The sequence below is a fragment of the Arachis ipaensis genome, chromosome B2, assembly GCF_059453495.1.
Source record: "Arachis ipaensis isolate K30076 ecotype BB chromosome B2, ASM5945349v1, whole genome shotgun sequence".
In the NCBI taxonomy this organism is placed as follows: domain Eukaryota; kingdom Viridiplantae; phylum Streptophyta; class Magnoliopsida; order Fabales; family Fabaceae; genus Arachis; species Arachis ipaensis.
In genome coordinates, this window is record NC_142437.1 from 118611668 (window position 1) to 118721547 (window position 109880).

Below are 109880 nucleotides of genomic sequence, written 5' to 3' on the forward strand. Positions count from 1 at the left end.
AAGCCGTCAGTTTCTCTGACGACACCGAAAATTCCTCCAGCCTTGAGCACATTCGAACCCTGAGTGTTTTAAGAGACTTCAAATATATGTTGCCTTTGACACTCTTCAATTTTTTGCAACCATCAAGATACAATCCCTCAAGTGTTTGGATGGATAAAATAGATGGATGAAGTTGACATAGATTTTCACAACCCTTTAGGTTTAACCTTTTAAGCTTTGTTGCTTTACTCAAGTCTGGGAGCTCTACCAACTTTATACATCCACCAAGGTCAAGGTTTGTCAAACTCACAAGATTCTGTAATAATTTAGAGATACATTCATCACATTATGCAAAAATCCTTGATATCCAATCAAAAGAAAATGAATAAAAAAGAAGTTCATATTGGTATTAGTACCTGTGCTCCATCCCAGAGTTTAGAAATTTTACTGTTAGTCATCCTAAGCTCAACAAGTTTCTCTACACAAAACCTTGATGGTAGAGAATTCAGAGGACAACTATTCCACTCCAAATAGCTGAGTTTTGCAGGAAACGGGTCCAGGGTTGTGGGAACATAGACTTTGCACTGTCTTCGATACCAAGGAGCATAAAACTTAAGAAATCTTAGACGAGGCATATTTTTAAATGTGTTCTTATTTAAGTGTAGATCTCCAATTTGGGACAAGTCTATCATAATGCCTTCTACTAAACTTTTTTCCTGAAAACCAAAGACGAGTACTAACAAAATGCTATTGTAATATAGTTTAAAATAAGCAAAAACAAAATAGTTGTACCGTTTTCATACCTCACTACTTTTCAATAAGTTGCAGAAATCTTCAGGTTTATTTATTCGAGTGAGCTTTCCAGAATCTTTATTTGATTCTTGGCGAACAACTTCCCAACCCATTTGTTGTATCAAGTCATGCATTACTATTTTATCGCCGAAAATAGTTATAAGAGCTTTACGCTGAAGAGTGCTTATACCAATGTCGCCAAAGAAACCACAACAGTCTAGAAACCTTATGACATTATCCTTGTATTCTCCTCTGAAAAAGAATGCAATGTCAAGGAATATGTTCTTATCTGAATCATCTAAACCATCATAACTCAATTTTAAGACATTGTAGATGTCCACATTGAGATGAACCTTGAGTTTTTTCAATGCACTTTCCCATTCTTTTATGCTCCTTGAGTATAGAAAGGATCCCAATACTTTTAATGCTAATGGATTGCCCTTTGTGTAATTAACTGCCATTTCTGAAAGCTCTTTGTATCCATTTTCAGGATAGCTTTTGTTAAAGGCTTTTAAGCAAAAGAGCTCAAGGGAACTCTTAAAACTCAATACTTGGACCTTGTATATTGCATGCACTCTTGCAGCAGTTAGTTGCTCGTCTCTAGTTGTTATAATGACCCTACTTCCTGGTGCCAAACAGATTTGTTTTATAGTTAGATAATCTAATATATCTAATGTATCCACATCGTCAAGCACTATGAAGACCTTCTTCCGACTCAACCTTCTCTTAACATACATAGATCTTGCATGGGCTGATCCCTTTACAAGGAGATGTTCTCCTTCAAGTAGTTCAGAAATAAGTTTCTCATATAAGCTGTGTTCACCAGACTTTTGTAATTCTTCTCTTATATTTTGTAGAAAGCAACAACCTTCATATCGAGAGGCACATCTGTCGAATATTGCTCTAGCAATTGTTGTTTTACCTATGCCTCCCATGCCCCAAATTCCCAAAATTCGAACTTCTTCAGGGTCCATTTCCATTAGACGTTCAAGAGAGTTTAATTTTTCATCAATTCCAATAAGGCTTTCGGATGCATTTGACAAAAGATGCGACAATTTCTCCGAAATATTCTTGACAATATCTTCGATTAGTTCTGATTCATTTCTATCGTATATGGAAAAGAAAAGGAGAAAGTATACCATAATACAAGTAAAAATAGACAAGAATAAGAAGAGGAAGGGAAAAAAACAATAATAATGGAGACGAGTAATAAAAAAAAATGAGCATGTTTAAGCTGGTGATTTTGGTGAATTTATATTTTAATACTAATTATATCAAGTAATTTAGATATTTTGTCAAATATATTAAATTAATTTTTAACTTTTTTTTTTATAAAAGTGATTTTTTTTCCCCATGTGTATCTAACTTTTTTAATATCTAAAGTAACTAATTATTATTATTTATTGCTGTTTCTTATTCTAATGTGCATTTACATGCTCTCATCCAACAGAGTATGAAAATCATGCAAATCTTTATCAGTTTGCTTTTCTCAGTTGAAACGGATATGACAAACTTAGGGTGAATGCATAACTGATAACTGTTTATTTGTACAATTTAGTAGGAAACTAGGGTGCATTTGTTTTCGAGAATAGGATAAGACAAGACACACAAGAAAGGATAAGACACTGATAGACAAAGACACAAAATTTTGTGTTTTTGTATTTTTTTTGCGATAAACTAGAATAAATTATGAAAATCTAATTTATTCTTATTTTTTTTTCGTTCAAAAACTTTGAAATGAAAAATATAATAATAAAAAATATAATTATAAAAAATTAACAAGAATAATGAAAGAAAAAATATAAAATAAGTTGTGTCACTTGTTAGTGTCTCTGTGTCTTTTCTGGACACAAAATACATTAATTCAATGTCTCTGGACACATTGTCTCTGTCCATATCTCCTCTGCCAAAAACGATTTTGTGTCTCTGTGTTTCTGTTTCTGTAAACAAACGCAGCCCTAGATCTATATCCGCGCATGTCACAAAATTTAGATAGATATATAAATTAATATAAAATTTCACAATTATGTAATTACAAATTTATAAAGCTATGTGAAAAATTATGAAAATATTTAATTCAAATCTGTTTATGTAATTTTATTCAATTTAGAATTCCAAGATAATAATAATTATGATATTAAAATACTTTGATTCTTATACTAATATTTTTATGTATGTGTGAAATAATATTTTTTTTTAATCAAAACCAAATTTCTAATACAACTAAACAAAGTTAACGTTGAAAAGGTAATTTATTTAATTCCTTTTAAAACTAATCCTAAATTTAACAATTTTAAAATAAAAAAAAATATTATAGTATTAGTAAATTGATACTTCTAATTTTTAATACAATTAAATAATTTTAACTCAGAAAGGATATTTTAATCTTTTAAAATTAATTATTTTTTCTCAAAGATAGATATTTTATTGATTAATAAAATAAATGGATGGTCTAGAATAGTATTTTCTATTTTAAATATTAGAGAGGAATATATTTTATTTTAGTCTTTCTAAAATCAAATTCAATTTTCTAATACAATTAAACAACTTTAATTCTAGAAGGTATTATTTTAGTCTTTTTATTATTAAAGTCAAGTTCCTAATTTCTAATAAAACCAAATAATCTTTATTCATCCTATAGTATTTTAGTATTTTCCAAATTAATCCTAAACGATTATTTAATCTTTTAAAAAATTAATTATAAAATTTTTTTAGTCTTTTAAAATTAATTCTCGAAAGGTATTTTAATTTCTTAAAATGAACTCTTTCCGTGTTTTAATCATTTTAAAATTAAATTTAAGTGTCTAATTTTTCATACAATCAAACAATATTAATTAGTCATATATAAGGATATTTTAATGTTTATAAAACTTAATCCTAAAAAGTGATTTAATTTTTTTAAATTAATTATAGGAATATTTTAATATTTTAAATACTCAAATTTATAATTTTAAATATATTTAAATAAAATTAATTCAAAAAAAATATTTTAGTCTTTTAAAAATGAACTATAAGCTAAGTGTATTTTAGTCTTTTTAATATAAAATTTAAATTTATATTTTCTAATAAAATTAAATAATTATTATTAATCACATAAAGATATTTAGACTTTTTAAAACTAACTTTAAAATAATATTTCACTATTTTTAGTTTTTTGAAAATAAACTATAAAAATATTTTAGTCTTTTCAAAATTAATGCTAAATGTGCATTTTAATCTTTTATAATAAACTCTGTGAATATTTTAATATTTTTAAAATCCTATTCAAATTTTAATTCTAATATCATTTAATAATCTTTAACTTATTAAAAGGGTATTTTAGTTTTTTATTAATACTAAAAGGTTGTTTTTGTTATAATGTTAAAAACGATACTCTAAATCTTTTGTAACATTACTCAAAATAATATTTTAGTCTTTTATAAATAATTAAAAGGATATTTTAGGATAAGATAAACTGTGATATATTTTTAAATTTAATTAATATTTTCAATAAAAGTATACAAATATAAATATTGAGATTTAAAATATATAATTTATTAATTATTGATTAATGATATAATATTAAATTAAATTCAAATAAAATCAACTAGAAAGAATAATTTTTATTCTTAAAAAGAGGGATACATAAAACTCACCTATGATTGCTGCTTGCTAGATAGTAGTACATCTCTCTCTCATTTAAATTTTAGCCAAGAATACTTAGACGAGTGCTAGAGGCAGCAGTTTTTGTGATTTATAGCCATCAAATAACTATTAATGATGTAAAATTTCATCTAATAGTATGAGATTATTCACTTTTTTTTTGTGGTTACATACTGGCCAGAATTTAATAAAGTTGCTGGTCCTCTAGACTTTTCCTATTTTTTTTGGTACACTTTTTAATACATTTTTTAACTTCAATATTAGAAGTGATTCATAAGAAATAAAAATTAAAAAATTGAATTTTTGTTTACCTAAAAAAATACACCAAAATTATATATAAAATGATATAGATATGATTTCTCTATTAGTCTATTTAAAGTAAACTAATTTGATGTAAGAGCAAAGATTAACTCACTATATATAGGGGTAATAAATATAAAATTAAATAACAAACAGTAAAAGAGGCTAAATAACAAAAGCATATATTTTTATAGATGAAAAAATTTACCGATATTTCGATGGATAATGAATTCCAGATAAATTTGCCGTCTTTTTCAAAACAGATTTCCAACTCTGCATAATTTCCTCTTCATATCTCTCTTTGTGGACATCAAAAGCTTCTGCCAAAATTCCTTTTTGATGCCTTACATGAGAAGGATCAACATTATAAAAAACAGGTATCACAATCCTTTTATATTGTTCCATGCATTCAATAATCTTCACAAGCTCCTCCATACACCATCTCGAAGAAGCATAGTGTTTGGAGAAGATGACCAATGAAATGTATGATTGCTCAATTGCTCGAAGGAGGGTGGGTGAAATCTCATCTCCCGGATGAAGCTTTTCATCGTCAACAAAGAAATCAATTTGATTACGATGCAAGTCTTTCGTCAAATGACTAAGAAAAGAAGTGCGAATGTCTATTCCTCGAAAACTGACGAAGACATCATGTTTGATTAGAGGAACATTGAAAGCAGATGAACTAGAGAAAGGAGAATATGCCATCGAATGTTTTGTGTGTTAGTGTGGTGTGATGAATTCTTAGCTAAAGACTAAGGTTATATAATGAGCCAAGTGAAGTTAAGTAGTCAACCATAATGATAGCTAGGTGCCTAGGTGGCTAGGTTCTTCCTGCTTGTTTCTTCGTTAATTTAAAGGTCTCTATAATGATGAGAGTTGATCCTTTCTAATAGTGTCAATTGTTTAATCTCATTTTTTATTGTTTTTTTTTTTATATTTATTTTTGGTTCTACTTATAAAATTAATTAACGATAAGAGATCACATTTTATTCTTTTAAGTATTAAAAAAATTAGAGATGATCCATTCTCCTATAATGATAGCTTTGCTTTACTTAAGTGGGCTCATCCCTCTTCAATTATGCTGAGTATTATTCGGTGTCTCGATCTATGGTCCTCATTTTAAGACATACAGGAAGAAGAAATACTAAAAAATAAAATACTTATTTTATATTTTGAGTTTTTTATTTATACTTTTTTTTTTAAAGTAAGGAAGAAAAATTTTTCTTTTACAATTTTTGAAAAGTACATAACAAATGTATTTCTGAGTTATCTATTTGAACTTTTAAAAAAAAAAGATTAATTTACAAATGTATTCTATATTTCTGGTGAAAGATAAGTTTTTCTATTAAAAAATTAATACCTTTTAAATGTAATACTATACAAATATTAATACTCTTAATGTGAGATTTTTTTTGTTGCACACATCTTTAAAATTAAAAAAAAAATTATAATTGGTTATTGCTTGTTAAAACTAAAACATTAATTTTATTTTATTTTTTAAAAAAATTGCTTTGGTGTCTGCACACATTAATGTGTAATTGTGTATACAAAATTTTGTTATATATATTTCTTATTATTATTAAAAGAATTTACTTTAAATTAAAGTGTTAATAATATAACATGTTTTTTTATTAATAACTTATGTAATTATTCTATTTTATATAAATAATACAGAACAATACTTTTCAAACATAGCATATAATGTCAAATAGTTTTTTATTCTGTATGACCATAATTGTAATTTTCATAAAAGGTGCTTACATATTTTTTATTACAGATAATTTAATTACTTCTTATTCTAATAAAATGTACTTTTATAAGTAAATTCAAACATAAAATATTTTTTTTTATTTTTAAAAACCTCTAAATTGTACCAAAAAAGAAGTTGGATAGTTGGTCTAAGGTTGATAGTGATGTATTTGTTGTCAATACGGACAGTAGTTATGTATGTGTGTCCGTGGAGAGTAACTTGCAAGTCATTAAACTAAAAACCAAATGATCTCTCACGAGATTAACTTATCAAAACCTTTTAGAAGCAAATAATAATTACATACCTAATGAATTATAGTTCAAATGAAATAGTTTTTTCATTCTCACTTAGAAAATTTCAAATTCGAGCCTCACTCTTAATTTAAAAAAAAAAAAAAAAACATAGTTACATAAACATTATTAATGGAGAACCAACTTGTAAGTGAATAGAATAATCGCCCAAAATATGTATGTGGGGTTCATTTATGTAAAATATATGGCGTGAAAGCACAGAATCTGTGTGTTGTTTTTACGTGTTTACTGGTGATCTTTTGTAGTTCGTTTTGCTTAATGTTGTTGTTCTCAACTTTTCTTCATTGCCGTGATGCAACATGATCAAAATATATCAATCATTCTATCTGTATATTAAAAATCAATCATTAATTAATTAATTAATATATATAAAAATATGTATTTATTACTTTAAATTTTATTATATTATTATAAATACATTAGATTATTCTATTATTATATATTTAATTATTCTAATGATTTATTATTTAATTAAAAAATTATATAAATTAATAAACCAACCCCAAACTAATAAGTCATGTTAGCTTCTTTCACAACTTGCTTCCTCTTTCGTATCTATATGTTCTATTATTATTTTATTCTTCATTGCTCTCAGTTATTGTATCTTTCGCAAATGGTTCCAAGAATGTGAGATAGAAATTAGAAAGTAGAAACAAAACAAAACATAAAAACAACACGCTTTTGGTCTTATGGCAATTACCAAGTGGTTATCACCAAGAAGCTTTTGTCATTTGTTATAAATTTCAGGTTTATTATCTCTTGTCTCTATATTATTTACTCAATTTTATATTATATCACTATAACCTTAAAAATTAGGATTGAGTTCATATTTTGAATTCAAATTTATAATAAAATCCTTTAAATAACTTTATTAGTAGTTATTACCAAAAAATTATTAGATATGTTATTAGGCAAAAATTCGCATGGCAATCTCTAAAAAAGATCACGTGAGTAACTTGTTTATATATGGGCTCTACTCATTCAATTAATAGTTTAATACACGCCATGTCTCTATATCCCTTTGTGTATTACAATTTCTATGTTCTTTCTCTCTATACGAGTTTTAAGTAACCATACCGTGTGGTTGGTTGTTTTTTTTTTTTTTTTTTAATTAGGTTAGCATATATAGCGTGTGCTTCTTTTTCTCTAATAAACATGTATATTAAAACAAGTTTGCCTACTACAATTGAATGAACTCCAACCAGAACATGCTTTTATTTTAATAAAGAGCACAAAATTCTTTGAAACATAGTCACCGATAGCTGAGGTGAAAGGGTAACATATCCCTTTGAAAACAACAAAAATGCATGACATGAATGTTAGTTATATTAATTGCGGTCTAATCAGTTAGCAAAGCCAATAAATAAAACAAGCAATAGAATCTCAACCCAACAAGTACAAATCACAAATCAAAGATGAATTGCAAGTCATGATGAATTGAATCCTGAACTAATTGGTCAGAGTTCTTGAAAACAAATAATTTTTAGAAAAAAGGACAAATAGGTCCTTGATCTTTTGTCCCAAGGACATTTTCAATCTTAACTATTGAAAAATACTTTTAAGTTTTTGACCTTCACAAAACTTGGACGGATCAATCCCTCCGTCCAAATGCCTCCATCAGACCCAACAGAAAAGACTGACATGGCTCCCGTAATGCTTGTTACGCGTACGCGTGGCAAACTTTCCTCTCATGCGTACACGTGTGCGTTGCCATGAATTCAACAAATGCTTATTTCTTCATCAATTCTCCACTTTGCATACTTTTTTTCCATTTCTTTCAAGTCATTTTTGTCTTCAAAGCTGTTGTTCAAAGATTGCTGCTCTAGGTAAATATAGAAAACCTATTTTCTCTCTTGCGAAGTCAATTTCTCCCACTTCGGACTTCCAATCAACATCTCCACGGACCAAAATGAAGAACAAGATGATGAAAACACGCAGTTCAAATTTCAAGCCGATCCAACGATGAATAAATGAGAAACTGCCATTTGAAATTTACTGCTCTGCATAAAAATGGGAATTCTATTTTCCCTCTTCTCTCTCACTTGGTGGCTACACTCACATACTCTCAAAAGACTCCAAAATCTTATTAGGGTTGTGACACTAGGGTACAAGAATACACAAAAAAAAATTAGGCTTGGACCTCACAAAGGAGAGAAAAACCCAACACTGGCCACCTCCATACCCAAAAAGAATTTGAAGTTTTCTAAGTCCTTAACCTTGAATTTGTCATCAACTAAAGTTTTAATTGATTCAATTTCATGAATATCATTACTAGAACCAAATCATCAACATAGATCATTGATGCGCGAGCATCTTTCCTATCTTTTTCTAGTGAATTTACATTCAATTTGTTGAGTTTAATAAAGAATTAATTATCTTTTAGCCACTATGGATGCTATTTTGAGTCGTGTGCAATTCTGTTTATTTTAGGTAGCATTCAACTGGATTTGATGGAGTTTCCGCAGAAAAAGAGAAGAAGGCAAATGATGTTATTAACCTTGACCTCTCTGTACTCAAACTTGAATATCTCAAGCTACAGAGGTCCAATGAATGTGATCTTAGTGACGTTGGAAAACTAACTTTCAGAGCTTTCCAACGATGTATAATAATCCATACTTCTTCTCCACCGAATTAGCAAGGGTGGCGCCTAACTTGAGATTTCTCAAGTTAGATGCCAAGACAAGCCATCCACATCAATCCAATGCAGCCAAGTGCGCGCCTAACTTAAGATTTCTCAAGTTAGGTGCAAGGATGAAACAAAAGGCACCCAAGAACGCTGGCTAGGCTGCGTCTAACTTGAGATTTTTCAAGTTAGGCGCAAGACAATATCAACAACACGCAACAATTAGCGTGACTCCAAGTAAGGCGCAATGAAACCCCAAGTTAGGTGTAGCACATGAGAGCAACACACTCTTTCTCACTGCATGCCTCAAGTAAGGCGTGGCTTGATGCCAAGTTAGGCGTGCCTTCCTACGAATCAAGTGGTCCTCATTCATCAATTGAAGAGGCACGAAGATTATATTTTAATCAATAGGAAAAGATATTATTTAGTTTTAGAAATTATAATTTACATTAATTAGGATTAGATAAAAAATGGAAAAGAATCAGCCCCTTGGGCTCCTCTCTTCTCTTCGACCTCATTCCAAAATTTACAGTTTTACGAATCCTAGTTTTCTCTCTGAACCATGAGCAACTAAACCTCTACTGTTAAAGTTAGGAGCTCTGTCTATTGTATGGATTGATACTATTATATTTCTATTTTAATTCATGTACTGATTTATAATTCAAGAATTGTTTTCGTTCTTTATCTTATGAATTTGGGCGGAACAGAAGTATGACCCTTGTTCTAATTGAGTTCTTGTATAACTTGGAAAAGCTCTTTACTTGAACAACAGCTTGAAAACAATTTTTCCTAAATTTCTAATTATCTGGACTTAACGGGATACGTGACATATAATCCTCTTATATTTGGGTAATTAGGATTTCTGTGGCATATAGACTATAATTAAACTTCACCCTCTAATTGGAATTAAGTGACCAAGGAATTGGCGGCTGATGAATTTTAGAGGAGACTAAAAAGGTCTGAGGAATTAGGGTTTAGTCACATATAGTTTGCCATGAATTAAATCTTGCATGATTAAAATAGTTAGTAAGAAAAGTCAATCCGGAAAATAGATAACTATGAAGCCTTAACTGTTTCTCCATATATATTTCACTACTTGTTTACTGCTTGCTTTCTGATATTCTGAATTACTATTAATGCTTTTAAACCTTCAAACACCATTTTCTGTTTGCCTAACTAAGTAAATCCCTTAACCATTGTTGCTTGATCCATCAATCCTCGTGGGATCGACCCTCACTCACCTAAGGTATTACTTGGTACGATCCGGTGCACTTGCCAGTTAGTTTGTGGTTGTAAATTCCGCATCAACAATGATAATGGTCACACCCTGAGCTGTAGCCTTAGTGTAGAGAGAATGATCTGATTCTGATTTTGTTAACCTAGCTAAGGTAAGAGTGTTGGTTAATTTCAAGTTCCATTGCCTGCTGTTAGTCGAAAAAATATTTTCGACTAGGATAAGCTGATTCAGAATATTGAAGAAATGATTGGGATAGAAGCAGATGTCGAAAAGGTGCACGTGCAGGCATTAATTGAGGGTTATTCAACACAGACTCGATTTTGGACATCTTATTAAATCGAGCGGGTTTAGTCGAACATGTATTCGAATGAGAAATCGAATAGTTGCTCAAATAGTGAATTGTACGGCTACATAAGTGGAGAGGTTGAGAGCTTTCACCATGTGAGGAATTTATGGGTAACGTTTATTAGCAAAAAAGCGGAAACGGTTACCTGGGAGTGCACGTATAAGACAGCACCATGTAATTAATCATCAGTTACAGAAGTAGATTATAAATATTAGAAAGTTTTAAGGAATAAGGGTTGGAACTTTGCTTCAGAAATTACTCACGCACACTCACATCCCAGAGATTTTCTGAGTCTGCCTCGAGTCAATTATCTGTAGGGTTCCTTCCACATGTCTTTATTTTCCATTTGAACTTCCTGTAAACTTTATCTTTCAAGAAAATTTATGTTTCAAACAATGCTTAATTTTCGAGTTCAATTTACATTTCAATATCTTTAACTTTTATGCCCAAAGTCTTTTGATCCAGTCGAAGGCACCTTTACTGCTTTCTTTAAATTTTAACGCAACCTTTTCTGATTTCTGTCAATTTACTTATTGAAAACTTTATTTTTCACTTCTTTTATCCTTTTTCAAATTTCAATTTATTTTTCCATTTTGATACTCGCCTAATTTGAGATGTTTTGATGCACTTATAGAAAACTGGTACCTGCAAAAGAGGAGTAGGTTTCGCTCCCAGACTATTAGAATCGAACCACCATCGATTTGCTAAAAATCGACAAAACACCTGCTAACCTGGCGTAGTCCATAGAGGAATTTTTTTAATTTGCATATCAAATTGGAACCAGTTTTAGAGTGTTGCAGCCCTGGAAGAAGGGACATGTAGACTTCTTCGTTTAATTCTTTCTGCCATTTTTTCCTATCTTCCTTTTATCTTTTTTGATTTTTCTGTTTTGTTCTTTCTCTCTAGTTTTGCTCTTCTCTGCTCTTTGACTCATTCAATAAAAATTGATGAGAGTTCATATCTCTTCTACTATAAAATTATATTTGGCAGATGAGACATGAACAGAAATATTGTATTTAAAAATACTAAATTAGTATTTTTCTATCTATTATAATAGAAAAGATACAAAGACACTAACAAGAGACACAATTTATTTTTTATTATTTCTGTTAATTTTTTATAATTATATTTTTTTATTATATATTTTTAAAATTTTTTAAATAAAAAAATAAATTGGACTTTTATAATTTTTTCTAATTTATCAGCAAAAAAAATTAAAGACACTAATTTTTATATTTCTGTCTTTTATGTCTTGTTTTTAATATCTTGTCTTGTCCTGTTCTTAAAACCAAACGTGGCCTAAACATACTTGTATATTAAAAGTTTAAAACAAGTTTGCCTACTACAATTGAATGAACTCCAACCAGAACATGCTTTTATTTGAATAAGGAGCACAAAATTCTTTGAAACATAGTCACCGGTAACTGAGGTGAAAGGGAACATATACATTAGAAAGCAAGCGAAATGCATCACATGAATGTTAGTTATATTAATTGCGGTCTAATCAGTTAGCAAAGCTAGTGAATGAAACAAGCAACAGAATCTCAACCCAATAAGTAGAAATCACAAATCAAAGATGAATTGCTAGTCATGATGAATTGCTTCCTGAACTAACTGCAAAATTTTTGTTTTGGTCAGAGTTCTTGAAAACAAATAATTTTAAACTATTTTCTGATTTCAATGATTTGATATGAGGATGTATCAAAGATTACCATGAACAACTAGAAATATTAAAATTGTAATAGGAATGTTTAATTGAATATTTACTTGCCTTTACATTAAATGCTATAAGCACTTAAATAAATTAAAATCATTTACCAAAAATTATCTGACAATTTTTGTTTTAAATTTATCCAATCTCTTCACAATTATATGAATTGAAATTGAGTGAGTTTAAATGGAACAATACATAAATTGAAAATTCAGAGCAGAAACTCCTCATTTATGTAAAATTATTGATGTCTCTTAATTAGAATAATCAAAATAAAAAAAAAAGAGAGCATATATATAGTTTGTTTACCTTAGCTTCAGAAAAAAAAGTGACAAAAAAGTGGTTTAATTACAAGTACATTATTCAGATAGCCGTTGAGATACCCAAACTAAAGAGTTTTACAAGAACACAAAAGTGAATGGAACTGCATCTGTTTGTATACAAACTTTCAAATAGTAGTACAAAGTGGGAATTAAGAGGCATGAAGTTTAATAAAGCTATGGTTAGTGATTAACCAACCACAAATTAAATAGATCAAGCTTTTCCAATATTTATATTAGAAATATCTGAAATTCTTTGGTTAAATTTGTGCAGAATACAATAGTTAGCAAATAATATAAGTCTGCTTAAACTTTTTATAGTTGGCAATGATTAGAATGAATTCACATTAACAAACCACACCACAAGGCCAGTACAAGACAAAAAGAAAGAATCACCCAAAACCAACCTACAACTCATCAGCACAATTCCACCCTTATCAGAAACTGTACCACCATAATTCTAGAAACATCTTTTTTACCTTGCTGTACAGAAAAGATGTTGCCAATCATAGAATTACCCAAGTTTTACCATTCAATAATGAGCTGTAGTTTCAGCCCTATTGTATATATATAGCTACCATTCTCATTTGTAACACAAGAAGAATATAACATTCTTTTCACTCATTGGTCATTGTCTTTTGCTCTCTCTATTTTTCTGCACTTTTAGTGTTCTGTCTTTGATGGTATCAGAGCTCCAATAGGAGCCTGCTGCACATCCACACCATGTCTCAAAACAACCAAGAAAAAATTGATGTTACCCAATCACCATCCAGTCCATACTATATTCACCCAAGTGAAACACCCTCTACTGTCCTCGTCTCTCCGCCACTCACCGGCGACAACTACCATCAATGGTCTCGTGCTTTCTCCATTGCACTTATCTCAAAGAACAAGATAGGTTTCCTGGATGGAACCATCCCAACTCCAGCCACCGATGACCCGCTCTTCCCTTCCTGGCGTAGATGCAACACATTGGTCTCCTCTTGGATTTTCAATTCCCTCTCAGCGCCCATTGCTCAGAGCGTCATTTATTTCGACTATGCAGAAGCAATCTGGGAAGATCTCCGCAACAGATTCTCACAAGGAGACTTACTCCGTGTTGCTGAGCTACAAGAACAGATTTATGGCCTCAAGCAAGAATCTCTCTCCGTCACTCAATACCACACCGCCCTCCGAGCACTATGGGAAGAGCACGACACTTACTGCCCCGTCAAACCCTACATATGCCCGGCACGATCTTACCACGACCAAAACTTCATCATTCGGTTCCTCAAAGGCCTAGACGACTACTTCACTGTCGTCCGATCCCAAATCTTGCTCATTGACCCCCTTCCACCGGAAAGCAAAGTCTTCAACATGGTGATTCAACATGAACGCCAACTCCAAAGAGGCGCTAGTGTTCTCAACGAGCCCATCTCCCTCACCAACGCCGTCATCACGCCACAGCGGCGCCTAAATCCCGGGCGCGGCCGCGGCCACATCACCAATGATGGACGCAGTGGAGCCGAAAAAGTATGCGTCTACTGTGGGTGAACCGGTGATGGTGTGCAAAAGTTGGTGAATTAAAAATTATTAAAATAGTTACGTTGCAAGTATAGTTCTTAACTCACCGAAAATCTGCCTATCAATTTAGAAATATGTCACAGAGAATTGAAATGAAAAATACTGGGAGTATGAGTCCCAGGTCGTCTCCCAACGAGTTGCAGGAAAGTGTACTATTTTATTAATCAGAGATTTTCAAAGAAGTGAGTTGAGTAAATGGAAAATTAAAATTGATGAAATTAATTAATATAAATAAAAGCCTTGACTAGGAGTTGATTAGTTGGAATCTCTATTATTGTTGGAATGCTTCAAGATTAATTGATAATTAATGGTTGTTCTGTTTAGTTATCCTTTACTAGGTAAAGGAAAGTCAAACAAGTTGGAATGCTACGTCTGTTCACGAGTTGCAATCCACTTAGTTCAAAGGGATTGGTGTTAGTGACTAGAGAGCAATCCAACAGTTAATCCAATTACAATTTCTCTTTCAATTCTTCCAACTCAAGAGTTCCTTTCAATCAACCCCCCATCAAGTGAGGGAACTACTCGCTCATTGTAAATAATAAATCCATAACACATGAAAGAGAATTAAAAGAAGACATTATTATTAGAAATTAAAATGAATTAAAATAAAAGAAATAATCCTTGTATTAAATAATCATAAAAGTATTCCAATGGCAAAATTGAACAAAGCAAAGAACATGGAAGAATAAAACCAAGTTAAGAGGACGAACTAGAATGACGAAGTCTTGATGAGGTAATAACTCTTCTCAATGTTCCAGTGCTAAGACCAATTGAAAATTAAATCCTAAAAACTATGAATGTCTAGAGAGAAAACCTAGAGGAGGAGTAAAACTAGATCTAAAAACTGAAACTGTGTAGAATGAATGTTATCTTTGGTTTCTGCATGTTCTCTGGCTCTAGTCTGCTGTTCTGGGCCGAAAACTGGGTCGAAATAGGGTCCAAAATCGCCCCCAGCGAATTCTGCAGATTATGCAGATCGCACATGTCACGCGATCGCGTCACCCATGCGGACGCGTCATTCGCGCCTTTCCATGCCACGCGTTCGCGTCGTCCACGCTTCCGCGTCGCTCGAGCTTTTCCAATCCGCGCGGTCGCGTGAGCCATGCGGCCGCGTCACTGCGATTTGCCCTCTTTCGCGCGGTCGCGTGAGCCATGCGACCGCGTCACTTCTCGCTGGTTATCTCCTCAAATTCTTGTGTTCCTTCCATTTTTGCTAGCTTCCTTTCCAATCTCCAACTCATTCATGCCCTGTAAAGCCTGAAACACTCAACACACAGATCACGACATCGAATGGAATAAAGGAGAATTAAAAATACATGATTAAAGTCTCTAGGAAGCAGTTTTCAAACATGTAATAAATCCAGGAAGGAAATATAAATGCATGCTAATTTAATGGATAAGTGGGTAAGGATCATGATAAAACCACACAATTAAACACAATATAAACCATAAAATAGTGGTTTATCAACCTCCCTACACTTAAACATTAGCATATCCTCATGCTTAGTTGAAGGAGATAAAGTAAATAAGTATGAACATGTAGAAACCCATGCAATGCAATCCTATATATATAAATAAATGCAACTATATGATTTTTGCCCACTTGATCAAAAGTAAATAAGCTCTTCAAAACAATTACAAATCAAATTCCACTAATTCTATCATTATACAGTCAGACAGATAAAAGTGCAAGAAGATAGCTTATGAAAGCAGGGAACATGAAAATTCAAACATTGAACCCTCACTGACAATGTATGTACGCTCTAATCTCTAGTGTATAGGGTAATCGCTCTATCCTTCTCTAATCATGCTTTCTAACTTTTGTTCTTCTCCTAACCAATCAACAACAGTTAATATACCAATGCAAACATCATGAGGTCTTTTCAAGGTTGTAATGGGGCCAAGGTAAGGGTAAGGATATACATATGGTTAAGTGAGCTTATAAATTAAATCTTTAATTAACAACCCAACCTATATATTTTTAATGTAATCTTAAAGTTCATATCTAGCTACCCAGAATTCCCTTCTTCAATTCATACTCATGTATCAACTTTTTATTTTGATTTTATCATATGTGCATTGATCTTTGAATTCTGAATTCAACATTGGGGTAATTTTGTCCCCTTATTTATTTATTTATTTTTGATATAAATAATATATATCAATATATATATATATATATATATATATATATATATTGACATAAAAATAAATATAGCTTATCAATGCACATAGATTTTTAATTCTTATAGTTTCACATGAGTAGGTATCCAAATTCCCATTAAATTCTCATGACACATTCCCTTAACAACTTTTGTTCCCACAATTTCGCATACTTAACTAGCACACACAATTCTATCTTAAGCTAACCAAAGATTCAATTTGGGATATACAATTATTTTTCTGCTTAAGGTTAGTAATGTGGTAAAATATAGAACAAATGGGATTTAAAGGCTCAAAGTGGTTAACAAGGGTAATTGAAAAGGGTAGGCTTAATTTGGATAAGTGAGTTTAAACAAATAATGGCCTCAATCATTTGCAGGCATACAGATATAATAAATATTGGACATATAAGATAAAACAAAATATAGATTACAATCATAGAGAAGTAAACATACAAGAATAAAATAATTATGGTTAAATAATGTAACCATACATAAAGGCTCAAATCTTCACAGGTTGTGTGTTCGTTAGCTCAAACATCATGTTCCAAATACAACTCAAGCAAATTTATCATAAAAATTTTGAAAAATTAGTGAAATTTTATTCCAAAGATAGAGTCTTAGAAGAAACTTATTGTCTTTTCAATCAAGTAGAGCATGCATGCAACTATCCTAATCTATGCAATTTATTCTATTCTATAAAAGAAAGAAAATCTAACTAAAATATCCTAATTATTGGTGCTAGAGAAGAGAAATTACCTCCGGAAGTCAGGTACTGACCGACCTCTCCACACTTAAGGCTTTGCACCGTCCTCGGTGCCATCTGTCAAGAACAGGGGTGGGCTGGTAGCAGTATCTCCACAGTCGGGACCATCATGGCTCCCTGTGCTGGAGCAATTCATCAGTTGTAGGTGCTTGTGATGTTGAAGAAGGAATATCTTCAACTGGAGCAGTAGGAAGGCTTGTAGTGGCTGCTGGAAGTCTGAGGTATTTCCCGTTAGGGACATACTGATCGTCCCGTGGAAGCACGGCCTTGGTGTCCCCAGCTCTGTAGGAGACTCTGGCTGCTGAGACAAGATCTGAGACCAAGGCGGGGAAAGGTAAGTTGCCCGCAATTTGTACGTATCCCATGGCATTCCGGATATGTCTTGATAGATGCAAAGGTTGGTTTGTAAGGATGCACCATAGTAGAACGGCCATGTCCGCAATGAAAGAGGACTCATAAGTGCTCGGGAAGACGTAATGGGACATGATCTGTGCCCATATGCGAGCCTCCAAGGTAAGTGCTGAAGCCAAGATTCCCTTAGGGCGGGTATGATGGTATCCGTAGATCCAACGGCTGCCAGGTAATGCGATAACTCTGAGAACGGAGTCCCAGTCAAATTGGTACTGCTGGCGCTTTAGTGCGGCTTCTTGAAAGGCGTCCATTCCTTCTGGGATAGGAGGAAGACTCAGAGCTTGCTGAATGGCCTCTTCTGTAATGGGGACTTGCTTCTGACAGACATAGACAGACTGCAGAGTTGGCAGGTAGAAGTTGGAGTAGAACTCAACTACCCAAGAAAGATTGACCTACCTTGGCTGTCTCCGTAGGAAACCCCATTGTCTTCGTTCAATTTGCGGCTTAACAAAGGTAGCAATATTAGACAGGAGGATAAGAAGGTATTCATTGTTATAGTTCCTTTCTGCCAGGATAGGGAACATCTGCTCACAGAAGCGATTAGGAAATCGCGCAGTGTCCTTTGTTGGAAAGGCTTTCTCCTTTTTATCAACCTTTATTATCCTCTTAACTCTTCTTGTTGAGGGATTGACCGTAGTTGAAGAAGGCTCTGCCACTAATGCTCTTTTAGTTCCTCTTCTTGATGGGGGTTTAGGAGCTGCTTTCTCTTTTCCTTTCTTAGTGGCCATCCTGAAAAAGGGAAGAGAAAGTAAATTAAATTCAAAGAGATATCTAGCAAGGAAGAGAATGGAAAAGGCTATGTTGGATGCACAGTAGGATGTAACTGACATGAACACATGCTCGCGAGTACATGTGAAAAGCCATTAATGAAAATAGCTAGTGCATCGAAGAACAAGTGAATGCAAGGTGTTTATTGGCATGCCGGAAAAGGGCATGAGTAGCATAGACCAAGCATTACTTGTAATAAATTACCATGTTTGTATTGACAATTATATTCAATTAATACAATAGTAAGGAGAATTTATGAAAAGCAAGCATTAAATAGTAGAAAGTATAATAGAGAAGTGCATAATGCCATATGGGCTTTTTCACAAACACATAGCATGCATGGTGAATAAGATATAGAAAATATGAAGGTGAACATGCAAGCAATCCCTTAAAGAAAATAATAATAATTGGCAAACAATTTGCAACAATCCACAAACATATAATGAGGAATAATGACTCAAATAAATTTCTAACACCATGTAAAAAGGAAAAGAAGAAGAAAGAAAATATGAATAATGAAAAGAAGAAGAAAAGAAAAAGAAAATAACATATAAAATAATAAGAATGATAGAAAGGAAAAGAAGGAAGAAGAAAATAGAACCTTGTTAATGGAGGTAAGAGAGAGAGAGTGAAAGGTGAGATAGAAGGGAGAAGGGGGAAGGAAGAAATAAGGAGGGAAAAGAAAAACTAGGATTTGGAGGAGAGAAAGATAAGATAATTTGGCAATTTAGGTTGAGCTGTGCGGCGCACGCGACGCGGCCGCGTGGGCACGCGTTCGCGTGAGTTGTGCTTCAGGTAAGGTGACACGGTCGCGTCGGTCACGCGGTCGCGTGACCCATGTTATGCTTTTGGCGCGAGTACAGCCTCGCGCCTGCACAACTCTCTGTTCAAATTAATTTATTTGCCAAAATTGGGGTGACGCGATCGCGTGGGGAACGCGATCGCGTGAGTGGGCTTCAGAAAAGGGATGACGCGGACGCGTCGGCGACGCGGTCGCGTGATAGGGATTGTGCATCCAGCACCAATCCAGCACCACTCTCGCACAATATTTCATTGTGCACCCATTTTACGTCGAAAACTCAGGGCACGCGGCCGCGTGGGGCACACAGACGCGTGGGAGGCCATTATTCCCATGCGATGCGGACGCGTCAATGACGCGGTCGCGTGGGTTGATTTGTGCCATTGGCACGCCTCCAGCCATGCTCCAGCGTGACTCTCTGTTCATTTTTATTTTTCTTCACTCTCCTTGCGACGCGGACGCGTCGCTGATGCGATCGCGTCACGTGGCATTTTTTTTTAAATTTAAAAAATATAAAAACATGTAAATGTAGATGCACGAAAGTACTAATAAAGAGAAGAGTTATTGAATAGGAAAAACTAAAAATAAAGAAAAGAACGATCATACCATGGTGGGTTGTCTCCCACCTAGCACTTTGCTTTAACGTCCGTAAGTTGGACGCTCTACTAGCTCAATCTTCTGCTATGTGGGGATCTTCCAAGAGGAAGATCTCAAGCTCCTTATTTCTCTGCATCTTCTCGCCATGGTATAGCTTCAGGCGTTGTCCATTAACCTTGATAAGTTCAGAGCTTGAAGGATGGCTTAGGTGATAAACTCCGTACGGTTCGGCCTTCTCTACTCTATATGGACCTTCCCATCTTGATCTCAACTTACCTGGCATGAGCCTTAGTCGAGATTTGTAAAGGAGGACTAAATCCCCAGGTTGAAACTCTTTCTTCTTGATGTTCTGATCATGTACAGCCTTCATCTTCTCCTTGTATATTCTTGAGTTCTCATAAGCTTCTAGGCGAAGGCTCTCCAGTTCTTGCAGTTGCAACTTCCTTTCAGCTCCGGCTTTCTCAATTCCCATGTTGCACTCCTTAACTGCCCAAAAGGCTCTGTGCTCTACTTCAACTGGGAGATGACAAGCTTTTTCATAAACTAAGCGGAAATGACTCATCTCAATGGGTGTCTTGTATGCTGTTCTATATGCCCAGAGTGCATCTTGTAGCCTGGTGCTCCAGTCTTTTCTATGAGGCTTTACTATCTTTTGTAAGATACGCTTAATTTCTCTGTTTGACACCTCGGCTTGCCCATTAGTTTAGGGATGATAAGCTGTTGCAACTTTATGAATTATCCCATGCTTCTTCATTAATCCTGTTAGTCTCCTGTTACAAAAATGGGTGCCTTGATCGCTCACGATTGCTCGTGGTGATCCAAAGCGACAAATAATATGGTTTCTCACAAAGAAAACAACAGTGTTAGCATCATCAGTACGGGTAGGAATTGCTTCCACCCATTTGGAAACATAATCCACAACTAACAATATGTAAAAATATCCATTAGAATTTGGAAATGGACCCATGAAGTCAATGCCCCAAACATAAAAAATTTTACAGAAAAGCATAATTTGTTGAGGCATCTCATCCCTCCTGGATATATTGCCAAATTTCTGGCATGGGAGACAATATTTACAAAACTCAGCAGCGTCTCTAAAAAGAGTAGGCCACCAGAATCCACAGTCTAAGATCTTTCTAGCTGTTCTTTGAGGGCCAAAATATCCTCCACTCTCAGATGAGTGACAGGCCTCTAAAATGGATTGGAATTTTGATTGAGGCACACAACGTCTAATTACCTGGTCAGCGCCACATCTCCATAAATATGGGTCATCCCATATATAATATTTAGACTCGCTTTTCAGCTTGTCTCTTTGATGCTTAGAAAAATTTGGAGGAAATGTGCGGCTAACTAGATAATTAGCAACAGGTGCATACCAAGGGACTACCTCAGATACTGCTTGCAGGTTATCAAAAGGAAAATTATCATCTATAGGAGTAGAATCATCCTTAATATGCTCAAGGCGATTCAAGTGGTCTGCCACTAAATTCTGATTACCACTCCTATCCTTTATTTCTAAATCAAATTCTTGTAACAGCAGTATCCAACGTATAAGTCTTGGTTTGGACTCCTTTTTAGCTAACAGATACTTTAAAGCTGCATGGTCCGAATACACTACTACTCTAGTACCAAGTAAATAAGCCCGGAATTTATCCAGAGCAAAAACAATAGCAAGAAGCTCTTTCTCAGTAGTAGTATAATTGGACTGGGCAGTGTCTTAAGTCTTAGACGCATAAGCAATAACAAAAGGATCCTTACCTTCACGCTGAGCCAGCGCTGCTCCTACTGCATGATTGAAAGCATCGCACATGATTTCAAACGGCTGGCTCCAGTCTGGTCCTCTCACAATTAGAGCTTGAGTCAGAGCAGTTTTCAGCTTATCAAATGCTTGTTTGCAATCCTCACTGAACTTGAACTCAATATCCTTCTGTAGTAATCTGGATAAGGGAAGTGCTACCTTACTAAAGTCCTTAATAAATCTCCTGTAAAAACCTGCATGGCCAAGAAACGAACGGATTTCCCTCACAGAAGAGGGGTAAGGTAAACTGGAAATAACATTCACCTTTGCTGGGTCTACAGAAATGCCATTATTAAATACCACATGTCCTAATACAATCCCTTGTTTTACCATAAAGTGACATTTTTCAAAATTTAATAAAAGGTTTGTATTAACACATCTATCTAATACTCTAGATAATCCATCTAAGCAAAGGCTAAAAGAATCACCATAAATGCTAAAATCGTCCATAAAAACTTTCATACAGTCCTCAATAAGGTCAGAGAAAAGACTCATCATGCACCTTTGGAAAGTAGCTGGTACATTGCACAAGCCAAAGGGCATTCTCTTGTAGGCATAAGTCCCAAAAGGACATGTAAAAGTGGTCTTTTCCTGATCCTCAGGAGCTATATGAATCTGGAAATAACCTGTGTAACCATCTAAAAAGCAATAATGTGATTTACCTTACAGGCGATCCAGCATTTGATCAATGAATGGAAGTGGGTAGTGATCCTTACGGGTAGCTTGGTTGAGACGCCTGTAATCAATGCAGACTCTCCAAGCATTCTGAACTCTAGTTGCTATGAGCTCTCCATGCTTATTCTTCACTGTAGTGACTCCAGACTTCTTGGGCACCACCTGTACTGGGCTTACCCATTCACTGTCTGAAATGGGGTATATGATACCTGCTTCCAATAGTCTGGTCACTTCCTTTTTGACAACTTCCAAGATAGTGGGATTCAATCTTCTTTGGGGTTGACGGACAGGTCTTGCTCCCTCTTCTAAGAATATTCTGTGCTCACATACTTGAGGGTTGATGCCTACTATGTCTACCAAACTCCACCCAATTGCCTTCTTATGCCTCCTCAGCACATCAAGTAACTGCTCTTCTTGTTGAGAAGTAAGTTCCCTTGCAATGATAACTGGAAACTTCTGCTCATCTTCAAGATAAGCATATTTGAGATGTGGAGGGAGGGGTTTCAATTCTAACTTCTGATCATGGGCAGGCTCTGGATTATCTGGAGCTTGTGAAAATGACGAAGTGCCCTCATTGTCAGTTAAGAGGGTCCCCACACTTGGACCTTGTCCAATGTGCCTCTCTTCAAACTCTTCCTTGTGAACTTCAGCTACACTTTCATCTATGACATCACACTGGAAGATAGAATGATCTTCTGGAGGGTTGTCAATGACTCCATTCAGATTGAAGATTACTATGCGGCCATCTATTTCAAAGGAGTATATTCCTGAAAAAGCATCTAATTTGAATTTTGATGTCTTCATGAATGGTCTTCCAAGTAGGATCGATGATGGCTTATCTGAATCATTATGGGGCATCTCCAGGATATAAAAATTAGTGGGAAATGTAAGCCCTTTAATATTCACTAAAACATCTTCAGCAACTCCAGCCACTGTAATAATGCTTTTATCTGCTAACACAAAATGAGCTGCCGACCTTTTTAAGGGAGGGAGCCTCAAAATATCATATATAGATAAAGGTATTATACTAACACATGCTCCTAAATCACACATGCAATCATAAATTACTACACCACCAATAGTACAGCTAACTATACAAGGACCTGGATCACTACATTTTTCAGGTAATCCTCCCATTAAAGCAGATATGGAACTACCTAAAGGAATAGTTTCTAATTCATTAATTTTGTCTTTATGGATACACAAATCTTTTAGAAACTTTGCATATTTAGGTACCTATTGAATAACATCAAAAAGAGGAACAGCTACCTCAACCTTTTTGAATATTTCTACCATTTTGGGATCGGGTTCCAGCTGCTTCCTGGGCTTCCTTGCAAGTTGTGGAAATAGAATAGGGGTAGTGTTTTCTGCAGTGTCTGCGCCTCTTGGTGCTTCCTCCTGTGGTTGAGCTTCTTCTTCTTCAGCTATGTCCTGTATGTTCTCTTCCTCTTCAACATCTTCTATTTCTACTACCTCTTCAGCTGAGGCATGTTCTGGTGGGCTTGGTTCCTCCTGGTTCCTCTCCTGCAGTGTGGTTCCGGACCTTAGGGTGATGGCATTGATGCCTCCCTTTGGATTGGGTAATGGTTGAGAGGGGATTCCAGTGGAGCTTGAAGGTTGATTACTGGAATTTTGTGTTGATCCAATCTGTGAGATAAGAGCTTGCAAAGTAGAGATCAGACCATTCAGACTGGCATTAATACTGTTCATGATGTTATTTTCCATGGTCTGTTGTCTTCGCTCAAAAGATTGTAGTAACTCTTCATTAGGAGATAAAGAAGAATGAGTAAATTGAGAGGTTTGCTGTTGATTGTTCTGTGGTCCTTGATTTTGCCTCAGGTGAGGTGCTCTGTAAGGTTGATTCTGCTGCCTGTTGTTGTTATTATTCCACCTCTGATTTCCCTGATTATCTCTGCCTCCTCTATTATTTTTGTCCCTCCAATTCTGGTTAGAATTGTCCTGCCATCCATGGTTATTATTTCCACTTTGATTGTACCCTTGGTTGGGGCGGTCATAGAAGTTATGAGTGGATGCCACCATGTTGTCTTCTTGTTGGAGGTGCGGGCATTCATCAGTATAATGGCTATAATCAGCACAGACTCCACAAACTCTCTGTGGGACTAGCTGTTGGTTTTGCTGTGGTGGAGGAGGTTGAGCTTGCTGAACTTGTTGTTGATTCAATTGCATCTGCTTCAGCAAGTTGGTCATCTCACTTATACTCTGAGCTAGAGCCGCAGTCTCTCTGTTAGAGGATACTTCTGCAATGGCTTTTGAACAGCCTTGCCTTTGCTTGTGGTTCCTAGTAGATTCAGCTAAATCACTGATCAATTGCCATGCCTCATCAGTGGTCTTGTACTTCTTCATAGACCTATTGCTAGCACTTTCCAATGTGGTCTTATCTTGGGGCCTCATACCCTGTGTGATATAGCTGAGTAACACCATCTTATCAATCCTGTGGTGGGGGCATGCTTCCAGAAGATTATTGAAGCGCTCCCAGTATTCAAAGAGAGACTCATTGTCATCCTGAACAATTGTGGAAATATCCTTCCTCAGTTTATCAGTAACTTCAGATGGAAAGAATTTCTCCAAAAACTCCTTTCTGAGTGTATCCCAGTTGGATACATTTGCTAGAGGTTGAGTGTAGTACCACTCTCTTGCTTTTCCCTCAAGAGAAAACGGAAAAGCTTTCAGCAAAATTGAAGTTTCATCAGTACCATCACGCCTAACAGTAGAACAGGCTGCCTGGAAATCTCTCAAGTGTTTGATAGGCTCTTGAGCTGGTAAGCCATGAAACTTGGGCATCAAATTTAGCAGTGCGGTCTTTATTTCAAAATCTGTAGCTACCGCTGGATGATGCGCTTGAAATGGTTGCATCGTAAAATCAGGAGCTCCTTCCTCCTGGATGGTAACTCTCCTAGCTGCCATGTCTTCTGCACGTAAAACAACCGAATCAGTAGAACGGGGGCTGGTTTTTTCCTCAACTGACGTTTCAGATTCGTCCTCAGAGAGGACTAACCGACGCTTAGCTCGCCTTATTCGTGAAATAGTCCTTTGAATTTCAGGATTGAATATTGGCAGGTTGGGGTCAGGTAGTGAACGCGTCATTTGACGAAAGAAACATGCAGCTCATAGTAAAAACAATAAAATAAAATGCAAATAAATAAATTCTAATTAATAACTTTAGCACTCTATTGCAACTCCCCGGCAACGGCGCCAAAAATTGATGGTGTGCAGAAGTTGGTGAATTAAAAATTATTAAAATAGTTACGTTGCAAGTATAGTTCTTAACTCACCGAAAATCTGCCTATCAATTTAGAAATATGTCACAGAGAATTGAAATGAAAAATACTGGGAGTATGAGTCCCAGGTCGTCTCCCAACGAGTTGCAGGAAAGTGTGCTATTTTATTAATCAGAGGTTTTCAAAGAAGTGAGTTGAGTAAATGGAAAATTAAAATTGATGAAATTAATTAATATAAATAAAAGCCTTGACTGGGAGTTGATTAGTTGGAATCTCTATTATTGTTGGAATGCTTCAAGATTAATTGATAATTAATGGTTGTTCTGTTTAGTTATCCTTTACTAGGTAAAGGAAAGTCAAACAAGTTGGAATGCTACGTCTGTTCACGAGTTGCAACCCACTTAGTTCAAAGGGATTGGTGTTAGTGACTAGAGAGCAATCCAACAGTTAACCCAATTACAATTTCTCTTTCAATCCTTCCAACTCAAGAGTTCCTTTCAATCAACCCCCATCAAGTGAGGGAACTACTCACTCATTGTAAATAATAAATCCATAACACATGAAAGGAAATTAAAAGAAGACATGATTATTAGAAATTAAAATGAATTAAAATAAAAGAAATAATCCTTGTATTAAATAATCATAAAGTATTCCAATGGCAAAATTGAACAAAGCAAAGAACATGGAAGAATAAAACCAAGTTAAGAGAACGAACTAGAATGACGAAGTCTTGATGAGGTAATAACTCTTCTCAATGTTCCAGTGCTAAGACCAATTGAAAATTAAATCCTAAAAACTATGAATGTCTAGAGAGAAAACCTAGAGGAGGAGTAAAACTAGATCTAAAAACTGAAACTGTGTAGAATGAATGTTATCTTTGGTTTCTGCATGTTCTCTGGCTCTAGTCTGCTGTTCTGGGCCGAAAACTGGGTCGAAATAGGGTCCAAAATCACCCCTAGCAAATTCTGCAGATTATGCAGATCGCACATGTCACGCGATCGCGTCACCCATGCGGACGCGTCATTCGCGCCTTTCCATGCCACGCGTTCGCGTCGTCCACGCTTTCGCGTCGCTCGAGCTTTTCCAATCCGCGCGGTCGCGTAAGCCATGCGGCCGCGTCACTGCAATTTGCCCTCTTTCGCGCGGTCACATGAGCCATGCGACCGCGTCACTTCTCGCTGGTTATCTCCTCAAATTCTTGTGTTCCTTCCATTTTTTCTAGCTTCCTTTCCAATCTCCAACTCATTCATGCCCTGTAAAGCCTGAAACACTCAACACACAGATCACGGCATCGAATGGAATAAAGGAGAATTAAAAATACATGATTAAAGTCTCTAGGAAGCAGTTTTCAAACATGTAATAAATCCAGGAAGGAAATATAAATGCATGCTAATTTAATGGATAAGTGGGTAAGGATCATGATAAAACCACACAATTAAACACAATATAAACCATAAAATAGTGGTTTATCAACCGGCCACACCGTCGACGAGTGCTACGGCAAGCACGACTATCCACCTGGCCACCCACGCTACCCCGGCCGTCCTCGGTTCAATGATCGCAGCAACTCCACCGCCTCCTATACCAATGCCACTGCCGCCAACCCTAATTCCTCACATCAACAACTCAGCAGAACCGGATCAAGCAAAGAAGAGACCTACCCAACTTCTGGGCCTAGTTTGTCACAAGCTCAATATCAATCTCTCTTAGCTCTTCTCCACAATGTTCATGGGCAGCAGTTTATAGACAAACCCACACCACAAGGTCAACATGGGCCATCTGAGGCCAAGTCTGATATCACTGTTACGCATACAAACACTGCATATTGTTCTTTTCATTTCTCATCCCATTTATCACCTAACACACCTTCTATAAGCTCACACAACAGTGGCAAATGGATACTAGATTCAGGAGCCACTGACCACATCTGTTCTTCATTATCATATTTTCAAATCCACCACAAGATTAACCTGATACATGTTTACCTTCCAAATAATTCCATTATCACTGCACACTATTGTGGATCAATAAATTTCTCACCACACCTAACTTTGCACAACATTTTATATATTCCTGGTTTCACCTTCAATATTCTATCTATCTCTAAACTAATCACAACTCTCTCATGTCAATTGCTCTTTTCTGAATTTTTCTGCCAAATACAGGATGCGAAGTCCTTGAAGATGATTGGTTCGGCTGAATTGAGAGATGGATTGTACTACCTAGCCGACAAGTTGCAACCACAAAAACCTATTAGGACCAACAGTTCCACCAACTTAGCCAATGTTAATAACTTCATCACAACCCCAATCACAGATAGCAATGTATGGCATTGTAGGCTAGGCCACCTCTCGGACCAAAGATTAAGAGAACTCCACCATCAATTTCCTTTTATTAATCCACATGTCAATGAATTTTGTGATGTCTGTCACATGGCAAAACAAAAGTGATTGTCTTTTCCTTTGAGTACAAATAATGCATCCAAACCTTTTGAATTAATACATTTAGACATTTGGGGACCTTTTTCCAAAATATCAATACATGGGCACAAATATTTTTTAACTATTGTTGATGATTTTAGTAGATTTACTTGGATAATCTTACTAAAATCAAAAGGAGAAGTTGGCACAAAAATTCAGAACTTCATCGCCTTAGTCAAAAATCAATTTGACACCAATGTCAAAACCATTAGATCCGACAATGGCCCTGAATTCCTTCTTAATGATTTTTATGCCAAAAAAGGCATTCACCACCAAAAGTCTTGTGTGGAAACACCACAACAAAACGGAAGGGTAGAACGCAAACACCAACACGTACTCAATGTCGCTAGAGCTTTAATGTTTCAATCAAACCTCCCTCCATCCTTTTGGTCCTATGCTGTAAACCATGCTATCTTCTTAATAAACAAAGTTCCCTCACCAATCATTCAAAAAAAAACTCCATTTCAACTCCTCTTCCACAAATCACCTGATTTTCACTCACTCAAAGTTTTTGGATGCTTATGCTATGCCTCCACCCTCACCAACCACCGTTCAAAATTCGATCCCCGTGCTAGAAGAGGTGTTTTCTTAGGTTTCAAAACCGGCACAAAAGGTTTCATCATACTAGACTTAGACACCCGTGAGATTTTCATCTCCAGAAATGTCCAATTCATTGAGTCATGGCTCCCTTTTCACAAACAAACTCAACCTGACCAAAACCCCTCCAACCCTCCCAACATCCTTCCCCAATCACCCACCATCTTTGAAGAACCAATCCACAACCACCACACTTAGTAACATCCCAACCTTCATCAAGCACAATTCAAACACCCACAATGTCTCAAACCAACAATGATGGAACTCCCCTCCCCCACACAAACACAAGTCCAATTCCTTCTTCAATCATTTCCCCAGCCCAAACCACCTCGTCCACTCTTCCCACAACCCCAACCACACTACCCATTCCCGCTGCACCCCGCCGCTCCAACAGAACCCATGCCCCGCCGCGCAACTTGGCAAACTACTATTGCAATCTCTCTCTCACAATGCTGCACCAACCATCTTGAAGATGCCAGCATCCAATCTCACACTCACTCTCGTATACACGAGTCTCACCCCATCACCGACGCTTCCTCTTCTCCGTCTCCACAAAACCCGAGCCACGAACATTCGCAGATGCCAAAACTCAGCCATGTTGGCGTGACGCCATGCGAGCTGAAATTTTGGCCCTAGAACAAAATCAGACTTGGGACATTGTCGACACTCCCGCTGATGTGAAGCCCATAGGTTGTCGATGGGTCTATCGCATCAAACGCCAGCCCGACGGCAGCATTGAGCGCTACAAAGCGCGACTGGTGGCAAAAGGGTATGCACAGATTGAAGGGGCGGATTACCTCGAAACCTTTTCTCCGGTGGTAAAGATCACCACCATTCGAGTCCTCCTTGCTCTCACCTCCATCAATAATTGGACACTGCACCAGTTAGACGTCCACAACGCCTACCTCCATGGTGACCTCCTTGAAACTGTGTACATGAGCTTGCCACCTAGTTTGACACCTTCCAAGCCTGGTCAATGTTGTCGTTTAAGGAAGTCTTTGTATGACCTTAGACAATCAGGAAGACAATGGTATGAGAAGCTCAGCTCCTTTTTACTCTCGTGTGGATACCAGCAGACCCTGACGGATTACAGCCTATTCTTCAAAGTATCTGGTAAAGCATTTACTGCCCTCCTTGTCTATGTTGATGATATAGTTGTCACTGGTAGCTCTGTTTCTGAGATTGAATCCATTAAGGCTGCCTTAGATTCTAAGTTCAAAATTAAGGATCTTGGCACACTTAAATATTTTCTTGGCATTGAGGTAGCGCATTCTGCTGCTGGCATCTACCTTTGCCAACAAAAATACTGTTTAGACATTATCATTGATGCTGGTCTTACCGCTGCCAAACCCTCGTCTACCCCAATGGATGACTCCATTCGCCTCAGCCAAAACACCGGAGAACCCCTTGATGATATCACTGCCTACCGACGGCTCATTGGCCGCCTCATTTACCTCACCACAACCAGGCCTGACATTACTTTTGCTACTCAACAATTGAGCCAATTTGTCCATAACCCAAGCAAAATTCACTTTAATGTAGCCCTCCGCATTCTCAAATACTTAAAAGGATCGCCAGGCAAAGGCATCTTTTTTCCAAGGGACTCCCCCCTCCAAATCTCTGATTTTAGTGATGCCGATTGGGGACGCTGCCCCGACACTCGCCGATCTACCACAGGATATTGCTTCTTCCTTGGAAAATCTCTTATATCCTGGAAAACCAATAAATAGGACACAGTATCTTGTTCCTCAACCGAAGCGGAGTATCGAGCTCTCTCTACAACTACCAAAGAATTACTATGGCTACTCAACTTGTTTCAGGCTCTCAACATTAACTGCATCCGCCCACCCGTGCTATACTATGATAATCAAAGCGCCCTCCACATCGCTGCCAACCCTGTCTTCTATGAGAGAACTAAACATCTCGAAGTGGATTGCCACTTAGTTCGCGAAAAAGTTCAAGCTGGACTTTTGCACCTCCTTCCAGTTTCCTCCTCCAACCAACTTGCGGATGTCTTCACCAAAGCACTGCCACCCCGCCTTTTCACTGTCAACATATCTAAGCTGGGATTGAAAGACATCTTTCAATCTCCAGCTTGCGGGGGGCTAACAAACCACACCACAAGGCCAGTACAAGACAAAAAGAAAGAATCACCCAAAACCAACCTACAACTTATCAGCACAATTCCACCTTTATCAGAAACTGTACCACCATAATTCTAGAAACATCTTTTTTGCCTTGCTGTACAGAAAAGATGTTGCCAATCATAGAATTACCCAAGTTTTACCATTCAATAAGAAGAATATAACATTCTTTTCACTCATTGGTCATTGTCTTTTGCTCTCTCTATTTTTCTACACTTTTAGTATTCTGTCTTTGACACATAATTGATGAAATTGAATTTTCTTATTATTAGAATAAATAATTTCGTACTGCCTATATTCTATTCGGAATGTAAGAAATATTGCCATATGCATAGCTTAAATGTAAAGAGTGAAATTATAGGGATCTCTTATTGAAAAAGAAAAAAAAAAGAATCTAGATTGTAATGCTCTTAAAGATTTAGATAGTATACAATAGACTTTTATTTATAGCCTGTTGTCTGTTTCTGTCTATGAGACTTGAGTTGTTGAATCATGCAAAATAATTTCTTAATAGATAAAAATATAAAGGTAAGCAGTTGCAAAAGCAGGGGAAAAAAGATTAATAAAAAATTTACAAGGATGCAAGTTTAAGTAAACTAACAATGGTAATTAATTGAAGCAAAGAGAAAGATCGGTTTAAACAAGAACGCCCTACAATAATTAAAAATATTTGCGAAAGATTGATAAGCATTTTTTCACCCCTAATGATGGAAGTAAGGGGGCATTAATTCCATAATTTTATCTTCTTCCCATGGCCACCCAGGTTCTTGCATGACCTCCAATTATCGAGTTGGAGTTTTGAATTTCCTCTAGTCTTCCAGATCATCTCACTTTTCAGTGCCTGTAGATTCATCAGCCTTGTGATGGAGTTACGATGAGCGTTCAACCTCAGATCCAATTCAAATCTTCCTTGACAATCAAAGCTTTGAAAGTTTGTCCTAAAATCTTTGAATCATCAACTGCATATACTATTTGCTACAATGTTTGTCAATCGTTGTATATTCAACCATACTAAATATACATTAAAATCAATCATTAAAATTAATTATTAATATAAAATATATATTTAAAATAAATTAAACTACATATGTATGTATTGATATAAAAATACATAATATATAATTGATTTTAGTAAGTAATTTGAATATATAAATAGCATTTTTGTTATAACATTAGGTTACCCATCTTATAGTTCTAGCTATGAAACAAAACATCTTCTACCTCACTCTAATCGACAAGTTCTAGTGTTCCACAATCAAATCTTTATCTTTTATACATTCTTATATTATTTGATGAAACTACTACATAGATTAAACTTTCTTTAGCCATAACCATATGTATGCTCTGGCTGCTGCTTCCACAAATTATTCATAACTTGTATGCAACACTATATAAATGAAATAATAATATGTTGCATTTTATACTCACCTCATCAATACTAAAAGAGTTTCACATTATATATAGTAGCATATAAAACAGTTTAATGTTCAAATGCATATATGACGATTATTACAAATTTCCTATTCTAATAACAAAAGAACACAACTAATAAGACTACAAATATTATGGAGAAGAAGAAGAAGAAGAAGGTGTAATCTTGATGACAAGGCCAGGAAAGACATCATCAGGGTCATGGATATGAGGGTTGTTGTGAACGATGTAAGGGTCACCGCACTTGTCACTTATGGTGTGAAGCGTCTCCCCTTCTCCGACCACATAGATCTCCTCGCAGGGTCGTCGGAGAGTAATAATAGTGCTGCTATTGTGTTCATCAGTGAAGATGGTTAGCATGATTAGGACAGTGGAAGAAACAAGGAGAAGAGCACAGTACCATGAAGCTTCTTCAGCTGTGGCGTTTCCCTTTCTGGACTTCAAAGCCATTGATGTCTTGGTCACTTTTTCACAAAAGAGAGCAAGCTAAGATCGATAGTTGGAACTTGGAAGTTATTAATATTATATAAATGAAGATGAAGATGAAGATATAAGGATGAAATAGGATAAAGAGAGAAAATAGGGGGCACGATGCTTGTGAGGGTCAGTTTTGGCGGTTATTCCGGACAATACAGGGGGTTGTGGAACAGAGCAACAACACATGGAAATATATATATATATATATATATATATATATGAATTAATTTTGATAAATAATGTTACATAAATTAGTAAGAATCCCACTAGGGAGTCAATGGAGAATATGTATAATGTATACAATGAGCTGTTTATTTGATTCAATATAAGTGAAAAAATGAATATCGAAGATAAAATACCACTAATTTTTGAAACACAATATACCCTTTTGTACATATTATATCTCTCTATACTTCTTCAATTAATAAATATCTTTTAAATAATATATATTGATAAATAAAATATTTAATTTATTTATATAAAAAAAATTTCAGGTTGTCTAACAACAAGAAGGAGCAACAACATATCGAAAATATGGTCACGTATCTAATTTATGGATTCTTTTTACATTATTTTATAGAATAAGTTGTGTGTTTTTTTTTTAAGAAAAAACTACTTTTCTTTAAGTTTTTTTTTATTTTTTTATTTTTTACGAATAATTTTAATATTTTATGCATTCCTTGCAAACCAAGTTCATTGTTGAGAATAATTTTGTTTAAATTGTTGAGAATAATTTTGTTTAAATGTAAGGGTATTTCAACATTGTTTAATTCATCTAATTACTTGACTTAAACTTGAAAGAGTTAAGAGTTTCGAGCTTGAATTTGAAACTTTTGGTTTGGTAAAATCCTCTTCTTTAATATGGCTTTGCGACTTTGCCGCTTGAGTAGAAACTAGAAAGTCATTAGTCCATTGTTTTAAGTTGTCAGTTAAAAAAAATTTAAACTCGTTTTATTTTATTTTATTTTATTTAAAATTTTGTGTGGTTCTATATATTTTAATATCCAATTTTTTATTTTTCTTTTTATCTTTATATTAGATTATAGTATGTTTTGATAAATATTTTATTTAAAAATTTTTAGGTGACAGTAATTTTTAGTATTTTTATTTATTATTTAATTAGTACAAACACTAAATTGTTCATTTTTTTATTAATTTACGTATACAAACTTTGAAAAAAATAAATATAAATTATATTAATTTATATGTGTAAAATTTTGATAAATATATATATAAATTATATATTTTTTGTATATAAAATATCTTTAAATATGTGTACAAATTGATTATTGATAAAAAATAATAATATTTACTAACCATATAACATTGTTTTATTTTATTTTTAAATACATAAATCATAACTCGCCTAAGTATACTATAGATTACATTTATGTTGACTGATGCGATCATGTAGCTAAGTATTTAATAAATTTAGTGTAGTTTTATGAAATTAAATGGTGAGAGAAATAGCGAACGAGCTCTAGTTCAAATGACATAGTTTCTTCGTTAGAAATATTCTTAGGGTATACTCTGTCCTACCATACCCGCACTCCTAATATATATATATATATAATAAAGAGAATGGGTGTTGAATTCACAATTTTTCTTTTATAAAAATTTGAAATAACTATTAAACTAATTGATGATCATATTATTTGTAATTTTATGTTAAATTTTTTTAAAATTTTATTATTTTTAATTTTAATTTAAACTTAATTTTTTATTTTTATTTTATTTTATTAATATGTATGAAATTTAGAATAGTTGAATTTTATATTTACTTAAAAAAAATTTTATTTTTCTGCGGATAGGATCGGGTAGGATAGGATTTAGAATCTTAGGGTGCAAATAGGATTAAGGTAGAATTTAAAAAATTTTCAACTTGTAAATAGGGTTAGGATAGAGTCTAAACCCTATTTTGCTGTACCCGTTACCAACCTTATAGATAGATAGATAGAAAAAATAAAACTTGGCAATGATGAATTTCTTGAAAATTCAATGGAGGCAGGTTTGGATTATTGGTTGTATTATGTTGGTTTCAGGGCTTGAATGATTACTCAAACCATACACTCATGTCTACTAAATTAAAGATATTAAGATTTTTTTTTTAATGGTAGACATTTTTTATTGTATTATTATATGGTCATTGTTCATACCCTGACCCATCACTAAGGCCCAGGGTCCAAGTAAAAAGGCCCAACCCAGAGAGGGTTGAGCCTCTACCAGCACCGACCTTCCCCTAAGGAAGTCGGCTATCATCACGACTAGCTCTGAGGAAGTCAGGAACGATGATTAGCTGGCAGATAGACACTCATTCAAATGAGTAACTGCCCCTAAGATCTCTCAACCCACTTCCATAAGCTATATCCTAACTTCCCTAAGATAAAGGGACGGTTATCCACCTTAAAAGGCGGAACTACTTCAACGGTGGTTACTGGCTCACCACTATAAATACACTGACACCCTCAGGTATCTCTAAGTTCCAATACATTCTAAACCCGCTTACACCCTTGCTGACTTAGGCATCGGAGTGTCTTTGCAGGTACCACCCCCTTTCACTCATACCCACAAGTCGGACGGAGGCTCCAAGGCCGCGAGCCTGCAGGAAGGCTTCCCTCCTCAGACGATTGGGCCAACCCACCAAGTCCAGCCCAATAATCTCCGGTTACCCATCGTAACATTGGCGCCGTTGCCGGAGACCCGAGAGATCAACCAGTTATGGCGGACAAATCACCAGAAGATGGCCACACGGCATCTGACTCCGAGCAGGAAAATCTGGACACTGGAAACAACGACGCTAACCCAACTCCCCACCAGGAAGCCAGCGATCAGCATCGGGAAGGCACCTCTGGGTTTCAAAATCCAAAGGTAAACTCCTCGGATGGGCGAGGGTCGGGGAAAGAAGGACCACCCCATGCGACCGAGCTGTTGGGGTTAGTCCATGGCCACCAAGGTCGTTTGGAACAGCTGGAACAGGAGCTAGAGCGACAACGGGAGGCCGACCGACTTCTCAGAGAAGAGATAGAGCGACGAAGGGAGTTAGAAGAAAAACTCCTAAAATTAGAATCCTCCCTTAGAAGTCGGAACTCCCGCGGCGAACGAGAAGAGTCGCCCCTGGGAGGAGAAGACCCGTTCAGTGAGGAGATCATGAGGGCCAAAGTTCCGAAGAACTTCAAAAGCCCTGACATGAACCTCTACGATGGAACCACAGATCCGAAGCATCACTTAAGCAACTTCAAAAGTCGGATGTACCTGGCTGATGCTTCTGATGCAACTCGCTGCAAAGCTTTTTCGACTACCTTGTCAAAAGCAGCGATGAAGTGGTTCGACGGCCTCCCACCAAGGTCGGTCACCAGCTTTGAAGACCTCTCGAGGAAATTCCTGATGAGGTTCTCTATCCAGAAAGACAAAGTTAAACATGCGCCAAGCCTCCTAGGAGTTAAACAAGAGGTCGGAGAAACTCTACGAGCCTACATGGAAAGGTTCAACAAAGCATGCTTAGAGATCCAAGACCTGCCCACCGAGGCAGTCATTATGGGGTTGGTCAATGGGCTCAGAGAAGGTCCCTTCTCACAGTCCATATCAAAAAGGCACCCCACTTCCTTAAGTGATGTACAGGAAAGAGCTGAAAAGTACATCAACATGGAGGAAAACGCCAGACTGAGAGATTCGAATTGGCAACCTGGGCACCTTCCCCCAACAAAAGAGAGGGAGAGGGAGCCCAAGAAGAAGGAAGAACTTGGTCTCGATAGACCAAAGAAATATCACTCTTATACTCCTCTAAAGGTTTCCATAGTGGACGTATACAGGAAAATTTGCAACACTGAAAGACTGCCGCCTCCCAGGCCCATCAAAAACAAAAGAGGGGGGGAGTCGCGGTGACTACTGTGAGTACCATAAGATATACGGTCACTCAACTAACGATTGTTACGACCTTAAGAATGTGATAGAAAAGTTGGCCAGAGAAGGCCGGCTTGACAGATATCTCATAGAAAGGTCGGATAATCCCGGGAAGAGAAAGCGAGACGACCCAGACAGAAGAGACCCACCCCTGCAAACCCCGGAAAGACATGTACATATGATCTCAGGCGGGTTTGCAGGAGGGGGACTCACCAAGTCCTCTCGCAAGAGACATCTCAAGAGAGTCTACCAGGTCGGAGGTGAATCATCCGACCGCCCTACCATTTCTTTCACCAAAGAGGATGGGCAAGGAATAATCCCTGGACACGATGATCCAGTGGTGATTACCATGATCCTAGCCAATGCCCATCTCCACAGAACCCTAGTAGATCAAGGGAGCTCAGCAGACATCCTCTAAAAAACCCGCGTTTGACAAACTAGGGTTAGATGAGAGAGAGTTAAGAGCCTACCCCGACGCCTTGTACGGGCTAGGCAACATGCCAATAAGGCCATTGGGATTTCTACCCCTTCACACCACCTTTGGAAAGGGGGAAAAATCCAAAACTCTGAGCATAGACTTCATAGTCATCGATGTAGGGTCAGCATACAATGCCCTAATCGGCAGAGCTACCCTTAATCGACTCGGAGCGGTGGTATCCACTCCCCACCTTTGCATGAAATTCCCGACCCTAGCAGGAATAGCAACGGTTAAGGGAGATCAAAAATTGGCAAGGAAATGCTACAATGAAAGCCTAAGACTGAGGGGAAAAGGCAAAGAAGTCCACACTATAGAACTCGGCGGAGCGAGGGCCAGAGAAGAACTGCGACCACAGCCATGAGGAAAAACAGAGGAAATACAGGTCGGCCAAGAGGAAGAAAAAAATACCAATATAGGGGCCAATCTAGGGGGTTGACTAAGCTCCTAAGGGACAATTCCGACCTCTTTGCCTGGAAACCTTCCGACATACCTGGGATAGACCTCGAGCTTATGTCCCACAAGCTCTCGGTATACCCGGAATCCCGACCTGTGCAACAGAGAAGAAGCAAACTCGGCCCTGAAAGAGCCCTAGCGGTGGAAGAGCAAGTAAAGGCACTCCTAGAAGCCGGCTTCATCAGAGAAGTCAGATATCCTACATGGCTAGCAAATGTAGTACTAGTCAAGAAGCAAAATGGTAAATGGAGAATGTGTGTCGACTACACTGACTTAAATAAGGCGTGTCCCAAGGACCCTTATCCACTCCCAAGTATTGATACCCTAGTAGACTCTAGCTCATACTTGTCGTTTATGGATGCATACTCGGGGTATAACCAAATCCCGATGTACAAACCGGACCAAGAAAAGACATCATTCATCACGCTCAGGGCAAATTATTACTACGTGGTCATGCCATTTGGATTAAAAAATGCAGGGGCCACATATCAAAGGCTAATGAACAAGGTATTTGCTTCCCACCTTGGGAGCTTAATGGAAGTCTATGTAGATGACATGCTAGTAAAGACCAAGGAAGAAGTCAACCTCTTATCAGACCTCTCGCAAGTCTTCGACACCATAAGGTTACACGGGATGAGGCTAAATCCCGCAAAGTGTACCTTCGCGGTGGAGGCTGGAAAATTTCTAGGGTTTATGCTGACACAAAGAGGGATCGAAGCAAATCCCGACAAATGCAAGGCTATCCTAGAAATGAGAAGCCCGACTTGCTTGAGAGATGTCCAGCAACTGAATGGGCGACTTGCGGCCCTTTCCAGGTTCCTGGCAGGGTCAGCACTAAGGTCCCTTCCCTCGTTCTCTCTATTAAGAAAGGGATGCAAGTTTGAATGGACTCCCGAATGTGAAGAAGCGTTCCAAGAGTTCAAAAAGTTCTTGAGCCAACCTCCAATCCTCACCCGACCTCTGGTCGGGGAAGAACTCATCTTATATTTGTCCGTAGCAGACAAAGCCGTCGCATCGGCATTAATACGAGAGGATGAGGTTGGGCAGCATCCGGTATACTTCACCAGCAAAGTTCTGCAAGGCCCCGAGTTAAGGTACCACAAACTAGAGAAGTTTGCCTACTCCTTAGTAGTAGCCTCGTGAAGACTACGGCCTTACTTCCAAGCTCATACAATAAGAGTCTGCACGAACCAACCAATGAAGCAAATCCTCCAAAAGACGGATGTTGCAGGAAGAATGGTCCAGTGGGCAATTGAGCTCTCCGAGTTCGACTTGAGATATGAAACTCGGACGGTGATAAAAGCCCAATGCCTCACCGACTTTATAGCAGAATACGCAGGAGATCAAGAGGAAAAACCGACTACGTGGGAACTATACGTAGACGGATCTTCAAACAAGACAGGAAGCGGTGCAGGCATAATACTAGCTGATGAAGGGGGAACACAGATAGAAGTTTTCCTAAAATTTGAATTTCCAGCCTCCAACAATCAGGCGGAGTACGAAGCCCTGATTGCAGGATTAAAACTAGCAGAAGAGGTCGGTGCAACCAAGGTGCTGGTATTCAGCGATTCTCAAGTAGTGACCTCCCAAATAAATGGAGAGTATCAAGCCAAAGACCCGAACATGAAAAGATACTTGGAAAAAACTCTGGAACACCTCGGGCGCTTTGCGAAAACCGAAATCAGACACATAACTCGAGACCTGAACAGCAGAGCAGACGCCCTCTCCAAGTTGGCCAGTACCAAACCAGGAAGGAATAATAGGAGCTTGATCCAGGAAACTCTCCAAGAACCCTCTGTGACGAAAACGGAGGACAAACAGGAAGTCCTTGAAGTGACAGGGCTAAACCTTGGATGGATGAACCCCTTGGTCGAATACCTAAAGTTCGACATCCTCCCCAAAGAGGAAAAAGAGGCCAAGAAAATCTGGAGGGAAGCACAGCACTACACTTTGGTGAAAAATGTTCTCTACAAAAGAGGCATATCAACACCATTATTAAAGTGCGTACCGACCTCAAACACGGCTGAAGTACTAAAAGAGGTTCATGAGGGAATCTGCGGAAACTACCTCGGAGCTAGGTCACTAGCGAGAAAGGTAATTTGGGCCGGGTTCTATTGGCCGACCTTGCAGAAAGATGCCACAGAATTTGTGAAGAAGTGCCAACCATGCCAGATGCACGCAAACTTCCACGTGGCTCCACCGGAGGAACTAATTAGTATAACTTCTCCTTGGCCCTTTGCAAAATGGGGGATGGATCTGTTAGGTCCTTTTTCCCAGGTCCCAGGACAAGTAAAATACTTAATTGTGTGAATAAACTACTTCACAAAGTGGATAGAAGCGGAACCATTGGCCACTATCACTGCACAGAGAAGTCGGAGGTTCCTCTACAAGAATATCATCACAAGGTATGGGATACCTCATTCCATCACCACAGATAATGGAACCCAGTTCACCGACTCTACTTTCAGAAGCCTGGTGGCCAGTATGAAGATCAAACACCAGTTCACCTCGGTGGAACACCCACAAGCAAATGGACAAGTCGAGGCAGTCAACAAAGTCATACTGGCAAGGTTGAAGAAGAGGCTAAAAGATGCAAAGGGAGCCTGGGCTGAGGAGCTCCCACAAGTGCTATGGGCTTACCGGACGACGCCACAATCTGCCACTGGAGAAACACCCTTCCGACTAGTCTACGGCGTAGAAGCCATGATACTAGTAGAAATCAGCGAACAAAGTCCAAGGGTGATCCTCCACGATGAGGTCGGAAACATACAGGGGCACAAAGAGGAGCTCGACTTGCTCCCCGAAGTCCGAGAACAAGCCCAAATAAGAGAAGCAGCACTGAAACAAAGGATGACCACAAGGTACAACAAAAAATTCATTCGAAGAAGCTTTACCTCAAACGATTTGGTCCTGATCAGGAACGACATAGGAGTCAACAAATCGGGGGAAGGAAAGCTCGCTGCAAATTGGAAAGGACCCTACAAAATTAGTGAAGTCTTAGGAAAAAGGGTATTATAAGGTGACCGACCTAAACGGCACCGAGTTACCAAGGTCGTGGCATGCTTGTAACATGAAAAGGTATTATAGCTAAAAGTGAACTCTACTCCCTGATGTACTCTTTTCCCAACTTCATGATTTTTTTCCAAAAAATTAAAGGGTTTTTCTGAAGAAGGGTTTTTAACGAGGCATCATAGTAGAGGCTAAGGGGGCGATAGATCATTAAACCCTTAGTAGCCGTAAAAGTACCTTCCCCAAGTAAATAAAGATCTTTTTTCATTATCTCTTATAAATTCCTTCTCCTTTACTCTTCTACGAAACGCGCCGACTTAAGCTCGACAAAACGTGAAAATCCCATGAACCGACCTAGATGGTCGTCAGGATAAAACGACGAGGTACAAGTCGGTGTAAAGAGGTTATAAAAGTTGATCGTACAGAAACTCGGAAACAATCCGACTCGTAAGTCGGAAGGAAAAACCGAGTAGAAGTAAAAACGCATCGCAAAAATAACCTAAGCCATAAGAACTCAATAAAACAAAATTGAGTATAAGGAATAACAAAAAGAGATCGAAAAACCTAGAGAAAAAGGCGTAAAAGTCTATCCTAAAGTCTCTAAAGCAAAAAAGCTTAGAAAGATAGACAAACCAAAGAAAAGGTTTTCAAAAAAGATCAAGGGGACTTCAACAAATCAAAAGCAGAAAAGCATGCACACAAAAAGGTAGCTGAAACCCTTTTATACCAAAAGGGATATCTTTTGTCAAATAAAAACCCTTATCCAACAAAGGGCAGTTATAAATACTTTTGTTTACGGCCATAAAAGGCCAATGTCAAACTACCACTACCAACACAAATATAAAGAGTTTTAAAAAAAGGGGGGACCCACAGGCCAGGCCCCCATATAGCCAATAAATGTTTAAAGAAGAGTAGATGGATCACCACCAGATTCAGGAGGAGTAGTCAAAGCGCCATCAAGACCAGGGAGAGAAGCATCCATAGGAGATGGAGAGGAGGCCGGCAGAACCTTTGAAGAACTCGGAGCATCCTTTGGAAGAGGAGGGGACTCAATAATTCTCTGCCCCCGAGTCTTCAAATCTGACTCGGTAACGACCTCGGGAGCGGGGGGATAAACTATGGCACCATCAATAACGACCTTGTCAGGATCCAAAGGAGAAAGATCCAGGTCGGGAGCAATGACTCCGACCTGCTCCTTAAAGATCCTCCAGGCCTCCTCAGCCCCCTCAGCAATAGAGTCCTCCAACTCGGTATAGGCTCTCCGAGAATTCAACAAGTCCTTCCTCATGGCCACGAGATCCTCAAATAAGCTCGAGTAGCTCTCCTGCGCTTTCTTTCTCAAGCCCTCCTCCATGTTGCACTTGGCTTGCAACTTACTCTCCCTCTCCCGAAGCCCATCCCTCTCCTCTTTTAGTTTGGCGACCTCCTCCTTCAACCCCTTCTCATGTTCTTGATATAAAAGAAGTCTCTTCTCCAGCTCTTTAGCCCTCGAGGATGAACCAAGAGAGCTAAGAGGAGTCTTTTCAAAAATATCAAGAAACTTGGTGCATACCGCTGCCGACCTGATACTCTTCTGAGCCAGAATAGTGAGGTGGTTTCGGACAGAAACATCATCCAAGCCTATACGAGCATGAGGATAGATGTACTTCCGGATAAAATCAGGGGCATCCACTTTGGCCTCACCTTCGAAAGAAGAGCTAGGCTCTAAAGCCTTGCGCTTCTTCCTCTCTGGCTCAGGGGAGGATCGGGGGGGGAGGGGACGGCTGAGAAGGAGCAGAAGAAGAAATAACAATAGGTTGAGAAGGGGTCCCCAAACTTCGAGAAGAAGAGGAAGGAGGAGGAAGAGAGGAGCTAGTTACCCTGGCGCCGCCAGTCCTGGCACGGGACCTCGCTTTGGCCTCCTGGACCCTCTGGTAAGACTCATTGGAATTCTTCCTCGCCATCTCTGTAAAAAGAAAAAGCAGTTAGTAAAACAAGTCGGTAAAGTTCAAGTCGGCAGAAACAAGTCGGAAATAAAATAGATAAGTAAAAGCTACCTAGTTGCGACTGGACAAAGGAAGGCGACCCCTGGAGAAACTTTTTAGTATCCAAGTATGGGGCCCTCCCCCACACTTCTCGGAGGAGCCCCACAATGGCTGCTTCCACTTCGTCCAGGTCGTCCAGACCATATTTCTCACAGGGGGAGGCCTCCAACCAATACAGAGAAAAGCGAGGAGAAGAATTCTCATCCAAGAAAAAGGGGTGGTGACCCTCTACAGCTTGAACTTTGAAAAAATAATTTTTGAAGTCGTGGAAAGATTCATCAAAAAGGGTGAAAACCCTCCGACCTTGTATAGCCCGGAAGGACACCCATTGTTGCTTGTTATTTTGCCCACTAAAGGGCTTAGTCATGTGGAAGAGAAAAAAGAAAATCCTCAAGGAAGTCGGAAAGTCTAAAGCATGGCTGATAAACTGGTAAATTTTCAGAAAACCCCAGGAATTGGGATGAAGTTGGGTCGGTGCAACACGACAGTGGCATAAAACAGCAATCTCGAAATCAGAAAAAGGAAGAAAGACGCCCAGACGGGTGAGCATGCTCTCATACATATAAAAGAAATGAGGGGCTGCCTCTGAAGCCCTCCCAAAACAGACCCGGTCTTCTGGATCCGGGGCAAGCAGTTCATACTTCGGCTCATCCTCGTCAGAGGTGCAGAGCCGGTGACGAGTGCGAAGATCAGTAATAAAGTCAGTATCAACCCAAGGTTCCTCCCCCAGGACTGTAACATCAACCCACTGAGCAAGACTTTCTACGGAAGACATTTTTTCTCTCTCTAAAAATGGGTTGGTAAAACCTACAAAGGGAAAAAGAAGAAAATCAAAAACATAGTCTCTAAAGGGGAGTACGGAATCAAACAGAAGCCTACGAGTCAACTTCTCTATCTAAAAGCATGCAAACAGAAAGCACGTAGCAAAAGAGAAGAAGGAAAGACTAACCTTTATCCGGAAATAAGGGATGAAAGCCTTCAAACGCAAGAATGCTTCACGAACGAATGAGGAGGAAAATTTGAAGAATCGCAGAAACGAAACAACGAAAGAAAGGCAAAGCATTTATAAACACGTTAGGGGCATAATGGTAAAAACGGAGCAATCATTAACGAGTGCACCGTTACCAAGGTAATTAATGCCTGCGCGAACCTCTAACGGACGCGACGTTCGATTAGACGTAACCGTGAAAACCAAAAGTCACGAAAAGTCACGTCGGTTCCGCAAAAATCACGTCGGTTCCTCCACACATCGGCTACGACCCCGAGTAGAATACTCAAACCCAACTCTAAAAAAGAAAATTGGGCTCCAGTAAGGGCACTGTTCATACCCTGGCCCATCACTAAGGCCCAGGGTCCAAGTAAAAAGGCCCAACCCAGAGAGGGTTGAGCCTCTACCAGCACCGACCTTCCCCTAAGGAAGTCGGCTATCATCACGACTAGCTCTGAGGAAGTTGGGAACGATGATTAGCTGGCAGATAGACACTCATTCAAATGAGTAACTGCCCCTAAGATCTCTCAACCCACTTCCAGAAGCTATATCCCAACTTCCCTAAGATAAAGGGACGGTTATCCACCTTAAAAGGCGGAACAAATTCAACGGTGGTTACTAGCTCACCACTATAAATATACTGACACCCTCAGGTATCTCTAAGTTCCAATACATTCTAAACCTGCTTAACCCCATGCTGACTTAGGCATCGGAGTGTCTTTGCAGGTACCACCCCCTTTCACTCATACCCACAAGTCGGACGGAGACTCCAAGGTCGCGAGCCTGCAGGAAGGCTTCCCTCCTCAGACGATTGGGCCAACCCACCAAGTCCAGCCCAATAATCTCCGGTTACCCATCATAACAATATATATATATATATATATATATATATATATTAACATATCATGTCCTCTGATAAATATTTAAATTCAAGCAAAACATTTCATATGTAGTAACTTGCCTAATTTGTCAACAAACTAGATGGGGTTTTATTATTAGGCAAACGAAAAGTATATTAAAAAAACAGACTAAATATCTTTTAAGATTATTTTTAAAAGATTAAAGGTTTGTTTGAGAGCTATTAAATCGATAAAAAAGATAACTTTTAATGATTTTTTTTATTATTTTTTAGTATGTTTGGTAAATTTTTAATAGTAAAAGTAAAAGCACTAGAAAAAAAAATATTTTTGAGAAGCTACAATTTACATCTTTTTCCTAAAAAAGAAAAAAAAAATTTTCACATAATAAATAAACAAAAAAATACTTTTATTTTATTTTATTTAAATAATTAATAAATAAAAAAATCTTTTTATATAAGATATCCAAGTATAAAATTACTTTTTTTTATAAATTTTTTTTTAAAAAAATTTAAAAAATATTTTTTTTGAAAATGGCCCAAACAAGCCCTAAAATATACTTGTATAAATAATTTTAATTCAGAAAGATATTTTAGTCTTTTAAAATTAATTTTAAAAAAATATTTTATTTTTTAAAATATGATTAAGAGGATCTTTTAGTATTTTTAAATTGAACTATTGTTTCAAATGTATAATACAATTAAAAAAATAAATTTAAAAAGATAATTTAATATTTAACTACAAAGTTATTTTATCTTAATCTTTCTAAAATCAAATTCAAGTTTTAATTACACTTAAACTACTTTAAGCCTAGAAATTGAAATTATTAAAAATTTAAAATACTCCTAAGTTTAAAACTATACCGCGAGTCCCTAACCCCCTCCTATTTCAATTTTCAGTCTCAGTCTTCCCTTTCTCCTCTAGTCTGAGCTCCAGCAGTGAAGGAATCCTCCCGTCGAGCAAGGCGCGCCACAGTGTCTCCAAGGCTTCTCAATCGCGCCGCCAGGTACTCCCCAGGGTCGTGTTGTTGGTGTCATTCGCCACCTTTGCGTCTGCCTCGCCACCGCCTTTGCCGCCGTTCCTTATCCGCTCTGCTCTTTTCTTCGGAGCTATGCCTCTGCTCTCCTCTCTTTCTCTCTCGACTGTCGCCGTTCTAGCCAGATAGGTACAAAACCTTGTTATTTTTTCCTTATTTGCTAGTTAATTTTTCTGAAGTTCAAAGTTGATAATTCGATATAGCATTTGTTTAAAATTATTCTAATTTTAAGTAATTAGTTAGAATTTGCCCTCACCACATACTGATGTTTTTGGAACCTAGCACATCATCAAGATAATGTAAAACAAGAACTCAACTTAGCATTTGTTATGTGAATTGCTGTTGCTATTGTTATGTGATCTGTGATCTGTGTTGCTGAATTCAACTTTCAATTTATAATTTATAATGCAGCTGGAACAGAGGACATCTGAAGTTCAAACCAGCTGGACAAAGAAATTGTAGCTGACTAAACCAACGCTTTAAATTCCGCAACCGCCATTTTCTTACAGCAAAATCCTTCGTTTTACTGCACCCTTCAACTGGGGCGATGTCTTTGTCAAAAGAAGCAGACTCAACATTGGGTTACCTCACGCTCAAGGACACGGAGGTGAAGCTTCCACCGCCAACGCGGGTCAAGAACAAGACACCTGCTCCGATTCAAATCACAGCGGAGCAGATTCTCCGGGAGGCTGGGGAGCGGCAAGAGGCTGAGATCCGCCCGCCAAAGCAGAAGATCCCCGATGCCACTGAGCTTGGCGAGTACCGCCTCCACAAGCGAAAAGAGTTTGAGGACTTAATTCGGCGTGTGAGACGGAACATTGGCGTGTGGATTAAGTATGCACAGTGGGAAGAGTCTCAGAAGGACTTCGAGAGAGCACGCTCTGCTTGGGAGAAAGCACTGGAAATTGACAACAAGAACCACACCCTTTGGCTCAAGTATGCAGAGATGGAGATGAAGAACAAGTTCATCAACCATGCGCGAAACGTGTGGAACCGCGCTGTCACCCTCCTACCGAGGGTCGACCAGTTATGGTACAAGTATATACATATGGAGGAACTGCTTGGCAATGTTGCTGGTGCCAGACAGGTATTCTATGAGTGAATGAACTGAATTAAATTACTCACACATGGATTACAGTTTATATAACATCACACTTTATATGTCTCTAATGCTACTGCTGCATAAGTTGAAACCATTAATAGCTAACAAATATTACTGATTATATGAAGAGTAAGTAACTTGACCTTTCACAATGGCAGGTTTTCGAGCGGTGGATGAAGTGGATGCCTGATCAGCAGGGATGGCTCTCTTACATCAAGTTTGAGCTTAGGTACAATGAAATTGAGCGAGCCAGGGGGATATTCGAGCGTTTTGTGCAGTGCCACCCTAGGGTTGGGGCGTGGATTCGGCATGCCAAGTTCGAGATGAAGAATGGGGAGGTGGCAAAGGCTAGGAATGTTTATGAGAGAGCGGTGGAGGAGCTTGCTGATGATGAGGAAGCTGAGCAGCTGTTTGTTGCTTTTGCTGAGTTTGAGGAGAGATGTAAGGAGACTGAGCGTGCAAGGGGTATATATAAGTTTGCTCTTGATCATATCCCCAAGGGGAGGGCAGAAGACTTGTACCGTAAGTTTGTGGCATTTGAGAAGCAGTATGGTGACAGGGAAGGGATTGAGGATGCTATTGTCGGAAAAAGGAGGTTTCAGTATGAGGATGAAGTGAGGAAAAATCCGTTGAACTATGATTCATGGTTTGACTATATACGATTGGAGGAGAGTGTGGGCAATAAGGAAAGGATCAAGGAGGTGTATGAGAGAGCTATAGTCAATGTTCCTCCTGCAGAGGAGAAGCGATTCTGGCAGCGATATATCTATTTGTGGTTTGTTTGATTCGAATAACTTTATTCCTTAATGTGTTTTTATTCGGGATTTTTACTTTTTTCATTTGCCCCCTAATATTTGCCATTTGTCTGTGTTACTTAGGATTAATTATGCACTCTACAAAGAGCTTGATGTTAAAGATGTGGATCGAACAAGAGATGTATACAGGTTTGTGCCTTGTAGTACTGAAGTTCAGAAATTAAATTTGGAATTCTTCTAAATTTCAATATAATGTTCGCATCTGTTTGTGGCTCTTGCTTCAATTTATAAGTTCTTATAATAAAATAAAATTGCTCATAAATTTCGTAATTTTGGAATTAGTGAATAGGTGGACTCAAGTCTAAAGAGAATGTGTTACTTCAATTAGCATATGTACTGCATTTAAAGTATCTTATGTGCTTCAAGATACTGTAGACTCAAATAGATTCAATTTTGAACCCTATCAAATTGATTGGTTGGAGTCACCATGATAATTAGCTTTATGATATAGCATAACCTTGTCTAACATATAATGATTTGATTTGGATAATGGTCATAGCACTGCAATTTCAATAATTATGAATGAATATAACATCATCTGTGGTATTGAAGCCAAACTCCAGTGTTGATCTTTTGTATTGTATATTGACACTGCTGCTCCTCTCTGTGGCTTTCTTTCTTATAGGGAGTGTCTCAACTTGATACCACATAGCAAGTTTTCATTTGCAAAGATATGGCTTCTAGCAGCCCAGTTTGAAATACGTCAGCTGAATCTCAAGGGTGCTCGACAGATATTAGGAAATGCCATTGGAAAGGCTCCAAAAGACAAGGTAATATATATGCTGATGTAAATGCAATGATGTCTTTTTATTGAAGCATGGTTATCTTACACAGCCCTGCTCACTGGACAACAGATTTTCAAGAAGTATATAGAGATAGAACTGCAGCTTGGTAACATAGATAGATGCAGAAAACTATATGAAAAGTATCTGGAGTGGTCGCCTGAAAATTGCTATGTTTGGAGCAAGTATGCAGAATTGGAGAGATCTTTATGAGACTGATCGAGCTAGAGCAATATTCGAGCTTGCAATCGCTCAACCAGCATTGGATATGCCTGAACTATTGTGGAAGGTACATTTATTGCCTTGTACCAATCAATGCCTAACCATTCTTGTTATATCATTCTTTCATCATTTCTTTTCTCTTATGTATTATGACATCTTATGTAATGCATACTTTTTCTAATATGCTATGTGCATTTTTGTGCTAACCTGTCTATCAATTTGTGATTTCAAAACAGGCATATATTGACTTTGAGACTGCAGAAGGTGAATTTGAGAGAGCAAGAGCGCTTTATGAAAGGCTTCTTAATAGAACAAAGCACTTGAAGGTATGGATAAGCTATGCGGAATTTGAGGCAACGGCAATAGATCAGAACAGTTTAGACTTGATAGAAGAAGAGCAAGAGAGGGAATGCCTTCAGCGTGCTAGAAGTATGTGATCCCGATGCTTTTGTTGTTTGTTTATTCTTTGATCTGAAGTGGAATGATATCCTGATTCACTCTACTTTTGTTTCGTGCTTAAATCAGGGGTGTTTGAGGAAGCTCTTAACTACTTCAGATCATCAGCTCCGGAACTGAAGGAGGAAAGGGCAATGCTATTGGAGAAATGGCTCAACATGGAGGCTGCTTCTGGCGAGCTTGGTGATGTTAGCTTAGTCCAATCTAAGCTGCCGAAGAAGCTCAAAAAGAGAAGAAAAGTTACTACTGAAGATGGTTCTGCCAGGTTTGTATTTTGTTACTGTCAATATTCTATTTTTGTCATTCTGGTTATAAAAGCCTTTACTAGATTTCATATTAACTCCTGTTCTTTTGATTTGGCAGAATTGGGGAATTCATCGACTATTTGTTCCCTGAAGAAACTCAGACGACTAATCTTAAGATCTTAGAAGCTGCATACCAGTGGAAGAAGCAAAAATTGTCTTCTGGCGAGTGGCGACAACTGAACTAACAATATTTTCATCTTGTCTTGTTTGTAACATGTATATATATGTTGGAGTGATTAGGGATGGGTTATTGTTAAAATCAAAACTGTTGAATACTTTTACCTATCAAAATTTTTAAAAAAGATATAGCTAGTATTAAGTGCTTGTTTAGGCGTCATTATTTTGATAAAATAAGATCTTTTTATAATGAAAAAGATCTTTTTTATTTTTTAATGTGTTTGGCAAATTTCTAGTAGTAAAAGTAAAAGTACTAGAAAAATCAGAAAAATATCTTTTTTGAGATGTAATTTACATTTTTTTAAAAAAAATCTTTTTTCTTAAAAAAAAAAGATGTTTTTCATGTAATAAATAAACAAAAAAGTACTTTTATATTGTTATACGAAAACATAATTCATAGATAAAAAGATATTTTTACATGAGATACTCAAACATAAAATTACTTTTACTTTTTCATAAGTTTTTTTAAAAAAATATAACTCGAAAAAAGATCATTTCTTAAAAACTCACCCAAACAAGTCTTAAGTATTAACCCTTAAATAAAATAAAATAATTAAGTCAACCCCAAACTAATAAGTCACCAATTCCACTATGTAACCAACAAAGATTTTATCAACTTCTGCCAACTCTTGTTTATGATTGTGTTTAATGTAATTGTCTTTGTGGATGTGTTTAATAGAAATGTCTTTTCTATGGCTGTGTCTAATGAGAATGTTTTTGTGGATGTGTCTCCTGGATGTATCAATGTTAATTATAATTAAAATATAATAATTAATTATTAATGACAATAAGTTGGCAGATAATATATTGGTACCATATATTTTTCAATAAGTCAAGTTAGCTTCTTCCACTACTTGCTTTCTCTTTTGTCTTTATGGATTATTATTATTATTATTATTATATTGTTAATTAGTAAATGGTCAAGAATTTGAGATGGAAATAAAACTTAAAAACAACACGCTTATGGCAATTACCAAGTAGTTACCTTCTCTCTCTTCCTCCCTCTCCTTCTCTCTCTCCCTCCCTCCCTCTCCCCCCTCCCCTCTCTCCCTCTCTATCGTTAACTAGCAAATGGTCAAGAATTTGAGATAACTCCACCTATGTTACACTTATGGTACATAGCCGGTCCCAAACCCGGATAAAGGAGGGTTGTGTTAGGTCTTCGACAATCAACATAAAAATTTAGTCAAATCTTCATGACATGAATCAAAGACGTTATTGCGCTAAAGCTAGGTCATTGCCCGGAAGCAACACGTTGTATGGCTCGAGTACAGTGTCAAATGAGCAAAGGCCGCTGCATTGCCCGGATGTAGTGTTAAATGAGCAAGGGTTCCCGCGTTTAAGTGAACGGACGAGGGTAAATAAGCTAGTTCACAAAGTAAAAGGTAAAGGTCGAAACGACAGAAGGTTAAGATTTGGGACATGGAACATAGGCACTCTAACAGGAAAATCCATGGAGGTGGTGGACACCATGACAAGGAGGAGGATTAACATTATGTGCCTACAAGAAACAAAATGGGTTGGTGCGAAGACTAGGGAGTTGAATACTTCCAGATTCAAACTTTGGTATACAGAAAATGTGAAGAATAGGAATGGAGTGGATATTATTGTGGATAAGCAGTGGAAGAAGGATGTAGTGGATGTCAAGAGGGTGGAAGATCGGATCATCTCTATCAAACTTGTGGTGGAGGGAGGTACTTTTCATGTGATTAGCGCCTACGCACCGCAAGTGGGTTCGGACGAACAACACAAGATAAGATTTTGGGAGGATCTAGAGAGTTTGGTCTAAGACATACCTTCGAGAGATAAGATTTTCTTAGGAGGAGATCTAAATGGCCATGTTGGAAGAGAAGTGACCGGGTATGGAAGTATTCACGGAGGCCATGGTTTCAGATTGATCAATGCCAAGGGTAAAACTATCTTGGACTTTTCCTCAACTTTTGACCTTCTCATCGCAAATACATGTTTTAAAAAGAGAGACGAACATCTTATAACCTATAAGAGTGGTATGATAAGCTCTCAAATCGATTTCTTCTTGTTGAAGAGAGTCGACCGGAAATTTTGCATTAATTGTAAATTATTTCGGCAGAGAGTTTAACAACACAACATACGATGCTCGTCATGAATTTTCGCGTTGAACAAAAGTTGAGAAAAAGACATCATACGAAGAACCCAAGGACGAGGTGGTGGCGGATGAAGAGTGAGGAACAAAGAAGCTTCCTAAGACGGGTAGGAGAAGAGGCAAAGTGGGATATGAATGGAAGCGCGGAGGAGATGTGGAGGGAGATGGCAGAAGTTATTAGAAGAACAACAAAAGAAAGTTTTGGTGAATCTAAAGGGACAGGACCAAGAGACAAGGAGTCTTGGTGGTGGAATGCGAGTGTATAAGAGAAGATAAAGGTAAAAAGGGAGTGCTTTAAAAAGTGGTCTTTGTGCCGTAATGCGGAGAATTAGAAAAAATATAAGGCGGCTAAGAAAGAGACAAAAGTGACTGTAAGTGAAGCAAGAACAAGAGCATATGAGGGTCTATACCAGTCTTAGGCACGAAAGAAGGAGAAAAAGGTATATATAGAATCGCAAAGAGTCGTGAAAGAAGAACGATAGATTTGGACCAGGTTAAGTGCATAAAGGATAAAGACGGAGAGGTGCTGGCTCAAGAGGAGAAGATTAATGAAAGGTGGAAGAGCTACTTCTACGAGTTATTTAATGAAGGAAATAAGACTCTTCTGAGCCTTGGTTGGTTATACACAAGGAAAGAAGATCAAAACTTTGACTACTATCGAAGGATTCGAGAATTCGAGGTAAACGGGGCTCTAAAACAGATGAAGAATGGCAAGACAGTATGATCTGATAATATCCCGATTGAAGTTTGGAATGGCATTGGAGGAAAAGGCATCAATTGGTTAACCAAGCTTTTTAATGAGATTTTAATGTCAAAGAAGACACCTGATGAGTGGAGAAAGAGCACCTTGGTACCTATCTACAAGAATAAAGGGGATATACAAAATTACAGAAACTATAGAGGGATCAAGCTCATGAGCCACACCATGAAGTTATGGGAAAGGGTGATAGAACGGAGGCTGAGAAAAGAGATACAAGTAACAGAGAACTAATTTGGTTTTATGCCAGACAGATTCACCACCGAAGTGATATACCTATTAAGACGGATGATGGAGAGATATCGTAGTAACAAAATGGATCTATATATGGTGTTTATTGATCTGGAAAAAAAGCGTACGATAGGGTGCCAAGGGAGGTCCTATGGAAGGTTTTAGAAAAGAAGAGAGTAAGGATCGCATATATTCGTGTAATTAAAGACATGTATGATGGGGCCACAACTAGTGTGAAGACTCAAGGTAGGGTGACAGAGGAATTTCTTATTGGTATAGGATTATACCAAGAATCATTCTTAAGTCCTTACCTTTTCACATTAGTCTTGGAAGTACTCACAGAGCACATCCAAGAACTTGTGCCATGGTGCAAGTTTTTTGCCGATGATATCGTCCTTATGGAAGAGTCAAGAGAAGACTTAAATAAGAAGTTGGACTTATGGAGAGAAGTTCTAGAAGTGTATGGCCTGCGCATAAGCCGTAGTAAGATAGAGTATATGGAATGTAAGTTCAGTTTGCGAAGAGAAAACCCTAATATAGAGGTGAAGTTCGGAGAAAATATCCTACAAAAAGTTAAAAGTTTTAAGTATATTGGGTGCATCATACAGGATAATGGAGAGATTGAACATGATGTAAATCATAGGATCCAAGCAGGTTGGTCAAAATGGCAGAGTGCATCTGGTTTCATGTGACAAAAAAGTGCCTTTAAAACTTAAAGATAAATTCTATCGCACTGCTATAAGACCGGCTATGCTTTATGGTACAGAATGTTGGGCGGCTAAAAGGGAGCACGAACATAAGCTAAGTGTGGCAGAGATGAAGATGTTGAGATGGATGAGTGGTCATACGCGATTGGATAAAATAAGAAACGAAGATATAATGGAGAGAGTTAGAGTAGCATCCATTGTGGAAAAAATGGTAGAATCGCATCTCAAGTAGTTTGGACATGTGAGAAGAAGACCAACAAAGCACCCAGTCAGGAGGGTGGATGAGATGGAAGATGGATAAGGGGTGGAAAGCAGAGGAAGACCTAAGAAGACCATCCATGAGGTGGTCATACGAGATCTTCATATAAACAGTCTCTCTATAGACATGATACATGACAGAGTTGAATAGCGTCATTTGATTCATGTAGCCGACCCCACCTAGTAGGACAAGGCTTTGTTGTTGTTGTTGTTGTTTGTCAAGGATTTGAGATGGAAACAAAACTTAAAAACAACACGCTTATGGCAGTTACCAAGTAATATCTTCTTTCTTTCTTTCTTTCTCTCTTTCCTTCCCTCCCTCTCTCTCATTTATTTATTTTTTGTCATTAATTATAAATAATTCCAGATTTACTACCTTGTCTTTATATTTATTCATTTTTATATTACTATTTTTTTTATAAACATTTTTATATTACTATATAGCTTAGGAAATTAGAATTGAGTTCATATATATTTTGAATACAGATTTATAATAAAGTCCTTTGAACATCTCTATCTGTAATTATTCTCTCTCTCTCCCTCTCTCTCTCGTTAATTAGCAAATGGTAAAAAATTTGAGATGGAAACAAAACTTAAAAACAACACGCTTAAGGCAGTTAGGAAATATACCTTCTCTCTCTCCCTCCTTCCCTCCCTCTTTCTCTCTCTCATTTATTTATTTTTTGTCATTAATTATAAATAAGTCCAAATTTATTACATTGTCTTTATATTTATTCATTTTTATATTACTATTTTTTTATAAACATTTTTATATTACTTATAGCTTAGAAAATTAGAATTGAGTTCATATATATTTTGAATACAGATTTATAATAAAGTCTTCTAAATATCTTTATCTGTAGTTATTACTTATTACCAACAAAATTGCTATGTATGGTATTAGAAATTTATTAGAGACTTATTTTGGTTAGAGTTAATATCTAGAATTGGAATCTGAATTCAAATTTGAGATGAAATATAAAAAAGTAAAATGTTAATAAATTAGATCGAGTGAATTTATATTTAAAATTGTGATGAGAAATTAAACATATATACTCTTTGATTCATTCTAATTGGTATAGTCCTTTTATGTGTTGTTATTTTGTTATCAACTCTTTTAAGGGTCTAATATTTTGATAAAAGGAGATATAAAAGGGAAGATGCATATACAATATTATTGCATTATTATTCACAAAGTGTTATAAGTCATTCCCTTCACAAGTTTCAATTTGGAGAAAGACCAATAATTATAGTGAGTACTTTTTTTCAAAAAATATAAAAAAAAGAATTACATCGATTCAATTGAGTTCTTATTATAAATAAGGCCGTAATATAAATCATTTCATTAAAAAGAAGTGGTGCTTTTCTCACAAAAATAGTTGATTATGGCTTAATTGATAAGAAATGAAGGTGGCAATTAGCATTAAGCATTTAGCAAACGGAGTCCCATTGCAATTAAGTCAATAAGATGTCTGATTCTTAACAATTAATGAATCTGTTTGTCTATTATGATTTCTATGTCTCTATAACCTGATTTAAACGAGTCCTAATAGATATTACCAGAATAAAAACTAAATTTATTAGTTATTTAGTTGTATTATTAATATTATAAGTGACATGCATATTTTATGTTGTTTTATTTATATTAGAATAATTTTAAATATTTTTTTTACTTCAACTTTTTTCTTTGTATTCTATTTTTTTTATTAGAGATGTTATTTTCAAAAAGTGTTACTTAAAAGAATAATTCATTGTCATCTCATAATTATAATTATATAATTATTATACTAATAAAAATTGAAAAGATGTGAATCTAATATGGAAAATGTGATAGACAAACGAATATAAACAAAATGCTTCTCTATAATTGTCCTTTCTCTGTATAATTATTATACTCAATTGCTATGTTCTTTCTAGGTTTATTTTGGGTTCTTTCTATGTTCCTTCTTTATAATTTATTCAATTTCTAATTATACAGTCCCCTAATAACTTCATAGTTATTGCTTATTACAAAATATGTCAAGTGTGTTATTAGAGACTTGGCACTTATTTGAATTTCAAATAAAACAATAAAATTGCACATTATAAGTTGGATCACGTTAGTTGAAATTTTCAAATAAGACTTTGAATAAAAATAATTACCGGGTTTCACATGGTTGATATTTCCTAGTGCTTCTTCATAAAATGAAAGGTTATGAAAGTTAAAATAAAGGGACAAATTATCAAATAGTAAAAAATAGAAATCACATCTAACTATAGAACTTCATAAACTACCACTGCAAATTACAATGCAAAAAAATAGCAATTTGTAAACTACTATAGAAATGCATGGGCCTATAAATATCAATAATGCAGAAACTAAGGTGATAGGTGACAAGAGCTAGTCTTCAAAATTAACCAAGGAGAAAATGCAAGAAAGTACTATGTGAAAACTGATCTAAGGGGCATATGAAATCACCTGGAAGATGCGGATTGAGGGTTAACTGGTTTAGATTCTATTTTCTTGTAATTTCATACTTTTTTAAGTTTCTTCCTCAAATTAGATGCACTAGCTTTCTTTTAGCTATTTTGGTGTTTAAATTACATGTACTAGCTTTAAATATCTCTTCTTGCTTGCTTGGTTTTTACACCCTCATATAATTTCTCTTTCATCAAATGAGATTACGTTTAAAAAGAATGGTATAGTCTTTTGTGCATTCTGTTATCAACTCTGCATGGAAATCATTACAGATCATATAGGTTTCTTAGTTTGAAAGCAAACTGATCTCAAAACTTATTTATTTTAAAATGTGGTGTTTCTACTGGGAATGTGTTGCTCTAAAATCTGCAGCTTTTGTACCTTGATCTGTTTAAAGGTCAAAAATATTTTGGTAAAAGAAGATATAAAAAGGAAGGTGCATATACAATATTATTATTGCATTAATATTCACCGGTTGTTGCAAGTCATTCCTTATTTAACATACATATTCTAATTTGGAGAAAGACCAATATATTTACAATGAGTACTTTTTTCAAAAAAGCAGAATTTCCCTTATACGGTTACTTAAGGGATGATATCAAATGCAAGAATTCCTGAATTGCCTTTGATACTATCCATCCACATTAATGCCCAGTATTCAGACAGCCATTGAGATACACAAAAGTGAATGTAGGTACATCAGTTTGTACTACAAGGTGGAATTAGAGCCATGAAGCTTTTGCTAATTTTGAAAAAGCTAATGCAGTGTTCCCCCTTGCTGCCTCTGCAAATAAATAAGTATATTTCAATAACATCTTAAATGAAATTAGGCGCACTTTATTCAGAAGCAGTTCCCAATCACCAGGAACCCAAATACATACATTTATGGGAGTAAGTATATAGCTTATTCTGATAATTTACATGGAAATCTATCTAGTATGTACTAGTAATTAGTGATGCATGCACATTTTCAAATTCCCTATTTAGTTGAACTTTAAAGGATGGAATAAAAACACCACCATATATGTTGTATATCGCAGGCACTTGCATCGTCCCTAATATATATACAGGGAGGGGTTAATTAATAATACCTTTTGATGAAGTAACTAACTTTCTTTCTTTCTTTCATTCTTCTTCTGAGTCACTCCAACTTGCTTCTTCTAAGTCACTCCAGCTTACTTCTTCTGAGTCCCAGATACTATCAGATTGAAAGCAGATTGATTTTTCTTTAATCTTCTGAATGAGCCTACTTTTCAGTGCATCGAGATCCCAATCTCCAAGAACCTTCCACACCGCAGATTTATGATGAGGGTTCAAGTCGAACTCCAGTTCCAGTCTTGCGATGAGATCAAGGACATCTGAGGCATATATTGGAAAAACCCCACACTCTTTAATCACAGGATCCTCTTGTTCAAATAAATATGTTTTTGCACTGAATCTGAATGTAATGGTTTGGTTGCAAGTGGTGCCATGATCATCACTGCCTGTGTACTTTTCAATGTCCCTCAATATTCGGGTACTCTTTAATAGGTTGAACCATAGAAGAACACGATCAGAGATCCATCTTTTCCCTACACCGAATGGCATAAAACTTCCACCTGGATACTTTACACCATCTCCCAAGTCATATTCACAAAGGATAGAGTGATCGTCGGAGAACTCTTGAGAAAGAACACAGCAGAAACAGAAACCCAACAGCTGGTAGTAAGGTTGTTCTATTTCAACTGTTACTGAAGCTCCTTCTGCTCTCTGACATCTGAACCACTCCGGCACACTACTCCCTGCATGACAAACATCACAGTTGAAGCGACTGTCCCAGTCATCTTCATCAGGAACCCATGAACCATAAGATGATGCTGATGACCACAACAACATATTTCTGAATATTGTGTGATGGGCATCTTCTATAATATCATTCAGTGATTCCTTATCCAATCTCATGCAATTCGTAAATGAGATACGTCTCCTATTTAAACTGAATACTTCCTTTAAACTGAATATTGATTCCAATGATGTGCAGTCAGCAGCAAATAACTTTTCTATAGATGGTGGAAGTTCAGGTATATATCTAAGACTACTGCAACTATTTAGAGTCAAACTTTTCAATCGTGAAAAGGCTTTCAGATTGTGAGGGAGTTCAATTAGCTCGCTGCAACAAGCAAGATTAAGTTCTTCCAGAGTTATAAAGCCGCATAGCTCATTTGGAAGACTCTTAATTCTTGAGAAAATGAAATATAAACAACTCAGTTCCCCTGATGTCACCGAAAATTCCTCTAGGCTTGAGCAACCTCCAAAATCAAGTCTTTTAAGAGACTTGGAATGAATCTCCCCTTTAACACTGTTCAGTTTTTGACACCAAGAAAGACTCAAATTTTTAAGTGTGGGGATGGATAAAACAGATGGGTGAAGTTCACACAACCCTTTACAAAAGGACACGTCTAACACCTCAAGATTTGTTGCCTTACTAAGATCAGGAAGTTCCACCAACTGGTTGCATTGCGAAAGGTTAATTATCTTCAAATTCACAAGATCCTGTAATAATTCAAAGACACATCAATGCAGAAATTCTTAAAAGTTTCAACTTAAAAGAAAAAAGCAAAAAGAGAAGAGATATAGGTACAAATACCTGCACTCCATCCCAAAGTTTAGAAACCTGACTCTGTGGCATGCTAAACTCAACAAGCTTCTCAGCAAAAAATGTTGACGGCAAGGAACTCAAAGGATATCTACACCACTCCAAATATCTTAGTTCATCAGAAAATGCCTCAAGACCTGTAGGAACTAGCACATTCGATGATCTTACACCCAAGAGAGTATGAAGTTTAAGAAATCTTAGGCGGGGCATATTTTTGAAGGTGTTGGCATTCAAGTGTAGATCTTTAGTTTGAGACAAGTCAATCATAATACCTTCAACTAATTTATTTTCCTGAAAATAAAAAAACTTGAAGTAAGAAACTGCTACGGTACAATTAGTTTTAAACAAGCAAAAACAAAATAAATGTACTGTTTTCTTACTTGGCTATTTTTCAATAAATTGTAAAAATCCTCAGGTCTACTTAATCTGCTAAGCTTTCCAGGGTCTCTATTTATTTTTGGTGACTTTCCAGGGTCTGTATTTGATTCTTGACGAACTATTTCCCAACCCATCTGTTGTATCAAGTCATGCATTTCTATTCTTTTGCCCCGAATGGTTATAAGAGCTTTACGTTCAAGATTGTTTATTCCGATCTCTGCAAAGAAATCACAAGAATCTAGAAACCTTATGACATCATCCATGCATTCTCCTTTGAAAAAGAAAGCAATGTCTAAGAATATGCTCCTCTCTAACTCATCTAATCCATCATAACTCAATTTCAACACTTTGAATATGCTTGGATCAGGATGAATCTTGAGTTTTCTTAGTGCACTTTCCCAAGCTACTACACTTCTTGAGCATAAAAAGGATCCCAATACTTCTAAGGCTAATGGAATGCCATTTGCATAATTAACGGCCATTTTTGAAAGCTTTTCATATCCATTTTCAGGATAGCTTTTGTGAAAGGCTTTTAAGCAAAAAAGCTCAAGGGAACTCTTAAAGCTCAATTCTTGGACCTTGTATATTGCATGCACTCTTGCAGCAATTAGTACTTGCTCGTCTCTAGTTGTTATAATGACCCTACTTCCTGGTGCCAAACAGATTTGTTTTATAATTAGATAATCTAATATATCTGATGTATCCACATCGTCAAGCACTATGAAGACCTTTTTCCGACTCAACCTTCTCTTAACATACATAGATCTTGCTTGGGCTGATCCCTTCACAAGGAGATGTTCTTCCTCAAGTAGTTCAGAAATAAGTTTCTCATATAAGCCGTGTTTGCCAGAATTTTGTGATTCTTCTCTTACATTTTGTAGAAAGCAGCAACCTTCATATCGAGAGGCATATCTGTCAAATATTGCTCTAGCAATTGTTGTTTTACCTATGCCTCCCATGCCCCAAATTCCCACAATTCGAACTTCATCAGACTCCATTTCCAGTAGAGGTTGAAGAAATTTTGAATTTTCATCAATTCCAATAAGGCCTTCGGATGCATTTGACAAAAGATGCGGCAATTTCTCCGATATACTCTTGACAATGTCATCAATGACTTCAGATTCATTCCTACTAAAAAAAAATATAAGAAGAAAGAACGAATAATGGAGACTAAACTAAAGTAACAGAAAATGAGCATGTCAATATTTCATGGTAACTCAATATTTCATTTATTTGTGTGGACTAACTTCAACCCTCCTCGTACTTGCAACATTAATAATATTATTGTTGTTTCTTATTCAAATAAAATGTGCATTGACCCATAGAAAACAAAGTAGGAAAATCACAAAACTTGATGGCAGTTCTTTTTTTCCTCAGTTGAAATGTGAATTGCCAACTTAAGGTGAACGCACGACTCTCTTTACTTGGCAATAGTGTACGAAGCTTCTAAATTTAGCATAAAATTTTCGCCATTTACTTTGAAATAGTTGCTAGATCTGCATATATCCTTCTTTGGTGATAAAACTGCTAAGTGCTAACACTTCTAACACAACATAAAAAATTAAATAACAAGTAAATACCAAATTAGTTCTCGTTGGACACATTGATCTATTTTGTTTTCGATCAAATTTTAACAATGAACACTTAAATTCGTCCTCAAGAAATTTTAGATCAAACACTTTAGTTTTTAATAAATTTTTATTCTCTAAAAGTTCTCAAAAATTACTTCTAACGAATAGATTGGTTCCTCTGTCTCATGATAAAATTGGTTAGAAACTCATTTGTTGAATACGTATATTAAAAAATCAATTAAAAACAATAGAGGGATAAATTTGTCCAATAGGACTAATACTTAAAGACTTTTAGATAATAATTTATTTGTTGGAGACAAAAATGTCTAGTCAAAAATTCTTTAAGAACCAATTTAAATATTTACTCAATTTTAATATGCGTATTAGATAACAATTAAATTCCAAAATATCACTATAAGACAAATTAGTCTTCTTCAAAACTAAGAACGAACCAAACTATCTAATAAGAGTAGTTCTCGTCAACTTATAGAGATAAAAATTTGTTGAAGATCGCAATATCCGATCTAACATTCTTTAAGGATGAATTTGGGTGTTACTATTAAATAATTCAAGGTTTAATTATTTTGGTCCTTGTAGTTTTATCAAATTTTTAATTAGGTCCTTATACATTTTTTTTAATTGGGTCTCTACACTACTCTTAATTTTGTAATTACGTTTCTTTCATGTTAAAATTAACATAATATTTTTACCAAAATACATGCGGTCAAAGATTTAATTAAGTTTTTAATTATAAATATTTTTAATTTACGAAGAAATGTTAACTTTAATATTTTTTAGAATGAAAAGGACTTAATTATAAAATTAAAGCAATATAGGGATCTAATTGAAAAGAAAAAAAATATAGAAACCTAATTAAAAATTTGGTAAAATTATAGAGACCAATAAACTAAAGTTCTTATTTAACATCATATCTATAATTTCATGCATATAACATTCAAAATTACATATTTATATTATGTCTAAAATTACATAATTATTGTGAGTTCTAATAATAATTAATAAATATTAAATAAAATAATTTTAGACTAATTGATTTTTTACTGTCTTTCAAATATTATCAAATAATAAATAGTAAAAGAGGCTAAATAAGGAAAGTATGTACATTCATGAAAAATAAATCTTACCGATATTTTGATGGATAATGAATTCCGGATAAATTAGCAATCTTTTTCAAGACAGATCTCCAATTTTGTAGCTTTTCTCTACTGATCTTATATTTCTCTTCATGAACATCAAAAGCCTCTGCAAAAGTTCCTTTCTGATGTCTTACATGAGAAGGATCAACGTTGTAAAAAACAGGTATCACAATCCTTTCATATTCTTCCATACATTCAGTTATCCTCACAAGCTCCTCCATACACCATTTTGAAGAAGCATAGTGTTTCGAGAAGATGACTAATGAAATGTAAGACCCCTCAATTGCTTCAAGAAGTGTGGATGAAATTTCATCTCCAGGATGAACCTTTTCATCGTCAACAAAGAAATCAATTTGGTTATGACGCAATTCTTTTCTCAGGTGGCTAAGAAAATTATCACGGATGTCTTCTCCTCTAAAACTGATGAACACGTCATATTTGATTTGGGGAACATCTAAAGAAGAAGACGGCATTGAATATTGGAGAGAAACTCTAGTGCCTCAAGTAATGAACACAAGTGATTATTATATTGGTGGTGATGTCTGTGTGAAATAAAAGACTCGAGTCATCTTAACTAAAGTCAAGTCAAATTAATAATAAATAAATGGAAGCTACTTCCTTGGTGTTTCTTCGTTGGTTCCTCTTCCTTTCTATTACTCCATTATTCTCCTTATTCTTCATTGCTCTCAAGTTTCCTTTCTGTGAAGTTGGTTAGGTAGCACAACTTTTGTCTTTTGGTGCAATAGGCGTACAAATTAGTTGAGTTTGTCATTATTTATTTTCAAATAAAAATAAATAACAATTAGGCTATTATTCATGATGAAAAATACATTTGGTCTTTTTCTGATCATTCAGTAATAAAAATGGACAGTTTAAAATATTAGACATTACATTTATAACTAAAAAGAAATTTTAAAATCATATTAAGTTAGTTAGGCAAATAATTTGGATCTAAAAAGCTAGATGATTGATTTTCATAATCTAACTCTGTAAGCACCCGGTGAGAATATTTGAAATTAATGATCCTTTTTGCATTGGTATGATGGAGCTTTCTATAGGAGAATCTGTCCTAATATTTTTTATATAATTCGCAATTCACCCCAATTGGATTAGATATTGAATCGTATATCACATACAAATGACAATAATATGAATAAGTTTTGACATAAAATAATAATGAATAACTCTAAACCCTAGTAAAGATCCTGGTTCTTTAAAGACCTTAATATTCTTTCACCACCATAAAACTCTCCCTTCTTAAAGACATAAAGTATCTTCTTTACTTCTTTTTGCCACGAATATCATTAACAAATTAAAAGATACATATATTCATACAGGATAATCCCAAGTGGAAAATGCACAAAGCCCTGTAAAAAAAAGTGTTACCAAATAACTATATGGATAATACAAGATATCAAAACGAGAGGTTCTACACTGTCATTTTCAGTACTGACAATGCTATATACGCAAGAACGCAATTTATAAAAATTAGACATGCACCCATTACAAAAGTAGTGCTTATCACAAACTCTACTAATTGAACGGAATCTCATCAGTATTAATTCCAGCCTCACCAATGTTTGGCAGTGTGTCAATAGTCTCCAAGACTCTCAGACTATTTAATTCATATATGTTTATGCCTTGTCTTGTAAAATGAGAACGAGTCTGCAATGAAAAGAAACAGAAGAGAGATGGGATTATTCTTAACAATGATAGTGAATATTGAGAAAATGGCATGATGGTGTAATCAAATATTCATAAAACAGATCAGAGTCCAAGCAACTTCACTAGTACCCAACTTCGTTGAAAACCACCGCCAACCATCTTTGATGAGCACTTGATACCCAAGAATTGTCCAATAACATTTTAGCAAGAGTAAATCATGAGTGCACACAAAACAAAACATAACAAAATAGGAAAAAAGTTGAAAAAGTTGAGATTTTTAGCTTTCTCTATTCGTACAAACAGCAAGTATTGAAGTTAGAAAGTTTAATTCCCTAAGAGCAATAGAAGTGGTTGAATTAAACAAACAGAGGCATTTTGGGAACAAAGATAGCTGTATCACTCAGAACAATAAAGACAATCAGATCATAGAGAAAGCTCAATCCAAACTCACACACAACACAATGAAGAAAAGCAACTACCTTATCACCAACACCAACAATAGCAAGAAGACTTGAGCTGAACAACATCTCAACAATAATAAAACCTCCAACACCTACGAGATGGAAAAGTTCGTAAATATTTAAGAAGATAGCAGGGCATGTGAAAAATTGAAATATTCATGGAGTTTGAGCTATACATGTTTGGTGACAAAGCCTTCCAGTATTGGTATTAAATATTCTGAATCCATCTCTGGTGCCAATGGTGAGGCAACTGTAGCAAAGAATAATAAAATTAGTGAGAGGGAGGGTTTAATTGAGAATGAAAGAACACGAAAAACAGAGTAAATATTTTTATTACTCAAGTCAACCAATATCCTTTTCCTTTTGATGTTTACAAGTTTTCCTTTATTTTATTCATTTTATCTAAAATAGTTGTTTAGAACCCATGGTCAGACTTTCAGTTGCAGAAGGCAGCATTGGTAATATTAGACTAACAATTGGTTTCCACCAATTTTTTATGCTAGTATCTCAAAACAAGCTAGCCTACTACAATCCAATAAACTCCAACCAGAACAGGCTTTTCTTTCAACAAGGAGGCTTTTTATTTCAATAAGGAGCACAAAACAAAATTCTTTGAAACATAGTCCCAGTGATGCTTGCTAATAACAGTTTGAATATCATCGAGAGAAGAAAGACGAGGCAAGTTGTAAACAATCTCATCTTTCTTTAATATAAACCACAGCGCAAATTACAATAATGCAAAAAAAAAAGCAATTTCTTTAATAGCAATTTGTTTTTTTTTTTAAATTGTAAAAATAGATTTGAATAAAAATTTATTAAAAATATTAATAGTAATAAATTTTCACATTCTCTGTGTTTAGCTTTATCTGATTTTCAAAAAGCATTAAAAAAAAGCTTTATTTCTGTTTTATTAAAACAAACAAACAAATAACTAAAAAGATTAAATAAATACTTATTTTTTTACCTTAGAAGTCAGAATCCTCCATATGTAATAGATATGTTATATGTTAATTAAGATTATAAACATTGATAATATTTTATCTTGTGAGTTATGACATATAAAAAGATATTTAACTTAATTTTTTTTTTTACTATAAATATGATATTTTTATCCGTTAGGCGTTAGGAAACACATTTATAATAAAATCATTTTGAAGATTCTAATATTTGTATGAATGAAATAATTATTGTCCCAGATATTGATATATCTCAAATAATTAACAATCTTAAACTTAGTACATTTAAATTGATAAAAAAAAAGTGATAGTTGAGTCTTTTAAAACATAAAAATCTTCAAATCTTTTATAAATTTTATATATCTTCAAAGGTATTTTTAAATATTTTTTATTTTTTTTACTGAAAATCTAAAAACAACAAATATATATATATATACACGGAAATATTTGATAACCAAAGAAAATTAGCCAAAAACAGCCATAATTTATCTTATTTAACATTTATTAATTGTCGTGACAATTAATGAATGCTAAATAAAGCAAGTTCTGACTTTTTTTTTTCCCTAGCATTACTCATATATATAATATATTGCTTTATATATATGAAACTTTAATTTTAAGTTAATGTATAAAGACATTATAAAGATGAAATATCCAAATAAAGTTTGATTTCTTTAATCTCTATAATTTATTTCAATTAATGTATAGTTTCTTTTGTAACTATCTAGTTACTTAATTAATCGTAAAGAATCATTAATCTAGACATAAGCAACGAACAAAGAAACAAATCTTTAATTTGTATGTATAAACGGACATTTATTTATTGATCATTACTGTTTCGGGCAACAAACTCAAGAGAGAGGACAAGCTAGAAGTTGTGTAATGATGAGTCAGATAACAAAGACGAAAGAATTTTTTTTTTGGTAAATCAAGTATACAAAGCCACAAGATGGTGTTAAAGCTAAACTATATATGATGGTCGGAAAAGAAAGTGTAAGGCTAAAAGATGTTGTTAATTTCCAGACACGATATTTTCTCTATTATTATGTTGTAACTGTATTATAAGATATATTTTAAAGGAAAAAAAATAGTAATTTTATATATTTGGAGTATTTACAATATTCGCTACTCTCAACCAAAATTATATCACTAAAATATGCAGAAACAATAATTAAAAAAAACTGTGCTAATAGTTTTATTTTTTATTTTTTTTTTGTATTAATAGTTTTTATTTTTTTTTTTATTTTCACTTATTAGGGCATCTTATTCTTTTGACCAAGCCGAACAATTTAAAACTAGGTAAACCAAATATTTATTTATTTATTTAAATTTTTTTTAAGAAAATAATTTTTCTTAGTAAAAACTAAAATAAAAAATTAATATTTCATGAACCAAAAAATTAAAAACTAAAATACAAAATTTAAACTTCTATTCTTATTCATTTTAATTTTGTTGATATTTTATTTGAATTCAAATGAAGATATTTTTTTATTGACATTTATGTTAATATGAAATAAATACAATTAACTTAAAAGTAAGAAATATTACGCATAAAACTGTATAAATAATAAATCTAATTAATTCGATTTACATATTACACCCTCCTCTAACAATAAATCAAATTAAATTGATTCGATTTACTACTTAGCATGCTAAATTGAATTTAATTAATTTGATTTGCATGTAAATAGTGTAAATTAAATTAATTTAATTTACGTGAAAATATTTAAGTATGTGTGACAAAAATTAATTTAAAATATTTGTATAGTTTCAAACTTCAAATTATTTTATTTATATAAATTACCTTAACAAATAAGTTTATTAAAGTGATAAAGTCCCTCCTATTTTACCCCAAAAAAAAGTGTACTCAAAGAATTGCATAAGACACTTTATAAAATATTTTTATAAATAAAAAAATTTATTTTCTAAATTTGAATCCAAAATCAGTAACTAAGAAATTAAAGTATGTATCATTTTGAATAATAAAATATTTGTTAAAATTAAAAAGGGCTAGGGAAGGATTAAAAAAAAGTAAATAAGCCATCAAACTATTTTTAAAAAATAAAATAAAAACACTCACTAGGGATAAATAATGTTTACTAATACATGTACTTGGGCACATACTACAACAATAATAATAAGGGAGATTTTATGGTGCTAAAACTCAATTTTATCTTTACCTAATGAAGTAACGTGTCTTCTTTTTTATGATTACGCGTGTTCTATGGAAGTGACGGTCTTATTGCAGTTGTCACAGCTAATTTCAATACAATCAGAATCGGGACCCACAAATTACAGTATTTGTCCCTCAAATTACTTAGCTATAAACTTAAAACGGGTTATAAACACATGTTAAATTGTTAATTATTCATTTAAAAAAATATATTTTATAATGCTTTATATTATTTAAAAAAATTTGTTTGTAGACCTGGTCTTGGATTCTAACGGGGCTTTCACACGATTTAGAATTAGGAGTGGGTGTGCACAGTAAACTTGTTAGTTTGAGTTTGAGCAATAAATAAATAAATAAATTAGAAATAGACCTTTCTTACTAAAATAAGAAAAAAGAAACTTAAGAATGTGTGAACCTTTTCAGGAGTGCAACACCAAATAATAAAAAAAAATCAATTTTTTAGTGTCTATTATTTGATATTGAATTTTCTTTTATAATATTTAAAAATTTATTTATTTCTATATTTAAATTAAATATTAACTATTTAAATTTTTTTATTAATTAAATATCAAATTTTAAAATTCTATACCAAACACCATAAGAAAAAAAATATTTCTCATGTTTTGTTATTATTAATAAATTATGAACAATCTTAAACTTCACATATCACAATACACTAAAGGTCACTATTAGAAGCACCACTTATTAGGTATCCAAGTGTGAGTATCCATTAATATTAAGAGAGATGTATATAGTAGCTAAGTTATCATTATGCAATTGTTCTTATAATTAATATTTTGGCCTTATATTTTTTAGTTGATATTTTTGTTTTATCATTTTTTAAAAGACAATGATGTAATTTAGTTACCGAATTTATAGTCAAAATAGTTTATTTTAAAAGAACATATATAAGTAATTTTTATCTTTAAAATTATAAAAATAATTAGTCTAATTAGTTATTATACAAATCAATCTTATTTATCATGTTAACATTAAATCTGTAATATTTTCTAATAATATCGAACCAATTTGATTATAAATTTTAACTAATTATGTCGAATTTATTTTATAAATGGATAAAAATATCCCAAAATCCATTTTTATATTTTGAATTATGAATGAAACTTTGACGATTTTATATTAAAAATATATTTAAGAGTAAGAGAAATAATCAACATAGACATAAAGTCACAAAAAAATCAACATCGACATAAGTATACTTATGATCCACTCAAATTTTTTTTGTTTGTTATATGAAAGTAAAAGATCTAACTTTTACAAAACACAATTAATAAAAATGATAGTGATATACCAAACCACAATACGTGTGAGTATATATATATTTCCCTATAACATTTTTATTTAAGTATTATGAGTTTATGACATGATCGAAAAAAATTTCTTAGCCATAAACTTTTTTCTTTGGATTTTTTTTATTGGCCATAAACTTTCTTTATTTTTTTCCTATTAGTAATAGAGGTCTATTATTTATTTATTGCTCAAATTCAAGCTAAATTGATTAACAATTTTACTGTACACAATCCATTTCTAAATTGCATGAAAGTCTCATCATAATCCAAAGTCAGGTCCATTAAGAGATAAACTAAAATAATATAAAGTATTATCAAATACATTTCTTTTAACGAATTATTAATGTGTTTATGGCTAATTTTAAGTTTACCACTAAGTACATCGAAGGACAAACACTGCCGTCTGTGAGTCCCAATTATACTTGTACTGGGATTAACTGTGATCATTTTATTGGGACAGGTACTTTTATAGGACACGCGTAACACAAAGAGAATGACACCTTATTTCATTAGGTGAAGATAAATTTTAATTTCAGCACCATAGAATAAGAAGAAGAGGATAGTTCTATGGTACTGAGTGTCTAAAATTTCAACAGCTGCTGAAATGCGTTATCATGATGGAGAGAAGGACGCGTGTGGTGTTAAGTGCAACACATGCAGACAAAAACTGATTCCTGTGCAGCAGTGCAGCAGTGACAGGATGATGTTGACACTAAATAGATTATTGTATTAGGCTTAAACAATGGTTAATGATGATTAGATGTTTGGGTTGGACTTTTTGTGAATGTGGCCGTTTGTGGTGTTACTGATGGGCTTCGGTTTATTGTTAAGGGAAAAAAAGATAGGACAACTTTTAGATGAGGTTGGACCGAAAAGTTTAGTTCGTGTAATGGTTTAGGCCAAAAAGATAGAACATGCTTTTGTACGATCTTTCAACATCATTAATTCAAATAATAATCCAATAGCATGAGTCTCAAAAGAAAATGAAAATGCAAAAATATTAAGAGTAAGAATATCATGTGTCCAAACAGCACTCTTTGTAGCAATGTATTCTTTTTGATAATATTAAATAATAATAAATCTACTATAATACGGTGTATATGTTAAGAATAAAATATTATATTTTTTTATTAATATTAAATATTTTTATGTTAACAACAAATAATAAAACTAATATGATATTGTACAAAAGATAAATAGTATATGATATATTTTTTTTTATCTTGATAATAAATAATAATGAATATGTTATGCTACTGTACAAATAATAAATAAAATATTTAATTTTTTATGTTTAATATTAAAGTACTTTATGTTGGTAATAAATAATATTAAAATTACTGTAACCAAATAACAAATAAAATATGACATATTTTTTATTTGTATTATTATATTTTTCATGTCAATAATAAATAAAAAATTATATTTGTTAGGTTTAGTATCGTTTTTTTGTCTTAATGTTAGATAATTATAAAAAATTTATTTTAGTTGTATTATATTTTTTTATTTGGAGAATTTATTTGTTTGTGGTTACCTTAATTATATTACTTGTATGCTAAATTGTTAAGAAAATTAGAAGAAGTATCATATTAGTTTTATCATTTATTGTTAACATAAAAATATCTAATATTAATAAAAAAATATAATATTTTATTTATGATATATACACCGTATTACAGTAGATTTATTATTATTTAATATTATAGAAAAGAAAACATTACTACAAAGAGTACCGTTTGGACACATAATATTATTACTCTTAATATTTTTGTATTTTCATTTTCTTTCAAGACCTATGCTATTGTATTATTATTTGAATTAATGATGGTGAAAGATCATTCAGAAGCATGTTGTTCTATTTTTTTTTTTTTTTTTGCCTAAATCATTACACGGACCAAAATTTTCAGCCCAACCTCCTCCAAAAGTTGTCCTATCTTTTTTTTCCTTAACCATCAGTAACGCCACAAACGTCCACGCTCACAAAAAAGTCCAACTCAAACATCTAATCATAACTAACTATAACTTAAGCCTAACACAATAATTCATCTAGACATCTAGTGTCTAATCATTAGGGGTGGCAAAACGGGTCAAGCCCGTCGGGCCGATCCGCTAAACCCGCTAAAAAAGGCGGGTCGGGCTAGGATTTGGAACCCGCCAAATTTAAAAAACCCGCCAAATTGGCGAGTTTTTGCGGGGCGGGGTGGGCCGGTCCGCCGGGCCGAAGGTTTTTATTTTTCTTTTTTTTAATTAAATAAAAGAGTGATTACTATTATAAAATTAATAATTATAGAATTTTTTAAACACTTTTTTTTATTTTTTTTGTTTTTATTCTTCTTTTAGTTACTAACTTTATTTATTTTATTTTACGATTTTGTATATATACTCAAATTATGTGACTTATTTTTTAAAATAAAGATAATTCTATTGACAATTATTATTTTGAACAATTTTATTGAAGTTAAAAATTAAAAAAATAGTAAAAAATTATATTATAATTTGACTATTTTTATTTGTATTTAATTTTTTAATTGTTATTTTTTGGATAATTTTAATGAATTTTATTTTTCAAAAAAAAAAAAAAAAAAAAGAGTGAAGCGGGCTAGCCCGCCAACCCGCCAATCCGCCATAAAACGGGGCGGGCTAGCATTTTGAACCCATTTTAATTGGCGGGGCGGGCCTAGGCGGGGCGGGGTGGGTTGGGCGGGCCGGCCCGCTTTGCCACCCGTACCAATCATCCTGTTACTGCTGCACAGAAATCAGTTTCTGTCTGATTAGACGTGAAAGGAAAGGCATGGTAAGAGAAGGGTTAGTTCACGTGCACTCACACATAATGGAAAGGAAAGGCTGATGTGAGCAAAGGCAAACATTGATACATATAATTGGAAGTGCTCCTCACGTGATCAAAGGACACCAATAATTGTATCCTAATCTTTTTGTTTTATATCTTTATTAATAAAATGAAAACAAGATTGGAGTAGCACATTCATCACCATTATTGGCGCCAAATTCAAAGTTCTTTCTGCTTTTTTTTTTTTGGTCTTCTTATGTCTAATCATAGCATCATATTTTCTTTTCTCCCATTAAAAAGGAGACAAATTTGTATATGTTCCAAGAAAAAAGGAGACAAAATATGCAGAAACATTGAGAAGCAGATATGACATTTTCTAATAATAATAATAATAATAAGGCCAATTATAGTGTACAGTTGTAGTTGATAAAGAGACGCTTTCTAAATCATGAAACTAATGACACATGATTGTGATGACTTCATAGTGATGCATGCTGTTTTTTTTTTTAAACAATCATGCTTAGCTTTGTAACCGAATCTAAATATATTAGGGAAGGAAGCTATGGCGAGATTCTTCAATGGTTCAAAGGATAACTGAAGAGGATGCTAATTCATAAGGGAGAAACAATTTATTATTATTATTATTATTAAGTTTAATTATTCTGTTATAGTTTTTTAAAACTTTTAATTAGATTTTTGTACTTTTTTTTTATTGAGTCTTTGCATCAATTTTTTTATATTGGGTCCTTACATTTTTTCTTTTTATTTGGATCTCTGCACTAATTTTTTTTAGTTGGGTTTCTATAAAGTTAAGCCAATTACTACCAAGAGAAACCTAATTGAAAAAAAAAAATTTGGTACAGGGACCAAATCAAAAAGAAAAAAAAAATATAAAAACCTAATTAAAAATTTTGCAAAACTATAAGAACCAACAAAATAATTAAACCTTATTATTATTATTATTATTATTATTATTATTATTATTATTATTATTATTAGATAAAAAAATAGGTAGTACATGGCATAATAACTATGTGCATATATATGGTAAAAATTATATTTGACAAAAATATAAATTATTTATTATATGAAATTTGTGGCATAAACAATATCATTCTAAAAAATAGAATTTTAAGAACAAAATTCAACCTGGCATAAAAAAAATAGTTATAAGTTTATATTTTATAATTTAAATGTCACCAAATTATTATAAAAAAATAAAACATTAATTTTAAGATAAATAAAATAAAATGATATAACAAAATTTAGAAAACATATTTTTTTTTCAAGAGATAGTTTAATTCCACTCTTATTCTTTCTATTTATAAAATATATTTTTTTTATTTTTATATCTATTATTTACTTTTTTAGGAAAAAAATTCGAATGCAAAATTAACTCATTAAGGATCATAATGAAACTTTATTTCTCTTTAACAAAATAGAGCGATTGTTTGTAATTTAGGATTTTGAAATAAATCTTAAACTATATCATAATAAAATTTTCGGTGATGTTATATGATTAAATTATTTTAGTAATCAAGTTTAATTAATTGAGTTGATCAAATAATTTAACGATTAATAATAAAAAAATTTAGTTAAAAAAAAGGAAAAAAAAAGAGAAACACAAAAAGAAGATTTAGTTGAATTTAATTAAACAAATAATTTGTTTACCGACCAACATTTCTCTAAAGCATTAAAGCTTCATTGGCTTTTGTATGCTTGGTATAAAGGTCATGAAGTAATAAAAGCCAATTTATTTTTTAACTTAAATAAAACTATATTTTTTTATTATAAAACAATATCTATTATTTTAAAATATAAAAAATAATTAAACAAGTACGGATAATAATTTATCATATATATAGGGATTAGGGAATTTTCTTTTATAGCCTCCAACTATTTTTTTTTCTTTAAATCCCCTTTTTTATATATTTTTTTTTAAAAAGTATTCATTGTTAGTTAAACTTAAACTCAAGACCGTACCATTGGTTAAAAAAGCAAAGTGCTTATCATCTTGGTAATTTTATAGTATAGTTTTTAAAAAATAAAATTAAGAAATTATTTAAATTAATTTTAATAGTTTAGAAAGAATATATATATATATATATATATATATATATATATATATATATATATATATATATATATATATATATATATATATAATTGACGAAAATAATATTAATTTGATATTAATTGATTTTTTTATATTATCAGTGAATTAATTTAGTAGTTTTCTAAAAATTATACTATAATATGCACTAGTATTCACACAAAAATCGATTTTAAGTTTTTAATATAGTCATATGTAATTTTTGTGGAGCAACAGATTGATTTTAAACAATAAAAAAATATTAAACATCACACATAACAATGTCAATAAAAAAAAATTGAGAGAATTATTTTTGGAAGGTACACATTTGCCCATTAAATAAGATTTGATAGATACTGAAGTTATGGTGAGAAGAAACAAAACCTGGAGGGCATCGCCGACTATGACGTAGAAGTTAGGCGGGTCATGAGGGACAGTGAACCAGATGCCGTGGTGGGTGGCGGCCTGGAGGCCCGCGACGTCGTTGGAGCGCATGATGGTGAGGATCTGAGGGTCAGTGTGTTCCCCAAAGCCAATGGCATTGTTGGTGTTACCTAGTTTTGAACATGAGGTAGCACATGGGTCCATGTCCGAATCCGTAGTACTTTGTTTGGGAGTGTAGTGAGTCACTTTCCACGTCTTTGATTAGTTTGCTAAGTGCAAACTTGTCTTGGACCCCCAAACCCTCTACCAACAAGATCAAGAATCTCACATGCTACTTCTTTCACTCCTTCTATGTAATCATTCACAGCACCGCTGCAATTCATCAATCAATTTTCATATTAAGCCAGTAATAACTTTCACTTTTTGCCCAAAAGAAAATATCATTTAAACCTTAAATAAAGTGTGTTATAGATAAGGGAAATATTAGGTGATTAATATTTTTTATGTTATATTTGGATTAATATTAGTTTATTTTCTATTTTTTTACACTAAAAGTGTTGATTTCATAGTATTTTCAATTTTTCATGTGTTATATTAAATAATGGGTAATGATATCTGTATAAATTTAAAATTTTATCAAGCAAAAGAAATCATTTTTCAACCACATGCATATTGTATTATTATAGTAAAAAGACTATAAATGTACGATTGAAAAGAAAGTTTGCTAACCCTTTGTTTGTTAATAAAGTTGCCACTTAATAGAAATATCATTCCTCATAAATAATGGACATCACATCAAAATACATAAGTGATAAAGCATAGGAAAGTTTTCACCTGTACCAGCCACTTTAGTGGTACTTTGGTAAACCAAGTACGGATTTGGTGAGCAGAAGGATTTTTGTCTTTTTCTGCTATATGAAATGGCAAAAAAGTATATGAAAGGACATGATAAAGACGGTTGAGGGTAGTTTTTTTGCAAGGTATGTGTGGGTGTAGAGTCGAGTCAGCCATATAAGTATGTGAAAACTTTATTTTGTTGGATCTCAACTTGATAGACTTTTACAAACGTATTTTTAAAACAAAAAATAAAATAAAATTCAAGTAAATAAAAAATCAAAATAAAACTAAAAACAAATATAAAATATAAAAAATTCAATCATTGAATATTTCATATATATTATATTATTAATAAAATAAAAAATAAAATACTAAATTCAAATAAAAATTAAAAATAATAAAATCTTAAAAAAATTTAACGTGATACAAATAGCATGATCATCAAGTTCTTAATAAAATTAAAATAATATAAATAAAGATAAATTAATTATTTATTTTAGGTTAACTTTATAAAAAAACAAGCATACTAAATTAATAATTCAAATTATTATTTTAGTAGTTACTTTGAGTTTTTACAAGAAAAAATTTTCAATATCCACTTTTTTCACTACACATATCATTTTTAAATATATATTATATAATATATTAGGGGTATGAATAGAGTATGATATACTATACCATAAACCCACACGATTTAATTTTTTAATTATTATTCTAATACGTTATAATGACCCTAACAGAATACATAAGTTATATAACTAATTATTTACCTATTATGCAGAAAATAATAAATTGAGAATAATATAGTAAATTCGTTTTTAAAATTTTTTGATTGAAAAATTTAATTTTCAACAAATTTTAATTATTAAATCAGTTACTAAATTTATTGCATAAATTAATTTTCATCTTAAATTAGGTAACAAATAGACAAATTAACTTTTATTATTATTTAGAAAAATGTTACAAAATCATCAAAATTTATTATTTTTTATCATTATTTAGTTATTGGCTCAATTATTTTAGTTTAATCTTTTTAATCTAATAATCTAAAAACATATTTTACTTTTAGATATTAATGACTAAATGATGACAAAAAATATTAAATTCTGATGGCCTTTTAGTATTTTTTTATTAAATAATAAAAATTTGAATATATATATATATATATAGAATAAATAATTTAATATAAAAATTAATTTCTTTTAACAAAATAAAAGTTTAAACAGTGATTTGATAATTAAAATTATTACAAAACTAAAATAATGTTTCATAAAAATTTTCTTAAATATCGATCCAGTCATAAATTAATTAACACTAATTTACTATGATTAAGATTAGTAATTTTGTTCAATCTAAGGTAGGGTATGCCTAAAATAAGCACAACACTTATATGTTTATTAGATGTGCCATATTTATATAGACCATTAGATTTTATTAGATGAAAATCAAAGGCTAATATAAAAGAAGAGTATTGATGGACTCTAATAAATACAGAATATTTTAGTACATAAAAAAATACTTTAAATGGCAACTAAATCTTTTATTCTTAAATAATTAAATATAAAATATATAAATAGAAAATACATGAATATTTTTTATTCATTAAGATTAATTATTATACAATTTTTTTATAATATTAAAAAATTATATTAAAATAATATTTTAAACTGTAACATAAAAATATAAAATAATTAAAATTTGAGTAAAGTATCGTTTTTGTCCCCAACGTTTGGGGTAAGTCCTAAAGTTGTCCCTAACGTTTCAATCGTCCTATTTAAGTCCCTAACATTTCAAAATTGACTTAATGTTGTCCTGCCGTTAGGGATCCATTAACAGAATTGACGGCGGGACAAAATTGAGACGATTTTGAAACGTTGGGGACTTAAATAGGACGAAAAAGTTAGGGACAAAAATGATATATAAAAATAAATTTTAATTTAATTTTATCTTTCAATAATATTAATTTTTTACTGTACATAGTATTCAATTATTTTATAATTACATCTAAATAAATTACATTTGATCACATTACTTTCATTTTAAATCATTTTTTTTATAATTTTAAAGAATTTTGATACATTAGAGACAAAGGTATAATATATATATATATTATTTTTTTCTTTTCTGCAAGTTTATATACTATTCATTCTACAAACATTTCATGATAACTAAAAATCTTTAAGAGTAAAATTATAAAAAAATTAATTTATTTAAAATGAAAGTAATATGATTAAGTATAATTTACTTAGATGTGATTAAAAAATAATTGAATACTATGTATAGTAAAAAATTGATATTATTAAAGGATAAAATTAAAATTTATTTCTATGTATCATTTTTGTCCCCAACGTTTTCGTCATATTTAAGTCCCTATCGTTTCAAAAATGTCTCAATTTTGTCCCGCTGTCAATTCTGTTAACGGATCCCTAACGGCAGGACAACATTGAGTCAGTTTTAAAACGTTAGGAACTTAAATAGGACGATTGAAACGTTAGGGACAAAAACGATACTTTACTCTTAAAATTTTATTTTATATTACTTGACAAATAATTAGATTGTTATATTCAAAATTTATTAACTAATTACTTTTGTTAAAAATATTATTATATAATTGTTCATACCCTAGCCCAATGTCCAGGCCAGACCCAAACACCTTAAGAAGGCCCCATCAGTAAGGTTGGCCTTCCCCCGCAACTGACCTCTGCATAGGAGGTCGGTTCTAGCGCTAGGAAGTCGGTAAAGAGTGTTAACTGGCAGATAACACTCATTCAAATAAGTAACTACCTCTAAAATCTTTCAACCCACTCCCCAAGTCAAATCTCAACCTCCCTAAGATAAATGGACGGTTATCCTCCTTAAAAGGTGGAACCATCCCAACGGTGGCTATGGGTTCACCATTATAAGTACACTGACAATCCTCAGGTAATTAGAAGTCCCATACTCTTAAACTTGCTTAGACCCTTGCTGACTTAGGCATCGGAGTGTCTTTTCAGGTACCACCCCCGTTCCCTTGCACATACATAAGTCGGACGAGGACTCTTGACCGAGAGTCGGATCAAAAGCCTCCTCATTCATCCGATTGGGCCAACCTTGCGAGTCTAGTCCATCAATCTCCGGTTACCCAACGTAACAATAATATAATTTTTTATCAAAATATTTTAAAAAATAATTTATTTAAAATATTATATATAAGTATATAACACATAGAGATATTAACTTTTTTATTTTTTTTAAATTAAAAAAAAGCATAATAAGTATTAAAATTATATACAAGTCGGAGTATTGCAGAAATATAATCACATAAATGCAACGTGAATCACCCTAATCACATCTCTATGTAAATTAAATGAGTCAGACTAGATTTAGCTTTCTATATAAATTAAAACAGTCTGGTTCAATTTATACGCATATTTGCATGTTATCCTAGTAAATCTAATCAGGTTGTTTCGATTTATGCATGCATGCATGCTATCCTAGTAAATCTAAACAGAGTGATTAGATTTACACATGCATAAATCAAAACATAGTGATTAGATTTATATAGAGAGCTAAATCTAGTCTAGGTCATTCGATTTACTTAGAAAAGTGATTGGGGAGATTCATATAACATTTTTTAATAACCATAATTTTTTATTCATTTGATAATTTAAATAATTATCAATAACTTTATACTACTCACATACGGTTTCTACCTTCTTCGATTCTCCATATTTATAGTTGCACTAAATTTTCGTATCTTTTTTTTTTGTTTTAGTTAAGTTTAAAATTTTAAACATTATTTTAGATTAGTAACATACACGAACAAAAAATTATTAATTTCTAAAAAAATCGATGTGATTTAAAATTGTTCATTTGAAATTAACACATTATTTTTATAAAAACCAACACATTTAAATTAGTATTCAAGCAAAAAAAATTAGTATTAAAAAAGAATAAAAATTTATTAAAAAATTAAAAATTTTAATAAATTTTATTTGAACATATATAATTAAAAATTTAAATGTGTTGGTTTATATAAATATAATGAGTTGGTGGTTTTAAATGGACAATTTTAATTCACTAATTTTACGTAAATTCATATATTTTTCTAAAAATTAGTAATTTTTTACATGTACACTAATAATTTAAAATTGATGTTTATCTCTATTGTAATTTGAAACCATTTATTTTAAATTGTTCAGTACAAATAAACATGAAAAAGTTATTAATGGGATCAAATATTATTTTCTCCAAGAGAACCTTATTTAGTTTATTTAATGGGATAAAATATTATTTTGGTTCTCAATGTTTTGGCCAAATCCTAATTTGGTCCTTAACGTTTCAAACGTCATACTTCAATAAAAAAAATTTAAATCTCCTATTTCAATCCCAAAAAATATTTAAGCAGGTTTAATGTTGTCCTACCATTAAATTTGACACAAGCAATTCGCATATTGAATAGCCAATAACATTCGATTTCAGTATATAAGTAATATCGATCCACCAACGGTTACTAATATAAAAATTTTTCTTTTGATTTTGAAGCGTTCATGATTGATTATTAAGATTTAAAATTTTGTACCAAAAAATGAGAAAAATGTTATAAAAAGATTTTGACTATATATATTTTTTTAATATATAGAAGAAGATATGACTTAATTAGTAATATTATTAACGTCTATATCAGTCATTTTATTAACTATTAGTGTTAAATTTAATAGTAAGACTATATTAAATCTGTTTAAAAATTTTTGGAATGAAAATAGTATTAAAATGTTAAAGACTAAATTAAAATTTGTTCCAAATATAAAAAACCAAAAATACTACTTTATAAAGAAAAGAGAGTGTGGCACGTTTCTTTACTATATTATATTAATACTAAATAGATGTATAAGACTTAGTTCCATTTGTTATCTGTGGGTCGGATTTCTCAGCCTAAATAATGAACCAAAAAAAATAAAAAAAATTGTCAATTTAACAATTATGGTTTCAGAGTTTGTAATCTCATAAAATAATGCTAGCCAAAAATCATACAAAAATGATGCACTTAAAAAGTTATTCATTATCCTTAAATTAATATAAGAAAAATCATGTACCAAAAAGGTCTATTAACCGTTCAATAAGGAAATCAGCCAAACCAAAACAAAAGGTCATGACAAAAAAAAATCGAAAATATAAGGTAAGCCATCCAAGAAACCAACGACTAAGCCACCAAGCCACGCCACCAACAAGGGAAGCTTGTGTCAAGAGGCAGCAGGATGTAATTTCCATAAATCATACCTCGTTGAACGCAAAATTTGATACAGACCTCACAATGCTTTCCATTATAAACACATGTTACATAAAAAATCACATCCATCTATATTTTTAAATTAATATTTTGATGGTATAGATTCAATATACACCAGTGTACCAATAAAGTACACTGGCACAGGTGAAATTCTTCCTAAAGCATATGTTGGTAAAGAATTTTTTATAGCTTAAATGTTGAATTGAAAAGCATTTTTTCTTAACCCAAAAGGCAGGCTATATGTATAGCTAGCTAGGTTTAATGGCTTATGGTAAACCTTATAGGTAACGTTATACTTTAATTTGTTTTTATGTATATTTTACCTTTTTTAGGAAGTAGGCTCCATGTTAACAAATCAATTATCTCACATATTTTGCCAATTTAAGATACAATATAACTTAAAGGTTCTAATTTCATGATTATATGCTGCTTTCCGTCAAATATAGTTTGTTTTTAAAGAATCACATCACTGACCCATCAATTTAATAATGTAGAAATTAAAATATAAATTAAATTAAGGAAAAAAATCAGAAAATAACTCATTATTTAATTAGTAATCTATAGAAGTACTATAACACTTTCAGTAGGTTAATTAAATTGCTGGACCAAATTAAAATTGTTTTTAAAAGAATAATTATAATAAATCTATAAATAGGATTACAAAAATATTATATATGTACACTAAAAATTAATTATTATATATATATATATATATAATTTAATTTATTTTTAATATATATATTTTATAAATAATTAATTTAGTAGCTGTTATATATATATATACATATAAGGTCAATGCGTGGATCGGAATATATATATGAAAATAACTACGTACATACACTATATATTGATTTGTGAATGCTAATATATATTTCCTTGTTTTAGACATACTTATAAATACCATGCATATAAGATTTATGTTTGACCTAATTTTAAAAGGAGGTGAGGACATAGATACCTGAACTTGTTTGGGTGATTGGAGATGGATTTGGAAGATTGAGAGATGAAGAGAGGATTGGTGTGAAGAAGGAGATACTCAAGGTCACCCACATCGCCATTGTTGCCAATGTTTTTGCATCCATAGCCACAAGGCTTTGCTATTGGTAGGCCAGCTTGTTGCTTCTCGGAGCTGGTTTTGGCAAACTATAAGGACTAACAGAATAATTAAACCTTATTATTAGATAAAAAAAAATAGGCAGTACATGGCATAATAACTATGTGCATATATATGGTAAAAATTATATTTGACAAAAATATAAATTATTTATTATATGAAATTTGTGGCATAAACAATATCATTCTAAAAAATAGAATTTTAAGAACAAAATTCAACCTGGCATAAAAAATAGTTATAAGTTTATATTTTATAATTTAAATGTCACCAAATTATTATAAAAAGATAAAACATTAATTTTAAAATAAATAAAATAAAATGATATAACAAAATTTAGAAAACATATTTTTTTTCAAGAGATAGTTTAATTCCACTCTTATTCTTTCTATTTATAAAATATATTTTTTTATTTTTATATCTATTATTTACTTTTTTAGGGAAAAAATTCGAATGCAAAATTAACTCATTAAGGATCATAATGAAACTTTATTTCTCTAATCTCTTTAACAAAATAGAGCGATTGTTTGTAATTTAGGATTTTGAAATAAATCTTAAACTATATCATAACAAATTTTTCGGTGATGTTATATGATTAAATTATTTTAGTAATCAAGTTTAATTAATTGAGTTGATCAAATAATTTAACGATTAATAATAAAAAAGTTTAGTTAAAAAAAAAAAGAAAAAAAAGAGACACACAAAAAGAAGATTTAGTTGAATTTAATTAAACAAATAATTTGTTTACCGACCAACATTTCTCTAAAGCATTAAAGATTCATTGGCTTTTGTTTGCTTGGTATAAAGGTCATGAAGTAATAAAAGCCAATTTATTTTTTAACTTAAATAAAACTATATTTTTTATTATAAAACAATATCTTTTATTTTAAAATATAAAAAATAATTAAACAAGTACGGATAATAATTTATCATATATATATAGGGATTAGGGAATTTTCTTTTATAGCCTCCAACTATTTTTTTTTCTTTAAATCCCCTTTTTCATATTTTTTTTAAAAAAAGTATTCATTGTTAAACTTAAACTCAAAACCGTACCATTGGTTAAAAAAGCAAAGTGCTTATCATCTTGGTAATTTTATAGTATAGTTTTTAAAAAATAAAATTAAGAAATTATTTAAATTAATTTTAATAGTTTAGAAAGAATATATATATATATATATATATATATATATATATATATATATATATATATAATTGACGAAAATAATATTAATTTGATATTAATTGTTTTTTTATATTATCAGTGAATTAATTTAGTAGTTTTCTAAAAATTATACTATAATATGCACTAATATACACACAAAAATCGATTTTAAGTTTTTAATATAGTCATATGTAACTTTTGTGGAGCAACAGATTAATTTTAACATCGTTATTAACATTGAATAATCACACACATGTAAATGTCACCGTTGTACACAACAATTTTATTTTCTCGCTTAATTGCTTCTTAGTTGTTTTTTTTGTTAGTTCTGTATTAATAGAAAAACTAAATAATTTCGTTGTAAATTTAAATAAATAAATATTACAAGATTGAATAAATTTTATTAGAGCACTTATTTATAAAATTTTTCATTAAATTAAAATTTTGTTTATTGTTAATAAAAAATGCAATGTGCAAAAAAAATCAATAATTATATACAATATAAATTAAATACATATAGTGTTTAACTCATTTTCAATGAGTATTTTATATTCTAATATATTTTTTACATGAATAACTGATTTTTAGCATACATATAATATAATTGATTGTTAATTATATTGATAAAATTTTGTTATTATATTCGAGTAATATAGCTATATTATGTATTTGTATATATAGATGCTTCACACAATTTTTTAATAAAGTAATCAATCACCAAATTACTTTTTTTTTATAACAACATAATCAAACTTTTTTATAAACACCAAATGTGTACTTTCTTATAATAGCTGATATATTGTGGATATGCAATATAATTGAAAATTATTTGAGATACCTGTTTTATATATCAAAATTAATAGCATTATAAATTTTATAACATACATACATTTAAGTTGGTAGGTTATAGTTTTATTAAAGTTCAATTTTAACAAAATTTGGTATAATTAATTTTAATAATGGTGATTATAGTTAAGTGGTTGGATAAATAAACATAATTGTTTAAACTTCATTTATCTTAACTCCTTTTATAATCTTACTTTACAATCAAACTTTTATTACATTTTTTCATTTTATGTATACTTCATATTATAAAAATATTTTTTCAAACATAATCATAATATTTTCAATTAATATTTTAAATTATTTTAAATTTAAATTCTCAAACAAAAATAAATTTATGTAAAAAATATTTTTCTATTTGACTGACTTCACTTCACGCATACTCATTTAATCTTAGCATTGTTTGTACTATTTTAATTTAGTTTTTATCTTTAGTAAATATTCTCTTAATAATGAGTATTAATTATTGAAAATTACTTTCATACTAATTATATTTAAATACTTAATTCAAATTAAATTTGTTTACTATGATTATGCCATATTATATTTATAGAATATCCAAAAATATAATATATAAATACTATTAAACATACAAAAGTTGTGAGTAAAAGAATTTAAATACTATTGAACATTTATTATCAAATGACTAATTTACTAGAACAAGCACGTCAGAGAAGTGATATTTCTTTCTAATCAGTACTGATATAAGACAATGCCATTAACAAACTTAATTATTGGTAGAGTGCTATACCATACGTTTTATACAACAAACGTGTCACAATAGAGGGAGTAGTGCTAGGGAGCCAATGGCCCAAGTGTATAATGTGTATAATGGGCTAAATCTTTGGTTATCTTTGGTTTATGAATAAAATGAACATTACCTATACTATGCAGAATAACCATCCAGATACCAGGGATAATCATCCGGATACCAGGGATAATAAACATCTCATGTTATAAAAAGTTAATTTTGGGTTCACCAAGGTCCAAACTCTTGACCTTCTAAATCTGAAACTCTAATACCATGTCCTGAAACCACTCATCCCAAAAGCGTAACCTGACAGGATAATGTAACACTAATAATCATATCTCTAATACTTTCTAAACCTTCATTGTACACATTGTACGCTTAGGTCATTGGCTCCCTATACTTTCTCCGATAGAGGTCACACAAGAGTTAACTTCCCAGTTCAGTTTTTTATCTCGTTCTTTATGGCCCAGATTGTTTAACGAAGTAGGCCAGAAGATCTGGTACGTCCAATGGTGCCACTTCCTGCAACAGATGTACAGAGAAAAAGTTAATAATTATAACACAAGGAGAAGAATGACAATGATACCCTTATCATGAAAACAACTATTTGAAGATAGCATTTTTATCATGCTTGAGTTTCTCATCCCCTATTTCGTTTTGCACCTCTTTTATTTATTTAATCTTTTCACAACAAATCCTAATGGTGTAATGATGTCTCAATTAAAGATAGCCCCCCTCACATGAATACGATACCAGCTGAAAACTTTATGCCCATAAACATAAGAGACATTTTTGGACACAACTAAAAAAAATCCAAAGAATAATGGGTTTTAAGGGAACATGAGCTAGTGTATTCTATGAGGTATCCTACATTCCTATATATGCAAGGAAAGGTAGAACTTCCCAGTTTCCAGTTACAGGATTTTCTAATGGTGGGTACTCCCATGAAGATATTATAATTGTCTTCATGTGATGATTTTTCTTTTTGACCCTTAGATGATGGATTGTAGGGTTAGATTTTGATATGTTATAAAAGTGTTGTTTTTATTTAAAGTGTGGCCAAATTAATAAATCACACTATTATACAAAGCATCTTCATAAAAAGATGTTTTTTGCATCTTCATTTGAGTAGCTTCCTTTTCTAATATCCTTCCACAAAGTTACACAATATTTAACATGAACATTTATATAAACAAAAGAAATTAAACGCAAGTACTCATCACAAACCTTTGAGTCTTGATGATCCCAGCGCATTAATTTCTGCAACAAAAGAAGAAAATAGTCCTTAGAATGAAGCAGTCATCAAATTGATGTTCAAATGAGCAAAATCCAACTCTGAGGAAGTTAGTTAATGACATTCACATGTATATACACTTGACATGTTATTTACTAAAAACTAAAATGGACTAAGAAAAAGAAAAATCACAATATCCACTCCATCCCAGTCAACAGACGCATTGAACTCACTAATTGCATGCGAATGGATAATAACAAGAAATAATAATCCTTCTAACAGTAAAATTAATCTAACACTACAGATAATTTTCAGTAGAATAGCTGCTTTGATGAATACACACATAAAGACATAAATTAGAAAGTCGACAGACCCTCTATCGAATTCTCCTTGCAAAAACTACTCTCAGACAAAGGATTATATGAATATCTGTACCCCATGAACAAAAAAAAAAAAAGAGGTGCATATAGAAATTGTGAAAAGCTAAACAACAGCCTGTTCCTAAAAATAGTAAGTGTGAAAATAGAAACAACGAAACTGGAACCTACTTGCAATTCAAGCTGAAATTTAACTAAACAAAGAAAAGAACAGAATAAAGAGCATAAATTACAGTATTGAAGTTGCAGAACCTTCTTCAAAGCAGGGGCACCATAAAAGCATGGCCATTGATCTTTTTTGCCACGCTTTTGAAGCGTAACAATAAAAAACGTGACCAAATTTCGATTCAAATGCCACCCTCACAAAAGCGTAGCAAAAAAAAGCGTGGCCATAGACTTTTTTCTTATAGTGTAAGAATTTGTAATGTCATTTTTATTTGAAAATATCATCACGTAAATTTTTTTTTTAATTCATATCTTGAAACTTTTGGAAATAAATTAAGGAGATTGACGGCAAATGTTTTAGAGATGTGAAGAAAAATGATTTTATAATAAAAATAAATTATCATTATTTATATTATATTAAATATTTTATTTGACTTTAAGATATTGAGTAATATTATAAACTTACCTTTTTTTTTAAACGGTATAATTCATGAAGATCAAGTTACAAGAGCCCTTATTTTCTGGGTTTAACCCAAGTAGTGAAATATAAGAATTCATAAAGCGAGTGTGACTAAGTCTGTGTTAATGTTAGTGTAAGACCAAAACATGGATATACATTCGTATTGTTATGAGTATTAGTGACACATTAATGGTATAGATAAAGATAATATCAAATTGTCAAAATATGAATCTTTTAGATATGTTATTTATATTTTTGTTTGTTTCGAATTATTTGATGGGACATGAGAGTTTTAGAGACAAATTTTATATCCAATCAATTATAGATCAAAAAGTTAATGCATGAAATAAAATGAATAAACAGAATATTTCGTATATGTTCTCATATGAGACTTATGCCATAAAATTGATGAATTTATAACTAATTAGTTTTGATATTTTTTTGTTCAGGCTCTATCTAATGGAATTTACAAGAGTTGCATGTAGAGGAGAACATCACTTGTTTTCTTTTAAAGTCTAAATGCAAAGTAGTGACTGCTCCAAAAGAACTTATCAATAATGAGAATTCAAGAATGTATATAGATTTCACATGGTCAAGAGTGTATTTAGATTTAAGGAGGAACTTGGGTTAGTTTTCTGCTATGGAACAACTAAAACAGTAAATGATAAAGTTATATAGTTTTGGGTTGATATTATTAAGAATATGGGTTATAATTTTCAATCGATTGAGTTATGCAAAAACCATGCTTCCTTGCAATTTTCAATCAATTGTTTAGTGATAAACTGTAATTCAATCGATTGAGTTATAATTCAATCGATTGGAGTTTGATAGTCCAATTGATTGGTTTTCAAGGAAACACGATTTTATGATTCCTCACGAACGTCACGGATCAAATTTAATTTTTTAATCTATTGGAATAGCCAAAAAATTTATTAGGATCAATGGAAGATCTAATTCGTTATTGTTTTTGTTCTTGATTGTTAATAAACATGATAAATTTATGATAAAATAATTATTTATAAAATAAAAAATTGTTTTTATAATTAAATAAAATATATGGGGTTAATTTGTAATTAAATTAAAAAAATGACTATTTAGCAATTATTAAAAAAACTTAAAAAACATGTTTTGTTATGGGACCATTTAATGGTCCAAACGTTCTTAGACCACGAATCCGGTGCTTGTTTGAATTCTTTAACATGCTTTACGGAAGAAAGGATATCTATTTAGTATTTTAAGCAATTTAAATTCTTCTATAATAAACTTTATACTGTATATGTGAATAAATTAAGTAGTTTTGATGATTTTAAAATTTGATTATGAAAATTTAAATTAAGGTTCGAGCTTTAGAGTTTTGTATATTAACCTAAGCAAATTAAGCGGAATGATTGAAGGTGATAAATTGAGCTAAGATGAACGGCACATAGTGTCTCTAAGGCAGGTAGAACTGCAAGTGCAAGTGAAGGTTGAGTGAATGAATGCTAAGACAAATATAGAGAAATTTTGAGCAGATTTATTTTCCATTAAAATCTCAGAATGTGGTGATTTCAAAAAAGAAATGAAATATTGGTCTAAATTTACTTACGAAGATGGTGCTATGATATCATAATAAAATTGAAAGAGTACATAAAGATTATGTAGAAATAAAGAGTGAAATACAATAAATCTACATTTGGTCCAGAAGAAGATTAAACCTTTGAGTCATGTAGATTTATTTTTTTAAAAAATTTACACGTGTATTTGTCACTTAAATTTTGAACATTAAAAAATATGTAATTGTCTTTATTAATTTTATACAGAACTCATATTTTTTTAATAGATCAAACTAAATAATATAAAGACAGATAAATATCAACTTATTATGGGTATACAAGTTTATGGAGTATCATATGTAAAGGATTTCATTTTAAAAAATGAATCTAACCTTTTATTACATGGCGAAAATTAAAACTTATATAAAAAACAACAATAATTTACAATAAAGTTGTTATAGATATTTTTAAATAATTACATCCATATTAGTTTCTTATGTAATATTTTTAATATTTTCTTTTTTACACTAAATTAATCTTAATATTCAAGGCCTTCAAATAAATAAGTACAATTCTTTCATTCAAATAACACAATTTTTTTTATTGAATTTTAATTGTGTTTGAATTTATTTTAAATGAATGTTGAATATTCAAATTATACTCAAATGGTATATTCAAATAAACTAGAACAACAAAATTTTCATAAATATTTAATAGATACAAGACAAACAATTTTGTATTATTTAGCTAACATAATTAATAATTTATTTTATATTATATACTATAAATTTATACTTGATCATATATTCTTTTCTAAATTACAATTAATCTTTAGTTATTATTTGAATCTACTATTAAATGCCTCATATATAATGAATAAAAAAGTAAAAAAATTATATAAAAACATATAATAGTAGATTTTATATTTTTAAGCAGCACCGGATCCACTTAAAATTTTTTATGATTTTAAAGAGATCTTAATCTTAAAAAAAATATGTGTAAATTTGTAGAGTTTTATCATATTACTGCAAGTTGTCAAAAAAATTTTTTATGATAGTAATTTTTGTTTGGAAAGTATGAGTTTTTTATTTTAACTTTTAAGTACAAATTAAATTGAAATTTGGTTCTTTAAAAATAATTTTTTTATTTTCGTGTTGGTATTTATATTTATTTAATGTATCATGTTCTAATTGCTATGCAGAAAGTAATTTTATGCTCTAATTCATCATACATAAAAGTATTTATAGACAAAAAATGTTGATATAAATGTGACTTTACAAAATTGATTATGATTAAAAATTATATTAATGTAATATAATTTATGTTGAGATATTTTTTGCACTAAATATTAACGTTAGTTAAAATCATATTGAAGTGTAACTTATAATTCATTTAAAAATAATCAATGAAACAGATTTTAACATACACATTTTTTTTAATTAGATGTTAATATGGGCAAAAAAAAAAAAATTAAGATCAGATTATTAGACCTCTATAAATATAGGCTAGAACAATCATATATATTGAATAATAGATTTTTATTCACAAAATTTTTTTAAGAATAAAAATAATTATTAATATTAACGAACATACACTAATAAATTTTTACAATTAATCTACATTTGGCCTTACGCCCTGGTTTTACACTAGTCATTATGAACCTTAAACGGGTCAAGCCTAGAGTCCCCAAGTCTACAAGAGTACATAGCTTTTTTGTAATCATCCCATGTAAAGGGCTTATATCGACTTGGGTTTTGTGGTGGTTTCACCATCTCTGGCAGCGGAGTGATCAAGCAGTTTAATGGGGGTGCTCCGAAGTACATTATTGAGGTTCGAGCCTTCAATGTATCAGTGATCTGCACCCTGTGTCTCACGCTTGTAAATCTTTCGTTTGTAAAAACCTTCATTCATGTAACCATATTTAGTCATTCATAAATAAATGGCATAATAATTTATCACTCTATATTTTCATGCACGTTACACCAATTAATATAAATAGAATTTAACTATGAAATGTCCTTGAAAGAAAAGGAATTTTTCATTGAAAAACAAAAATGTTGGAGGTTGAAAAATAATGTTTTTATTTTATGCTTCCTTACCTAAACGCCAATTTAAGAATATTCATTTAACAATGTAATTTGTTGTCTTTATGTAAAGTTTATGTAAAGTTTATATTTGAAAATGCTTAATTTTTATTTTTTCAATTAATTGGTGCGGTCTTTTACCATATATTTTTTAAATAGGACAAAAACAATAAAAAAAATATTAAATGATTAAACATCACACATAACAATGTCAATCAAAAAATGAGGAGTGCTACACATACAAGTCTTTTTGACTTACAAGTCTTACAAGTTACTAGGCATTTTAATGCGTTATTCAACGTTTCCTATTTTCAAAGCGCTACAATCAGAACGGTTCTTCTTCTTCTTCCTCTTCTTCTTCTTCTTCCTCTTCCTCTTCCTTTCCCTCTTCCTCTTCCTCTTCGTTTTTTTTTTCGATTTTCATAGTTTCTGAAATCAAGCTTTGAAATTATTTTGAAGAAGAAGAAGCAGCAGAAGATGAGGAGAAAGAGAAAGAGTTCTGAATTATGCAACGAATTTTGGGTGTATTTTCTTAAATACTTTGGGTGTATTTTTCGTAATCCTTTGGGTGTATTTCTGTAATCCTTTTGAAGATAATGGAACTTCAGAAATACACTCAAACGATTACAGAAGTACACCCAAAATGATTACAGAAATACACCCAAACAGTTACAGGAATTTACCCAAACGATTATAGAAATACACCCAAATGATTACAGAAAATACACCCAAAGGATTTAAAGAAATACACCCAAAATTTGTTAAAATACATCTTATGCATAATTCAGAACTTTCTCTTTCTCCTCCTCATCTTCTACTGCTTCTTCTTCTTCAAAAACGATTTCACCATGAAAAAAAAAAAAAAAAGATAAAACAGAGAGAAAGAACGTAAATGAAGAAGAAGAGGAAGACGATGAAGAAGAACGTGCAGAAACGAAAGAAAAGGAGAAGAAGAAGAGTAAGAGGAAGAAGAACGTGCAGCAAGAAGAAGAAGAAGGAGAAAGAGAAGGCAAGAAACGAAAGAAAAGAAGAAGGAGAAGACGAAGAGGAAGAAGAATGGTTCGAAGCATGTTTTGATCGTTAGTTTTAATTGAACTTGTAAGGCTTACAAGCCTTAATCACTTGTATGCCAAGAATTACTCTAAAAAAATTTAGAGGATTATTTTTGAAAGGTACACATTTGGCCCATTAAATAAGATTTGATAGATATTGAAGTTATGGTGAGAAGAAACAAAACCTGGAGGGCATCGCCGACCAATGCGAAGAAGTTATGCGGGTCAGGAGGGACAGTGAACCAGATGCCGTCGTGGGTGGTGGCCTGGAGGCCGGCGACGTCGTTGAAGCGCATGATGGTGAGGATCTGAGGGTCAGAGTGTTCCCCAAAGCCAATGGTATTGTTGGTGTTACCAGTAGCACATGGGTCCATCTCCGAATCCGTAGTCATGCTGGGAGGGTAGTGATTGATCCTCAGCAATGAGTCACTTTCTACGTCTTTGATTAGTTTGCTAAGTGCAAACTTGTCTTGGACCCCCAAACCCTCTACCACAAGTTTAAGAATCTCGCATGCTACTCCTTTGGCTCCTTCTATATAATTATTCATAGCATCGCTGCAATTCATCAATCAATTTTCACATTAAGCCAATAATAACTTTCACTTTTTGTCCAAAAAAAAAATATCATTTAAACTTTAAATAAAATGTGTTATAGATAAGGAAAATATTAGGTGATTAATATTTTTATTTTATATTTGGATTAATATTAGTTTATTTTCTATTTTTTTACACTAAAAGTGTTGATTTCATAGTATTTTCAATTTTTCATGTGTTATATTAAATAATGGATAATGATATCTATATAAATTTAAAATTTTATCAAGCAAAAGAAATCATTTTTCAACCACGTGCATATTGTATTATTGTAGTAAAAAGAGTATAAATGTACGATTGAAAAGAAAGTTTGCTAACCCTTTGTTTGTTAACAAAGTTGCCATTTAATAGAAGGGCCTTACTAATAATGCGTAGAAAGAAAAGATCTTCTACACAGATGTCACTTCCTTGGTTAAAGTTTTTGCAATTGACAAGTACTCTGGAGGGGACATTTGCTGGAGTGGTTCAGTTGATGCAGAAGTTAGCCATGAATTAGTGCTATAGTCATGGTTAATTAATGTTTGGTTTTAGTGTTTTTTTTTTTTTTTGTGACTAAACAAGGAAAGAAACAAAGCAAAAACTATTCTAAATTCGAGCGGATGATTCGTTGAAGATCAACACCAGGCTCAGACCAAATAACATGATTAGAGTTACTCTTGGCACCATATTTAGCCATCCAATCCGCAGCTCTATTTGCTTCTCGGGACACCCATTCAACGTGAACAAGCCAAGGACGAGATAAAAGCTCCTGAATCTTGTGAACCAAATCTGTTACTTCAGATGGATACCCACTTGTAAGCTCATGCATGATGGGCAGAATGTCAAGGCAATCTGTTTCACATATAATATCCCTCAAACCGCAATCCCAAGCTAAAACCAGCCCCCTCCAAGCAGCAAATAATTCACATCTGATTATAGACCAAGGGGAAATGCTTCCAGAGCAGCCCGAGATCCAATCTCCCTTAGAATCTCTAATAATACACCCAAATCCCGCTAAATTTGAATCCATATACAAGCTTGCATCACAATTAACTTTAAAACTATTGCCTACCGGTGGTTCCCAACACAGGCAATTTCGGAGAGACCTAAAGGCATTGCTTCGATTCCTGTAAACCTGTAAGTCCTTGGTGGTAATTCTGGCCAAGGCAACAACCTTATGGTCTGTCCAAAGATTATCAGTGTTGAATATGTCATTGCACCTAGTTTGGTTTTAGTGTTTAATATAATCAATACAAATTTCATATTTGTATAATATATATGTGGGGCCGGATTTAATATAACAGACGGATGTTAGTCTTTTATGCCTTGGGTCTAATATAAATGTTTATTTTAAAAAAAATTATTTTGATGACTTTGAGACAAAACTATAATATAATTTAATAATTTTTCGATAAAATATTAGAATAAAAATTAATCTTATTAACGTTTAAAATTGCATGAATAAAAAAATATTATTAAATAACTAAAAATATTTAACTAATAATTATTCAATTGTCTTAACTAAATTTTTAGTATATAATTTCTTACTTTTAAATTTTTCTCAAATTTATTGGTTTTTATTTTTTATCTTATTTGTTAACTTAAATTTTTATTAGATTAATTTTTTTTTACTGTTTTTTCAACATTTAAATTGAAATTATATATTAAAATTTTTTATAGAGACCGATCTCTAATAATACTATAATAATTACAATATTAATTTAACTCTTAAAATCTTTTCATATTATGATTTAGAATAAGTAAATTAATTTATTTTTTAATTTATATAATTTTTTATTTTTCTATTTTCTATAGCACTTCTTAAATGTGTGGCTTTTATATATTAATATTAACTTAAATTTATCTTTTTAGACGTAAATTTTGTTAATGTACGAATATATAGAAAGATTTATTAGAATTATTTTTTCTATAAAAAAAGATACTCTAAAATAATAATATTACTAAAATAATAAAGTAATATTTTAATTACTTTTAAATTTGTAATATTTACTATTTGTGAGTCTCATTATCTTAATCTAAAAATAACTAATAATATAAATTAATTCATTTTTTTATTAAAGACTAATAAGAGATTAATTATTTTAAAGTAATGATTAATTAACCTTTTATTAGTCTTTAATATAAACAGTGCAAATTTAGTATTTATATAATATTAATATAAGTCCGGTTTAATACGAGTAGGCGGATCTTGATTTTCGAACGATTGAGTCTAATATATATAGAAGTGTTGCATGTTATATTTTTTTGGTGTCTATGTTGCAAGTTATGATATTTATATTAATATTGGTGTAACTTGTACCCAAAAAAATAATATTGGCTTAATAAGGAAATACTATGATGGCTTTAGGATATCAAGAAGAGAAAGTCTAGGGGGCCAGCAACTTTTGTGTTTTGTGACCAGCACTTAACCATCAAAAGAAAAGTGAGTGATCTCCCACCATTGAATATAATCTCACACCATTAAAAACATCATTGATGGCCAATTGATGGTTACAAAACACAAAAATTGTTGCCCCCTAGCACTCCTCTAAATGAATAATAAGGTATCGAATAAATGAATAATAGTATAAATAGTTACTTTTGACATCTAAATGTAAATAATTAGTTAATACATCAACTTCTAAATTTTTTTATTAAATGAATTTTTATAGAAAAAATATATATATATGGATCGGAAGTGAAAAACATTCATGGATCAGAGTGTGCGTGTATAATCAATATATAGTGTATTACGTAGTTATTTTCATATATATATAGTGTATAATTGTCTGTACATCAAAATTAGACATACTTATAAATATGATGCATATAAGATTTTGACCTAATTTTAAAATGAGGTGAGGACATAGATACCTGAACTTGTTTGGATGATTGGAGATAGATTTGGAAGATTCAGAAATAAAGAGAGGATTGGTGGGAAAAAGGAGATACTCAAGTTCACCAACATCGCCATTGTTGCCAATGTTCTTGCATCCATAGCCAAAAGGCTTTGTTAGTTGCTTCTCCGAGTTGCTTTTGGCAAAGAACTCAGCACCTTCCTCTTCCATTCTTACAACCACCTCTCTTGGAACATTGTGATTAACAACTTTGAAAATTCCAAATTCCTCACAAGCCTTCACCACTTGTTTGGACAATTCTATCCTATTTTTCATGGATAGATCAATTATTGGAATTTCCATTGTTGTTTCTTCTTTTGTTTTCTGTCCTAGTTTGTCTTGCTTTTTGTGGAGCAAGAGTGGTTCACAGTACCTACAAGATCCAAGTATTTATTCTTTTAGCAAGAAAGATACTAGCTGAAGACCCATGCATGCAGTTGCACAGAATCATACAATTTATCATATCTAAAAATATATTTTATCTATAATATTTTTACTTTGTAATAGTAGTAAATTTTATTCAACTATATTTAGAAATTTTTAATTGTCATTTTTGTTTTATATTCTTTTTAAAATGTCAAACATTATTTTTACAATGACATTAATCATTCTATTAATAGCAAAAAATATTTTTTAAAGTTAAAATCTTATACCTTAGAACTTCGTTTCCGAAAGTGAAAATATTATAAATATAACATATATTGAAATTACAATAAAATCTTTAAAAAATCAAAAAATAAATCTATACAACATACTAAATCATAAAATGAAAACTCCTAAATCTTAAACTCAAATATTAAATAAAGTATTAGATATGGAGCAAAAGATATCATCTTGAAGAATATTAGCCAACAACTTAAAGCATTAGATAAAAATTCAAAACCAACTTACACAGTTAATTACAGTGAATATAAAAGAAAAAGCAGGATATGAAATAAGAAAATTTCAAAAAGCATATAAAGACATTGTTAACTTTTAACTTTGCACCTAAATATTGTTATCTTCTAATTCCTTCGTTGATCATATGATATCACAATTAAAATAAAGATCTACTCTAAAAAATATAGATGATGTGATGGAATATATTTTGTAGGATATTTAAACTTCTACACCACAAATGTTTATAGGAAGTATATATATAGAGGAGGAAAGGGTGCGTGGTATCTATTATGCACCCTCCGCAGATATTATGCATACTAATAGTTGTTGGTCATTGCTAATTATTATTGTTCAAAGTTATAAACGTCTCGTCTATCACATCACTGCTAATTATTAGTATTATTTTTTGTGATGAATGTATTGGTCTTATTTTTTTTTTAGTGTACGTAGTATACACTGGCTTTTTTTCCGCTCGGTACATGCATGGACAAGTTTTTCGGCACATTATGCAGTTAGCTCATAAGTATCAGATATTTTGGAAAAGAAAAGGGTATATATGAGGATAGGATAATAAGTTGAGAAATTTTAAGATGGAATTATAATCTTTTAAAGAAAATAAAGTATTAAGTAACTTCTATCAAAATTTAGTGATAAATTTATAAGTTTATGGAAAAAAAAATATTGAATAAATTTTTAACAAATTAAAAAATTTGAGTTTTTAGGCCCTTAAAAAGTATAATACTAAACATGATTCATCCTTTTTTTTAGAGATTTACAAGTTGATGACTTTTTTGGGTTTTTCTTTTTCTTACTTACAAAAAGGATATGCTCCTTTGAAATTTTACTTGTCCATAAAAATAGTCAAATACTTATTAAAAAAAATATTAAATATTTTAATAATTTTATTTTCAGTACAGCATATGGTAGTTAAGATTAACAAATAAAAATAAATTTAGATTAGTCTAATAATTAATTTATTATTTTATTTAAATAAATATCATAAAATTTGAATTTTGTCTTATATATATAATAATTTATTAATCAATAACAAATTTTTATATGAACATCAAATTTTTGATAAATTAATTCTTATAATATGTCGGGTTGAGAAGTGCTATACTAATAATAATTAAAAAAAACATTAACAAATAACATTGCAATCACGCGTTTAGGTTATTTCACTCATCAGAGAGAGAGAGAAAGGAAATACATTTTATTCATAGAATGATAGAATTCAACTAAAAAATTTTAAAAAAAGAGGTTAAATTTTGAGACAAGCAGCAAAACGATTCAAAGAAGTTCATATTTCCTAGTATTAGGACAAGTATCTAATTATGTGCCTTTAATATAGACACCAACTAAGACCTTATATTGATGAATATTGCCTAATTATACGTACACTTGATTATTACTATTATGTACATTCAAAATTTGAAAGGCTACGTAGACTGACTCGCATTAGAAGCATTTCAATTTTAGAAAATTATATTATCTCAGCATCAGCAGGGAGTGTTTGTCCTCACACGACGGCTTGGTTTGATAAAGCTTTTGCTTTTTAAAAGTAGCTTATGAAAGCTGTCTTTTAAAAGATAACTTTTTAAAAGCTGCAGCACTTACGTTTGGTAAAATCAAATTAAAAATAATTTTTAATAACTACAAGCACCACAATTATGTTTAGTAAAACAGCTTTTAAAAGTTAAAAAAAATTATAATAAACATATTTATAATAAAAAATAATTTTTTTTTCAAATTTTTTAAAAATTTATACAATATTTTAAAATAAAATAATGTTAAAATAAAAAATTCATAATAAACATAAATATAATAAATAAATTCTTTTATTTTTTAACTTTAAAATTTTATATAAGTATCATAAAAATTTATTTTATCCTAAATATCATCACTAAAAATAAAAAATAAAAAAATATATGAAGATTAGGTTGAAAAATAAAAAATATATGAAGATTGTGTTAGAATTTGTGAAGGTTAGGATGAGAAGTTAGAAATATATAAGGATTTCAATGGTAATATTTTTTTTTTTTTGTGACTATTTCAATGACAATATAATAGCGAGAAATATGTGCGGGAAAATAAAAAAAATTTGGTAAGCATAAGCCAGCTTTAAAAAGCTCCTTCCTAGATGCTTTTAAAAGCACCCCTAACTTTTAAAAGCCGTAAGCACAAGCACTTGGGCTTTTTAGTTTACCAAATACAAAATGACGTGCTTGTGCTTTTTAAAAGCACAAACACCTCTTGAAAAAGTTTTACCAAACTCAGCCGACATGATATGAAAGCATATTTATAATAGTATATTAGTTCGTTTTATACGTCACTCACGTAGTGCCTTAGAAAAATTATTATCCCACCCAAATATCTAGGAATGAAAGTATATGCACTTTTTTTTTCAGAGTTCCCTTCAATGCATGGTTGAGATGGAACCTTACTTCCAATCTGAGCAGCAACCCCAACGAAAACTGGATTACCATCTTCATGGTGACTTGCTGGTGGATGTGGCGGTGGCGAAACAAAGAAATTTTCAACTCTCCTTTCCGAAGACCTAACGACGCAGAAAGAATAATTCACTCATATGTCTCTGAAATTTCTCAAGCTTTTAAAAAAGAGAATTTGATCAAGCCAAGGGAAAATAGAATTGAGAGGCACACCTCTTGGTCACCACCAATGGAGGGATGGATCAAAATCAACACAGATGGAAGCTCATTGGGGAACCCAGGAATAGCGGGATGTGGAGGAGCATTGAGGAATAGCGACGGGAGATGGGTTGCGGGTTTTGCAGTTAATCTGGGGCACTGTACCGCTTACCAAGCAGAACTTTGGGGTGTACATCACGGTTTAAAAACTGCTTGGGATTTGGGTTTTAAGAAAATAGAAATTGAAACTGATTCTAAATCAGTATTCGAAGTACTAAAAAGGGGGAAGTATAATCAAGAGCATCCTAATCCTATCCTCAGAAGCATATTTGTGTGGATAAACAAACAGTGGCAAGTGACTATTAAGCATACTCTAAGAGAAGGAAATAGAGTGGCAGATTGGATTGCAAAAAGGAGCACTAGCAAGGAGTTGGGATACCACTTTATTGACAATCCACCCATAGAGCTTAAAAGAATTCTGGCTGATGATGTAACAGGGGCTATCTTACCCCGTTTTGGCTATGATTTGTAATTCTTTTCCTTTTTGGGGCTGTTAAGCCCCCTTCCTTTACCAAAAAAAAAAAAAAAAAACAAAACAAAAATGGTCATAATTTGAATCGAGAAGTTAAAATATTATTCGTGATTAATTTATAGCAATTATATGATTTAATGTATGTTAAAAAGTACGAATAGAATCGAAGTCAGCTGGCTTGATTTTAATATCATATACATATAAATATTCTTCTTTCTTTTTTATTGATGATTAGGTGATATACGTAAAAATAATAATTATTGTTGTGTATATACAATAATTAATATTCTATTCTAATAATTGTACCAAAACTTGTTAGTTTGTTGCTTGCATGAGTTGCATGAAAGGATCATCACCAAGCTCATCATATCATATGGAGATTCCTATAATGGTTTAGTATAAATACTAAATACTTATATTAATTCATGATTTGTTGATCAACACTAATGAACAGTAGTACACCAATTATTTTTGATACAACGTAGTACACTAATTATTTTGCTACGTGTCGATACCCCTTTTATGTATGGATATTGGATTCTCTGTACTTGTCGAATTTTACTCATAGCCCAACCAAACATAATTCCATTTTTCTTATAAGATCATCATTTTGACCAGTCATCACATCTGTATGTCCATTTTCAAAGCCCCATTCAAGTAATTAATTACTTTGGAATTTATCTGGTCCCGCCAATTTAATGTAAAATATTATTAATTACACCTATTATATTATCGTTAATGGCATTCATTTTCAGTACAACATATGGTGGTTAACATTAACAAATAAAATAAATTTAAATTAGTCTAATAATTAATTTATTAATCTATTTAAATAAATATCATAACATTTAAATTTTGTCTTATATATATAATAATTTATTAGTCAATAACAAATTTTTATATGAACATCAAATTTTTGACAAATTAATTCTTATAAAGTATAAATTAATTTTTATATAAACCAAAAATTTATGAACAATTTATTTTTAAAATTACAAATATCGATTCTGCTAAAGAATTAATTAGAAGTGTAGCCAATTAGAACTAACTAGTTAAAAAATAAGAAACTTAATATAAAAAAATAAAATAATTTTTTACTGTTCTAATTTTTCGAATTTTAAAATTAAGAATATAAAAAATTGACTTGAGTTGACTTATGTTATAGTTAGCTCTCTATATTTTTTTTATATATATATAAAAAAAAATTGACAATACTATTTTTAATTAGTGCTAAGTAATATGAATATGAGTAGTATAAAAAATTAATCTCGTATTAAAAAATTATAGTAAATAAATAATCTATAAAACAAAAATTGTATTAATTTAATGTGTTAAACTTTTAAGTTGACATGATATGGTGTCTTTTTGTGTTATATTTTTTTATTTAGTTCCTCCTTAATAAAATCTCTTCAGTGATGAAGCATTTTTCAAGTTATTTAAAAAAATAAAATGACTAAATATTATAAAGTATAAATTTTTTATTTAACAATGATTTTTATAAAAAAAATTATATGAATAAAAAGTTATTATTTGTAATTTTAGTAGTGTCACTTCATTATGTGTATATATATATAATAAAATCGATCTTCGATTTAAATCTTAAAATTTAAAAAAAAAATTTATATTTTTTTTAGAAAAAAACCAACAAATTATGAGTACACTACTAAAAAAACTAATCTTAATATTCCAAACTACTGTTGAATATATAAGCATCAGGCTTTATATATTATTTTTTCTAAAATTTGTATAGAGGCAACGATTTATATAAAAAATGGGAGGACAAAATTATTGTCCTTTCTAATTCAGTACAATCTGATCATTTTTACTCATTTAGTTTTGTTAAATAATTTACCCTTATAAATATGAATAATTATTCGAACATTTTTTCTTAGAAATATATTGGTAGACGTATATGTATAAAAGAATCATTATATTCTCTCTGTTCTCTGTGTACACGTGTTATATGAAATATGAATAGGAATCTAAGTAGCAATAATAGAATGAAGTAACAAACCCTCGACATTTGGAAAAAGATCTCACTATGGTGTAGAAGTTTATATTATTATACACATGTAAAAAACACATGTTATTTAATCTTTTTTTATAGATGATTCCAATATATTTCCTCCATATATTATTTGACAGGTGAGGCCAAGATTTGGGAGGCAAAAACTGACGGCTACTAGGTGGTCAGATGCCATAGGAAATTAATTAAAAAGATTGCAGTAGATTAATTAACATTAATTTATTAAATAGTAATTGTTTTTCTAACAAAACAGCAAAATCTGTCCTCCCTCTGTGTACTTTTGCCGCTTTTTTTGACCAATTTTTTTATCATTTTCCAAATCTACAGGGTTGTCCTTCCTCTGTGTAACTTTGGATTTTGTGTAATAGCCGCCTTTTTTGACCCTTTTCCAAAGGCCATTGCTACGGTGCTTCCTTCCGCAGGTGTGTGGTTGGGAAAAAAGCGTGCCTAACCCAAAGGAAATCAACAAAAAAATCGAATCCAGAATGAGGGAAAAAAAACAAACTTGAAAGTTGAAAGTGACCCCTTAAGTGACCAAAAAAAGAAAATTAGAAGATGCAATTAAACCACAATGAGTAATAAAAACAGAAGTGTTAAACAGTGAAATAAGGGTGGGCAAAAAAAAGAAAAAGGACCTGAAACACAAACCTCATATCTAAAAAGAGAGCCACCAAGGGAGTGAAAGCGAAATAGCATGATCTTCCTGCCTGTGTGACAAGTTTCATTGCAAATAAAAACTTATTAAATTCAAGACTATATATGCCAAAACAGCAGGTTTAAGCCAAGATACTGTAAACATCAAAGATAACATAACTCTAAAGGGAAATACTTTGCCACTTTGATAATATAAAAATAAAATATTTTTATTTTCTAAAATAAAAAAAACCATCTTACTTAACTTCGCCAAAAACCATCTTCTCTGAACCCAAAAGCTGCTGCACAGTTAAAGAACGGGTAACTAAAAAAAAAGGCAACAAAACCAAATTTGACTCTCAATCACTTTGCATGTAAAATCTTCGGGGAAAAAAATTAAATTAAATGTTAATGATAATTGCAAAATCAACATGGACCTCACATACAAATAAGAATCCCATTAGTTATCCCCACATAAACAAAAAAAGGAAAAGAAAAAACGAATATTTGAAAACATTAATTAGGGGTGCATACTTGAGTTCATATTTGCTTCCTTCAAAGCACACAAGTCACAATAATGCAATTAAAAGGAAGCACAAATACAAAATACACTTTACCCTAATACACACACAGCTTACAAAATAACCACGAATAACCTACAACAAAACAACAACCCACCCTACTTACCTGGATCGGGTATGTTCAACTGGCCTTTCCAATTTCTGACTTTGATAATATGAGCTGCAACCAACCACCAATGAAATTAGATTAGTTTCTTTGGCGTTAAATTGAAGATAACAAAAATGAAGTTGCAACCACTGAAAATAATATACAAACCATATTGTGGAGATCAGAGTTGAATCCCTAGGATTTGGGAAACATGGTGAGAGAAAAATTGTCCAAAAAGCTTTGCGTAAAATAATATTCTAATTGATTTTAATACACTTATGAACTTTCCCATATCAGGAAAAATTTTTTTTCAAAACCACACAAAACAACACACAAATATAATTTAAGTAAAATATGCAAGAAAAAATATCACATAACTTCATCAAACAGCTCCTTCTTCCAAGCCAACAGCTCCTTGATAATTGAAAAAGAGGGGATAAAAAATAAAAAAAGTATTTTAAATAGCTTCCAAATAAAACTCGAGTGTTGTACACTTATATATAAATAAGGCACAAAGGTAAGTTTGACTCTCAAGACAAAAAAAGGGCACAAAGGTGAATTTGACACTCAATTTGGTTGTGACAAATAACATCAGAAAAACATAAAAAAAGAAAAAAAAAACAGTAGTAAGGAAACAGGTAACGACTTCTCAACATACAAAATGAGGAAGGCAGCAATTGAAATTGAACCGTATCAAGCCACAAAGGTGAAAAATAAAATTTAAAATAACAAAAAACAGAATAATATGAATGAAGAGTCATACCTAGTAGAGCCATTGCCGCCACTGCAAACACCAGAGCAGACCATCAAAAGCAAATCGTCATCCATCACGCCTATCACTCATAAAAGAGGGAAAACAAAATATGCATTGATACAATAAGTACCCAAGAAAATAAAAAAAAAAGATCAGAGAAACAACAAAGAATAAAATAAAATAAAGGAATCCAGCAGTTGAAATTACACCATACAGATTTTTAAAGAATTTTTCACTGTTTTAACACAATAGTTTTTCGAACTTGAATGCATAAATTGATCAAATTGAAACCGTACTTGTTCACTTATTTTGAAAAGCTTTTAGCATATTCAAACTCAAGATTAAAAATCCGAAGAATACACCCAAACTTATAACAAAGAACAAAAAGAATCTTGAAATCTTTGAATGAGAAAATATCAAAAACTGAAATTTGAAAGCATGTCATTTCACTAATTAGGCAGTATCCAATTCAAGTGACTAATCAAAGCCACTAAGTTTTTGTTAAACTGATTTGAACTCACAAATACTACACTTGGTGTTATTGTAATTATTCCAGCATTTTCGGCTCGGAATAAAATCTACAAACAACAAAAGAAAACCGAGAACACAGAGTCAAACACAATTTCAGAATTTTCACACCCGGAAAAAAGGGTCCAAATCATTAACCAAAAGTAAGAACAAATTATACAGAAATTTGAGACCTTCTTATGAGTACAAATTTATTTGAGAAACTTTAAAGCATGTCATTTCTAGCACCTTAAATCAGTTAGGAAATTGAAGATATTTTAGAATTTTCACATACAAATAAAAGCCCCAAAGAACACACTAAAACTGATAACAAATAAGATAAGGAAATATCAACACTTACACTCCACACATGTGTAGTAGTAAACTCAATTTATGTTTCTAGTCAACATCATATAAAACTTTTAGTTAAAGCCAAGTTCAAAAAGCATCTGAACCAGCATGATTAAATCTGTGCATTGAACAGTTATTATCCAATTCAAATTACTAAAATTTTGCTATACAAACTTATTCAACAAAACTATCAAAATAGCTATAATAACTAACTTCTTTATCCATTATCAGAAGCCGAAGAAAAGCATGTTATTCATTCTCCTCCCTATGATCAATTAAAATCCACATTCTGATGATTTTGAGTGTTATCTTCCAACATTCCTTCCAGGGGTGAGATTAGAGAAGAGCTTTTCTGAATCAGTTGACACTAAGCATAGTTCATTTGTTTCATCTATCACACAAGCAGCAATACAAACAAAACCACCCAATTTTTAGAAGGAAATCCAAGGGAATGGATAAACAGGACCAAAAACAATTACTGTTACTGGAACACAACATCTTATATCAAAACAAAAAACCCAATTTTCAAAACAGAATCAGAAAAGAACGCCCAAACAGGGGCAAAAACAAATCCTGTTAATTGAAAGGAAACTTGAGTATCAAAGTAAACAAATATTAAAGAATCTGAAACAAGTCATAACCACTACATACCTACACCACATGATGGAAGGGGACAGAGAAAGGACAGGGCCGCCGTAAAAATTCCCACCTAACTTGTTGTTTTTCCCAAGATAAGAGAGAGGCAGAGTGACATGAACCCTAGGCTGATTTCCTCTTGAGAACTACCACCGATCTTTAAATGAATCTGACAAATCAGACCAAAAAAAATTTGTTCCCATGATCCTTTTCCATGAACCCTAATCGCACAGGCAGTTATATCAAAGAGAGAGATCAAGAAATAGATGATAGGCATAATATTGAATAAAAAGATGGAAGAAGACACGGTTTGAATTCGAGGGATAGGGAGCCATTACCAATCGACAACGAAGACGCTTGAAAAGATGATGATTGGACCTTTGTAACTGCAACCGCCGTTGCCGAGGAAGTGGGATGCGATTCCTCAGTTGCCTTGAAGCAAGCCGCCGGGATAACGCTCTTCGTGAGCATGTGAAGCCCGCAACAGAGATCTCAGTCTCTCAGCATCGCCGGCATCTCTTCGCTTAGCTCGGTGGGTTAGGGTTTAAAACGATGTTGAAGATACGGCGTTCGGGAGCGAGAAATATGCATTACAGAAATGAGAATTTGGGAGACAGGGAGAGCGATAAACAGAGCGTGAATGGCCAGAGATTATCCGGAGCAGGAGGAGTGAGTTGGCTATCTATGAAAAAAAGAAGGGGAAGGTTGGATTTAGGGTTTCAAAAGAAAAACAGAGAGGAAGGCACGCCTTGAAGCGAAAGAGAGATAACAGAGGGAAAAAGATGAGGGGAGAATGTAACGTGTGTTACCGTTTTAATTTTTTTATTCTAGGTTATTGAGGGGTACAAGTAATAGATAGATAGATACCCAAAATGAGAGCTACTCAAATGAAGATGCAAAAAACATCTTTTTATAAAGATGCTTTGTATAAAAGTGTAATTTATTGATTTGGCCACACTTCAAATAGAAACAACACTTTTATAATATATCAAAATCTAACCCTACAATCCATCATCTAAAGGTCAAAAAGAAAAATCATCACATGAAAACAATTATAATATCTTTATGGGAGTACCTACCACCCAAAATATCACCTTTGTGTTATTGCCGTTTAAGTCTTTAACCAAATCTCCCCGGGCTCCCCGGCATCATAAGAAATCTTTCAGACGGATTTAAATATTTATTTTGAATTTTGAACTGAATTGATTTACAAGGAATAACAATTTCATTTTATCACTTAAATATAATTTTTAAAATATATTTTTATATATAATTATGTCAAAAAAACATTATTAGTATGGAGACAACTTAACCTATTTTACTTCAATAATTAGATCCCTAAATAACAAGAATGTTTTTCGAAAAAAATAAAAAAAATAGAAGATAAGAATTTGTATAAGGAAAAAAAATAAAAATTTCATAAAAAATAATTATATACACAGAAAAAAAATAAAAATTTGTACAAGGAAATTTTTGTTTAATTTTAAATTTTCCCTTTATTTTGACAATGATTTAAATTTAGAAAAATCAAAAATAAAAATATTGTTAAAATATAAAACATAGCGATCTTTTTTAAAATTTTGTAACATTTTAAAGAGTTAATAAATATTTTATAGTTATAGGCACAAAAAAATATTATATAATTACTAGAAGGATTTATAATAATAATTTACATATTTATATGAATATACATCATTAACAACTTAATATTTAGTTATATGAATATAAATAATGAAAATAATAAAATATAAAAGTTATTATTTACATTACAAATTTAAAAATATATATTTGGAATCAAATTTTTGTATTGACATTAAATATCTATATTTATTTTTATTATTATTATTATTATTATTATTTAGGTTCGTATCATATTTTTTTTCCTACTCCATAGTCCATATAAAGTCCATAATTTTGTTATCATATCCTATCAATCACACAATATTTAAACCAAACAAAAAGTAAGCCCAAACATCATATATCCAAAAATTCTCTGGGACAGAAAAAAGCCCCAACGAATTAATTATGGAATTACCAATTACTAATCACCAACACCTTCCGACAACTCTTGTGATAGTTTCTGTTAGGGGTGTTTAAATATAAACCGATCCAAATTAAATCGTTTATCCAATTCGATTCAAACTGAAAATTGATTAAAACTGTACTAATTTAGATTTGATTGGATTCTATTTTTTGCAAACCGCTGGATTTAATCAGATTTTGGATCTACTTTTCATAACCGATCCGATCCAATCCAATCCAAACTGTATTTATAATTATACTTATAACATGTTCAATTTGTTATACATTTTTTTATTATTCATGTATTATTATTATTTAATAAATATTTTATGTTCAAAATGTTATTTATTTATTTATTTTAACTAACCTATAATTTTATTTCTATTGTTATGTTATCGTTGGCTTTTTAAGATATTGTTAAGACTTGTTATGTTATTGTTGATTATTTAAAATTTGATGTTGAGACTTGTTATATGTATTTAATTTTTTTATTTAAAAAACCGTAAATTCAAACCGATCCAAACCGTTTGTAATCGGATCGGATCGGATTGGATTTCCAAAAAAAATTCATCCAATCCAAGCCGCACCGCACATAAATTAAACATTCGGATCGGATGACTTTTTTTCCTTAAAACCGAACCAAACCGCACCGCAAACACCCCTAGTTTCTGCCACTTCTGCGGACTAAAACCCCAAAGTGGTCCTTGAGATTGGGCGAGTTACCCATACTTGTCCTTGACTTTCAAAATTCCCTAACAGTATCCCTGACATTCAGCTCCAGGACCCATAGTTGTCCTGCAACCCTTTCCGGCGCCAATTCAGCAAACGGAGGGATGATCTGGCACCTCCAATGCCACGCTGGAGCCAGCAACGGCTAGTTGATGTGGCAAATCTGAATTTTGTACCCAATCTGGTCCCTGGTCCCATTAAAACCCTAAAAGCTAAGATCATCCTCTTCATCGCCTGAGCTTCAAACTGCTGCTGCTGATTCCTTCTCAGATCATCCTCTTCATCGCCTCCAGCTCCAGGTAATAACACATATAGATCATATGCCTTCCATTTCGATCTGCTATTTCTCTGTTTCCTGATTGCTAGCTGCTAGGAGTGGCAATGGGTAGGGTAGGGTAGGGTTTAGAGTCAACCCTAACCCTACCGCGGGTTGAGATTTTTATATAAACTCAACCCTACCCTATCCGCGGGTTGAGAATATCTCAACCCTAACCCTACCCGCTCTTAACCCGCTGGTACCCGACCCTACCCGCGGGTTACAAAAAATGCAACGTTATTATATAACTTGATGATAATTTAAAATAGAATTGACTTTTATGTAAAAAAATTTGTTAAATTATCAATTAATGATCTTTTTTTAATGACTAAGGATCTTTTGTATTTAGTGAGAAGTCTTTAGTTCAACATCCACTTAAAATATATTTTTATATAGGGGTGTCCATGGATCGGATCGTATCCGTAGATCCACGGTAAATATCCGCATCCGATCCGAAAATTGTGGATACGATCCGATCCGCAAATTGATCGGATCGGATCCGATCCGATCCGCATCCTTTGCGGATCGGATCGCGGATATCTGCTCTATATCCGCGGATCCGCAGATCCGCACTATAATAATTAAAAAATAAATAAATAAATATATGATTGGTATTATATTTACTTGTTTGTATGTTTTAGTTAGTAATTATTATTTTTATATTGTATTATTTTATTTTTGTTATTTAGAGAGAGTTTGATTTAAAATATTTTAGGAATAAATAAGTTTAAAAGTAAGAAAGAAATATTTTTATCGAATTCTTTTACATAGAAATATGATTAAAAAGAGAAGGTTTAATTATGCGGATATATCCGATATCCGATCCGATCTGTGCGGATCGGATCGGATCGGATCCGGCACTAAAAAGTGCGGATATCATATCCGATCCGATCCGATGGAAATTGTGCGGATCGGATCGAATTTTCGGCCATATCCGATCCGATCCGATCCGCGGACACCCCTATTTTTATATAAGTATATAATATATACATATATAGGGTGCGGGTTTGTCGGATAGGGTTGAGGCTCAACCCGCACCCTACCCGACCCGCACGAAAACCCTACCCGCACCCTACCCTACCCGCTGCGGATCGGGTTGGGTACCCGCGGGTAGGGTACATATTGCCACCCCTACTAGCTGCTGCTACCATAATATGAATGTAACTTGGCTAAATTTCAGTTTCCTCTAAAACTGTAATCACTCAATACTAAAAACTATAAGCTGCCGCTGCTTTTGTCAGTTTGCAATTGTTTGATGTAGCATTGCATTGTGTTACTTACTGTAGACATGTGCTGCAAATGCAAATGAAAAAGGTGACAAGGCTTCCTTGATTCCTCACTCCAGACGGCCTGCACTCCCCTCTCTGCAAATACCCCCATGGTCATTAGATGCCGCATTATCTTCTTTCGCAAAGACGGATGGTCCTTCCACATCCACCTACTTTAAGGACCCTCTCTCTTAATGGTAAAGGTTCATTCTCTCCATTGTCAAAGGTTGACCACTCATTGTCAAAGGTTGAAGTGATATGTATTTGAAGCAAGGAAGTATCGTAGTCTCTTTTTTTGTGTTTAATAAATATATTATTTTTATATTTGATTTTAATTCTTGTATTGATTGTGTCATGTCCTATACTTTTACAAAATTGCCGAGTCCCCTTATCCGTGTTGTATCATATCTGTGTCGCATGTCGATTCCATGCTTCCTACATGTAACAATTGCCCACTACTGTAACAATTCATCATCTCTGCAATATTAAGCAAAATCAATTTTGACGAAATAGTTATTGTCTGGAATAAAGTGTTCAAACATGAAACCAAAGACTATTTTTATTTTTTGTTCGCATGGTACATTAAAAGTTAAAACTGTTATATTCTTTACAATCAAGTTGACTCATGATACTTTCATTTCTACACAGGTCTGCAGAGAATGCGGTTTGTTAGGATATTACAACCATAAGCTGAAAACTGGCATTTGTTCATCTTGTAAAAATGGAGATAAGATTTCTACCATGAAGCTACCATATGCATGCAAGCTCTTGATTCAGGTATGATATGCTCTTCTCGATAACTTCAATTTATATATTCTGGAAGTTCAGTTATCTGATTGAGATCCTATTCATTTATATGAAAAATTATTGTACCAACTGATAAGTGATCAACTCCTTTGTGTCTCCATTTATATGAAGTTGATTAATCTATCAATTATTTATTTTGAGCAAGAATTAATCCTATTTCACTGTTAAGTTATAAAATGATAGATCTTACGAACCATTCCAAGAATAGAAAAATGCTTTGAAAATAATCAATTTTATTACTGTATGGAGTTATTAGAACAAGGATAGATGCATTTAGTTCCAAAATAGTTTCATATCTTTGTGCATTTTAATCTAGGAAATGAAATTTCTCATTTTCTCTATTACACATTACACTGAAAATAGCACAAACCGAGATCTCCATAATAACGAATTAATTTGAGATGGTTTCAGCTTTTAGCAGCCAGTGAAAGAGGGACATTGCATTGATCTAATGTGGTGCAAATAAGCACGTTAGTTGCTTCTCTTATACTTATTTTGAGAATCTAGAAGGAATAGAAGGAAAAAACTGCAAAGTGGAATCGTTGGAATTTGGAAATGGCTATATTTAGCCATATTAGTCTGCTTCCTCAGAACTCAAGCAAACAAAAATAAAATAACCAAGCTTTTACCACACTGTGTGGGGCTGTTATGCGAATCAAAGTATTAAACTAGAATAGTCAAGTGTATATGAAATTTTAAATTGGTCTATTATTTGAATTGAAAGATCATGCGCATCAGCTTTTAAAATTGCTGTTTGTTGAATGATTTGATTTGGTTCTCAAAATTTTCAGGAACTCCAATCAATGAATATTGTTCCTCGCTTGAAATTGGCAGAAGCGTAAAGTCTTTTCAGATAAAGTTGAGAGGAAAACGGGTTTATCGAAATGGAAGGCATATGATCTGTATGTGTTATTACCTGGAGCTGGAGGCGACGAAGAGGATGATCTGAGAAGGAATCAGCAGCAGCAGTTTGAAGCTCAGGCGATGAAGAGGATGATCTTAGCTTTTAGGGTTTTAATGGGACCAGGGACCAGATTGGGTACAAAATTCAGATTTGCCACATCAGCTAGCCGTTGTTGGCTCCAGCGTGGCATTGGAGGTGCCAGATCATCCCTCCGTTTGCTGAAT

The 109880-nt window shown here is 32.7% G+C and overlaps 8 protein-coding genes, 1 long non-coding RNA gene, 1 other non-coding gene and 1 pseudogene across 21 annotated transcripts in view; 4 read left to right on the plus strand and 7 right to left on the minus strand.

Annotated features, from left to right (window-relative positions):
- LOC107626039 (disease resistance protein RML1A-like) overlaps positions 1 to 5418 on the minus strand; it is a 6476-nt gene extending 1058 nt beyond the window's left edge. The window contains exons 1-4 of the mRNA XM_016328810.3: positions 4922 to 5418; positions 783 to 1875; positions 396 to 695; positions 1 to 295 (exon numbers count right to left, since the gene is read on the minus strand). The exon at positions 1 to 295 is cut by the window's left edge and continues 1058 nt beyond it. Of these exons, the coding sequence (XP_016184296.2) occupies positions 1 to 295; positions 396 to 695; positions 783 to 1875; positions 4922 to 5418 (2185 nt within the window). The remainder of the gene's footprint in view (positions 296 to 395; positions 696 to 782; positions 1876 to 4921) is intronic.
- An 8316-nt stretch (positions 5419 to 13734) lies between these two features.
- On the plus strand, positions 13735 to 28239 carry LOC107627898 (uncharacterized). Its single transcript, XM_016330709.2, has 3 exons — positions 13735 to 14540; positions 27252 to 27768; positions 27955 to 28239. Exons 1-3 carry the CDS (start codon positions 13735 to 13737, stop codon positions 28237 to 28239), a joined length of 1608 nt encoding a protein of 535 aa, XP_016186195.1.
- Positions 25000 to 25106, plus strand: LOC148575373 (small nucleolar RNA R71). The gene has a single exon (XR_015906052.1). It is a non-coding gene; the product is annotated as a small nucleolar RNA R71 (small nucleolar RNA).
- A 4334-nt stretch (positions 28240 to 32573) lies between the features above and the next one.
- On the minus strand, positions 32574 to 32891 carry LOC148575374 (uncharacterized). The gene has a single exon (XM_088506200.1). The coding sequence runs from the start codon at positions 32889 to 32891 to the stop codon at positions 32574 to 32576; it is 318 nt and encodes a 105-aa protein (XP_088362326.1).
- A 12692-nt stretch (positions 32892 to 45583) lies between these two features.
- LOC148575375 (uncharacterized) lies at positions 45584 to 49696 on the plus strand. The gene is made up of 10 exons (XM_088504007.1): positions 45584 to 45657; positions 45737 to 45792; positions 46173 to 46750; positions 46924 to 47540; positions 47644 to 47709; positions 48206 to 48350; positions 48435 to 48651; positions 48821 to 49013; positions 49110 to 49305; positions 49404 to 49696. The coding sequence occupies exons 3-7, from the start codon at positions 46211 to 46213 to the stop codon at positions 48573 to 48575; spliced, it is 1509 nt and encodes a 502-aa protein (XP_088360133.1). The 5' UTR covers positions 45584 to 45657; positions 45737 to 45792; positions 46173 to 46210; the 3' UTR covers positions 48576 to 48651; positions 48821 to 49013; positions 49110 to 49305; positions 49404 to 49696.
- LOC107626040 (pre-mRNA-splicing factor clf1-like) lies at positions 48616 to 49696 on the plus strand. The gene is made up of 4 exons (XM_021116394.2): positions 48616 to 48651; positions 48821 to 49013; positions 49110 to 49305; positions 49404 to 49696. Exons 1-4 carry the CDS (start codon positions 48631 to 48633, stop codon positions 49528 to 49530), a joined length of 537 nt encoding a protein of 178 aa, XP_020972053.2. The 5' UTR covers positions 48616 to 48630; the 3' UTR covers positions 49531 to 49696.
- A 6800-nt stretch (positions 49697 to 56496) lies between these two features.
- LOC107627899 (disease resistance protein RPV1) lies at positions 56497 to 62322 on the minus strand. 2 transcript variants are annotated; one of them, XM_021116395.2, is made up of 5 exons: positions 61785 to 62322; positions 59071 to 60199; positions 58682 to 58981; positions 57147 to 58587; positions 56497 to 56839 (listed from the first exon to the last, which is right to left on the minus strand). In XM_021116395.2, exons 1-4 carry the CDS (start codon positions 62267 to 62269, stop codon positions 57181 to 57183), a joined length of 3321 nt encoding a protein of 1106 aa, XP_020972054.2. In that variant the 5' UTR covers positions 62270 to 62322; the 3' UTR covers positions 56497 to 56839; positions 57147 to 57180. The 2 variants fall into 2 exon arrangements, with proteins under 2 accessions (XP_020972054.2, XP_016186196.3); XM_016330710.3 differs by having other exon boundaries at positions 59071 to 60196; positions 61785 to 62319.
- A 593-nt stretch (positions 62323 to 62915) lies between these two features.
- Positions 62916 to 64571, minus strand: LOC107628561 (uncharacterized). The gene is made up of 3 exons (XR_002358039.2): positions 64099 to 64571; positions 63941 to 64014; positions 62916 to 63461 (listed from the first exon to the last, which is right to left on the minus strand). It is a non-coding gene; the product is annotated as an uncharacterized LOC107628561 (long non-coding RNA).
- An 8827-nt stretch (positions 64572 to 73398) lies between these two features.
- LOC107627900 (gibberellin 2-beta-dioxygenase 2-like) lies at positions 73399 to 84855 on the minus strand (annotated as a pseudogene).
- Positions 84856 to 89015: 4160 nt separating this feature from the next.
- Positions 89016 to 97340, minus strand: LOC107627901 (gibberellin 2-beta-dioxygenase 2-like). The gene is made up of 4 exons (XM_088506201.1): positions 97294 to 97340; positions 93953 to 94348; positions 90691 to 91060; positions 89016 to 89270 (listed from the first exon to the last, which is right to left on the minus strand). Exons 1-4 carry the CDS (start codon positions 97338 to 97340, stop codon positions 89016 to 89018), a joined length of 1068 nt encoding a protein of 355 aa, XP_088362327.1.
- A 2924-nt stretch (positions 97341 to 100264) lies between these two features.
- LOC107626042 (uncharacterized) lies at positions 100265 to 104483 on the minus strand. Of its 11 annotated transcripts, XM_021116413.2 has the most exons (8): positions 103949 to 104377; positions 103626 to 103831; positions 103188 to 103365; positions 102126 to 102195; positions 101381 to 101434; positions 100955 to 100995; positions 100709 to 100767; positions 100265 to 100507 (listed from the first exon to the last, which is right to left on the minus strand). In XM_021116413.2, exons 4-8 carry the CDS (start codon positions 102188 to 102190, stop codon positions 100382 to 100384), a joined length of 345 nt encoding a protein of 114 aa, XP_020972072.1. In that variant the 5' UTR covers positions 102191 to 102195; positions 103188 to 103365; positions 103626 to 103831; positions 103949 to 104377; the 3' UTR covers positions 100265 to 100381. The 11 variants fall into 11 exon arrangements, with proteins under 11 accessions (XP_020972072.1, XP_088360135.1, XP_016184303.1 ...); XM_088504009.1 differs by lacking the exon at positions 103188 to 103365 and having other exon boundaries at positions 100960 to 101018; positions 102126 to 102201; positions 103727 to 103831; positions 103949 to 104483; XM_016328817.3 differs by lacking the exon at positions 103188 to 103365 and having other exon boundaries at positions 100955 to 100992; positions 103949 to 104405.
- Between the last annotated feature and the right edge of the window lie 5397 nt (positions 104484 to 109880).

Coding starts and splice junctions, on each gene's coding strand:
- LOC107627898 (XM_016330709.2), top strand. CDS start 13,735: ATGTCTCAAAACAACCAAGAAAAAATTGATGTTACCCAATCACCATCC. Junction 14,541..27,251: donor AAAGTATGCGTCTACTGTGG/GTGAACCGGTGA, acceptor ACCATAAAATAG/TGGTTTATCAACCGGCCACA. Junction 27,769..27,954: donor ACAAGATTAACCTGATACAT/GTTTACCTTCCA, acceptor TGCCAAATACAG/GATGCGAAGTCCTTGAAGAT.
- LOC107626040 (XM_021116394.2), top strand. CDS start 48,631: ATGCCTGAACTATTGTGGAAG. Junction 48,652..48,820: donor TGCCTGAACTATTGTGGAAG/GTACATTTATTG, acceptor ATTTCAAAACAG/GCATATATTGACTTTGAGAC. Junction 49,306..49,403: donor ACTGAAGATGGTTCTGCCAG/GTTTGTATTTTG, acceptor TTGATTTGGCAG/AATTGGGGAATTCATCGACT.
- LOC148575375 (XM_088504007.1), top strand. CDS start 46,211: ATGTCTTTGTCAAAAGAAGCAGACTCAACATTGGGTTACCTCACGCTC. Junction 46,751..46,923: donor ATGTTGCTGGTGCCAGACAG/GTATTCTATGAG, acceptor TCACAATGGCAG/GTTTTCGAGCGGTGGATGAA. Junction 47,710..48,205: donor CGAACAAGAGATGTATACAG/GTTTGTGCCTTG, acceptor TCTTTCTTATAG/GGAGTGTCTCAACTTGATAC.
- LOC107626042 (XM_088504009.1), bottom strand. CDS start 102,190: ATGGATGACGATTTGCTTTTGATGGTCTGCTCTGGTGTTTGCAGTGGC. Junction 101,435..102,125: donor GGCGGCAATGGCTCTACTAG/GTATGACTCTTC, acceptor GGTTGGTTGCAG/CTCATATTATCAAAGTCAGA. Junction 100,508..100,708: donor GCTCTCTTTTTAGATATGAG/GTTTGTGTTTCA, acceptor CCTTTGGGTTAG/GCACGCTTTTTTCCCAACCA.
- LOC107627901 (XM_088506201.1), bottom strand. CDS start 97,340: ATGGTAATCCAGTTTTCGTTGGGGTTGCTGCTCAGATTGGAAGTAAG. Junction 94,349..97,293: donor CTGCTCAGATTGGAAGTAAG/GTTCCATCTCAA, acceptor TGGATCTTGTAG/GTACTGTGAACCACTCTTGC. Junction 91,061..93,952: donor AATCATCCAAACAAGTTCAG/GTATCTATGTCC, acceptor GATGAATTGCAG/CGATGCTATGAATAATTATA.
- LOC148575374 (XM_088506200.1), bottom strand. CDS start 32,891: ATGGCTTTGAAGTCCAGAAAGGGAAACGCCACAGCTGAAGAAGCTTCA.
- LOC107627899 (XM_021116395.2), bottom strand. CDS start 62,269: ATGCCGTCTTCTTCTTTAGATGTTCCCCAAATCAAATATGACGTGTTC. Junction 58,982..59,070: donor ATTTATTGAAAAATAGCCAA/GTAAGAAAACAG, acceptor TTTTATTTTCAG/GAAAATAAATTAGTTGAAGG. Junction 58,588..58,681: donor AACTTTGGGATGGAGTGCAG/GTATTTGTACCT, acceptor GAATTATTACAG/GATCTTGTGAATTTGAAGAT.